General features: G+C 34.3%; 1 protein-coding gene, 1 long non-coding RNA gene and 4 pseudogenes across 2 annotated transcripts; 1 reads left to right on the top strand and 5 right to left on the bottom strand.

Moving 5' to 3' along the window:
• Positions 1–16985: 16985 nt before the first annotated feature.
• LOC114805248 (small nucleolar RNA U3) lies at positions 16986–17176 on the bottom strand (annotated as a pseudogene).
• Positions 17177–50716: 33540 nt separating this feature from the next.
• LOC128923525 (uncharacterized) lies at positions 50717–52534 on the top strand. The gene is made up of 3 exons (XM_054235792.1): positions 50717–50812; positions 50868–51175; positions 51254–52534. Exons 1-3 carry the CDS (start codon positions 50794–50796, stop codon positions 51776–51778), a joined length of 852 nt encoding a protein of 283 aa, XP_054091767.1. The 5' UTR covers positions 50717–50793; the 3' UTR covers positions 51779–52534.
• A 3672-nt stretch (positions 52535–56206) lies between these two features.
• On the bottom strand, positions 56207–75343 carry LOC128923485 (phosphatidylinositol 5-phosphate 4-kinase type-2 alpha-like; annotated as a pseudogene).
• Positions 75344–76692: 1349 nt separating this feature from the next.
• Positions 76693–85364, bottom strand: LOC128923484 (phosphatidylinositol 5-phosphate 4-kinase type-2 alpha-like; annotated as a pseudogene).
• On the bottom strand, positions 79759–82180 carry LOC128923544 (uncharacterized). The gene is made up of 4 exons (XR_008472347.1): positions 80743–82180; positions 80502–80677; positions 80226–80424; positions 79759–80155 (listed from the first exon to the last, which is right to left on the bottom strand). It is a non-coding gene; the product is annotated as an uncharacterized LOC128923544 (long non-coding RNA).
• Positions 85365–87575: 2211 nt separating the features above from the next.
• On the bottom strand, positions 87576–95390 carry LOC128923483 (phosphatidylinositol 5-phosphate 4-kinase type-2 alpha-like; annotated as a pseudogene).
• Between the last annotated feature and the right edge of the window lie 48789 nt (positions 95391–144179).

The following is a 144179-nucleotide window of genomic DNA, read 5'->3' as shown; positions in this document are numbered from 1 at the left end:
CCAACTTTCAATGGACTTTATACGAATATGTGGGTCAAATTGTGTATTATATAATATAAATAAAGTTAAATAAATAAATTGTGAAAGTGCCATAACTAAGCCATAAATAAAGCTATGGAAATAAAATTTGGTATGAAGGATCGCACTATGAAAGGGCATATTTGGATGTAATTTTTTTTGGGGAAGTGGGCGTGACTAAAAGTGGGTTAACTCACTAAAGAAAAATGTCAGAAACACTAAATTTCACATAAGAAATGGAAGAGGGAAGCTGCACTCAGATTTGGAAAATGGACGTGGCGTCGCCCACTTATGGGTCAAAAACCATACCTCAGGAACAACTACTCGACCGATTTCAATGAAACTTCGTTTGTAATAGTTTCCTAACATCCCAATGATATGTTGTGAAAATAGGCCAGAACTTTGAAGACGGTCTGAATCGTTTACTTTACAATATATAAAGTAAGCACTAGTGAAGATATCGGTGCAGAACTTTGCACAAATACTATGTTTATAGTGTGGCAGCCCCATTCTAAAAATCGCCGAAATCGGACAATAGGTTTCTAAGGCACCATATATCGAACACAAGGACCTCGGTGCTTCTAATCTAATATTATGGTTTCCAACTTTCAATGGACTTTATACGAATATGTGGGTCAAATTGTGTATTATATAATATAAATAAAGTTAAATAAATAAATTGTGAAAGTATAAAATGTTCGGTTACACCCGAACTTAGCCCTTCCTTACTTGTTTCTTCATCTGTTTTTCTATATGAAGTAGCCATTTTGCCACGACCATCCATTCCAGATGTTTCAGAATTTAAGGCACGGCTTAATCTTCCGTTAGATATTTTGAAAGTATCCAAAAAAAGTTTTGCTAACAGAAACTTTCGATCTCATACATACATATAGATGAAACTTAAGATTCCATTTTCTCATATATCCTTTGTGATTTCTGGGGCGTTTTTGTTTTATTGATTGTTTTCTAATCAAACCATACAGAAACATATTCTGTTTTTCGAAACTTGCTAGATTCCAAAAATAATCAAAATTAGTTTTCCTGTCTTCATATCCGATTCCATTTAAACACTTTTTGGAACAAAGACAATCTATATTTTCGAAAAGTTTAGCACTCACGGATTTAGAGTTTTTTGTTTCATATTCCTCTCCACGATTTCTCTTCATTTTTCTTATATTTTGCGCATAATTCTGTTGATTGCGTTTCCTCTTTCTTGATTTCATTTTGCTTTCATCCATTTGTAAGGGTTCCGAATTCACTTTTAAACTATGAGCTGATTCATCAGAAGGCGATATCATTATTATTCGTTTCTATTTCTTGGGGGCATTACTTACATTTATTCGCCGTAAAATGTCAACAATTAACTTTAAATAGTAGGTTTTTACATTAAAAGTCTTACTGCATCATACCTGAACCACTATCTGAAGGCATGACAAAATTACTTTGTGAACACACTGACTTATACCATTATTAAAACGAACAATATCTGTATTTCAGTTAACAACTTAAAAATAAATACATTTTAAAAAGTTAATTTGCATGGCATGCTGCTAATCTCTTCAGATTATGTTATTTTATTAAGATTTGAGAAGTAATAGCTGATAAAGTAGATTTTTAAAATTTTTGGCTTATACCACTTTCAAAATCAAGGGCTCAAATTACTATTGCTTCCTCTTCTCATCCCGATTACTAACCTTTAATTTTTATGATCATAATGCTGGCGTTGCTGCGTTCAATAAACCGCAATATGCAATTTATTTCTGCGCGCATCCGCCCATGTAGATTGTCAGAAGGCAAATGAGTTTTTTCGTCAAGCATGAGTGGAGACGATCATATTTGTGGCCGTCAAATTAAAATATCAAAAAATTTTGATTCTCATCAAGCAGGGCCGATAATAAATCTGTGTAGCGTAATTAACATTTTATTCAAACTCATTTAATTGTGACTAAGTAAATTATTCATTAGTATTTAGGGAAATAAAGTGTTTATGAAAACTTGGTAAAATATAGGATAGTAGATCCATCATATCTTTACGTTTTTCTTTTGTTATTGGTCTAATGGTTGTGTATAATGGAAGTAAATCAATATTTTCGTATATTCTAGGTCTTCCTTTTTTAGGTGAGAGGTCTAATACTTTGAATTCGGAGTTGTCATCCAAAGAAGTTTTATAAAACAGCTTATATGGTGCATTTTTTAGAAATCTGATCCATTGTATTTTTAACCAAGGCACAACTTCTTCATTGATGTTTTTATTTCTATTATTCGTTGTTTCTTTTAGTTGTCTTGAAAATAAAATATTTTTGATCCATTTGTACTACGAACATGGGTTTCTCATCTTACATGATTTTATTCAATTATAACAATACTCAGGAATGTATAAACAACTCGATTTTTTAATTTTATTTTTCTATCAAACCAAAATCGCGATCATTGGGCAAAAAAGAATGGTCGGATACCATAAATTTATGATCAATTTTTTCAACATTATTATCAGATGACTCAACAATTTTTAACCATATTAAAGCTATGTTAATGTTTCGATTTTGTCCTGAGTAGGCATCACTATAAGCTATTATATGCTTTTGAGTGGTAATATCCCGAATGTGATTTAAGATGCAGGACGCAACTTCCTGTGATCCTCTTGAGGCGATTATTTTATCCCATGCATACATTTTAGCATTTCCATTGTGGAAAATATGAAACCCTAAATTGTATACATACATGTTGCGCTTATTGTAAGCTACCGAAACAGAAAGTTTTGGATAAGGAAGCGCTTTCTGTAAGTCAAATGTGAATCCGTAATTTTCACTCGGGTTATCTTTTGTTTTTTGAATGTCATCTGTTAAACTTTTTCTAGCCTGTTCGGCACTTTTAAGATGTGAATCATGAATTTCCATAAGATGCAACCTCTCGTCTTCATTACTGGACGCTTCAATTTTTAGTTTTATCGAATCACACTTTTGGCACATGTCTTTACGAGGAGTATGAAAATTTAGGTTGAACTCAGTAATACATATTTTTCTATAAGTCCACTCCTTTACACATGATGTATTATTTTCATCACATTTTCCCACATATAGCCCACACATTTTTCGAATATCTAAGTCAGCACTTAGATACTTTCGGCCTGAAGTGTGGTGTGATCGCTTGTAATGGCTCTCACATGCTGGAAAACTGAGAATATGATCTCGTACTACTTTAATTTTTATACTCTCGCAACAAAGTTGCTAAAGGTTGTTTGTAACACCCAAAACTAAACGAGCACTTATAAGTATATATACCAAAGTGATCAGGATGAAGAGTAGAGTTTAAATTGAGGTAAAATTAAGATATCTTAATGAAACTTGACACACTTATTTCTTGGCACCATATTTCTTAGATAATTTCGTATACCTAGGAACCAGCATCAACAACACGAACAATGTCAGCCTAGAAATCCAGCGCAGAATAACTCTTGCCAACAGGTACTACTTTGGACTGAGTAGGCAATTGAACAGTAAAGTACTCTCTCGACGAACCAAAATCAAGCTCTACAAGTCGCTTATCATTCCCGTCCTGCTTTACGGTGCAGGAGCCTGGACGATGTCAACATCAGATGAGACGACGCTAGGAGTTTTCGAGAGGAAAATTTTGCGCAAGATTTATGGTCCTCAGAACATTGGCAACGGCGAATACCGCAGACGATGGAACGATGAGCTGTACGAGTTTTACGACGACATTGACATAGTTCAGCGAATAAACAGACAGCGGCTACGCTGGCTAGGTCATGTTGTCCGAATGGACGAAAACACTTCAGCCCTGAAAGTGTTCGATGCAGTACCCGCCGGAGGAAGCCGAGGAAGGGGAAGACCTCCACTCCATTGGAATGACCAGGTGGAGAGCGCCCACAAAATGGTGAAAACCGAAAACACATAAAGTGCCATAACTAAGCCATAAATAAAGCTATGGAAATAAAATTTGGTATGAAGGATCGCACTATGAAAGGGCATATTTGGATGTAATTTTTTTGGGGAAGTGGGCGTGACTAAAAGTGGGTTAACTCACTAAAGAAAAATGTCAGAAACACTAAATTTCACATAAGAAATGGAAGAGGGAAGCTGCACTCAGATTTGGAAAATGGACGTGGCGTCGCCCACTTGTGGGTCAAAAACCTTACCTCAGGAACAACTACTCGACCGATTTCAATGAAACTTCGTTTGTAATAGTTTCCTTACATCCCAATGATATGTTGTGAAAATAGGCCAGAACTTTGAAGACGGTCTGAATCGTTTACTTTACAATATATAAAGTAAGCACTAGTGAAGATATCGGTGCAGAACTTTGCACAAATACTATGTTTATAGTGTGGCAGCCCCATTCTAAAAATCGCCGAAATCGGACAATAGGTTTCTAAGGCACCATATATCGAACACAAGGACCTCGGTGCTTCTAATCTAATATTATGGTTTCCAACTTTCAATGGACTTTATACGAATATGTGGGTCAAATTGTGTATTATATAATATAAATAAAGTTAAATAAATAAATTGTGAAAGTATAAAATGTTCGGTTACACCCGAACTTAGCCCTTCCTTACTTGTTTCTTCATCTGTTTTTCTAGATGAAGTAGCCATTTTGCCACGACCATCCATTCCAGATGTTTCAGAATTTAAGGCACGGCTTAATCTTCCGTTAGATATTTTGAAAGTATCCAAAAAAAGTTTTGCTAACAGAAACTTTCGATCTCATACATACATATAGATGAAACTTAAGATTCCATTTTCTCATATATCCTTTGTGATTTCTGGGGCGTTTTTGTTTTATTGATTGTTTTCTAATCAAACCATACAGAAACATATTCTGTTTTTCGAAACTTGCTAGATTCCAAAAATAATCAAAATTAGTTTTCCTGTCTTCATATCCGATTCCATTTAAACACTTTTTGGAACAAAGACAATCTATATTTTCGAAAAGTTTAGCACTCACGGATTTAGAGTTTTTTGTTTCATATTCCTCTCCACGATTTCTCTTCATTTTTCTTATATTTTGCGCATAATTCTGTTGATTGCGTTTCCTCTTTCTTGATTTCATTTTGCTTTCATCCATTTGTAAGGGTTCCGAATTCACTTTTAAACTATGAGCTGATTCATCAGAAGGCGATATCATTATTATTCGTTTCTATTTCTTGGGGGCATTACTTACATTTATTCGCCGTAAAATGTCAACAATTAACTTTAAATAGTAGGTTTTTACATTAAAAGTCTTACTGCATCATACCTGAACCACTATCTGAAGGCATGACAAAATTACTTTGTGAACACACTGACTTATACCATTATTAAAACGAACAATATCTGTATTTCAGTTAACAACTTAAAAATAAATACATTTTAAAAAGTTAATTTGCATGGCATGCTGCTAATCTCTTCAGATTATGTTATTTTATTAAGATTTGAGAAGTAATAGCTGATAAAGTAGATTTTTAAAATTTTTGGCTTATACCACTTTCAAAATCAAGGGCTCAAATTACTATTGCTTCCTCTTCTCATCCCGATTACTAACCTTTAATTTTTATGATCATAATGCTGGCGTTGCTGCGTTCAATAAACCGCAATATGCAATTTATTTCTGCGCGCATCCGCCCATGTAGATTGTCAGAAGGCAAATGAGTTTTTTCGTCAAGCATGAGTGGAGACGATCATATTTGTGGCCGTCAAATTAAAATATCAAAAAATTTTGATTCTCATCAAGCAGGGCCGATAATAAATCTGTGTAGCGTAATTAACATTTTATTCAAACTCATTTAATTGTGACTAAGTAAATTATTCATTAGTATTTAGGGAAATAAAGTGTTTATGAAAACTTGGTAAAATATAGGATAGTAGATCCATCATATCTTTACGTTTTTCTTTTGTTATTGGTCTAATGGTTGTGTATAATGGAAGTAAATCAATATTTTCGTATATTCTAGGTCTTCCTTTTTTAGGTGAGAGGTCTAATACTTTGAATTCGGAGTTGTCATCCAAAGAAGTTTTATAAAACAGCTTATATGGTGCATTTTTTAGAAATCTGATCCATTGTATTTTTAACCAAGGCACAACTTCTTCATTGATGTTTTTATTTCTATTATTCGTTGTTTCTTTTAGTTGTCTTGAAAATAAAATATTTTTGATCCATTTGTACTACGAACATGGGTTTCTCATCTTACATGATTTTATTCAATTATAACAATACTCAGGAATGTATAAACAACTCGATTTTTTAATTTTATTTTTCTATCAAACCAAAATCGCGATCATTGGGCAAAAAAGAATGGTCGGATACCATAAATTTATGATCAATTTTTTCAACATTATTATCAGATGACTCAACAATTTTTAACCATATTAAAGCTATGTTAATGTTTCGATTTTGTCCTGAGTAGGCATCACTATAAGCTATTATATGCTTTTGAGTGGTAATATCCCGAATGTGATTTAAGATGCAGGACGCAACTTCCTGTGATCCTCTTGAGGCGATTATTTTATCCCATGCATACATTTTAGCATTTCCATTGTGGAAAATATGAAACCCTAAATTGTATACATACATGTTGCGCTTATTGTAAGCTACCGAAACAGAAAGTTTTGGATAAGGAAGCGCTTTCTGTAAGTCAAATGTGAATCCGTAATTTTCACTCGGGTTATCTTTTGTTTTTTGAATGTCATCTGTTAAACTTTTTCTAGCCTGTTCGGCACTTTTAAGATGTGAATCATGAATTTCCATAAGATGCAACCTCTCGTCTTCATTACTGGACGCTTCAATTTTTAGTTTTATCGAATCACACTTTTGGCACATGTCTTTACGAGGAGTATGAAAATTTAGGTTGAACTCAGTAATACATATTTTTCTATAAGTCCACTCCTTTACACATGATGTATTATTTTCATCACATTTTCCCACATATAGCCCACACATTTTTCGAATATCTAAGTCAGCACTTAGATACTTTCGGCCTGAAGTGTGGTGTGATCGCTTGTAATGGCTCTCACATGCTGGAAAACTGAGAATATGATCTCGTACTACTTTAATTTTTATACTCTCGCAACAAAGTTGCTAAAGTTTTGTTCACATAACGGTTGTTTGTAACACCCAAAACTAAACGAGCACTTATAAGTATATATACCAAAGTGATCAGGATGAAGAGTAGAGTTTAAATTGAGGTAAAATTAAGATATCTTAATGAAACTTGACACACTTATTTCTTGGCACCATATTTCTTAGATAATTTCGTATACCTAGGAACCAGCATCAACAACACGAACAATGTCAGCCTAGAAATCCAGCGCAGAATAACTCTTGCCAACAGGTACTACTTTGGACTGAGTAGGCAATTGAACAGTAAAGTACTCTCTCGACGAACCAAAATCAAGCTCTACAAGTCGCTTATCATTCCCGTCCTGCTTTACGGTGCAGGAGCCTGGACGATGTCAACATCAGATGAGACGACGCTAGGAGTTTTCGAGAGGAAAATTTTGCGCAAGATTTATGGTCCTCAGAACATTGGCAACGGCGAATACCGCAGACGATGGAACGATGAGCTGTACGAGTTTTACGACGACATTGACATAGTTCAGCGAATAAACAGACAGCGGCTACGCTGGCTAGGTCATGTTGTCCGAATGGACGAAAACACTTCAGCCCTGAAAGTGTTCGATGCAGTACCCGCCGGAGGAAGCCGAGGAAGGGGAAGACCTCCACTCCGTTGGAATGACCAGGTGGAGAGCGCCCACAAAATGGTGAAAACCGAAAACACATAAAGTGCCATAACTAAGCCATAAATAAAGCTATGGAAATAAAATTTGGTATGAAGGATCGCACTATGAAAGGGCATATTTGGATGTAATTTTTTTGGGGAAGTGGGCGTGACTAAAAGTGGGTTAACTCACTAAAGAAAAACGGCAGAAACACTAAATTTCACATAAGAAATGGAAGATGGAAGCTGCACTCAGATTTGGAAAATGGACGTGGCGTCGCCCACTTGTGGGTCAAAAACCTTACCTCAGGAACAACTACTCGACCGATTTCAATGAAACTTGGTTTGTAATAGTTTCCTTACATCCCAATGATATGTTGTGAAAATAGGCCAGAACGTTGAAGACGATCTGAATCGTTTACTTTACAATATATAAAGTAAGCACTAGTGAAGATATCGGTGCAAACCTTTGCACAAATACTATGTTTATAGTGTGGCAGCCCCATTCTAAAAATCGCCGAAATCGGACAATAGGTTTTTAAGGCCCCATATATCGAACACGAGGACCTCGGTGCTTTTAATCTAATATTATGGTTTCCAACTTTCAATGGACTTTATACGAATATGTGGGTCAAATTGTGTATTATATAATATAAATAAAGTTAAATAAATAAATTGCGAAAGTATAAAATGTTCGGTTACACCCGAACTTAGCCCTTCTTTACTTGTTTCTTCATCTGTTTTTCTAGATGAAGTAGCCATTTTGCCACGACCATCCATTCCAGATGTTTCAGAATTTAAGGCACGGCTTAATCTTCCGTTAGATATTTTGAAAGTATCCAAAAAAAGTTTTGCTAACAGAAACTTTCGATCTCATACATACATATAAATGAAACTTAAGAATCCATTTTCTCATATATCCTTTGTGATATCTGGGGCGTTTTTGTTTTATTGATTGTTTTCTAATCAAACCATACAGAAACATATTCTGTTTTTCGAAACTTGCTAGATTCCAAAAATAATCAAAATTAGCTTTCCTGTCTTCATATCCCATTCCATTTAAACACTTTTTGGAACAAAGACAATCTATATTTTCGAAAAGTTTAGCACTCACGGACTTAGAGTTTTTTGTTTCATATTCCTCTCCACGATTTCTCTTCATTTTTCTTATATTTTGTGCATAATTCTGTTGATTGCGTTTCCTCTTTCTTGATTTCATTTTGCTTTCATCCATTTGTAAGGGTTCCGAATTCACTTTTAAACTATGAGCTGATTCATCAGAAGGCGATATCATTATTATTCGTTTCTATTTCTTGGGGGCATTACTTACATTTATTCGCCGTAAAATGTCAACAATTAACTTTAAATAGTAGGTTTTTACATTAAAAGTCTTACTGCATCATACCTGAACCACTATCTGAATACATGACAAAATTACTTTGTGAACACACGAACGAACAATATCTGTATTTCAGTTAATAACTAAAAAATAAACACATTGTTGGCGGGTGGCAGAGTTAAACACGGATTTTAAGCGGTTTCGTATTATATTTAATTTCAGTTACAATTTTAGTTCAAATACAATATATACATTTACGCGCGCTAAAATAATTGTGCTTCTTGTAGTCGTATGTACCACTCCGCCAACGAATTAAAAAGGAATGAGACAACGCAAAAGGGCAAGCCAAAGGCGGACTCGAACATACTATGAATAGCGGGACATACATCTACAAGGTCGCGTTTTTGTGTACATTAACAATGTAATAGATCAGCAGTGCTGCATTTTAATGTAGATGTGTAATTTTTTGATATATTGACAAAGTTGCATTTTAGTAAATAAAATGCTTTGAATTTTAATTAGATAACTTATATAATTATTTTTTCTTGCACGCCAACATTCCCCCCTCCGTGAACTTCATGCTACGACGTGGGGTTCACCCTTTAAGATCTAGGCGCGCAAGTTTTACTACTGATCGTGTTATCAAGCCGCTGGAGGTTGCCACTACAGCGCTTCTTATCTGTCCGTCACTTCCTTTGATGACATCCAGCACTCTTCCTTTTGTCCAAGTGTTTCGTTTAGTATTTTCATCAACAATTATTACAATGTCTTTGGGAGCGATTGGTTCTGGTGCATTTTCGAACCATTTTGCGCGTCTTGTCAGCCCTGGCAAGTATTCGCGAATCCATCGCCTCCAAAATCGATCGGCCAACTCGCAGGACATACGAAATTGTTTATTCAGTAAAGAAGGATGATTCACATCGCGCCCGTTCTTTTCTCTTATACCGCTCGAATTTCCGAGAAGAAAATGATTAGGTGTTAAAGCCTCATTGTCATGCGACTCCAGCGGGACATAAGTGAGCGGACGCATGTTAATGATATTTTCGACGTCGGCTAATGTGGCTCTCAGTACTTCTTCTCTGAGACCGTCTTTTGGTAATATGTCCATTAATACTGATTTTATCGATCGGACCATACGCTCCCACGCTCCGCCCATATGCGGTGATGCTGGTGGTATGAAAGTCCACTCCATGTTGGGATATTTTTCCATCAGCGTATCAGATGATATCTTTTCAATTTCCTCAGCTAGTATACGACTAGCGCCTCTAAAATTTGTGTCATTATCCGACATGATTCGCCGTGGAACTCCCCGTCGCGATATAAACAATTTTAGAACTAAGAGAAACGAATCTGTCGATAGTGATGGTGATATCTCAATATGTACTGCACGTATAGTCATGCAGGTAAAAACAACTCCCCACCGCTTCTCATGTCTTCTGCCAACCGTCACGTCAAAGGGTCCAAAATAATCGACTCCAGTGTAAGCAAAGGGATGAGTGAATGCCGCCAGACGCTCCGCGGGTAACTTTCCCATCTCTGGTGGAGTCGGCGTTGTTGACATTTCCGTGCTACAGCTCGTACCAAAGCTCGTAGACCACTTATACAAAATCGCTGCCTCATCTCATTCACCACTATCTCATTATGGTGGTGATGAAACCTGCGGTGGTAGAAGTCTGTAATCAGTTGAGTCACAGTGTTGTTGTGGGGAAGAATTATCGGTTGTTTAAGATCTGTTGTTACTCCTCTGGCTTCTTTGATCGGGCCCTTTACGCGCAGCAGCCCGAATTTGTCTATAAATGGAGAAAGTTTATAGATTGAGCTCTTCTGACTTACCAATTCTTGTCTTAGTTGATCGAATTCTGTGCCGTAGCATTCTTCTTGACATTTACGAAAAAGAAGAAGTTCAGCGCTTGTACAGGTATCATCGTGAAGAAATGTCTGAGTAATTGGGTTTCTTGCTGTAGTTTTCATAATTAAGCGAAGAAACCGAAGAATGCACATCTGTACAGAGCGAAGTTTTTCCCATTTACTAAATCGTTTAGGATCTGGTTGGGAATCATTGATTTTGTTTGGATCCATTGCCATGTGTTGTATTATTTCCGTTACAGTTTGTGGCTCTTTGAATCCGTATGCTGGCCAGAGGGTTTCTGGTAGTGAACCCGTGAACCATCTCCCTGAGTTATTAAATTCAAAATTGTTGTGCCACTTGGTGCCATCGTCAGCTACGTTGTCCTTCGTCGGCACATACCGCCACTCGTTGATTTGCGAATCCTCTAAGATTTCACCAATGCGTACGGCTACGAACTGGTTAAACTTTCGGGCGTCTGACCTTATCCAATATAGTACGTCTTTCGAGTCACACCAAAAGATCCGACGGTTAACGCATATGGAGAGCTCCTGTCCAATAAACTTAGCTAGACGAAGTCCTAAAATAGCTGCCATCAGCTCAAGCCTCGGCACCGATAGTGGCTTTAACGGAGCAACTCGTGTCTTGGAAGCAACGAGGCTGCAATTAACTTTGCCAGCCATAGTTGAACGTAGAAAGGCCACAGCTGCATATGCTGATATGCTAGCGTCAACAAAGATATGAAGTTGATTGTCGCTGCTGTGACTAGCCAAACTGTAGCATCGTGGAATTCGAACCTTGTCGATACAACGTAGCTTTCGCAGCCATTGCCACCATTCTAACCGTTCCTGTTTGTGTACAGGTTCATCCCAAGTTACGCCCGATCGCCATACATCTTGTAGTATCATCTTGGCCTTTACTACAATAAACCCCAGTAGACCCAAAGGGTCGAATATAGTCATCACCACTCGAAGTATTTGTCGTTTTGTTGGAAAGCTGGACTCGTCGAAGACCTCAGGCTTGAACTTTTGAACAAAGGTTAGCTCATCGCTGGTAGGCAACCACCACATACCGAGAACCTTTTGGAGCTCGGATCCTGGTTCTACGAAGCATTTATTGGCTAGCTTGGAATGGCTTGAGAGCGCTCCCAAAACTCGCTTAGAATTAGACAGCCAATTCCGCATCTCGAAACCGCCTTCATTGTGGATGAAGCGAACGTTGGTAGCAAGTCGAATCATTTCGTCCTCATCATCCATACTGTGCAACCAGTCGTCCACAAATGTATTTTGGACAATTGTTGCTACGGCTCGCGGAAGAGTCTTCTCGAATCGTAGAGCGTTCTTATCCTTTATGTAGTTTGCCAAAGATGGAGAACACGATGCACCAAACGTCATAACAGTCATAGCGAATACATCAGGACTAATATTAGTATCGCCGTTCCGCCAAAGGAACTGTTGTGCTACCTGGTCCTCTTTTCTCACCTTAATCTGGTGAAACATTTCGCGTATATCTCCACATATAGCCACAGGAGGTTCACGAAATCTCAATAGAACACCCACCAATGATCGTAGGAGATCGGGGCCTTTCAGCAATACGTCGTTCAGACTAGTATCACGCACCTTAGCGGCTGCGTCCCATATCATCCTCAATTTGTTTTTGTTGATGTTCATAACCGTGAATATCGGAATGAACCATGATTTGCCTCCTTTCGATATCTCATCGACATTCAATTTTCTGACGTAACCCTTCTCGATGTAGTCATCTATTTTCCCAACTAGAAATTGTTTTAGCTCTGCGTTTCTTTCCATCTTCCTCTCCAGGCATTGTAGACGGTTGTATGCCATTCGATATGAGTTGGGCAAGTCAATGTGGTTAAATTTCCACAGGAGGCCTGTTTCCCATTTCTTTAGACTGGCATCATATGAAACCGTTTTCTCCATAATTTCGTATGCACGCTCATCTGCTCTTGACCTAAGTGGTTTGAGGGTAGGAGTGATACCCACTGAGTCGATAGAGAAATAGGCTCGCACTAATTTGTCCATATCATCATATTTGGTGCAGGATAACAGGATTTGTCTTGACCGTATACTGACCATCCTATTTTGCAACGCGCAGCGATGAGTTCGTCACCTTCAGCTTGTCTCACCTCCACTGGCACACAAATTTTGGCCATATTATCAAGGCCTATTAACAAACGTGCCTTGCAGTTAGTGTATGGTAGAATGGGTAGTGATTTCAGGTGTTTGTGTTCATTTAGGGTGTCCATGCTTAGAGTCTGTTGCGGTAATTCGAGGTCGGTGATAGTGCGTATGTTGTGCATACGGTAACGCTTAGAGTTTTTCTCTCTGGCGGATATTTCACAACTCAGAATTTTGGAGCTCATCTCTTGCTGTGTTATATCGCCTGTCCATCTCAAGCACAACTCCTCACCAGGACCGTCGAGACCTAGCTGCTCAGACAGCTTACTATCTATCAATGTGCATGACGCCCCTTCATCAATTAGAGCAAAGGTTTCCACTGTAGTTTTCGGACCATACAGAATGACGGGAATATAACGGAAAATGGCTCTCTTAAACTCACGTTGATGAATCAATATTGTATTTACCCGACTAGTGCTTGTTGGTGCATTTTGACTATGTAGTAGTGGGTTGTGCCCCATACAACACCCATCTACTCCGCAAACTTGCTTGGATGTGCACCGTCTTACCATGTGGGTTTTAAAACATCGGATGCAGAGTCCTTTATCTTTGATTAACTGCCAGCGTTCATTTCGACTCTTTGCTATAAAGTCAGGACAATCGGAAAGATCGTGTAGCTTGTCGCACAGAGGACAAGCTGTGGTATGATCAGTTACCTCATCACGCGTTTTTGCTATTTCACGCGCCTTCGGTATCTCGTCGTGTACGAGAATTCTCTGCCGGTTGCCCTTTCCTCCCACTCTTTCTTCTAAGACGGTGGGTTTTTCATTTAAAGGTGTTACTTGGCTTGCACACGATGCGAGCCCGAATAACCAATCATCAAAGGCCACAATATCCACGCGAGATGTAGATATTCGTCGACGACCCCAGTCTAACCTCATATCCCCTGGGAGTTTCCTCAACAACTCATTAATTAGCATAGGATCGTTAAGATAGTCACTAAGGCCTAACGCCTGCATTGTGGTTCTATAATTTTGCACAGCCAATGCAAGATCGATCAAGTTATTTAGTCGATCGGTTCTCACTGCTGGCATCTGTCTCAGTTTTTGTTGTAGTGTGTTATGAATAATGTCTGGTCGACCGAAAAGCATACGAAGGGTTTCGATGGCTAGATGAACTGTAGATGGCATCATCAGCATTCCCCGGACTGCTTCCAATGCAGCTCCTCGTAGTGCCTTTTATAGTCGAATTAAGTTTTCTTGTTCAGAAAACCCGCAGCGTTCCGTTGACTGCTCGTAGTTTGTTATAAACAGCGGCCACTCCTCTGGTCTTCCAGAGAACGTTGGTAGATCTTTGCTTATCGCCTGTCTTGTCGCTATATGTGATGGGCTCAAACTCGCATCAGTATTGTTCCGAACCTGTCTCCATGTACCGTCGTTGACGGGCGCATAACCTCCATGTGGTTGCCCGAAACAGTTGCGTGCAGGGACGAATGGTGTATGTAGTGTGGCAGCACTGCACCCACCTGCTAGAGACGAGATAGGAGGTAGTTGTGCGGTTTGAAAGACCATGCCTCCATAAGTGGACGTATGAACGGAGCTCATCGGTGCGTGGTGGCTCTGACCGAACACGCAGGCAGATGGATGAGTCAACGATGAGCTTATTGGTACGTGTTGGCTCTGACCGAACACGCAGGCAGATGGATGAGCAACCGTTGAGTTCATCTGGGGTCCACCGATAATAGAGGCCATCTTGTCATAAGACCCAGAGTGGTTACGTCCGGTAGGTACGCTCGAATATGCATATGGCTGATTCATGGTCAAGCTCACCCCTCCGGACCCAAATGGTAGCGATGTATATGACGACGCTTGATATAGATCATGTGACTGATTTTGAACAGGTGCGAACACCGAAGTCGCAGCAGCAGTTGTGGAAAAAATAGGTGAAAAATTAATTTGCGTCGTATCAATATTTGATATACTTAATCTTGATGACTGTGTCCCAGTTAGAGCGTTACCCACATGTAGCGGTGATTCCATATAACTGTCATGTGCACCGGTAAATGGGGGCACACTCCCATCAATAACGGCACCATCCAGATTCCGTAAGTCAGGCATAACGGGTCAGCAAATGGTACTCCGTACTCCACGAATAAGTATATGCTAATTAATTTGAAGCGTAAATTTCCACGATTTCAGAACATTTATTCCAGGAATTGTTCACAGATGTTTTATACACAATTATTTTATAATTGTGCACAATTATTTTAGAATGTTGGCGGGTGGCAGAGTTAAACACGGATTTTAAGCGGTTTCGTATAATATTTAATTTCAGTTACAATTTTAGTTCAAATACAATATATACATTTACGCGCGCTAAAATAATTGTGCTTCTTGTAGTCGTATGTACCACTCCGCCAACGAATTAAAAAGGAATGAGACAACGCAAAAGGGCAAGCCAAAGGCGGACTCGAACATACTATGAATAGCGGGACATACATCTACAAGGTCGCGTTTTTGTGTACATTAACAATGTAATAGATCAGCAGTGCTGCATTTTAATGTAGATGTGTAATTTTTTGATATATTGACAAAGTTGCATTTTAGTAAATAAAATGCTTTGAATTTTAATTAGATAACTTATATAATTATTTTTTGTTGCGCGCCAACACACATTTTAAAAAGTTAATTTGCATGGCATGCTGCTAATCTCTTCAGATTATGTTATTTTATTAAGATTTGATAAGTAATAGCTGATAAAGTAGATTTTAAAAAATTTTGACTTATACCACTTTCAAAATCAAGGGCTCATATTACTATTGCTTCCTCTTCTCATCCCGATTACTAATCTTTAATTTTTATGATCATAATGCTGGCGTTGCTGCGTTCAATAAACCGCAATATGCAATTTATTTCTTCGCGCATCCGTCCATGTAGAACGTCAGAAGGCAAATGAGTTTTTTCGTCAAGCATGAGTGGAGACGAACATATTTGTGGCCGTCAAATTAAAATATCAAAAAATTTTGATTTTCATCAAGCAGAGCCGACAATAAATCTGTGTAGCGTACGTGTAGCCAACAAAAGCCGACGACACCATACACTTAAGAATTTGATGAGTTTATTTGATCGTCTCCAAAGGCCTTAAGTGTCTCAAAAGTCTTACATGTTAAGAAGGGGCACTTAAGCGGAGATTACTGTATATTATAAATCTATGATGTAGCGTTCTCTATCTCTAGAGACTAACGAACGGCAATTCATTTTTATATTACATGTAGATATTAAAAATTGTTTGTATGGGAGATTAGATAAGTGTGGATTTCAGACTTATTCAGGCAATTTTTTTAATTTTTACCTCCGCGACATCGATTCACCTGTTCTCGAGTTATGCGCTTATCATCACATTTACTGCCGGATCCTATGTAAGTTGTCAACAACAATTTTTAAATAAAAAAGTCCCTACCTGCGGAAGAAGTTATACTTCTTAGTGATATTCTAAGAAATACATATCATTTTGTATGAAAGAAAACTAGCGAGAGGGAAAGGTTAAAAATATGGTGGAGTGACCAACACTTTCTTAAATTCATATTTTATAAATTTATAGTCGTACCTCCTTTTGTCGTAGGATCATTTCTTCCATTGATCATTTCTAATGAAAATTTCTCTCTGAGGAATGCCAGTATTGGTTCAGCTTCTGGCAATGAGAAATTTACATTGAAATCTCCCGCAAGGAGTACCGGTTGTTCGCTATACTCAACTGGTTCTCCAATTATATCAGCAAAAGCATGGGAACCTGCAGTTGACATATTGAGGCATATTGTTGCTTTTACTCTAACAAAATATACAACGAATTGCAAATGTCCTACTGCACTTATTGACTGCATTATTATATATAATTATTTGTATATAACCTTGAAATTTATTCATTAAAATCACCACTCAGAAGTCTTTTTATCCCTTGTAACCGAGCGATCATCGAAGAAACATCATTTCTAATATGCCACAAGACAAAATTAGAAATGAAGTTCATAAACCTCACGCTGTCAGATAAAACGATAAGTCGCGGGTGCTAATACTTTCGATTTGCAAAGAGAAATTCTTAAGTCTCCTCTATGGTACGGACTGACTGACGCCTAATCTGTTGTACCTGTCTAAGTTCTATCATACTTGAGGCTGTCGCATAGCTAACGGCTTTCCACTTATTAGAGGACTGGCACATAAACGTAGTCAAGTTTTCCACCGAAAAACTACCACCAAGTGCAGTTTCCAACCTGTCCCTTACGTTCAAAAATCAAGAGTAGTGAAAATATACGTGTTCAAAGTCTTCTATGGACTCCGTACACACCGGACAATACGGACTATCGTCGTGATGGAATTTATAGAGATAGCTTCTAAAGCACCCATGTCCACTTAATATTTGTGTCAGATGGAAGTTCAGGTCCCTATGCTGTCTATTTATCCATGAATGGCTGTCAGGAATAAGTCTGTGGGTCCACCGTCCTTTGGTAGCTTTTGGAATTAGAAAGCGCCGGCTGGCCATCATTTCTTGATAAGGCGTTATAAATCTTATTTGCCTTATTTGACGTGTAAGCCAAGTGCTCCTTGAATTTAAGCTTAGAGTCAAATATTACCCCTAAATACTTCAACTGTGGTAGTGAAATAATCGCACATTCCCCGATAGTTATAGTAATTTTCTCCTCAATTTTCCTGGTACTTATGAGTAATACTTCTGTTTTGTGTTTAGCCAATTCCAAAGTCATGGAAGAGAACCATTAGCGCAGACCATTTATACACTCATTACATTTGTTCGGAAGGTCATCAAGCTGCTTAGCTACTGCTACGACTACAAGGTCATCCGCGTATGCCACTAATTTTACGTTATTTGGTTGTGGTTTTCTCAGCACCCTGTCATACACGAGATTTCATAGATGAGGGACTAAAACAGAGCCTTGTGGAACTCCTCTAGAAATAGAGTAGCTCATAGTTCCTTCGTCGGTGTCAAATATCAACCTTCTGTTTTCAAAATAACTCATAATAATATTTGTAAGGTATTTAGGGACGCTTATTTCATATAATGCTTTGAATATATTTGTCCATTTTGCAGAGTTTACATCCAGGGTGAGCAGCGCACAATATTCTTTTGTACCACCTTTCCATCTTTTGCCACTTACTGCACATTTTGCGGTGTCAGCGACTTATTTTAGAGCGTCGATAGTGGATCTCTTTCTTATGAAGCCGTATTGTCTCTCTGATAATCCGCCAGCTTCCTGGATTGCAAGCTCCAAGCGATTTCTTATTATGTTTTCGTATACTTTATCCATTGTGTCGAGGATACACAGAGATCGGTACGATAATGGTTCTTCTAGTGGTTACTTTGGTTTTGGTAGTAAAACCAGACGCTGAACTTTCCAGGGGTCGGGGAATACCCCTTCTTTTATACATGCGTTGTACATTTTAGCAAACAGTTTTGGTTTCAAAGTTATAGCTACCTTTAGAGCTCTGTTGGGTATGCCATCTGATCCAGGCGCTTTGTTGTTTTTAATTTTTTTCGCTATATCCAGAAGTTCTTCTTCCGTAACTAAAAGGGGTGACTCTGAAATTTCATTTCGCTCAGCAATGTAAATTGCTTCGTGCGTCGGAAATAATGCCTCGACGACTTTCTTCATGAACGGAGCGCTTTTAGGTTATTGCGACTTATTTATGAACTTCGACATACAGATTTTGTATGCAAATCCCCAGGGATCAATATTTGGTTCTTCGCAGAGCTTTTCAAAGCAGGATCTTTTGCTGCGAGTGATGGCTGACTTCAGGAGCTTCTTATGTCTTTTAAACGTTTCTTTAAGGATATCTTCGTTTTCTCTACCCTGGTTGCTCTGTAAACGACGTCTTGATGAATGACAGAGCTTCCTCATCGTGGCAATTTCATCGTTCCACCAATATACTGGACGTCGTTTGTTGTGATGTTTTGACCTTCGCATTCTTGCGACGCAAGCTGAGAACAGCTCTTTTCGCAATGCGGATACTAAGTGAACCGCGTCTTCGCCTGGTGCCTTTATTGCACTCAAGACTATCTCGAAAACATCAGTATCGAACTCGTTTTGCTTCCAGCTTCGTTTCTGAGCAGTGTTCCCTCTCGGGGTTCCGTTTCTCGGGACACTGAAACTTCAGCAACTATAGCCATGTGATCACTATATATAAACATGTCTGACACCTCCCACTTAATCCGCACGCTAAGTGCGTCATCTTTCCTTTTTGATATGTGTTTTTGGTACCGCTATTTATTAACGTAAGGTTTGTTTGACTCAGGAATTCTAGTATTAAGCGCCCACAATGGTTTGTACTTCTGCTTCCCCAAGCAGTAGACCATGCATTAAAATCGCCTGCTATTATTATCGGCGATTTTGTCTAGTTTTTAGAGATAGCTCAAAGAGAAAGTTTTCGAATTCCAAGATTGTTGCGCTGGGGCGGGCATAGCAACTTACAAAATATATACCATGTATATTAGCCCATGTGAAACCAGTTTGAGCTGCTCTGGAGCATGACGTGAAAGGTTTTGCTTTGCAGGACCATATCTCCGCCTTGCCACTTATGTCTGAGATCCAAGTGATTTGCGAACGCTGAATATATTGCTCGCTCAATAAGGCAATGTCGATATTATTTTCTGACAGCGTCTGTTTTAACAGTTCTTGTGCTGCAGCGCAATGATTTAAATTTAACTGCAATATCTTCATTTTCGCAGTGATTTTGACATTTCTAAGTACGTGGGGCAAGTGGTGTTCATGACTGAGTGATCTCCTTTGCAAAACATACAGCTTGGAACGTTGGTACATAACTTTGCAACGTGTCCCCCAACGTGTGCAGAGGGAAGACCTGTCAATCGGGTTGCAGCATGTTCGTGCCATGTGACCTAGTTGAAAACACCTAAAACAACGAGGTATAGGGGCATATTCCCTGAGGCGACAAATCGACCATCCGATCTATTTTGACACGCTTAAGTGCTGCTTTGGCATTTTGAGCGCTACGTGTTTTTCGCATATTTTTAATATTCGATTTCCCTAAGTTTTGAAATCCGCACTCCTTTTTCAATGCGTTGCAAATTTCTTCAGGAGTGGTTATTCCATCTAAATCCTTACATATTATTCTAACATTGTGACTTTTAGGCTGTATTACAGCCATCTCATCGACCACTTCCTCTAGGGCTTTCTGAAAAGTTTCGGCTCTCTTGTCCGTTTGATTTTTCAGTTCCAGTAAAATGTCTCCTTTAAGAGTTTTTCTAATATATGTCACATTCGATCCCAATTCTTCGAGCTCACTGTTGCTTTTTATTTTACGCAATATATCAGCATAAGAAGCACCGTCTTTATTTCTGCCCCTTTCACGGTCTCGCTATATGTTGGTTGCGATTTTTCGTTTAAATTCTTATGTTTCTTTGTTGGTGGTACTTGGCCTTGTAACTCCGCAGTCTTTTTGGAGTAATTACCTCTTTACTAATAAACTTTCTCCACCATCCAAAACATTTGCAGTTTCAACAAACTGCGATTCCAGATTTTTTCCACCGCTTTTAACTTGGTCAACATTGTCGTCATTCTTTGTTGATCCAGAAGCTGTGGATACGTCGTTGTTGCCGTTTGGAGGCGCTCTCATTATTTTGGAGTTCCTCCTAAAAGAATTCTCCGGTGTTCGTCCATCACCATTTACAGAGGCCATACTTCCGCAAAAAATGTTTGAGAACACCTGTCCATAGGTACGTTCAGTTCCTAACGCTAACTCTCTATTTATATTTGCAATGGTTGGCAACGCCAAAACCAAAGGAGAAGAGAAAACAAAAAGGGGATCAGCTGATCGAACAAACCAAAACGGCAAAATAGATTAAACGCACGTTTTTTGTCTCAATAGCTAATAGGGGAAATAATGCTTAATTTTGAAAATTTGCCGCGGAAAAAAACAGGCAAGTGCAAATTAATTTTAATAAAAAAGCAATTTCTACTTATCTATTCCTGTAGGTATAGCGTCCAGTCAAAAGAATTCCAGTTTCCTGAAAAGCTTCAAGCTAAAAAAACTTGAAAATTCATACAAAACCCAAGGGCCTCACAAAAAACACGTCTGCTTCACTCTAAACACTTCACACAATGCGCAAGCATACAAGCATACATATGCGTACACATGTGAATATGTCACCAACCAAAAATTTAAACATTGTTCTACAAAAACAAGAATTGCTCAAATAGCATAAGCATGAAAAGTTCTTTAAGTTCGCTGCTTTACTCTCATTCACTCTCTATCTCGCGTTAATTGTTCAACGCTATTCCCTCTCCACTGAAGCGTTAAACAATTATTGCAACCTTTTCCGAAGTCGCATAAGAAGTATAACTTCAATAATATAACTAAAACAAGTAAGGAAGGGCTAAGTTCGGGTGTAACCGAACATTTTATACTCTCGCAATTTGTTTATTTAACTTAATTTATATTATATAATACACAATTTGACCCACATATTCGTCATATATATTGTATAAAGTAGATTGAAAGTTGGAAACCATAATATTAGGTTAGAAGCACCGAGGTCCTCGTGTTCGATATATGGTGCCTTAAAAACCACACTATTAACATAGTATTTATGCAAAGTTCTGCATCGATATCTTCACTAGTGCTTACTTTATATATTGTAAAGTAAACGATTCAGATCGTCTTCAAAGTTCTGGTATATAGGAAGTAGGCGTGGTTGTAAAGCGAATTGGCCTATTTTCACAACATATCATTGGGATATAAGGAAACTATTACAAACCAAGTTTCATTGAAATCGGTCGAGTAGTTCTTGAGATATGGTTCTTGACCCATAAGTGGGCGACGCCACGCCCATTTTCCATTTTGTAAAAAAATCTGAGTGCAGCTTCCATCTGCCATATCTTATGTGAAATTTAGTGTTTCCGACGTTTTTCGTTAGTGAGTTAACCCTCTTTTAGTAATTTTCAACATAACTTTTGTATGGGAGGTGGGCGTGGTTGTGATCCGATTTCTTTAATTTTTGGACTGTATTAGGAAGTGGCTAAAAAAATGACTGCAGAAAGTTTGGTTTATATAGCTCTATTGGTTTGCGAGATATGTGCAAAAATCTTAGTAGGGGGCGGGGCCACGCCCACTTCCCCAAAAAAATTACATACAAATATGCCTCTTCATAATGCGATCCTTCATACCAAATTTTATTTCAATAGCTTTATTTATGGCTTAGTTATGGCACTTAATGTGTTTTCGGTTTTCGCCATTTTGTGGGCGTGGCAGTGGTCCGATTTTGCTCATTTTCGAAAGCAACCTTCCTATGGTGCCAAGAAATAAGTGTGCCAAGTTTCATCAAGATATCTTAATTTTTACTCAAGTTACAGCTTGCACAGACGGACGGACGGACGGACAGACAGACATTCGGATTTGAACTCCACTCTTCACCCTGATCACTAACTCGTTTAGTTTTGGGTGTTACAAACAACCGTTATGTGAACAAAACTATAATACTCTCTTTAGCAACATTTGTTGCGAGAGTATAAAAAACAATATCTAGTTGATCGTATTGTGAGTCTAAACCATCCCCAAACATTAATATTTTTTTAATACAGATATATATTAATCTTTACTCAAATGTGAAGTGATAAAAATTTCGTCTTATTTATCCTGGTTCATTAGTTACATGATGTTGCTTATAGACACAAATTAAATTATTATAAATAAACAAAACACTTTTTTCAGGAATTTTTTTAATAACTCTCTTATCTTTACTTATTTATATAGTTCACTTTATTTTAAAATAAAACACTTATTTTTATGTTTTTCAATTTCACTCTGTGGAGAACACCTACTGACTAAAACACAACACAAAGGTCTACATATGTAATTGAAAAAACCGCTAGCCAAAAATATTTAAATAACGCGATTTAGAAGTCGGTAAGTACAATGTTGCCTATAGGCATATACATATCGTCACCTAAAATGCAAAAGGCCGTAACTAACATTTTTAGTATTTTACAGGAGAAGCAAAAAACGTTTTAGATTAAAGACTACTAAAGCTAAATATCCAAATTGTAGATTTAAGCTTAGAAAACAAAGACGGATTTGTTTCTGAAAACCAAATTAATGGGAAACAAGTAAGGAAGGGCTAAGTTCGGGTGTAACCGAACATTTTATACTCTCGCAATTTATTTATTTAAATTTATTTATATTATATAATACACAATTTGACCCACATATTCGTCATATATATTGTATAAAGTCCATTGAAAGTTGGAAACCATAATATTAGGTTAGAAGCAGCGAGGTCCTCGTGTTCGATATATGGGGCCTTAAAAACCTATGGTCCAATTTCAGCGATTTTTCGAATGGGGCTGCCACACTACTAACGTAGTGTTTGTGTAAAGTTCTGCACCGATATCTTCACTATTACTTACTTTATATATTGTAAAGTAAACGATTCAGATTGTCTTCAAAGTTCTGGTATATAGGAAGTAGGCGTGGTTGTGAAGCGATTTGGCTTGTTTTCACAACATATCATTGGGATGTAAGTAAACTATTACAAACCAAGTTTCATTGAAATCGGTATTATGTGTAATTTAGTGTTTCTGACGTTTTTCGTTAATGAGTTAACCTACTTTTAGTAATTTTCAACCTAACTTTTGTATGGGAGGTGGGCGTGGTTATGATCCGATTTCTTTCATTTTGGAACTGCATTAGGAAGTGGCCAAAAACACGACTGCAGAAAGTTTGGTTTATATAGATCTATTGGTTTGCGAGATATGTACAAAAAATTTAGTAGGGAAGGGGCCACGCCCCCTTCATCCTTCATACCAAATTTTATTTCCATAGCTTTATTTATGGCTTAGTTATGGAACTCTATGTGTTTTCGGTTTTCGCCATTTTGTGGGCGTGGCATTTTCGAAAGCAGCCTTCCTATGGTGCCAAGAAATAAGTGTGCCAAGTTTCATCAAGATATCTTAATTTTTACTTAAGTTTTAGCTTGCACAGACGGACGGACGGACAGACAGACATTCGGATTTGAACTCCACTCTTCACCCTGATCACTTTGGTATATATAACCCGATATATAACTCGTTTAGTTTTGGGTGTTACAAACAACCGTTATGTGAACAAAACTATAATACTCAACATTTGTTGCGAGAGTATAAAAAGCAGTTTTTAAGAAATGTTAGTTACGGCCTTTTGTGCTCTATTTTTTTGAAACCAAAAAGCCATAACTACTTGAAAAAAAATTGTGTATAAAATGAAAGCAATGGTTAAAATAAGAGAATATGCTTTTAGGCTGTAACTAAAAAAGTTTTTAACAAGTTATGTCTTTTGGTACTTTTTATACTCTCGCAACCTGTTGCACAGAGTATTATAGTTTTGTTCACATAACGGTTGTTTGTAACACCTAAAACTAAACGAGTCAGATATAGGGTTATATATACCAAAGTGATCAGGGTGAAGAGTGGAGTTCAAATCCGAATGTCTGTCTGTCCGTCCGTCCGTCCGTCTGTGCAAGCTGTAACTTGAGTAAAAATTAAGATATCTTGATGAAACTTGGCACACTTATTTCTTGGCACCATAGGAAGCTTGGCATAATAGGCATGAGCAAAATCGGACCACTGCCACGTCCACAAAATGGTGAAAACCGAAAACACATAAAGTGCCATAACTAAGCCATAAATAAAGCTATGGAAATAAAATTTGGTATGAAGGATCGTACTATGAAGGGGCATATTTGGATGTAATTTTTTTTGGGGAAGTGGGCGTTGCCCCGCCCCCTACTAAGTTCTTTATACATATCTCGAAAACCAATAGAGCTATATAAACCAAACTTTCTGTAGTCGGTTTTTTTTAGCCACTTCCTAATATAGTCCAAAAATTAAAGAAATCGGATCATAACCACGCCCACCTCCCATACAAAAGTTAGGTTGAAAATTACTAAAAGTGGGTTAACTCACTAGCGAAACACGTCAGAAACACTAAATTTCACATAAGAAATGGCAGATGAAAGCTGCACTCAGATTTTTTTTTCAAAATGTAAAATGGGCGTGGCGTCGCCCACTTATGGGTCAAAAACTATACCTCAGGAACTACTTGACCGATTTCAATGAAACTTGGTTTATAATAGTTTCCTTACATCCCAATGATATGTTGTGAAAATTGGCCAAATCGCTTCACAACCACGCCTACTTCCTATATACCAGAACTTTGAAAACAATCTGAATCGTTTACTTTACAATATATAAAGTAAGCACTAGTGAAGATATCGGTGCAGAACTATGCACAAATACTATGTTAATAGTGCTGCCCCATTCCCACACACACCCATTCTTAAAATCAACGAAATCGGACCATAGGTTTTTAAGGCCCCATATATCGACTCATCGAGAGTGTAAGCTTTCAAAGAGTACGGACGTGTTTAATGCGCTCCGTGAAAACTTTCATAATAAATTAATAATAAAAGCAAAACAAAAAAAATAAACAACCAATAACTTGTGTATTCGAAATTTGAAATCAAAACACAAAACATAAACAAAACAAATTAGTTTAAAATAACAATAAATAACAAACAACATATAAAAGTGAACAAAACAAACAAATAAAAAAAAAACAAACATGAGCGCTAGCGCTGCGCAGTCTCAACAGCAAGGTCGTAGGCATTCTCTGAACGCCTACTTCAGCTTTGTTGAGCCTGCAAAATCTGCTCTCTCAAATAAACAATCAAACGGTGAGAAAGATGAGTCATCGAAGCGCTCAGCCGAGCAGCAGAAGGGATCAACAGAAACTGAAAAAAACAGCAAGTGCGCAACAACAAATCAGCAGGCAACATCAACCAAGCAGGTATCAGCAAACGAGCGGACAACAATGGAAAAAACAATGCAAGGTGAGCATGTACCGAAGAGAAAAGTACAATCTGTACAGACTGGCATTGACCGCTACGTCAACATAAAAAGGAAATCAAGTCCTATCAAGACAGCGGTTAATGCCAAAAAGTTTCAACCCGCCACGCTTAATACAAATAAGCCTGGAAATTTAAATGGCAACAGATTTGCCATACTAAGCAATGGTTTGGACGACGATGCGAAGGGTGCCACCACAGTCGTGAATGCCAAGCCGCCGCCAATATATTTGCGTGAGCGTAGCTCAAATGCACTTGTTGATAAACTCAGTGAAATTGTAGGTACCAACAATTTTCATATCGTGCCTTTGAAAAAAGGCAAGATAGATGAAACTAAAATACAATCCTACACTGAGAAAAGTTTTATGGATATAGTGAAATTTTTGTCAAATAACAACAAGAATTATTATTCTTATCAACTGAAGAGCTCTAAAGGCCTAGTTGTTGTTGTAAAAGGCATTGAGTCTTCGGTAGAATCTAATGATATCAAAGAAGCCCTTGAAGAATGCGGCTTTGGAATTAAAAATGTGGTAAATATCTTCAATAGAAATAAAGTACCACAACCAATGTTTAAAATTGAATTGTTGCCAAACTCTAATCCAATAAAAAATAATGAAACACACCCAATATACAATTTAAAATATTTACTGCATCGTAGAATTACCGTTGAAGAACCTCATAAAAGAAATGGGCCGGTACAATGCACTAACTGCCAAGAGTATGGGCATACCAAATCATATTGCACTCTACGCAGTGTTTGTGTGGTATGTGGTGATTTGCACCCAACATCAAAATGCACTCTTAAAAAAGAGGATACAAATAAAAAATGCGGTAACTGTGGAGGAAATCATACTGCTAACTACAGGGGCTGCCCTGTATATAAAGATTTGAAATCAAAATTGTCACTGGGAATTCAAGCTCGTCGTAACCAAATGTTGAATATCCCTCGTAACGAAAATGTAGTAATTACGGACCAGAATTCGAAACCTGGTAATTCTAAGGATATCCTTGTCCAGGGAAGCTATGCAAATGTGGTAAAAGGCAACGCTGTGCAAATGCAACAACCGCAAAATCCACCAAGTGGAGGTATTGAAAATATGATTCTTAATCTGACTCAATGTATGACACAATTCATGTCTACGATGCAAAACATGATCCAAGATTTGATCAAATCTCAAAATCAAATGTTACAAACCTTATTATCTAAAAAATGAGTATACTAAATATTTGTATATGGAATGCCAACGGTGTAAACCAACACAAACTGGAGTTAATACGATTTCTGACTGAAAAAAACATAGATGTTATGCTGATATCAGAAACTCACTTAACAAATAAAAACAATTTCTTTATCGCGGGATATAGACTTCATGTTACAAATCATCCAGATGGAAAGGCGCACGGTGGAACAGCAGTATTGGTTAGAAATCGGCTAAACCACCATGTTTTAGAACCACATGCTACAGCGCAGCTACAAGCTACAACAATATCATTGAAAAATCGAGGCTCTGACCTCAATCTGACGGCTATATACTGTCCACCTCGTTTTAAAATTACAGACTGCGAATTTAAAGATTTTTTTGGAACGCTAGGTCCAAGATTTCTAGCAGGTGGTGATTATAATGCAAAACACATGTACTGGGGCTCACGTCTTATTAATCCGAAAGGACGACAGCTATACTACACTATTATAAATAAGGACAATAACCTTGATATAATATCTCCTGGTAAGCCGACATACTGGCCCAGTGATAGAAACAAAATACCAGACTTAATAGATTTTGCTGTAGTCAAAAATATAGATAGATCGCTAATAACAGCAGATACATGTACAGACTTATCTTCAGATCATTCTCCTGTACTAATAAAGTTATGCGAACAGCCCGTGATAGTTGAGCCAAAAGTATCTCTAACATCTTTTAAAACTAACTGGTTGAAATATAGAAAATATATCAGTAGCCACATTAATATCGATTTAAAAATAAGTACAGGAAGAGATATTAATGAAAGCGTAATGGAATTCAATGATGTAATAACAAATGCAGCTGTCTTGGCAACACCTAAAAGAAAGGTTAAGGTTTTTAGAAACATGACTAATAATGAAATAGAAAAGCTTGTAAATGAGAAAAGGCAAGCGAGACGTGAATGGCAGTTAAGTCGTTCCCCTTCAACTCTGCGTCAACTGAAATCGGCTGCACGTAAGTTAAAAAAAGCACTTAAACGCGATGAAGAATACAATACTGAAAATTATATAAAGCACCTGTGTCCAAATTCTAGCAAGAAAAACTCCCTTTGGAAAGCCCAAAAGTATTTTAAGCCTCCAGTAGATTCCAAGATGCCTATAAGACAGTCGAATGGTAATTGGGCGCGCAGTAATGAGGAAAAGGCAAATTGCTTTGCAAATCACCTAGAAAAGGTATTTCAACCCAATGGACCAAGAAACAACTTTAAGTTGTCAACTTTGCCCAATATTGCAAACGAGTCAAGCGTGTCTATTAGGACGTCTACTTATGAAATTATCAAGATCCTAAAAGAGCTAAACCCGAAAAAGTCTTCAGGACACGATAATATTACTCCAAAAATGTTAATTGAGTGGCCAAATATTGCTATATCAGTGCTCTCTTTGCTCTTTAATGCAATTCTTGGTTTCGGGTACTATCCAATTTCGTGGAAAAAGTCGCAGATCATCATGATAGATAAACCGGGAAAAGACCTGAAACAGCCGTCTTCCTACAGACCAATAAGTCTCTTACCATGTCTTTCCAAAATATTCGAAAAAGTTTTACTATCAAAAATGTCTCCTTTCCTCCACGAAAATAATATAATACCAACCCATCAATTCGGGTTTCGTGCTAAACATGGCACAGTAGAGCAAGTGAATAGAATTACAAACGAAATCAGGAAAGCATTCGAGCACAGAGAGTACTGTTCAGCTATTTTTCTCGATGTAGCTCAGGCGTTCGATAAGGTCTGGCATGAAGGCCTTTTATGGAAAATCAAAAACGTTTTACCTTACGAATTGCATAAAACATTGGAGTCATATTTAAGAAATAGGAAATTTACGGTTAAAGTAGCAGATTTTATATCAGAAGAACGAGCAATAAGGGCCGGTGTACCTCAGGGCAGTGTATTAGGCCCCACTCTGTACATAATATATACAGCAGACATTCCAATAGCTAATAACGTATTGACATCCACTTTTGCGGATGACACAGCCATAGTAAGCCGAAATAAATGCCCCATTAGAGCATCAAGAGTATTAGAGGAGCACTTAACTTGTGTCGAAGAATGGCTAGCCAACTGGCGTATAAAAATTAATGAGCAAAAATGCAAGCATGTTACATTTTCTCTAAGGCCAGAAACATGTCGGACAGTTAAAATAAACAATGTATTAGTACCCCAAGCGAATGAAGTAACTTATCTTGGGATTCACCTGGATCGAAGGCTTACGTGGCGGAAACATATAGCGAGTAAAGTAACTTGCATGAAGTTAAGAGCAGCAAATTTAAATTGGCTTCTAAACAAAAATTCTAAACTTAGCCTAGACAACAAAGTCCTGTTATACAATGTAATCATAAAACCGATTTGGATGTATGGTATTCAACTGTGGGGTACGACCTGTGCAACCAACATTGATATAATTCAGAGATTCCAATCTAAAATGCTTAGAACAATTACGGGTTCACCATGGTACATGCGTAATGAAAATATCCATAAGGATCTTGATATTCCTATGGTAAAGAAGGAAATAGAGGACAGCAGAAAGAAATATACTTCTAAACTTCGTGAACATCCAAACCCATTGGCAAACGCCTTGGTACATTCCAATCAAACTCGTTTAAAAAGAAGAGATCTACCTGCCTACTAAAGAGCAACGTTCTGCCAAAAAGCTCAAACACATTCTTGAGCTTACTTAGTTGTAAATAGATTTAAGATTTTAATACTTATTGTTAGGCTTTAAACAAAGCAGATTCAATAAATAAAGAAATATTGAAAAAAAAAATATATATATATCGAACACGAGGACCTGGGTGCTTCTAACCTAATATTATGGTTTCCAACTTTCAATGGACTTTATACAATTTATATGATTATAATATAAATAAAGTTAAATAAACAAATTGCGAGAGTATAAAATGTTCGGTTACACCCGAACTTAGCCCTTCCTTACATGTTTTATTTTTTACAAAATATTTGATATGGCAACACTTAATACTTGTCAACCAGCAACCCTTTTTGTTATTGTTGAAATGAAGATTTGTGTATAATGTTAAATATTTGTTTACAGCTCTTTTCGTCATAATTTAAAAAAAAAAAATAAAAATATGCAGAAACTGCGTGATGAAGTGTAATACCTGAGACAGACATGTAGTACATATTGCAGTATGCTTCAGAAACCATAAGTGTATCACCGGTTTTCCGAATTTTGTTTGAAAGCAACTGGTGTTCCTTACTACAATAGAGTTCTAGAAACCATTGAAATTGTGTGGTGTTGGGAAATGTACTACAATGGATTGCATTGAACACGCCGAAATCTTTAAGCTCTTCTGCCACAATCATAAATTTTCTGACATTTTTACAAACAGAAAATAAATTAAATTCAAAATTAATTGAAATAAAAAAACAAAATTTCAAAATATGTAATATGTAATGTTTATATTGGACAATAATATTTTAAGATTGCTTGAAGTTATAACTAAGTCAGGATCAATTTTCCTTCCTGTTATTCATAATTATATTTTGCTTGAATTTATTTGTATCAGCTGATGGATGTAAACATATACATATGCTGGTATATGGTTTCTTGAGCTTTTATTGTAGTACATATCGTAGTACAGAAACCATCTGTCTGTCTTAGGCATAAGTGAATAAAGAGTGGAAAATATTAATAAAAAATTCAATATACAGAGGTAGTCAAAATTATTTACACATCGGACGTTTTTTAGATGTTTCACAGAAAAAGCTTTCGCTTGTTGTTGTTGTTGTCGCAGGGTAACAAAATGCTATGTTGTTGTAAACCTTGATCTATTCCCGAGCGAATGACGTCGGTTTGGCAAGAATATCTAGAAATATGGCGGAGAAATAAGCAAATGAACTGAAGACTCGCAGTAGTCAAAAGTATTTACACACACTTTTTTTGCGTCAAAAGTATTTACACACGGCGATTTAGCCTTTATCCTTGGATTTGGTTTGGGCAAAAGTAGTAATTTGATTCTATTGCATTCTTAACAACCTAACTCAGCCTTAAAATATAAAAATTGGTAAATAAAATATCGAAAACTAAGGAATTATAGATTATAACTAGATTGGAGACTGTTACTAAGTTTAAGACTCGGGTTTAGGCTTCGGAGTTAGTTAAAATTTATAGAATTTGATGGAATACTGTTTATAATGTTATTAAAAAGAAGGAAACGAAGTATTGCAAGGGCAATTTAAAGATAATTGGGCGGAAACCTGTGATAACTCAAAGAGAATGCAGAAGATTGGTAGGAACTGTCATACAAAATCCCACAATTAGTCGTCTTAATATTGCAGCATCATCGAATCAGCATATTGCATAAACAGCCAATGATGCTACACTGCTAAGGACATTTAAAAATAGTAACATAAATACATACGTTGTGCATAAAGTTGACCACTTCCGAAAACAAAAAAGTTTTATTTCCGAAACCAAAAAAGCAATATGCCTCTCATTTGCTTTAAAATGTATGCTAAAGCCTGTCGTGGACAGATAAGACTGAATTTTAGTTCCAAGGCTTGTTTAGTATACGCTTTATGCCTTTACCACGTGAGAAGAGGAATAAGACGCTAGAAGAAGAGGTTTAGACGCTAAATAGAGTCGGGAGTGACCTTATGATTTTTTGGGGAAATTTTCTTTACTTCTGTTTTGGAGATTTGGTACTAATTTAGAGACCCTAAATCATCCGGATATATTAGAATACACATGGCCATGCCATTGTAGTGGTCTGTCGGCCTTTTCCAACTATTGACTACATTTTACAACAGGATAATGCTCCATTTCATAAAGGATCTTTACCTACAAAAGTTTTAAATGAAGCAAATCAAGTTGACCTCCGCACATCCCTGACTAAAACTTTAGTCAAAATGTTTGGCCTTTCGTTAAATATCAGAGGACAATTGATATAATAATCGAAAACGCCGAAATTACCGACATTTGGTCAAAATTAACAGTTAACTTAGCGCACAATTGGGTTGAATCAATTCGGACCATAAAGCAGGCTGGTAAGCATTGCCAATGGTAATGTAACCAATTATGAATTTAGCGCTTCAGAATAGGAAGTTATACTGAACATTAAAATTTTAAAGCTATCATTAAATAAGAACAGGATAATAGAGTTTATGTTGTGTGTAAATACTTTTGACGCAAAAAAAATATGTGTAAATACTTTTGACTACTGCGAGTCTTCAGTTCATTTGCTTATATCTCCGCCATATTTCTAGCTATTCTAGCCAAACCGACTTCATTCGCTCGGGAATAGATCAAGGTTTGCAACGCATGTTACCCTGCGACAACAACAACAACAAGCGAAAGCTTTTTCTGTGAAGCATGTAAAAAAACGTCCGTTGTGTAAATAATTTTGACTACCTCTGTATATCGGAAAAATTCAAGATACAAGTTGTAGGTAGGTAGGTAGGAGTGGAGCCATATAATTTTATGGCCTAATTAGCACTAGATGTGCCATTTTGATACACTATTCTCAGACCTTATAATTTACTTTTATCCCGTTTCATCTTTCCGTTCAAACCACTTTGTGTTTTCGATGAAGCTACTTATGTCCGATATGATTTTAGTGGACATCCATTCAAGGCTTGATGCCTGATGGCTTCCAAGTGTCCTGTGTCGGATCTGCAATAGGGATCTGCACAGAGAAAGTGGAATATTGTTTCCTTATTCCCCTCTAGTTCACAGCCCCGACAAATGTTAATATTGGGTATGCCCATTTTCAGTGCATGTTCTCCAAATGGCCAATGACCCATTAGGGTAGCTGTAAATCTGAAAATACTTTTCCTGGACCTATTTAATAATACCCCAGATCTAGTCTTATCATATTTTGGCCATATCTGTTTAGTTATTTTATATTTTGTTGTATTCTTCCATCTGTTCTCTGCTAATTGTTCAATGGCATGGCATCGGATTCGTCTAGAACGGCTCCTACTTTTGCCAACTCGTCTGTCCTTTCTTTACCGAAGATGTTCCTATGGCCGGGAATCCAGACCAAGTCTAATTGTACTTAGTCTTTCAAAGTGCTCAATGACTTCTTGCAGTTATGGGCTGCGCTGGAGTTAGTCGTGGCGTCGACAAGGCCAGGAGCGCCGCCTGACTATCTGTATAAATTAGTGCTTTTTGTATCCTCTGGCAGTTAGTCAATAGAGCTTCACAGGCCTTCTCTATGCCCAGTAATTCCGCTTGGAAGATGCTAGCCAAGTTCGGTAGACGGAAGGAGCGAGAAAAGTTAAGATATCGGAGTATACACCTGTGCCTACTCCGCAGTCCATTTTGGACCCGTCGGTATAGACTGATATAGTATTTTCCTCCCTTATTAGGCCTCTTCTCTGCTCCCTTCTAGTGGGTATCCTCACCTGGAATTCACTATTGAAGTCTAACTCTGGGATAATGTAATCTGATTTATTGGCATTTACTTTAACTCTAGTCAGAATGTCGCTATGTCCATAGTTTTTCTGTTTCCATCAACCTAACTCTTTAATTCTTATAGCAGAGCATACAGCTATTTTATGGATATGGATGTCTATGGGTAGTTGGTATAGATGCACATTAAGTGCCTCGGTCGAGCAGGACCTTATAGCACCTGTGACTTCTACGCAAGCTGCTCTTTGTTTGTCCTTTTAATTTCCTGATATTATATTGTTTCTTTAACGAAGGCCACCAAACCAAAGCTCCATATGTAAGTATTGGTCTGATGACAGCAGTGTACATCCACATGATTATATTTGGCCTAAGGCCCCAGTTCCTGCTCTTTGTTCTTTTTTCTATGTTCATTTTCCAGTTCAGTTTGGTGTCTATCTCAATCCCTAAGTATTTTGCTGTAGGTGACAGAGAGAGAGAGAGGGGTACCATTGAGTTCCGGTAGATGAAATTGAGGTATTTTACTTCTGTTTGTAAATAGCATCAGTTCTGTTTTATTATTTTGTTTATCACCTAGTTCGTTATTCATGGCCTATAGGTTTAACCTTCTCAAGGCTCTACTCTACTCTACTGTTTTTACTTCTCCTTCATTGAGTCGGAGTAGTACTTCGTTCAACGCTACCACCCATAAGAGTGGGGAGAGGACTCCTCCTTGAGGTGTCCCCCTGCTTGCATAACTCTTTCGTGTTGCAGCGCCGTTTGAAGCTATTATCCTTCTGTAATTAACATCGACAAGTTGTACATTTTTCAACTTTAAGTGCGAATATCTCTTAATCTGGACAACCTCCTCTTTCCAACGGTACCCATTTTATCATCCAAATTTTGGGATAGTATACTAAAGCCGACCCGATATACTAAGGGACAGTATTCTAGTTAGCTTTGTGTATCTGAGCGGGTTTTTGTAATAGTTTTTTTAATTTGTTTTTTTATAATTAGTGTTGAGCAGGTTTTTTGTGTGACAATATATCGCTCATTTACATGAATAGTGTCACAACTCAAGAAAGTCGATTTTTCAGGAGAGCAATTTAATGTTTTCAATTGTCTCGTATTTAGAAAATATGAAAAAATGCCACAAGTTAATTGACGATTCTTGTGTGTGTAATATATTAAATACAATGCTGAGCATAAATGGACCAAATAGAGTGTACTAATGCTTTATCTTGGGCATAAGCGTGACTCACTTTGAATTATGTCATTATTTGTAAAAAATATTAATAAATTTCAAATGTGTCGTTTTTTCTGAAAAATGCAATATGAAAAACCTTTTCACAATATGTGTTGTAACACAAAATATAATAATATAAATAATTCTGGCACAACTAAGAAGTGTCGTTATTGTGGTAAAAAAATAATGCAACATAACAAGTTGAATAACGTCACATTTTCATTTCACGGTTAATTTTTCTACGCATCAGAAGGCAATTTTTATACAATTTGGGCGATGCGCTCATTCCTTGCAAGACGAGTAATTTTCAGCTAATATGTTACCGCTATGTTCCTCTAAACATTAGCAAAACTTAATTTTTCTGTTACTTTTGTTCGAAGCGTGGGAAAGAATTAACACTATGCCTCTACTCGTTCAATTCTCTTCTCACTCTATCCAATTACATTTTGTACAAGTGGTCCCGTTCTACGATTACATTCATACATAGGGGGCAACTATTGGTCAAGCTTTGACAACTAACAGTCTGTTAATGGCATCATTTGTTTTCCTATTCGGCATGTTATATATGTATGTATATGTTACCTTTGCTAAAACACATGTTAACACCTATGTTACCTCTTTTTGCGCTAACAGATAATAAAAAAATAATTTTTGGTTTCTTTTTCTTTATTTACTTACTTTATATTACAAATTCAAATGCTTATTTAGATAGATATACAAATGCTTCAGAAATGTGTGAAATAATTCCCATAGGAAAAACGAAATGTGCTTTAAGTTTTTGCTGCTTTTTCAATATTATATATACTTAAAATTGGATTTAATACCGAAAATAAATTTGCAACTGTTCAAGCATTTTGCAAATGTCAATGCACATTTGTCACACCAGATTTAATTGCCGATTGTACATAAGTATAAAAACTTGACCTTAAGCTACCAGGCCAACCATCCAATAGACCGCATAAATCCTCCAATCGTTTTTGTAGTTTACAAAGTGGTGAGCTGATTGTAGCGCCGATATGTTGCATTTCAGTTGAATATAACTCGACCCCTCAATATAACAATAGCGTATAATTTGGGTTTTGAAAAATCGAGTTTAAAGTTTTTGCCAAATCAGATGTCTATTAAAACCTCAATATCGCGGTAAATAAAATTTCTTCATAGTGGATTTTTCGATGTGTACATTATACCGTTTCTTGTGTTTAAATTTACCAAGTGTTTTTATTCTACGCAATTTAATTTAATTTAATTATGTTATTCAAAGCGCAAGTCCTCCATATAGGCCATTTTATTTTTTAAGGAATTCGATTGATGTTTCTGATACACTATTTTATTTTGTATGGCATACGCTGTTTTATTCAATAATTTTACGGAATAATAATTAAACAAGTAAGGAAGGGCTAAGTTCGGGTGTAACCGAACATTTTATACTCTCGCAATTTATTTATTTAACTTTATTTATATTATATAATTCACAATTTGACGCACATATTTGTCATATATATTGTTAAAGTCCATTGAAAGCTGGAAACCCTAATATTAGGTTAGAAGCACCGAGGTCCTCATGTTCGATATATGGGGCCTTGAAAACCTATGGTCCGATTTGGGCGATTTTTAGAATGGGGCTACCACACTATAAACGTAGTATTTGTGCAAAGTTCTGCATCGATATCTTCACTAGTGCTTACTTTATATATTCTAATGTAAACGATTCAGATCGTCTTCAAAGTTCTAGTATATAGGATGTAGGAGTAGTTCTTGAGATATGGTTCTTGACCCATAAGTGGGCGACGCCACGCCCATTTTCCATTTTGTAAAAAAATCTGAGTGCAGCTTCCATCTGCCATATCTTATGTGAAATTTAGTGTTTCCGACGTTTTTCGTTAGTGAGTTAACCCACTTTTAGTAATTTTCAACATAACTTTTGTATGGGAGGTGGGCGTGGTTATGATCCGATTTCTTTAATTTTTGGACTGTATTAGGAAGTGGCTAAAAAAATGACTGCAGAAAGTTTGGTTTATATAGCTCTATTGGTTTGCGAGATATGTGCAAAAACCTTAGTAGGGGGCGGGGCCACGCCCACTTCCCCAAAAAAATTACATACAAATATGCCTCTTCATAATGCGATCCTTCATACCAAATTTTATATCCATAGCTTTATTTATGACTTAGTTATGGCACTTAATGTGTTTTCGGTTTTCGCCATTTTGTGGGCGTGGCAGTGGTCCGATTTTGCTCATTTTCGAAAGCAACCTTCCTATGGTGCCAAGAAATAAGTGTGCCAAGTTTCATCAAGATATCTTAATTTTTACTCAAGTTACAGCTTGCACAGACGGACGGACGGACGGACAGACAGACATTCGGATTTGAACTCCACTCTTCACCCTGATCACTTTGGTATATATAACCCTATATCTAACTCGTTTAGTTTTGGGTGTTACAAACAACCGTTATGTGAACAAAACTATAATACTCTCTTTAGCAACATTTGTTGCGAGCGTATAAAAAACAATATCTAGTTGATCGTATTGTGAGTCTAAACCATACCCAAACATTAATATTTTTTTAATACAGATATATATTAATCTTTACTCAAATGTGAAGTGATAAAAATTTCGTCTTATTTATCGTGGTTCATTAGTTACATGATGTTGCTTATAGACACAAATTAAATTAATAAATAAACAAAACACTTTTTTCAGGAATTTTTTTAATAACTCTCTTATCTTTACTTATTTATATAGTTCACTTTATTTTAAAATAAAACACTTATTTTTATGTTTTTCAATTTCACTCTTTGGAGAACACCTACATCTAAAACACAACACAAAGGTCTACATATGTAATTGAAAAAACCGCTAGCCAAAAATATTTAAATAACGCGATTTAGAAGTCGGTAAGTACAATGTTGCCTATAGGCATATACATATCGTCACCTAAAATGCAAAAGGCCGTAACTAACATTTTTAGTATTTTACAGGAGAAGAAAAAAACGTTTTAGATTAAAGACTACTTAAAGCTAAATATCCAAATTGTAGATTTAAGCTTAGAAAACAAAGACGGATTTGTTTCTGAAAACCAAATTAATGGGAAACAAGTAAGGAAGGGCTAAGTTCGGGTGTAACCGAACATTTTATACTCTCGCAATTTATTTATTTAACTTTATTTATATTATATAATTCACAATTTGACGCACATATTTGTCATATATATTGTTAAAGTCCATTGAAAGCTGGAAACCCTAATATTAGGTTAGAAGCACCGAGGTCCTCATGTTCGATATATGGGGCCTTGAAAACCTATGGTCCGATTTGAGCGATTTTTAGAATGGGGCTGCCACACTATAAACGTAGTATTTGTGCAAAGTTCTGCATCGATATCTTCACTAGTGCTTACTTTATATATTCTAATGTAAACGATTCAGATCGTCTTCAAAGTTCTAGTATATAGGATGTAGGAGTAGTTCTTGAGATATGGTTCTTGACCCATAAGTGGGCGACGCCACGCCCATTTTCCATTTTGTAAAAAAATCTGAGTGCAGCTTCCATCTGCCATATCTTATGTGAAATTTAGTGTTTCCGACGTTTTTCGTTAGTGAGTTAACCCACTTTTAGTAATTTTCAACATAACTTTTGTATGGGAGGTGGGCGTGGTTATGATCCGATTTCTTTAATTTTTGGACTGTATTAGGAAGTGGCTAAAAAAATGACTGCAGAAAGTTTGGTTTATATAGCTCTATTGGTTTGCGAGATATGTGCAAAAACCTTAGTAGGGGGCGGGGCCACGCCCACTTCCCCAAAAAAATTACATACAAATATGCCTCTTCATAATGCGAACCTTCATACCAAATTTTATATCCATAGCTTTATTTATGACTTAGTTATGGCACTTAATGTGTTTTCGGTTTTCGCCATTTTGTGGGCGTGGCAGTGGTCCGATTTTGCTCATTTTCGAAAGCAACCTTCCTATGGTGCCAAGAAATAAGTGTGCCAAGTTTCATCAAGATATCTTAATTTTTACTCAAGTTACAGCTTGCACAGACGGACGGACGGACGGACAGACAGACATTCGGATTTGAACTCCACTCTTCACCCTGATCACTTTGGTATATATAACCCTATATCTAACTCGTTTAGTTTTGGGTGTTACAAACAACCGTTATGTGAACAAAACTATAATACTCTCTTTAGCAACATTTGTTGCGAGAGTATAAAAAACAATATCTAGTTGATCGTATTGTGAGTCTAAACCATACCCAAGCATTAATATTTTTTTAATACAGATATATATTAATCTTTACTCAAATGTGAAGTGATAAAAATTTCGTCTTATTTATCGTGGTTCATTAGTTACATGATGTTGCTTATAGACACAAATTAAATTAATAAATAAACAAAACACTTTTTTCAGGAATTTTTTTAATAACTCTCTTATCTTTACTTATTTATATAGTTCACTTTATTTTAAAATAAAACACTTATTTTTATGTTTTTCAATTTCACTCTTTGGAGAACACCTACATCTAAAACACAACACAAAGGTCTACATATGTAATTGAAAAAACCGCTAGCCAAAAATATTTAAATAACGCGATTTAGAAGTCGGTAAGTACAATGTTGCCTATAGGCATATACATATCGTCACCTAAAATGCAAAAGGCCGTAACTAACATTTTTAGTATTTTACAGGAGAAGAAAAAAACGTTTTAGATTAAAGACTACTTAAAGCTAAATATCCAAATTGTAGATTTAAGCTTAGAAAACAAAGACGGATTTGTTTCTGAAAACCAAATTAATGGGAAACAAGTAAGGAAGGGCTAAGTTCGGGTGTAACCGAACATTTTATACTCTCGCAATTTATTTATTTAACTTTATTTATATTATATAATTCACAATTTGACGCACATATTTGTCATATATATTGTTAAAGTCCATTGAAAGCTGGAAACCCTAATATTAGGTTAGAAGCACCGAGGTCCTCATGTTCGATATATGGGGCCTTGAAAACCTATGGTCCGATTTGGGCGATTTTTAGAATGGGGCTGCCACACTATAAACGTAGTATTTGTGCAAAGTTCTGCATCGATATCTTCACTAGTGCTTACTTTATATATTGTAAAGTAAACGATTCAGATCGTCTTCAAAGTTCTGGTAGATAGGAAGTAGGCGTGGTTGTGAAGCGATTTGGCCTATTTTCCAAATATATCATTGGGGGTAAGGAAACTATTACAAACCAATTTTCATCGGTCGAGTTGTTCTTGAGATATGGTTTTTGACCCATAAGTGGGCAATGTCACGTCCATTTTCCATTTTGTAAAAAAAATTTGAGTGCAGCTTCCATCTGCCATTTCTTATGTGAAATTTAGTATTTCTGGCGTTTTTCGTTAGTGAGTTAACCCACTTTTAGTAGTTTTCAACATAACCTTTATATGTGAGGTAGGCGTGGTTATAATCCGATTTCCTCCATTTTTGGAATGTATAAGGTAGTACCTAGAAAAAACGACTACAGAAAGTTTCCTTGATATATCTTGAGTAGTTTGCGAGATATGTACAAAAAACTTAGTAGGGGGCGGGGCCACAACCACTTTTCCAAAAAATTACATCAGCATATGCCCCTTCATAGTGCGATCCTTCATGCCTAATTTTATTTCCATAGCTTTATTTATTTATGGCTTAGTTATGGCACTTTATGTGTTTTCGGTTTTCACCATTTTGTGGGCGTGGCAGTGGTCCGATTACGCCCATTTTCGAACTTAACCTTCTTATGGTGCCAAGAAATACGTCTTCCAAGTTTCATCAAGATATCTCAATTTTTACTCAAGTTACAGCTTGCACGGACAGACAGACAGACGGACGGACATACAGACATCCGGATTTGAACTTTTCTCGTCACCCTGATCATTTTGATATATATAACCCTATATCTAACTCGTTTAGTTTTAAGACTTACAACCAATCGTTATGTGGACAAAACTATAATGCTCTCGTAGCAAATTTGTTGCTAGCAACTTTCTTGCGAGAGTATAAATGTTTAATCTCAAAAATATCATTTTGTATCATTATAAAACAGTAATTAATTCATAATTTTGTTAATTCAGTGGCATTTATTCATTACTTTCCAATGTGGGTTATTATATACCAAAATTATGACAAATGAAGGTATACATTGCGTAAATCAAAAATAACTAGAAATTCATTCGTCTTCATTCCCTTCCTCTGCTACACCTGGCTCATCTAAACAATTTCGCTTGTTTCCACCTCGTAAGTTAAAAAAAATGACTGCGAGCCACGAGGAATTACACTCTTTTTGCACAAATTTTGAAGATCATGCAGCTTTCGATTACAAATTGGCAGTTCTTTATTGTATTTGCCAGTAAACGAAAAGTTGAACACCTCTTTGTTTTTCGCGTTCTTCCAATATCAATTACTTTCAAGTCTCCATCCCATTCCTCCTTGTATAATAATTGTTTTCGTTGAATTTTGTTAACTTGGAGTAATTTCACATTAAGCCAATTTACTGAGTCATTTTTTATATTTTTCTTAAAGCAATGAACCTGTTTCTGTTTTGTCCCACGCAGCAGTCTGAGTAGAGAATTCGTCTAACGAGTTCATCATTTTCCATATTGTGGTTCCAATTTCGTCCGATCCTTGTTGACCCTGATTTTCATCACATAGAAAACAGTAACCTTCTCCACTGACAATGTCGTAAAATGTGTTATTATACGTGGCGAACTTTCGACTGTAATACATCGTGCTTACGTTGCTACAAGGAGTCGTTAACACTGACTGGAGGTCCAAAGTAAACACTTTTAAATTACTGTTACTCTTAGCTGATTCCTTGTCAGTTTGCTTGTTAGTTTTTGCCTTTGTCTTATTTAAGATGTGTTCATTATAGGATTTCTGAAATGAGTCTTTGTCCTCAACGTTTTTGTACCCCTCGCAAGTTAAGCAGGTGTCCTTTTTTGGACGGTGGAAAGAATAATTATAATTCATGCAAAAAATCCGGCGATAAACGTTTTCTTTAATGATAGCGTCCGGGTGGAGTTCTTTGAATAAATCGTACATTTTTGATATTGTTAAGTCGGAGGCAAGATAAAGTCGTTGACTTTTTGCTCGAGTGTAATGGCTTTCGACGGCTGGAAATGATTCGATGTGCTGTTTGATAACCGCAACTGTCTCTTCGTCTAATTTTCTCTGATGTTGACCCCTCTTATCAATAAATTCATTTTGGCACATCTTCTTGGCTAACACAGATATTGCGCCGTCTGACAAGTTCAAAGTATTAAAAAAACTTCTTGCATACCTGTTTGTCTTTGAGAGTATAATTAAATGTGTTCGCCCGCCGTGATCCAATTGTCAACGTCCTTTTGCACTTCTCAATTTTCACGCAATTGGTCAGGAACAGTCGCTGCCTCGAATAGTCGCCTAAATTCCAATATTCTGCATTGATCTGAGTGCACGTTCTTCAACTCTTTTGCCACTCTTAGTGACATACGGGTTCTCTTTGTTGCGATGATACTTCCTTTTGTTCTGCACCCATTGATGACTTTCAATCTATTGATCGGAAATATTTCAGAGTTAGTCGTGGCTAGACCCAAACAATATTTCTCAAAAGCTGTTTGCTGTACTCACCTTTCTCTTTCGCGTAAGTATATTTCTACCATTTTCATTCTTGTTATTGATATAAGTATGTCCGGCAATCCCACAGCGAAATCTAACTCATCAGTTTTTGGAGCAATTTCCACAACGACTGGTGGTTTCGTGTCACAGCCTGTTAATATTTACCTTATTCACTTCACTTAAATTATATAAAAGACGATACTCATTCAGATGTTTAAAATTCATATTTTTAATGAACAAACTTTCTCTGCGAAATGAATTTGCAAGCTGAAATTTCAAATGACTACAATATTTCCTTGGTATTCATGTAGTCAAAACAACGTAAAAATCGCATAGGGTACTACTCTTGTAAATTTCTGATAAAACTTTCGAATTTGTATTGAAAATAAAACAGCTTATGTGGAGTATAGAAATGGTCGGAACAAAACTATTTCTCAAACAATAGTGTATATTATTATAAGCTATTTTATGAGTTAAAGTTTTGATAAATTGTATTTATTTCTACAGGCTAAAATGGAGTATAATGCGCGTACACTATTATTCTTTTAACAACCATTTTTTGCAATGACATTTTGACCCACTTTGTGGAAGTAGAATTTGACGAAATTTTGAGCAGACATAGAATCAATGATGGAGATTCTAAATATGCAAATAAAAAATAAAAAAATATTGGCATATGAGCACATACGCTATTGTTATATTGCGGGGACGAATTGTTGTACCGCCTGGTCTGCTGCCAATGGAATGTTCTGCAAATAATTTCAAATAGACGTCCTAATATACATATACATACAAGTTAGCTATGCACCTCGTGGGTTTTCTTTTAAGGAAACAGTTACCACTGATAATACACTGATAATTCTTTGAATGAAAGAGAAGGAAACTTTATTGTCACAAGATTCGATTTCTTTATTAAAAGATTACAAGCGAATTATAAAAAACGACGCGAAAAATCAAGGTTTGACTGATGCGAAAAAGCTTGCGTATGTTATCGACGGCGTATCGAATAGAAAAAAGGGGCGCGATCTCCTCTTGCGATCCCTTTTGTATGAAATTATGTGGCCGGTGTGGTGTCCTCGTGCGTGCTGTTATCGGTTTGATGTATGTGTGTGTATTATTGTATCGGTGTGAAGTATTGATGTGTAGCGCGCTCTTGAGTGTTGTATGATGTGGATGGTAAGTGGTGATGTGTGTTTGCATGTGGAAATGGTGTGTGTCCAGGGTGATTAGAGCCTCTCAGGTGTTGGTGTTGGTATGCTTGAGACTCATTTAGCCATCCCGGCCCCCCTAGGCGAATATTCAGCCTAGCAATCGCTGGAGTTACTGTAACGTAGCAACTACGGTGCTGAGGCCGCTTTGGCCTCAGGGAAGGTGACCTAGCTGGGTAACGTCGGGTCTGTGACGTGTTGGGACGGTATCTCCAACCGGGCTCCCCTATATGGGATACTCGGTTTCGCTGCTGCTGTTGCTGCAATCGTACGTTACCCCTCCAGGTACGAGGAGCAGGGTGTCGCCCGGCTTCTTGAAATGAGATTTGAAGCTTTGCTACTGCTGATTCTCATAGGCCAACCATATGAGGAGCGCTTGGAGGTATAAACTGGCAATCGATACCTTGGGGAGCGTATTTTTGCACAATATCGGGTGAGATTTGTTGCATGAAATCCACAAATTGTCTTTCTGTCGCTCTTTGAGCTCAAATGCCGCGAGAAAAGCGTCCGTCGTCAGATTAGTCACAGCTCAAGGTGAACTGCTTTTGTCGTGAAACAGACAAAGACTTTCATGCACGTGGGTGATCGTAGCATGGACGCCTTTATCTGAAAAGGCCGAGCAAAATCCACACCGGTAATGAGATTTGAAGCTTTGCTACTGCTGATTCTCATAGGCCAACCATATGAGGAGCGCTTGGAGGTATAAACTGCCAATCAATACCTTGGGGAGCGTATTTTTGCACAATATCGGGTGAGATTTATTTCATGAAATCCACAAATTGCCTTTCTGTCGCTCTTTGAGCTCCGATAAATGTTTTGCCATTTTCGCTCATGATTTTTGAGGGGAAGCCAAGTCGTCCGACGATGCGAGTAAATGCCGCGAGAAAAGCGTCCGTCGTCAGATTAGTACACAACTCAAGGTGGACTGCTTTTGTCGTGAAACAGACAAAGACTTTCAAGCACGTGGGTGATCGTAGCATGGACGCCTTTATCTGAAAAGGCCCAGCAAAATCCACACCGGTAGTAGTGAAAGGCAGAGCGAAATTGCAGCGTTCAGGTGGAAGTGCTGCCATAATCTGCGTTCGCATCTTCTCCTTATGCATAGTGCAAGTCTTGTAGGGGGTATGTAGAATTCTTGGCGAACCATATGTTGCATGAGGCGATGTTCAGCATGCAGCACGAGTATATGAATATATGCGATGAATAAGGTGCAAATGGAGACTTTTCTGGTATAATTATAGGATGGCGTTCATTATAAGTCAGACTTGAATTAGCAAGCCGACCATTCGCGCGAAACATACCTTTCGTATCTAGAAAGGGGTTTAGGACTAAAAGTGAGCTCCTTTTATCAATCGGCTTCGATTCTTTTAGCAAGGATATGTCGCGGCTGAAGTAGCGCGTTTGTGTCGATGTGATAAGAGCGACCTTTTCGTAGGTCTTGGTTCGTCAATGTATCGCATAAGGGATAAGTTAATCCTTTAAGTTTCAATTTGAGGCGCTCTATGAATTTGAGCATATAGGCGACTACTCTGAGTGCCCGGGGGAACGATGAAAACCGTTGAAGGATGTCAGTATCATCCAGTTGCAAGATAAGAGTCGATTTATCGACTTTCTGGGGTTATTATGTTTCGCATGAGCGATTATGGCCAAGAATCGGGAGATTCTGTTAACCATATGGGACCATTCCACCATAGGGTGGTGGTGGCGAGATGCAGAGGTTTGCATCCTGTTGTGCCTAGATCAGCAGGGTTGTCAGCACTGACTACGTGTCGCCAAGTGGCTGATCCCACTAGGTCAAATAATTGAGACGTTCTGTTAGAAATATACGTTTTCCACGCATGTGGTGGTTTTTCTAACCATGCTAGGACTATTTCGGAATCGGACCAAAGATATACTTTGTATCTTGCCATGTTTAAATGGGTCTGCACCATAGATACTAGCTTGGCTAGTAGCAGTGCGCCGCAGAGTTCAAGCCATGGTAGACTTAGCGTTTTTAAAGGAGCAACTTTCGCCTTTGCTACTAGTAGGTGACTTGTTGCTATATCGTTTTGTGTGCGCACATAGATAGTGGCACAATATGCCTTTTCAGAGGCGTCGCAAAAGCCGTGTATCATAATTGGCGAAAGCCATCCTGCGGGGTCGAAAAGTTTTGCCACAGAAGATAAGATTTGTCTCTTTGTTATGGCCGATAATGCGAAAATTGACTCTGTAGCATATGAAAACTGGTCAGATATCGCATTCCATTGGATGCCTAGTGTTTTGGTTGTGCTTTCCTTTTCGAATACAAGGAAATTAGTATCCAACAAATGATCTTTTGGAATATTTTTTAAGATATTTGGGTGATTGGCTGTAATCTTTTTTAACGGAAATCCTGCGGTGTTGAGGGCATTTATTACCTGCGATAAGGACTCGTATACTAATGGAAGACTGTGGCTTTCAGACAGGATATCGTCTACATATGTTTGTGTTTTTAACACTTGTGTTGCCAGAGGGAATTCTGACTTTGTGTCTTCTGCCAGTTCGTGGAGAGTACGAATGGCTAAGTATGGAGCACAGTTTACGCCAATGGTGACTGTTTTTAATTTGAAGTCTCGTAGTGGACTATTGTCAGATTTCCGAAAAATAATACGCTGAAAATCTTGATCATCTTTATGTACGGCTATTTGTCGATACATTTTTTCGACATCCCCATTGAATACGTATTTGAATATACGCCAATTTAGTATGAGGAGCACTAAAACTGGTTGGAGTGTAGGTCCCGTAAAGAAAATATCATTTAGGGAATTCCCCGAGCTAGTGGATCTCGATGCATTAAATACAACTCTAACTTTTGTTGTTTTTTATCAGGCTTTCAGTGGTAGTCGTACGACATACCGAACATTTTCTGATCGAGTGGTTGTGGCTTTGTAAAAGTCTTCACAATACTGATCTTCTGGTGATGTAACCGAAATGGCAGGATCTCTCCTAACTCCCAAAATTTTCTTAATTGGGAATTAAGACATTCGTTGGATATTTCTTCAACTTCAGTTGTCATGGTGGAAACTGTTTCAGTAACTAGTCCACTTAGTATCCAACCGAAGATGGTATTTTGAGCTAGAAGGGTGTTTGAGATTTTCTCAACACCTTCTAGTATAATTGGCGGTATAAGGTCGCTGCCTAGTAGAATGTCTATTTGAGCTGGGGTGTTGCAGTTGGAATCTGCTACCGAACCTTCCTTGTGTTTGTTGACAGGCGTTCTTTGCTGCACAGAGGTGGGTGCGTATCTTCGCTGCAAAAAGATAATGGTCCGAGTCTATATTTGGTCCTCAGAGCGTACGCACGTCTAAAACACTGGATACATGCCTTCCGTCTATCACAACGTGATCGATTTGGTTACCCGATCAGGAGACAGTCAAGTAGCGTGAATGTATTTTCTTGTGCTGGAATCTGGTACTACAGACGACCATATTTCGGGCCCCAGCGAAGTGTATCAGCCTCAGGCCGTTTAGCGATGTTTCGTCATGGAGGCTGAATTTTCCGACTGTTGTGCCAAAAACACCTTCTTTACCCACCCTGGCGTTAAAGTCGCCAAGCACGATCTTGACATCGTGTCGGGGGCAGCACTCTTGTGTGCGTTCTAGGCGCTCATAGAAAGCATCTTTGGTCACATCGTCCTTCTCTTCCGTTGGGGCGTGGGCGCAAATCAGCGATATGTTGAAGAACCTCGCTTTTATGCGGATTGTGGCTAGACGTTCATCCACCGGGGTGAATGCCAGGACTCGGCGACGGAGTCTCTCTCCCACCACAAATACAACACCAAATTTGCGCTCCTTTATATGGCCGCTGTAGTAGATGTCAAGAGGACCAACCTTCCTCCGTCCTTGTCCCGTCCATCGCACTTTTTGGATGGCGGTGATGTCAGCCCTTAGTTGTATGAGGACATCAACCAGCTGGGCAGAGGCACCTTCCCAATTAAGGGTGCGGACATTCCAGGTGCATGCCCTTAAATCATTATCCTTAAAACGTTTGCAGGGGTCGTCATCAAAAGGGGGTGTCTCATCCGAGGCTTTATTTTTCGATTTTTCATTGGTACTTCGTTTTTATGTGGTTTGTTCCAAGCCCTACGCACGGATATTTGTTAGCTATCCAGAGGATACTTGGTCTAAACCCGGAAGTCGTGAGCTGCTTCATAGTGTGGAGAAGAATCGTTTCTGGCCACTCCCAAGTGAATGACAATCAAAAATTTTCCTCACTTACGTGAACTTCTACACATGATCCCATCGAATACGAATTTTATAAAGCAAGAAGTAAAAATTGAAATTGGGGAAGAAGTCAAAAAGAAATTGTAAGACACATTGTCAAGTGATGCTGATTCTATGCTATTCGCTCTTAGTCGATATACATGACTGCGTTCAAGCCGAAGAGGAAGCATTGCAGGGCGAAAGCTCTCAGCCGTCTGGACGCAGCGAAAACAGCGAAAACGAGGATTGTGATGATACATTTTATTGACATTAAAACTAAAGCTGTTAAGTATAGAATTAATGTCGATGGAATTTCTACTTATGATCCCGAACAATATGCCAAAAGATGTCTGAACTTCATGGAATTTAACAGATTTTAATTGAATTAACAACATAAAAAATAATAGTAATATTTGTAAGGTTCACATTGTTGCTTTGTTAAGAATATGTTTGTCACTCTATTGAAAGATTTTAATTGAATTAACAACATAAAAAATAATAGTAATATTTGTAAGGTTCACATTGTTGCTTTGTTAAGAAATTGTTTGTCACTCTTTTGAAATGTGATTTGAATCATAAATTGAGTAAATTGCAAATTTCAATTATCAATAATTTTCAAATTAACCGGCTATACGTTTTCGTCTTTATGCGTAAGAATTTTTCATTATGTTGAAAATTTTACACTAATATAATTTAATGTAAAGGTTAGCCACAGAAACGTTTGGAGGGGTCTGCTGGTATAAAAATAAAGACTAATATCTGAAAATAAAATATTAATTTTTTTAATAAAAAAATGTCACCATAGCTCTGCATCGGTAATGATTTTTATCCAAGAAAAATATATATGAAGCTCCCTAAATAATTATTGGATTTGAACAATACAAATAATTTAAGGAAAAGCTTAGTTCGGGTACAACCGAAATTTTTTTACTCTCACAATTTATTTATTCAAATAGGTAACACAATTAGAACCATATATTCGGCATAAAGTACTAGAATAACGAAAATCATCATGTATAGTTTATGGGACTGGGGAAATTTCTGAACGGATTTCACTCATTTTCACGACCAAAATACACTGTATCCAAGTCGATACGGTTTACCAATATTTTCGGTGAAAAATTTCCCTTAGGCACTCAGTTCTTCATGTTCGATATAAGGGACCTTGAAAAGTTATAGTCCGATCTCGACAATTTTTTCACAAGTGATGTCGCAGTTTTATTTCGCCATTTCAGTGGTTCTTAATATATTTATTATAAAGTGAACGAATCAAATGGAAATCAAACTTGAGTTTTATGGAAAGTATCCGTCCGTGTCATCATGCTGTTATGAAAATAGTTAGGCTGTTCACGATAAGGTGGTTATCGGGTTATGTGATTAAGTAAACAACAACAAAATGCGGTATGACAAAATAACCAACTTTGACCAACCTAGGCCCTTGTTTACAGATTATGTGGTTGTTTGCTTATTTCCAGTTTTAGAAAGTCGTTGGAATTTTACTAAATGGCAGCACAAAAAATGAATAAAACTAAGCGATTCCAATTAAATTTTCTTATTGGAAAATCTGCTATTAACAGCTGTTTTTTGTTTGCAATCGGCAAATTAAAACCGAAATAAAAAGCTTCGAAAAGCATCACAAAGCATAAAAAATCATTAGAATTATCAAAAATCGTCAAAGTAAGTAAGAATTATAAAGTACAAAATATATATAAATTTTTTGTCATTTATTTATACTCCAATTTTAGTGTCTACAGAAAAACAAAAGAATATGCTGCAAATATTATACAAAGAATTTTTTGAACCCTTAAAATTCGGATTAATTAATAAGCACATATGTACCTTCAATAATGTCCATTTCCTTAACTTAACTTATTTTAAATTCGATTATTTTGCTTTTTAAACTTTGTTTAGGCATTTTATAAGTAGGAATTTCATTGAACTAAAATTGTAAACAATGAACAGCTGTTTGTGTAAAAATAAGCAAATAACCATACATAGGATGTTCACGGAGCATAGAGGTTATTTTTAATCTAATAATCACATAATCCGATAACCACCTAACCGTGAACAGCCTAAGTATAAACGCGATAAACAAATACGATAAACGCGGCATTTAATAATTTTCGGAAAAAATAACTCTTATTTATATTTAAAAGAGTTTCAATCACTACAAATCTCAGTTTACACTGAAAAAAAAAAAAAAATATATATATATATAGGTAACATATATATATATATACATTTTCTAAATGAACATAGATTCAAAAGAATCTAAAGCGACTCAATTTTTAAAAATTCCTAAACTGATTTCTGACGATAAGAGTCCAAGTGCACCTGCAGAAGCTACATGTTCTAAGCAGGGTACTACAAAACAAAAAAGGGGGAAAGACATATTATATCGTCCCCTCAATATAACAATAGCGTATGGGCTCATACGCCATTATTTTTTTATTGCATATTTAGAATCTCCATCATTGATTCTATGTCTGGTCAAAATTTCGTCAAATTCTACTTCCACAAAGTGGGTTAAAATGTTATTGGAAAAAATGGTGTATAATTTCATGTTCAAAAATTTCCTTCAATAAGTGTATAAGCTCATATGCGCAATTTTGCTTGAAATTGCCACTGCAAAGTTGTTAAAAGAATAATAGTGTACGCGCATTATACTCCATTTTAGCCTGTAGAAATAAATACAATTTATCAAAACTTTAACTCATAAAATAGCTTATAATAATATACACTATTGTTTGAGAAATAGTTTTATTCCGGCCATTTCTATACTCCACATAAGCTGTTTTATTTTCAATACAAATTCGAAAGTTTTATCAGAAATTTACAAGAGTAGTAGCCTCTGCGATTTTTACGTTGTTTTGACTACATGAATGCCAAGGAAATATTGTAGTCATTTGAAATTTCAGCATGCAAATTCATTTCGCAGAGAAAGTTTGTTCATTAAAAATATGGATTTTAAACATCTGAGTGAGTATCGTCTTTTATATAATTTAAGTGAAGTAAGTAAGGCAAATATTGACAGGCTGTGACACGAAACCACCAGTCATTGTGGAAATTGCTCCAAAGACTGATGAGTTTGATTTCGCTGTGGGATTGCCGGAAATAGAGATACCTCAAACAGATGATGAGAATGTTACAGACTTCTCTGCAGGATCGTCGGACGAGTATGTCCCCGATTCGGATGATGATGCACTGGCTTTGGCAGATGAATTAGATAATTCAGTGATAAAGACAGCAGATGTAGTTTTAGAAGAAATCGCAGACTGTGGTGATACTTATATCAATAACAAGAATGAAAATGGTAGAAATATACTTACGCGAAAGAGAAAGGTGAGTATAGCAAACAGCTTTTGAAAAATATTGATTGGGTCTAGCCACGTCTAACTCTGAAATATTTCCGATCAATAGATTGAAAGTCATCAATGGGTGCAGAATAAAAGGAAGTATCATCGCAACAAAGAGAACCCGTATGTCACTAAGAGTGGCAAAAGAGTTGAAGAACGTGTTCCGAAACCCACTGACAGTAAGTGCCGCCATAATTGCACAGAAAACTTCTCAGAAGAAGAGCGCACAGAGATCAATGCAGAATCTTGGAATTTAGGCGACTATTCGAGGCAGCGACTGTTCCTGACCAATTGCGTGAAAATTGAGAAGTGCAAAAGGACGTTGACAATTGGATCACGGCGGGCGAACACATTTAATTATACTCTCAAAGCCAAACAGGTATGCAAGAAGTTTTTTTTAAATACTTTGAACTTGTCAGACGGCGCAATATCTGTGTTAGCCAAGAAGATGTGCCAAAATGAATTTACTGATAAGAGGGGTCAACATGGCCACCAGAGAAAATTAGACGAAGAGACAGTTGCGCTTATCAAACAGCACATCGAGTCATTTTCAGCCGTCGAAAGCCATTACACTCGAGCAAAAAGTTAACGACTTTATCTTGCCTCCGACTTAACAAAATCAAAAATGTACGATTTATTCAAAGAACTCCAACCGGACGCTATCATTAAATAAAACGTTTATCGCCGGATATTTTGAAGAATTTGAATTTTACTCAATGGCAGCACAAAAAATGAATAAAACTAAGCGATTCCAATTAAATTTTCTTATTGTTTTTTGTTTGCAATCGGCAAATTAAAACCGAAATAAAAAGCTTCGAAAAGCATCACAAAGCATAAAAAATCATTAGAATTATCAAAAATCGTCAAAGTAAGTAAGAATTATAAAGTACAAAATAAATATAAATTTTTTGTCATTTATTTATACTCCAATTTTAGTGTCTACAGAAAAACGAAAGAATATGCTGCAAATATTATACAAAGAATTTTTTGAACCCTTAAAATTCGGATTAATTAATAAGCACATACCTTCAATAATGTCCATTTCCTGAATAGCAGAACTTATTTTAAATTCGATTATTTTGCTTTTTAAACTTTGTTTAGGCATTTTATAAGTAGGAATTTCATTGAACTAAAATTGTAAACAATGAACAGCTGTTTGTGTAAAAATAAGCAAATAACCATACATAGGATGTTCACGGAGCATAGAGGTTATTTTTAATCTAATAATCACATAATCCGATAACCACCTAACCGTGAACAGCCTAAGTATAAACGCGATAAACAAATACGATAAACGCGGCATTTAATAATTTTCGGAAAAAATAACTCTTATTTATATTTAAAAGAGTTTCAATCACTACAAATCTCAGTTTACACTGAAAAAAAAAAAATATATATATATACAAAAATTATGATCTCAGATCATTTAAAACTTTTGAAGTCAATCGCGCCTACTCCCCAATCGAGAGTAGAGCTGGCACAAATAAAGCCCCAAGAAGATAATTTAGACATTTATCTCCAAGTGCCTGCATGCGATACAGAAATATTTCACGGATGTTATGATCTATGGCCGTCCTTCCGGGACATGTTCACAGCCCTTTTTGTAAGCTATCCTAAACTCGCAGATGCACAAAAGTATACCAACTAAGATACAAAACACAAGGGGAAGCAGGCACGATCGTCCAGCAATTCGGTTTAAATGGTGAAAATTTTAAGCTGGCTTGGCAAGCACTAGTCCAAAGATATGAAAATAAAAAAACTATACTACATTACCCTAAAATTAAACAAGAAACCAGCCATGAATTTCAAAAGTTTTACTCGACAGTGACTAATTGCCTATCAGTATTACAAACACAGAATGCTCCCGTAGAATATTGGGACCATATGATAGTAACTATTTGTGCAGAAAAACTCCCTGAGGCTGCGTTACTACGATGGGAACAGTCACTAAACGATAGAAGAGTAATGCCCACATGGGAGCAAATGAAAACATTCCTCGCTGCTCAGTACGAGATAGCCGAGCGAATGGACAACCAAAATATAAATCTATCAAGTCATAAAAATGAGTCAAGTAAAAACTTGCTTAAACCTCAAGCCAGCAAACATATACAATACAATACACGTTAATAAAAGTCACTCCTTCGTGTCAAACCAAGCCATTAAATGACAATCAGTATGTGAAATGTGTAAGGGGGGGGTCATAAAATAAAGTTTTGCCAGAAATTTAAAAAATTAAATATTAGTGAAAGGAACAACTTTGTCAGATCAAAACGACTCTGTACAAACTGCTTGTCCCACACACATAATATAAATAATTGCGAAAGCAAATTCAACTGCGTTTATTGTCAAAAAAGACACCACTCAATGTTGCATTTTAACAAACCTTTTATGCCACCTCAAAATAATACTTACATTAGCACAAAAAGAACCACGGGTTTAGTTGCAACAGCAACTCCCGAAACACAAAACCCCGAAATTGGCCAAGAGGCACCATGTAGATCATAGGCATCAAAGACCCAAGCACTACATAGCGAAATTCAAAGTATGGTATTACTACCTACTGCAGCTTTTCGACGTCGAACCTTCCTTGTGTTTGTTGACGGGCATTCTTTGCTGCACAGCCAAGTATCTTGATGTACTTTCTTATGCTGGAATCTGGTACTACATGTTTTCGGGCCCCAGCGAAGTCGATCAGCCTCAGGCCGTTTGGCGATGTTTCGTCATGGAGGCTGAATTTTCCGACTGTTGTGCCAAAGACACCTTCTTTACCCACCCTGGCGTTAAAATCGCGAAGCACGATTTTGACATCGTGGCGGGGGCAGCGCTCATAGGTACGTTCTAGGCGCTCATAGAAAGCATCTTTGGTCACATCGTCCTTCTCTTCCGTTGGGGCGTGGGCGCAAATCAGCGATATGTTGAAGAACCTCGCTTTGAAGCGGATTGTGGAAAGACGTTACTACCGGGGTGAATGTCAGGACTCGGCGACGGAGTCTCTCTCCCACCACAAATCCAACACCAAATTTGCGCTCCTTTATATGGCCGCTGTACTAGATCTCACAAGAACCCACCTTCGTCCGTCCTTGTCCCGTCCATCGCACTTCTTGGATGGCGGTGATGTCAGCCCTTAGTTGTGTGAGGACATCAAATTAAGGGTCCGGACATACCAGGTGCATGCCCTCAAATCATGATCCTTAGTACGTTTGCAGGGATCGTCATCAAAAGGGGGGTTTCTCCTTCGAGGCTCTGATTGTTTTTTCTCCCAAGTGAATGGCAATCAGAAACTTTCCTCACTTGCCTGAACTTCTACATATGATCCCATCCCCTTCGAAAATAGTTTCTATATTATTATACTTCATGTCCATTCAAAAAGTGCCCACATTGCTTTGATAAACTTGAATTTTTATGTACACTTTCTCATGTCGTGAGCGCACCTAAAAATGCTCACCCAAAAAACTGCTCAAGGCGCCATAAGTTCAAGTTTTACTTTTGCCAGCACTCCCGGAGTGCAACCCCACTATGTTTTTTTTCTATTATTAGTTGAGCAGGTTTTTTGTGTGACAATATATCGCTCATTTACATGAATAGTGTCACAACTCAAGAAAATAGATTTTTCAGGAGAGCAATTTAATTTTAAAATATGGAAAAATGCCATAAGTTAATCGACGATTTCACTAATATCGTTGTAATACAAAATATGTCGTTCATTCTTAAAAGAAAATAAAATTCACCTTTTCACAATATGTGTTGTAACACAAAATATAATAATATAAATAATTCTGGCACAACTAAGAAGTGTCGTTATTGTGGTAAAAGAATAATGCAACATAACAAGTTGAATAACGTCACATTTTAATTTCACGGTTAATTTTTCTACGCATCAGAATGCAATTTTTATAAAATATGGGCGATGAAATTGCACTCATTTATGCATACTTAACTCAAAAATAGTGTTTTCTGAGTTATGACACTATTCATGTAAATGCACGATATGTTGGTTCATTTGTTGTTTTTGTGCAAAGTGTGTGTTTTTTAAACACAGATGTTTTCAAATAAATAGCGTCGCCCATTATTGGTCATAAACCATATCTCAGAAACCACTCCACCTACTTTAATGAAATTTGGTATATACTATTTTCATAACAGCATGATGATACGGACGGATACTTTCCATAAAACTCAAGTTTGAATTCCATTTGATTCGTTCACTTTATAATAAATACATTAAGAACCAATGAAAATGGCGAAAAACTTTACAAAAATACTGTATTTGAGCTGCGACATCACTTGTGGAAAAATTGTCGAGATCGGACTATAACTTTTCAAGGTCCCTGATATCGAACATGAAGAACTGTCTAAGGGTAATTTTTCACCGAAAATATTGGTAAACCGTATCCACTTGGATACAGTGTATTTTGGTGGTGAAATCCGTTCAGGAATTTCCCCAACCACATACACTATACATGATGATTTTCGTTATTCTAGTACTTTATGCCGAATATATGGTTATAGTTGTGTTACTTAATGAAATTTTCATCAATAAATTGTGAGAGTAAAAAATGTTCGGTTGTACCCGAATTTAGCTTTTCCTAAAATTATTTGTATTGTTCAAATCCAATAATTATTTAGGGAGTTTTATATATATTTTTCAATTATAAAAATCATTATCGATGCAGGGCTATGGTGACATTTTTTTTATTAAAGAAATTAATATTTTATTTTCAGATATTAGTCTTTATTTTTATACCAACAGACCCCTCCACACGTTTCTGTGGCTAACATTAAATTATATTAGAGTAAAATTTTCAATATAGTGAAAAATTCTTACGCATAAAGACGAAAACGTATAGCCGGTTAATTTGAAAATTATTGATAATTGAAATTTGCAATTTACTCAATTTATGATTCAAATCACTATTTCAATACAGTGACAAACAATTTCTTAACAAAGCAACAACGTCAACCTTACAAATATTACTATTATTTTTTATGTTGTTAATTCAAATAAAATTCTCTTAAATCCCATGAAGTCTAGACATCTCTTGGCATATTGTTCGGGATCATAAGTAGAAATTCCATCAACATTAATTCTATACTTAACAGCTTAGCTTTTTTGGCGGGCTGATTTTTTAAACTATATTCTGTTAACACATCAATAATGTCAATAAAATATATCATCACAATCCTCGTTTTCGCTGTTTTCGCTACGTCCAGACGGTTGAGAGCTTTCGCCCTGCAATGTTTCCTCTTCGGCTCGAACGCAGTCATGTATGTCGACTAAGAGCGAATAGCATAGAATCGGCATCACTTGACAATGTGTCTTACAATTTCTTTTTCACTTCCTCCCCAATTTCAATTTTTACTTTTTGCTTTATAAAATTCGTTATAATCTTTATAAGTATGGAAACACTTTTATAATTTCTTTTTTGACGCTTCGCGATCCACGACAATACCTTTCAAGTCAAATGTGTGTATTTTTGTTTATAGTTAGATGAGAACCAAATACATTGCGCATAACCACAAACTATTGTTGACCTTTCTCAACAGTTTTTCTATACATTCCCAAATATTGTGGTGGAAGAGTTTTGCCTTGCATTTTAACCACATATGGATGATATTGCTGTAAAAATGGATGCATAAGTTCGATCTCTTCCGAAGTCAAGCTCTTTATGATAAAAAACTTAAAAGGTGCGTGGGGTCCCTACGCGCGGAAGAAGTTATACTTCTGATTGATATTCCAAGAAATGCATATCATTTTGTATGAAAGAAAACTAGCGAGAGGGAAGGATAAAAATGTGGTGGAGTGACCAACACTTTCTTAAATTCACATTTTATAAATCTATTATGCACATTTTATAAAGCAAAGTCCAAATCAATTATCATTTCTGGGTTCTGACGGATTGGTATCTATAATATTTACAATTGGATTATGATAACTAAAATACGATATGAAATGCCTTACATATATTTTATCTCCCTCAAGGAGTACCGGTTGTTCGCTATACTCTACTGGTTTTTTTTTTTTTTTTTTTTTTGTTTTCGGAGGGGGAATCTTCAAAAGATACCGTTATATCGGAAACGGCATGCACGATTCATCCTATTCACTATGAAGCAGGACGCCTACGTACTAAACCCTAAACTCCGTCTCCTATCGCTTTCGTTTTTTCCCTTACGGTACCACCGCTAGGCATTTCATCGCAAGGGTAAGCTTTATCCAGTTGGCTCTACTATTCCTCGCTCTCCATCCGTCTCTCTCGATTACGTTGCCACTCATTCCTTCTTAACTCTATTACAGCTTTTGCTGTCCACTCGCTCACTCGGTTCCATACGAGTTGCGATTGTAGCATATGCGGTACGATATTTCCTGGAGTCAGGCGCACTTTTAGGAGTTCCTCTAGTTGGGATCTCTCAATTTCATAACGCGGACATTCAAAAAATATGTGTAGTGCGTTTTCACATCCATTTCCACAGTATGGACAGTCTGATCCATCGTCATGTCCATATTTTTGTAAATATTCCCTAAAACAGCCGTGTCCTGTTAGGAACTGAGTCAAATAAAAGTCCGTTTCACCATGCTTCCTCTCTATCCACTCCTTGACGTTTCTAATAAGCGTATGTGTCCACCTACCTTTCGTTGTCTCATCCCAGCGTTTCTGCCACTCATGGAGGCTCTTTTCTCTTTCTGCCTTCCTCTCTTCGGTCGTCAGGCGTCTACCCATAGTTTTGGTTTTATCATATGTTCTCTTTAATTCCATTGCCAGAATGTCGGGAGGCATGAAGCCCGCTATAACCCCAACTGCCTCGTGTGAAACAGTCCTGTAGGCACAGGCAACTCTAATTGCACTTAACCGGACTATTATCCTCGTCTTTTCCAAATATGTCTTTCGCTGCAGAGCTGTTCCCCATATAGGTGCCGCGTACATTAGTACAGACTGACTCACTTTGGCCAAAAGTGCTCGTCTGCTCTGGCTTGGACCACCAATGTTGGCCATTATCCTCGATAGGGCCGCTGTAACCCTTGCCGCTTTCTCACAGGCTTTGTCGATGTGGGTCTTGTAACTTAGCCTCACATCTATCATCATACCCAGATATTTTAGGGACTTCTGGGTGGATATGTTATATCCATCAATGTTTAGCGTGGCAGCTTCTAACTTTTTCCGACTTGTTATCAACACTGCTTCCGTTTTCTGGCCTGCTAGCTGGAGTTTAGTTGCAGTAAGCCATTCCTTTATTTTAGTCGCGATCTGGTTGCACATACACTCTATTGACTGATTTCTTTCGCCACGACCGTTACAGCAATGTCGTCAGCATACCCAATTATTTGAACGTCCTTTGGTAGTGGGAGGCGCAATATTCCGTCGTATAATACGTTCCACAGCAGCGGGCCTAGAACTGAGCCTTGGGGAACTCCACCTGTTATCGCATAGTTTTGTGGGCCTTCATCAGTATCGTATATTAACACCCTGTCGGACAGATAGCTTGAGATGATCTTCACCAGATAGGGCGGTGTATTTTTTATTTCCAGAGCTCGTATAATATGTGGCCAGTATGCCGAATTAAATGCATTTTTTACGTCGAACGTCACAACCGCACAATATTGTTTAGAACCGTACATCCATCTAGTACCTTCTATGGCTTTACTGGCAACATCTGTCAGCTTTTTAATTGCATCGATTGTGGATCTGTTTCTTCGGAAACCATATTGATTCTCTGCCAGGCCCGGCGGCTCTTTTTCTAGATGCTGATCCAGTCGTACGCATATTATACGCTCTAGCATCTTCCCAATCGTGTCCAACATGCACAAAGGCCGGTAGGAGTGTGGCTCTCCGGCTGGTTTGTTTGGTTTCTGGAGAAGGACCAAACGCTGCCTCTTCCAAATTTTTGGGAAAATACCCTCCCGCATGCACCTCGTAAACAGTTTCGTGAGCGGATCGGTGTTGTATTTAGTGGCAATCTTAAGAGCCTTATTCGGTATGCCATCCAATCCTGATGCTTTGTTGTTGGCGAATCTGTCTGCAGCTTCGATTACCTCTTTGTCGGTGACCATTGGTACTGCCGTCGCTACAATTTCTTTATTATACCGCATTTGTACGCTTTGCGTGGGAAATAGTGTCTGTACTATGCTTTTTAATAGCGTTGGACAGGTTGGGGCTTGTCCTTTATTGCCTCTAACTTTTGTCATCACGATCTTGTAGGCATCTCCCCATGGATTATCTTCGACTTTATTGCAGAGCTCCTTAAAACATCTGGCCTTGCTCTTCTTTATTGCTTTCTTAAAATCCTTTCGCTTCTTCCTAAAAATCTCATGTAGACTTGGGTACTCCATCGATTGCCGTCTTCTTTGGCACATACGTCTTGCTTTATGGCAATCGGTTCTTAGAGCCTCAATCTCCACGTTCCACCAGTACGCGGGCTTTCTGCGTGTACCTTGCTTCTTTTTGGTCATTGCGGCATCGCATGCTTTGCTGATATATATTACGATGTTCTCTGCCTGATGTTCAACATCTAACACGTTATTTGGTTTTCCGTCTAACATCAATTTGAATAACTCGTCGTCAAGGGTTTCAATTTTCCATGTTTTATTTTGCGCCTTCTTGACGATTTTGGTTATTTGATACTGCTCGCGGTTGCCTATTTCTAACATAATGGCCAGATGGTCGCTGTGCGTATATAAATCACTCACCTGCCAGGTAGTTGTTCGCACCAGAGAACTGCTAGCGAATGTGATGTCGATCACGGAGCCACGGCCTTTCTTTTCAAATGTGTTCGTATTACCGGTATTCAGCAATACAGTATCCAGCAAGGAAAACGCTTTTAGGAGAGCATCTCCTCGTCTGTTTGTGTATGTGCTGCCCCATTCAGTCGCCCATGCGTTAAAGTCACCAGCCACTATGTTTCTGGTTGTATTAGATACATCTTTTACCAGTCTGTCTAGGGTTTTCTCATATTCATCTTGCGGGACGCTCGGAGGGATGTAGCAACTATAAAAGTTTATTCCACCGATTTTTGCTCGTGTATAATAGGACTGACCAGTCAGCGGATTATTTTGAAGAGTTTTGTTTCCACAGGCCCAAACGGCAGCTTTATTAGTCAGGTCAGATACCCATGATGCATTGTCTAAGTTTTTGTATTGCTCGCTGATTATTGCAACATCTACCTTTTGTTCAAACACTGTATGTGTGAGTAGTTCTTGCGCTGCCTCGCAGTGATTGAGGTTTAACTGCAGGACTCTCATATTTTGGCTCTTTTACACGCGTCTTGATAGAGGGAGCATTTTTTGCTACCTATTTGGTGTTCCGAATTCTCCTTTCCTTGTTTTTTGCATGCACCGCAGGACGGTTTCTTTTCACAGGTCTTCGCGAAATGCCCCTTCTCTCCACATTTGAGGCAGCACTGGCTCCTATCATCTGGATTGTTGCACACTCTTGCTAGATGACCATATTCAAAACATCTAAAACACTTTATTAGATTCGGCTTCTCCCGTATACGGCATACCACCCATCCGATTTTTATTTTCTTTGCATCGAGAAGTAGCCTAGCTTGTAAAGCAGGGAGGCTTATGACAGCTGTTTGCGTGCCCGCATATGCCGCCCTGATACTTTTGATAGAAGTTCTATTAAAACCACCAAGTTCTTTTATTTGGTTTCGTATGGCATTCGTGATGTCCTCTTCGGAAGTTATTTGGTCTAGGTCTTTAATTTCCACTATCATTTCATGGGTGAGAGTTTTGATCGCTGCTTGATTCCCTAGAATCTTACCAATCTCATGTGTGTAATCACCAGTCTTTTCCATTTGAGCACCCTTCAATTCCAGTAACATTTCTCCTTTGGCCGTTTTCCTGATCCTGTTTACGTCTTCTCCGAGTTTCTGGAGAGCATCTTCTTTCCTGACCGCGCGTAGGATATCGCTATAAGACATATCACCGGTTCGCGCGATTACAATGGCATCAGGCCTTGGTGGACGTTTGTACGCTGCCTTCTTTTTTCTTTTTACCTCCATCCAATCGGTCTCTGTTTCCTTCGTTAAACCTTTTTTAGCAGTGATGGGCTTATCGGCTTTGCTCTCCTTAGTTGTTATATGCTGTGTATCCTTTACGTGGCTAACTTTGTTTCTTTTTGGTGGCGTTTGACGTTTGGCCTGTTTTTCGTCTCGCGGTCTCTTTGGTGTGGTTTCCGTATTCGCTGGAATATTAAGGATGTTTCTTCTTTCTTTGATTTTTTGGTGTTCCTCTTTCGCCTTTTCATATAGCTTCGATATATGGTTGAGCAGATCCCTATGATTGTTGTTGATGGATCGCTGTGGTTGTCGCATCATTTCCATCAGCCTCTTTATTTCTTCTCCCAAATCCATCATATAGTCCCCACATGATTGTACCACTTTAGCCTGTGGAGTGCTTTCTTGCAGTGCTGGTGGCGACGACCTTGCTCGGATTGGTTTTTCCACGCTTAATACCTTTATGGGCGATCTACCTAGTCTTGAGGCACGCTTGAAGGGGTCTATGTCCACGGTTGGTGTTCTTTGAGGGGAGCATGTCTCCTGTGCTCTACTTATTCCACCACTAGGTATTCCAGTGCCGCAACTTGCGTCGTTGTTATTATTTATGGTTTTTCTCAATATTGGTTCCATTCTTTCTTGTTTTATTATGCCAGCGCATCGTGTGCAGGGGGGCGGGCCGAAATAAACAGGAACGGGTATACCCTCGGAGACTATGCTCCTACCCCAGTTCCCTGAGGCCTGTCCTTCGCTTTGCTGATCCCGGAGTACACGGACGGACCAGCGCTCGCCCGGGGCAACGCAGGCTACTAATCCTACGCCCAATGCACACTTCTCGACCAGAGCCCGAAGTGACTGGTTTCTGATAAACATCGCGGCTGCCACCTCGGCAGAGCTTGCTCACATCACCCTATCAATCTTGACAACGGAGAAGTCGTTATGAAGATTTCGAGGGACTCCCAGTGCGCCACGATGTTTACCGGTCAAGTATTTTTCATCAGCCGCACCTAACATGGTGAACAGTCGCTGACCAGGAAGCCGCTCATTGTGAGTCCGTCGCGCCTGGATTTTTTTATTACTCAGTATGCCTGTGCATAGTGAGGGGGACACATATTTCAATGAGGCGGTGTCGATTCGCCACAGTCACAGGAACTTCACCGGATCTGCTAGCTTTTATACCGCATCCTCCGTCCCTGCCGCTCATCGTCGGGGATTGCTTATTCGTTTAGACTTATTTCGCAACTAACCTGCTACTACAGGCCGTCCGGCTATCCGCGACCTGCCGACCCCCCCGGTAGCTTAGAGCCTAGCTGAGTGGATTGCTTCTATTGAAACAGTCCCGTCGGGACTACTGGTTCTCCGATAATATCTGCAAAAGCTTGCGAACCTACAGTTCACAACGGTAATAAAGCTTTACCGATGAACAATTTTATATCTCTCATCGATGAATTTGGTGATATATAAATAGCAATTAAATTCAGTTTTTATACTCTCGCCACATGTTGCACAGAGTATTATAGTTTTGTTCACATAACGGTTGTTTGTGTCACCAAGAAATAGAAGAGGTAGATATGGGGTTATATATACATATATAAATGATCATGATGACGAGTGGAGTTGAAATCCGTCCGTCCGTGCAAGCGATAACTTGAGTAAAAATTGAGATATCTTAATGAAACTTGGAATTGTTCCTTGGGACCGTGAGAGGGTTGCTTTCGAAAATGGGCAAAATCGGTCCACTGCCACGCCCACAAAATGGCGAAAACCAAAAACACATAAAGTGTCATAACTAAGCCATGAATAAGGTTGAACAGTAAAATTTGGAATAAAGGATCGAACTAGGGAGGGGCATATTTGGATACACTTTTTTTGTATATATACTTTTGTAGTAGATATACTTTTTTTGTGGCCCCGCCCCCAAATCGGTTAATTGTTTATATCTCGCATACCAATGAAGCTATATAAACCAAACTTTCTGCAGTCGATTGTCTTACGTACCCCACCAAACACCATGAAAATAGTTGAAACAGGATAATAACCACGCCCACCTCCCATAAAAAGGTTAGGTTAAAATTACTAAAAGTGGGTTAACTCACTAACGAAAAACGTCAGAAACACTAAATTTCACATAAGAAATGGCAGAGGGAAGCTGCACTCTTTACAAAATGGAAAATGGGCGTGGCGTCGCCCACTTATGGGTCAAAAACCATATCTCAAGAACTACTCGTTCGATTTCACTAATACTTGGTTTGTAAAAGTTTCCTTACATCCCAATGATATGTTGTGAAAATAGGCAAAATCGCTTCACAACCACGCCGACTTCCTATATACCAGAACTTTGAAGACGATCTGAATCGTTTACTTTACAATATATAAAGTAAGCACTAGTGAAGATCTCGGTGCAGAACTTTGCACAAATACTAAGTTTATAGTGTGGCAGCCCCATTCTAAAAATCGCCAAAATCGGACCATAGGTTTTCAAGGCCCCATATATCGAACATGAGGACCTCGGTGCTTCTAACCTAATATTAGGGTTTCCAACTTTCAATGGACTTTATACAATATATATGACGAATATGTGGGTCAAATTGTGTATTATATAATATTAATAAAGTTAAATAAATAAATTGCGAGAGTATAAAATGTTCGGTTGTACCCGAACTTAGCCCTTCCATACTTGTTATATTTAAATTTTTATTGAGAAACCCTTTTTTGACTTTTGTACTGCCGAGAACTCGATAACCGATCAGCTGTTCTACATTGTTGTTTTTGCTTTTTGTAAGAAGTTGGTATGTTTCATCAGCTGATTAATATTTTTCAGCAGCGACATCTAGCGTAGCTTTTTATCAAAGGATTCAGCCAATCGCAGACAAGGAATGTATATCGTATGTCTTTGTCGAAGAGTGGAATTTGATTTTCAAGTCGATCTAAATTCAATTTAAAATAAGTAGAGATTTTATTTTGCATTGTAAATCGATCTTAATTAGCGTTTAAATCGAGCAGAGGCCTTTAAATTGATCAATTAGCTCCTGTCTAAAAACGCTATTAGCTGCTTTGGTGGCCTGTTTTTGTTTACCTATATTCTGTTAACATATCAATAATGGCAATAAAATAGCAACACTTATTACTTGTCAATCTGCAACCCTTTTTGTTATTGTTGAAATGAAGATTTATGTAAAATGTTAAATATTTATTTGCATCTCTTTTCGTCATAATTTAAAAAAAAAATAAATGTGCAGAAACTATGTAGTAAAGTGTAAGTGAATAAAGAGTGCAAAATATTAATAAAAACTTCAATATATATCGGGAAAATTCAAGATACACGTTCAAGTGCGACTATCTCGAATATCTCTTAATCTGGAGAATCACCTCTTTCCAACGGTACCCATTTTATCATCCAAATTTTGGGATAGTATACTAAAGTCGAACCCGATATACTAAGGGACAGTATTCTGCGACTTTAAAGTGTAAAGTTAGTTTTTGTATAATTTATTGTAGTTTGCTTTGTGTATCTGAGTGCAAAAATCGTGTTTTCAGAGTTATGACACTATATAATGAACGATATGTTGGTTCATTTGTTGTTTGTTTGTGTGTGTTTTTTAAACACAAATGTTTTCAAATAAACGACGTTGCCCATTATAGGTCATAAACCATATCTCAGAAACCACTCCACCTATTTTAATGAAATTCGGTATATGGGCATTTCCGCCAGAAGGTCCACCACAGACAAAATATTAAACATTATTAGAATTACAAAGTTTTTGCATATTTTCGTAGGAAAATATTTAAATTTATATATATTAAATTAATTTTAAATTAATTCATAACCAATTACGAGATATACCAAAGCCAAGTCGAATATGAGCTACTTTTCTCATTTCGATTTTTCCACTGCATTTGTTTTTTTCGTCAAAATTGTTAAAGAAACATATCATGTATAATTTTTTGCTTTGTGTAAAACCTTTATAAACAAAGAGCAAAATACAATACATAAGAAAGCATGCGATTACAAATAACTGTAAGTTTTTGCTTTCTTATTATCACTGTATCGCAAATATAAGCAGCAAGCTCGGCAAATTTTGGGTATAAACAGTAAATTTGTATACATTTAAAATAAAAAACAATCCTTGTTCAAAAATCAGAAGATTTGTGGTTTTGGTAACTCCTTAAAATTGGTCAGGGGCGACATCGTAGGTGTGGAATTTAAAAATTGAAAATTATTTTTTGTCTTATAAAATTGACTTAAGTATATACATTTACATTAATGATTTACATATGAGCAAAAACCAAACTTTAAATTCCACTGAAATAGCTATTCAAATAGATTTTGGCGAAAATTATAGGCTTACAAATCAAAATAAGAGTGCTCATTTCAACTAGGTTGTCAGGAGAAAATCGTTTGCTTTTAAAAGTGACAAGTTAACGCATGACATATTATTTTCTTGATAAATCTCTTAACTAAAATTAAGAAATCCTTTAGTTGCTTTTCTAAAATATTTACTTTATTTAAGGTCACTGCTCTCAGTTTAAAATCAAATTTATATTATCAAGCCTGGTTGATTATATAAAATAATTAAATACTAAATACTCTTTATTAGAATATAATTTTTTTGCAGGGAGCCGTCGATGGAGTGGGAGCATTTATCAAAAGGAAAGTCTAGCAGATAACGAAATCCAAAAAATTTTATACCCGAGCACAGCATTTTGTGAAAAAAACTGTATTTCACATCCATAATACATTCCCAAATATTGTGGTAGAAGAGTTTTGCTTTGCATTTTAACCACATATGGATGATATTGCTGTAAAAATTGATGCATAAGTTCGATCTCTTCCGAAGTCAAGCTCTTTATGATAAAAAATGTATTATAACTGTGGTAAAATTGAATTCCATGAAGTCTAGAAATCGTTTATCATCATTGTTCGGGATCACAATTAGAAATTCCATCAACATTAGTTCCATACTTAACCCTCTCATGCCCGAATTAAAATGTGAGGAGCGAACATTTTTTTTAGTACAGATATATATTAGACTTAACTAAAATATGAAGTGATAAAAATTTCAAAGTCCTATGTATCCTGGTCATTAGTTACAGGATGTTGCTTATAAGCAAAAATAAATTATTATAAATAAAATAAACACTTTTCTCATGAATTTTTTGATTTTAATGACTCTCTAATCTTTATTTATTTATATAGTTCACTTTGTTTTAAAATAAATCAATTATTTTTATGTTTTTGAACACTTTTTGTAAAACCACTTTAGGATAACTTTTTTCGCGAAACCGATTTTGATAATTCCACTCTGCGGAAAATACATACTGAATGAATACGTGCAGAGCTCATAACAGAAAATGTTACTGTAAGCTTGCACAGCACATAAGTCTACATAACTGAAAAAACTGGTGGTCAAAAAAATTTAAATAACAAGATTTAGAAGCCGGTAAGTACAATGTTGCCTAGTAGTTGGTAAGTTTCACCAGCTGATTAATATTTTTCAGAAGCGAAATCTAGCGTAGCTTTTTATCAAAAGATTCAGCCAATCGCAGACAAGGAATGTATATCGTACGTCTTTGTCGAAGAGTGGAATTTGATTTTCAAGTCGATTTAAATTCAATTTAAAATAAATAGAGATTTTATTTTGCATGGTAAATCGATCTTAATAAGCGTTTAAATCGAGCAGAGGCCTTTAAATTGGTCAATTAGCTCCTGTCTAAAAACGCTATTAGCTGCTTTGGTGGCCTGTTTTTGTTTACCTATATTCTGTTAACATATCAATAATGGCAATAAAATAGCAACACTTATTACAAAGAACTTATAATAATAAGAAGGAGCAAATGTTAACTATGCCAAAATGTTATTTGACATTAGGGAACATCGAAAAAATTTCGAACACTATAAAGGAACACACCACTCAAAAGAGGAACAAAACGAATATGTTTACCACTCGATAAGGGACCAAGCAAGTGTATACCACAATATAAAGGAACTTGAGAACAGAGATTGCTTGCGCAGCCGATCTTGCTCATATGCATTAGGGGATATTAGATAAATTTGTAATAAAAAGCAATTAACTTATGGGAGAATGTAAAAATAATCAAGGTAATTCTGATTAATTTTAAAGTAAAATAAAATAAAAAAAACATAAAAATAAAAATAAAATTGTAGAATTTCTGGCGGGATTTGAACTTCGGCAAAATATTTCAAGTTGCAACATAAAGTTGGCCTATGTAAGCAGGACCACTGATCACCTTGATTCCTGGTTGTCTATGGCAAACCAAATTCATATAATTAAGTATGTATGTAAATTTATACTGAATTCCATATTTTTTCTAATGCCAAAAGAGATGCACACGCATGCAAGCATACACACATACATTTGTTCCTCACAATTCCTTCTAACGATTACTTGCAAAAAATGAATAAAAAACGCGCAAGTTACACAAACAACAACCAATCGTATGCGCAAGTGCTTTATGATTGGTCAATTGTCAATATTTGCACTTGCGCTACATATGTATTCATGCTACAGCAAAAACAATTTCATTCAAAAGGAACGCGCGTCTTCCAAAAAGTAAAGTGCGTGAATTCGCAACTCAGCGTCGCACTTCTTTTTATGGGCGCCTGGTAAAGCAAAAATCGTTTTAGTATGATGATAATGCGAAATCTTCTAACGAGAATGACAAAACCTTATTTCAATTTTAAGAGTCAACCAACCATTGACCCCCGCATATTCAAGCCGCCCACAAGTTATTTCTTCACGACGATGCTAAAAATCAAGATTGTTCAAGTGAAAAGTGGCAACATAGCCCTTCCCAAATATAAAAGATTCTTCAATCAATTCTGTGGAGGCTTGCAAATCAATGTTCAGAAGAATGCATATCCCTTATCCTTTGTTTTCGATTTAGCCTATTTTAGCTGAAACTCAGCGGCATGAAACGTAGGCAAATCGAACATTACATTACTATAAAAGTAGCGTATGTCACAATTCAAGAACAAAACCCTGCAAAAGAAACAAATGTGACAACATAGCCGACATTGCCTCTAGAGTGTCGATTAGTTAACTCGCACAATTTGACATCAATATGTATGCGAGCACATCTGTACGTTTGCGGGCAAAGTTGTCAGGGGTGAGGGAAGCGGTCATTTACTTATTTGCAACATTTTGCTACAACTTTACAACAACACAATGTAGCGTCACGCCGCCTTCGCGCAAAATCGCCGTTACACCTTCGACACAACACCATGAGCAGAGGCGTTTCAACGCAGGGTTTTCTTAAATGCTAGATATCTATATATTTGTATTGCGAAATATTGATATATTAAGGGGTCATTTAATTAAGAATACAGTTGATGTCCTTTTTGCACGGTTAACTGGGACAGTAAATTACTCGTGTAAAAAAAACCGTGCAAAAAAAATTAAATTTTTATATAAAACTCGCTATTGGGACCAATTTAAGAAAAAAATCGTGCAAAAAATAGAAAACGACTAAAAAAGATCTAATTTTACATGAAAATCTATCTATTCGTACAGTGAGAATTTTCACTGTTGTTGTTGTTATAGACTTTTCTGGTATTGTATGTATGTACATATTACTGTTAGAAGCAACAAACAACAACTATTCTGGGAATGGTAAAAAAATAATACATTTCACAGTTTCGTCATTAATCGCTGTGTCTTCGTTTTTCTTACTTCCTCATACAGCTTAATTTTTTAGTTTAAACCTAATTTAGAATTTATTAAATTCTATTAACAGCAATAGATTTGTGACGTATTGACGTAAGGAATTTTGATTTTATTGCAAAAAAGTATACAATTAAAATAAAAAATCCGTGTAAAAAAAAACCGTGCAAAAATAAACCGTGTAAAAAGGAGATCAACTGTATATGAATTCAAAATAATTCTTAAATTTTGTTCAATTCTGTATAATTTAATCCAGTAATAAATATATCATTAGGATCATTAGGGGACCACTCCGCCTCTACCCCTCCTTGCTATCGACCATCAACTGTACGCGAGGAAAAGGCAAAAGTGACGACAAGCGTATGTGTATTGATTAATGTGTGTGTGAATCTGAATTGCATTGCATAAACGTTTTGCTGGATTTTTGGCAGATGAGCAAATATTTTCATGAAATATTATAATTATTAAAATAAAGAAAATATGCTATTGAAATTACTATATAAAGGTAGATCTGCAAAAAATCCTTTAAAAAAAAAGATGATTAAAAAAAATTCAGTATTACAGAATTCGAACGTAAATGCTCGGAACTAGTGTCCGACCGATACCAAATTTTTGGCCGATGCCGATGCCGATTAATCGCCCAGTTGACAAAGAATCGGCCGATGTCGATGCCGATGCCGATTCTTTCATCAACAACTTTATTTAGTAAATTAGTGAGGTAACAAATGAAAAACAAAGACAAATAACATCACAAAATAGGTAAACAATTCAGTTCATATGATGAAGTTGTTTGTTCATTTAATTAATATTCAAAACTAAATAAATTATTGATAAGATATACAGTGGAACTTCTCTAACTCGAATCACCATAATCCACAAAAAAACTTCGAGTTAGAGAGACTTCGAGTTATAGAATTTTCATTAAAAATATAAGTTTTCAAAAAGCAGTTAAATATAGATTTATACCCAGTTTTATTTATTTACTACGCTAAAAGTTTTATGTTCATGCGTTAAAACATGTATTCTGAATTTTGTTTGTTGCAGTTTGCAATTGTTTGGTTCTTGACGTCTATATCCATGTTACATGATTTATACAATTCATAAGTGTAATATCATATGTTTTGTTCGCCTCCATAAGATATAGAGGGACTCCTCTTAAATTCTACCTCGATATAAAAATTTTAAAGTTTGTATTATGCCCTGACCAATAAGTTCGATTTATGGAAGAAAATTTGTATGAAAATTGCCTTCTATTGACACTTCAAGAGTTCGAGTTATGGAGACCTTCGAGTTATAGAAGTTCGAGTTATGGAAGTTCCACTGTATGTTGATAGAAAAAATAAATTAGTAGGTCTAGTAAAAAGTATCCGTTATTTTCAATGAGATGACTTTTGTCATTTATATCTCGCATTGTGAAAGGCGTCACATGGGGATAGTGTCTCGATAGAAACTTCGGAAGCTTGTTTGGGAGGTTCTTTTACATGCACCTTATAGTCCAGGCCAGCACCAAGTGATTATTACATGATCCTGTGTATGGCGAACTTTTAAAAATAGACTCCCCTAGTTACGATTGCTTCTATAATTATATTCAAAATCTCAATAAGTTGTAAAAAAACTGAATCGAATCGAATCTTTGCAGTGCTAAATAAAACCTCCAATTTAATGCAAAATTATTGAATTTCTTTATACTAGCTTAAATTATCATCGTGATGAATTATTAATTTAGTCAAATGTTTAACAGAAGAATACAAATTTTATGATTTAAAGAAATCAAAAAAATAAAAAAATTTGTTTTTGTGTGATCCGAAAGTAGAAAGAATCGGCTAAGAATCGGCCAAATATGGCCGATGCCGATGCTGAATTTTGAGGCCGATACTGGCCGTTGCCGATACCAAGGCCGATTAATCGGTCGGTCTCTACGCGGAACCGCATTTCGTTAACTCCTTCGCGTTTACAATCTGCGCTATAGGAAAAATGAAAATGCGCGCGCCTTAGTCAGTGTTTTGTTCAGATCACTTGCGTCTGTTTGTATCATTGTTCCCAGTTCGCTGATGCTGTGGTGTACTTTTTTCTTTCGAAGTGGCGAGTTTTCGATGTTCCCTTATAATTTCGCACTCAAAAAGTTGCGAGTTAACATTTGCTCCTTCTTATTATTATACGTTCTTTGCTTATTACTTGTCAATCTGCAACCCTTTTTGTTATTGTTGAAATGAAGATTTATGTAAAATGTTAAATATTTATTTACATCTCTTTTCGTCATAATTTAAAAAAAAAATAAATGTGCAGAAACTATGTGGTAAAGTGTAAGTGAATAAAGAGTGCAAAATATTAATAAAAACTTCAATATATATCGGGAAAATTCAAGATACACGTTCAAGTTCGAATATCTCGAATATCTCTTAATCTGGAGAATCACCTCTTTCCAACGGAACCCATTTTATCATCCAAATTTTGGGATACTATACTAGAGTCGACCCCGATATACTAAGGGACAGTATTCTGCGACTTTAAAGTGTAAAGTTATTTTTTGTATAATTTATTGTAGTTTGCTTTGTGTATCTAGTGCAAAAATCGTGTTTTCTGAGTTATGATACTATTCATGTAAATGAACGATATGTTGGTTCATTTGTTGTTTGTGTGTGTGTGTTTTTTAAACACAGATGTTTTCAAATAAATGACGTCGCCCATTATAGGTCATAAACCATATCTCAGAAAACACTCCACCTATTTTAATGAAATTCGGTATATGGGCATTTGCGCCAGAAGGTCCACTACAGACAAAATATTAAACATTATTACAATTACAAAGTTTTTGCATATTTTCGTAGGAAAATATTTAAATTTATTTATATTAAATTAATTCATAACCAATTACGAGATATACCAAAGCCAAGTCCAATATGAGCTACTTTTCTCACAAACATATCATATCAACATATCAACATATCATGTATAATTTTTTGCATTGTGTAAAACCTTTATAAACAAAGAGCAAAATAAAATACATAAGAAAGCATGCGATTGCAAATAACTGTAAGTTTTTGCTCTCTTATTATCTTATATTTTAATGTCCCGTGCGACATTAAAAAACAACACTTGTTTCCACTGCATCGCAAATATAAGCAGCAAGCTCAGCAAATTTTGGGTATAAACAGTAAATTTGTATACAATTAAAATAAAAAAACCTTGTTAAAAAATCAGAAGATTTGTGGTTTTGGTAACTCCTTAAAATTGGTCACGTGTGACATCGTAGGTGTGGAATTTAAAAATTGAAAATTATTTTTTGTCTTATAAAATTGACTTAAGTATGTAAATATATACATTTACATTAATTATTTACATATGAGCAAAAACCAAACTTTAAATTCCACTGAAATAGCTATTCAAATAGATTTTGGCGAAAATTATAGGCTTAAAATCAAAATAAGAGTGCTCATTTCAACTTGGTTGTCAGGAGAAAATCGTTTGCTTTTAAAAGTGACAAGTTAACGCATGACATATTATTTTCTTGATAAATCTCTTAACTAAAATTAAGAAATCCTTTAGTTGCTTTTCTAAAATATTTATTTTATTTAAGGTAACTGCTCTCAGTTTAAAATCAAATTTATATTATCAAGCCTGGTTGATTATATAAAATAATTAAATACTAAATACTCTTTATTAGAATATAATTTTTTGCAGGGAGCCGTCGATGGAGTAGGAGCATGTATCAAAAGGAAAGTCTAGCAGATAACGAAATCCAAAAATTTTTATACCCGAGCACAGCATTTTGTGAAAAAAAACTGTATTTCACATCCATAATACATTCCCAAATATTGTGGTAGAAGAGTTTTGCTTTGCATTTTAACCACATATGGATGATATTGCTGTAAAAATGGATGCATAAGTTCGATCTCTTCCGAAGTCAAGCTATTTATGATAAAAAATGTACTATAACTGTGGTAAAATTGTGCAACTCGACATTCAATTGACTGTGAACGAGTTAATGACTCGCGATAGTCAACATAAACCCTGAGTTGTTCACGCAAGTTTCGAACTACTAAGGCTTTGAGGTATAAAGTTCTTTTTTGTATAATTTATTGTAGTTAGCTTTGAGTATTTGTACAAGTGTTTGAATATATTCACGTTTGTTTGCATATTTTCATGTTTGTCGGTTTGTGTGTGTGTACCATAGTTGGCTTTTAAATATTTTCACATTACGGCAGGTGTTTGTAATGTTTTTTTTAACTTTGTGTTTAGATAATTTAGTGTTGGATTGTTTATTTGTTGTTTTTGTGCACAGTGGGTGTTTTTCAAACACAGATGTTTTCAAACAAATGGCGTGGCCCACTCACCGGCTGTGAACATATCAGATATTTTGCAAACAAATGAAAAGAACCAAAATAAATATATACCCAAAATGCATAAAACAAATACCCTCTAAACAGATTGTATAAAGATGATATTAAGAATGTTTAAGATATTCACTTTATGGACTATAAGTATATTTTTTTGCACCCGAACTTAGCTTTTCCTTCAATTATTTGTATTGTTCAACTTCAATAATTATTTAGGAAGTTTCATATATATTTTTCTTAGATAAAAATCATTAAAATCATCAAAATAACATCAACAGTTGGCAAAGAATCGGCCGATGTCGATGCCGATGCCGATTCTTTCATCAACAACTTTATTTAGTAAATTAGTGAGGTAACAAATGAAAAACAAAGACAAATAACATCACAAAATAGGTAAACAATTCAGTTCATATGATGAAGTTGTTTGTTCATTTAATTAATATTCAAAACTAAATAAATTATTGATAAGATATACAGTGGAACTTCTCTAACTCGAATCACCATAATCCACAAAAAAACTTCGAGTTAGAGAGACTTCGAGTTAAAGAATTTTCATTAAAAATATAATTTTTCAAAAAGCAGTTAAATATAGATTTATACCCAGTTTTATTTATTTACTACGCTAAAAGTTTTATGTTCATGCGTTAAAACATGTATTCTAAATTTTGTTTGTTGCAGTTTGCAATTGTTTGGTTCTTGACGTCTATATCCATGTTACATGATTTATACAATTCATAAGTGTAATATCATATGTTTTGTTCGCCTCCATAAGATATAGAGGGACTCCTCTTAAATTCTACCTCGATATAAAAATTTTAAAGTTTGTATTATGCCCTGACCAATAAGTTCGATTTATGGAAGAAAATTTGTATGAAAATTGCCTTCTATTGACACTTCAAGAGTTCGAGTTATGGAGACCTTCGAGTTATAGAAGTTCGAGTTATGGAAGTTCCACTGTATGTTGATAGAAAAAATAAATTAGTAGGTCTAGTAAAAAGTATCCGTTATTTTCAATGAGATGACTTTTGTCATTTATATCTCGCATTGTGAAAGGCGTCACATGGGGATAGTGTCTCGATAGAAACTTCGGAAGCTTGTTTGGGAGGTTCTTTTACATGCACCTTATAGTCCAGGCCAGCACCAAGTGATTATTACATGATCCTGTGTATGGCGAACTTTTAAAAATAGACTCCCCTAGTTACGATTGCTTCTATAATTATATTCAAAATCTCAATAAGTTGTAAAAAAACTGAATCGAATCGAATCTTTGCAGTGCTAAATAAAACCTCCAATTTAATGCAAAATTATTGAATTTCTTTATACTAGCTTAAATTATCATCGTGATGAATTATTAATTTAGTCAAATGTTTAACAGAAGAATACAAATTTTATGATTTAAAGAAATCAAAAAAATAAAAAAATTTGTTTTTGTGTGATCCGAAAGTAGAAAGAATCGGCTAAGAATCGGCCAAATATGGCCGATGCCGATGCTGAATTTTGAGGCCGATACTGGCCGTTGCCGATACCAAGGCCGATTAATCGGTCGGTCTCTACGCGGAACCGCATTTCGTTAACTCCTTCGCGTTTACAATCTGCGCTATAGGAAAAATGAAAATGCGCGCGCCTTAGTCAGTGTTTTGTTCAGATCACTTGCGTCTGTTTGTATCATTGTTCCCAGTTCGCTGATGCTGTGGTGTACTTTTTTCTTTCGAAGTGGCGAGTTTTCGATGTTCCCTTATAATTTCGCACTCAAAAAGTTGCGAGTTAACATTTGCTCCTTCTTATTATTATACGTTCTTTGCTTATTACTTGTCAATCTGGAACCCTTTTTGTTATTGTTGAAATGAAGATTTATGTAAAATGTTAAATATTTATTTACATCTCTTTTCGTCATAATTTAAAAAAAAAAAATAAATGTGCAGAAACTATGTGGTAAAGTGTAAGTGAATAAAGAGTGCAAAATATTAATAAAAACTTCAATATATATCGGGAAAATTCAAGATACACGTTCAAGTTCGAATATCTCGAATATCTCTTAATCTGGAGAATCACCTCTTTCCAACGGAACCCATTTTATCATCCAAATTTTGGGATAGTATACTAGAGTCGACCCCGATATACTAAGGGACAGTATTCTGCGACTTTAAAGTGTAAAGTTATTTTTTGTATAATTTATTGTAGTTTGCTTTGTGTATCTAGTGCAAAAATCGTATTTTCTGAGTTATGATACTATTCATGTAAATGAACGATATGTTGGTTCATTTGTTGTTTGTGTTTTTTAACAGATGTTTTCAAATAAATGACGTCGCCCATTATAGGTCATAAACCATATCTCAGAAAACACTCCACCTATTTTAATGAAATTCGGTATATGGGCATTTGCGCCAGAAGGTCCACCACAGACAAAATATTAAACATTATTACAATTACAAAGTTTTTGCATATTTTCGTAGGAAAATATTTAAATTTATTTATATTAAATTAATTCATAACCAATTACGAGATATACCAAAGCCAAGTCCAATATGAGCTACTTTTCTCATTTCGATTTTTCCACTGCATTTGTTTTTTTCGTCAAAATTGTTAAAGAAACATATCATGTATAATTTTTTGCATTGTGTAAAACCTTTATAAACAAAGAGCAAAATAAAATACATAAGAAAGCATGCGATTGCAAATAACTGTAAGTTTTTGCTCTCTTATTATCTTATATTTTAATGTCCCGTGCGACATTAAAAAACAACACTTGTTCCCACTGCATCGCAAATATAAGCAGCAAGCTCGGCAAATTTTGGGTATAAACAGTAAATTTGTATACAATTAAAATAAAAAAAACCTTGTTAAAAAATCAGAAGATTTGTGGTTTTGGTAACTCCTTAAAATTGGTCACGTGTGACATCGTAGGTGTGGAATTTAAAAATTGAAAATTATTTTTTGTCTTATAAAATTGACTTAAGTATGTAAATATATACATTTACATTAATTATTTACATATGAGCAAAAACCAAACTTTAAATTCCACTGAAATAGCTATTCAAATAGATTTTGGCGAAAATTATAGGCTTAAAATCAAAATAAGAGTGCTCATTTCAACTTGGTTGTCAGGAGAAAATCGTTTGCTTTTAAAAGTGACAAGTTAACGCATGACATATTATTTTCTTGATAAATCTCTTAACTAAAATTAAGAAATCCTTTAGTTGCTTTTCTAAAATATTTATTTTATTTAAGGTAACTGCTCTCAGTTTAAAATCAAATTTATATTATCAAGCCTGGTTGATTATATAAAATAATTAAATACTAAATACTCTTTATTAGAATATAATTTTTTGCAGGGAGCCGTCGATGGAGTAGGAGCATTTATCAAAAGGAAAGTCTAGCAGATAACGAAATCCAAAAATTTTTATACCCGAGCACAGCATTTTGTGAAAAAAAACTGTATTTCACATCCATAATACATTCCCAAATATTGTGGTAGAAGAGTTTTGCTTTGCATTTTAACCACATATGGATGATATTGCTGTAAAAATGGATGCATAAGTTCGATCTCTTCCGAAGTCAAGCTCTTTATGATAAAAAATGTACTATAACTGTAGTAAAATTGTGCAACTCGACATTCAATTGACTGTGAACGAGTTAATGACTCGCGATAGTCAACATAAACCCTGAGTTGTTCACGCAAGTTTCGAACTACTAAGGAAAAGTATTCTTCGGCTTTGAGGTATAAAGTTCTTTTTTGTATAATTTATTGTAGTTAGCTTTGAGTATTTGTACAAGTGTTTGAATATATTCACGTTTGTTGCATATTTTCATGTTTGTCGGTTTGTGTGTGTGTACCATAGTTGGCTTTTAAATATTTTCACATTACGGCAGGTGTTTGTAATGTTTTTTTCAACTTTGTTTTTAGATAATTTAGTGTTGGATTGTTTATTTGTTGTTTTTGTGCACAGTGGGTGTTTTTCAAACACAGATGTTTTCAAACAAATGGCGTGACCCACTCACCGGCTGTGAACATATCAGATATTTTGCAAACAAATGAAAAGAACCAAAATAAATAAATACTCAAAATGCATAAAACAAATACCCTCTAAACAGATTGTATAAAGATGATATTAAGAATGTTTAAGATATTCACTTTATGGACTATAAGTATATTTTTTTGCACCCGAACTTAGCTTTTCCTTCAATTATTTGTATTGTTCAACTTCAATAATTATTTAGGGAGTTTCATATATATTTTTCTTAGATAAAAATCATTATCGATGCAGGGCTATGGTGACATTTTTTCTATTAAAGAAATTATAATTTTATTTTATTTAAATTGTCAATATAGTGCAAAATTCTTACGCATAAAGACGAAAACGTATAGCCGGTTAATTTGAAAATTATTGATAATTGAAATTTGCAATTTACTCAATTTATGATTCAAATCACAATTTTAATACAGTGACAAACAATTTCTTAACAAATCGACATTGCGAACCTTACAAATATTACTATTATTTTTTATGTTGTTAATTCAAATAAAATTCTCTTAAATTCCATGAAGTCTAGACATCTCTTAGCATATTGTTCGGGATCATAAGTAGAAATTCCATCGACATTAATTCTATACTTAACAGCTTTAGCTTTAATGTCAATAAAATATATCATCACAATCCTCGTATTCGCTGTTTTCGCTGCGTCCAGACGGTTGAGACCTTTCGCCCTGCACTGATTCCTCTTCGACACGAAAGCAGTCATGTATGTCGACTAAGAGCGAATAGCATAGAATCAGCATCACTTGACAATGTGTCTAATAATTTATTTTTGACTTCCTCCTCAATTTCAATTCTTACTTTTAGCTTTATAAAATTCGTTATAATCTTTATAAGTATGTAAACACTTTTATAATTGCTTTTCTGACGCTTTGCGATCCACGGCAATACCTTTCAAGTTCAAGTCAAGATGAGAACCAAATACATTGCGCATAACCACAAACTATTGTTGACCGCTTTCAAGAGTTTTTTCTACACATTCCCAAATATTGTGGTAGAAGAGTTTTGCCTTACATTTTAACCACATATGGATGATATTGCTGTAAAAATGGATGCATTAGTTCGATCTCTTCCGAAGTCAAGCTCTTTATGATAAAAAATGTATTATAACTTTGGTAAAATTGTGCAACTCGACGACTCAATACGTATCGACTGTGAACGAGTTAATGACTCGCGATAGTCAATATAAACCCTGAATTGTTCGAACTACTAAAGAAAAGTATTCTACGGCTTTGAGGTATAAAGTTCTTTTTTGTATAATTTGTTGTAGTTGCCTTTGCGTATTTGTACAAGTGTTTGAATATATTCCCTGCCAGCCAGAAGTGCCGCAAGAACTGGTTAAACCGAAGCTTTTGAAACCCTCTAAACACGTCAAAAGAGTGGTGAGTTTTCCATAGGCTAGCATAGCTGGTGGTGTATTTTTTTACCACTTTCCCCCCACACGTACGTATACATGTCATTCAGCAGCGTCATATAAATTATACACATAAAAATATAGCTGAACTGCTCTAATATCCCTAATCGTCAGCTGATGCAGGGTTGCATTTTTTTATTCCTATATTTAAATTTTCTTAAAATTTCAAACCAAAATTTTTTTAATTTTAAAGTTATTTAATTAATGTTTATTTATTTATTCATATATATTTACATTTAATTTCAATATACTTAAAGTACAAAATAGTATTTATAAAAAGTAAAATAAAATATGATATCTGAAAATAGGTAAATAAATGAAAAATATTATTAATATCTGAAAAAAATATTAGGGAAAAATACTATTAATACCTGAAAATTAATTAATTAAAGAAAAATAGTCTGAAAATAAAAAAATAATTATATCATAAAAGGTTAATTAAATAAAAATTCTTATAATATCTGAAAATTATTAAATAAAAATAGTTAACATATTATATTAAAATAAAGACAAATATCTGTAAAAAAAAAATTAACTGAAAATAGTTATAACATTTGGAAAAAAGATTAATAAAGCTGAAAAAAATATTAATTAAGTAAAAATAGTTATATTATCTGAAAAAAAAACATTAATAAAAGCTGAAAAAAGATTAATTAAATAATAATAGTTAATATAAATTATAATATAATATATAATAATACAAATATTGTAATAAAACCAATTATATTAAATAAAAGAACATGAAATTAATAGGTTAATGTTAAGCGAATTTTTATTAGTATTTTAAAACACCATTGATTTTTAATCAAAAATTAAAATGCGCACAAATATAAAAGGAACCACGTACCACAATGAAATAAGTAAAAAAAAACAACAGTCACAACAAATAATAGTCATAAAGAAAAAGCTTATATATATTTCTATAGTAGGTTAAAAATAATTGAAGTAAATTTAAAATGCATGTATACTAAATAAGAGTAGAACAAAAGCGAACAAAATTAGTTTGTATTTACATTGAAAATGACAAAAAATATTCAGATATATAGTTTAATTAAAATATTAATAATAAAAAACTAGTTTTCTATTTACATTCATTATTATTCATTCATTCATTTTTTAAATTCAGTTAGTGTTATTAGAAAAATATTAATTGAAAAAAAATCTAAAATTAAATTACTTCTACTACTACTAATTCTTAATACTACGCCTAATTTGCTTATGTCTATTATGACTTAAACTAACATAATGCTTGACAGCTAATATTTTATGAACATGCATACTTGCAAATGCAGCTATTTGAACATAAAACATTAAAAATTAAATATTTGAACGCATTTAAATGTTTTTATATTTACCGAGAGTGAGCTCCACAATTTTTAATTTGATCAGCGCCTTCTTTCCTGCTTTCCCATTACAGTTGTAAAGCCACACCAATTCGTCGCTAAGCAGTGACTGCAACACTTTCCCAATGATACCCTTGGTAGATTTTAAGTTGAATATGATGCCCGCCTGTAAATGTATAATTATTAATATATTTATATATATATACATATATATATCGAAAGAAAGACGAACTTACCATAGCGTCAGCGTGAGCCTTGTGTGTAAGGTGCTCCCCACCTTCGCTAGTGTTTCCTCTGACGACATAGGCGGCAAGCTCTGCAACAAAATTTGCTCCTCACTCCCTACGTCGCCAGTGATGCGGCTTACACTGCGGTGGGTTTTTACTGTGAGCACCTTACACTCCCGCAATAATTGCCCTTGAGCTTGAACTTCAGCTCGTTCAGGCATCCGAAATTTAAAAAAATATTAAATAATCAAAATATTACAATATTGGTTCAATACCAATAAATACCTTCTCAGTAAGAGCACTTTCAACAGCGGCAAGCCGAGATTCCACCCTACCAAGGGTCTCCAAAATTTGTTGCAGTACCATCGCAGTATCCGCGTTTTCTCTGCTGCTAACTGCGGGTTGGGTGGCCATACGCTCACTGTATGTTTGAGCAATGCTAAAACGTGGCATTTCCCCTCCTATAAAGAAAGTTACAATTAATAAAATGAAAAATTTAAACAAAATAAAATAAAATTTGTTGTACCATCTCGCTGTTGTACTTCAACATTATCTTCTTCGTCATCAACCAAGAAGGAAAAGTCCATTTTCTACATAAAATTATAAAATAAATTATGCAATAAAGGAATTAAAATAAATTTGTTCTAATAATTTGAATGTTCTCATCTATAATTTGACCTACTAGAATACCTAAACCAGATGAGGACACTAAGGGTTCTCTAAAAACATCACCAACTTTTGTCAAAACAACACAACCAAAAGTATCTGGTTGGTTTTGTTGGTTGACAATTTTTAATAATAAACTTATCTATTTGAGGAATATTGCTAGAATCAGTCAAATTTCTTCTTTCCTCTATTCTTAAATATAATTGCTGCAAAATCTTATTGGGGTTACTAATAGTTTTTTTTTATATATTGCATATGATTTTAAAATTTATATGCTGAAAAATTATCAAAATGCCCGAATTTTTTAACGCAATCAGTTAAATGTAAAAGACCATGAATATTAAAACTAATTAAATGCTCTCCATAAAAATTACTAAATAACTTAACAAATTCTTTCAACATTTCGTTAGCAACATTAGATTCTACTCTACAAGATTTTTCGCAACTTAAAAGTCGAATACCGGATTGTAGCAAAAGAAAATGATAATATAAATCGCCCGGTATGCAATCTTTTAACACAAATAAACCCGAGTATAATAAAAATTTACGGAATTCTGTCGACTTCCAGTTGCTTATTTCGTCCAGATCTCTACTGCGTCTGGAAAACTCAGAGGGAACGTAGTTGTTAATATATAATATTTTATCATTCATTTTTGTTACGTTCCCTCTCTTAACAAGCAACTGAAGTAGTTTTTTTGTAACCACTAAATCAACTAAATGCATGGGTTCTAACGGAAATTGAGAAACCATGTTAATATTCACCGATTCTAGTAAAATTTCCTCCTGCTTAAATTCGTCTATATGATGGCTTATATCTAATCTATTCTTAAATGAACTAACCAATTACGAGATATACCAAAGCCAAGTCCAATATGAGCTACTTTTCTCATTTCGATTTTTCCACTGCATTTGTTTTTTTCGTCAAAATTGTTAAAGAAACATATCATGTATAATTTTTTGCATTGTGTAAAACCTTTATAAACAAAGAGCAAAATAAAATACATAAGAAAGCATGCGATTGCAAATAACTGTAAGTTTTTGCTCTCTTATTATCTTATATTTTAATGTCCCGTGCGACATTAAAAAACAACACTTGTTTCCACTGCATCGCAAATATAAGCAGCAAGCTCAGCAAATTTTGGGTATAAACAGTAAATTTGTATACAATTAAAATAAAAAAACCTTGTTAAAAAATCAGAAGATTTGTGGTTTTGGTAACTCCTTAAAATTGGTCACGTGTGACATCGTAGGTGTGGAATTTAAAAATTGAAAATTATTTTTTGTCTTATAAAATTGACTTAAGTATGTAAATATATACATTTACATTAATTATTTACATATGAGCAAAAACCAAACTTTAAATTCCACTGAAATAGCTATTCAAATAGATTTTGGCGAAAATTATAGGCTTAAAATCAAAATAAGAGTGCTCATTTCAACTTGGTTGTCAGGAGAAAATCGTTTGCTTTTAAAAGTGACAAGTTAACGCATGACATATTATTTTCTTGATAAATCTCTTAACTAAAATTAAGAAATCCTTTAGTTGCTTTTCTAAAATATTTATTTTATTTAAGGTAACTGCTCTCAGTTTAAAATCAAATTTATATTATCAAGCCTGGTTGATTATATAAAATAATTAAATACTAAATACTCTTTATTAGAATATAATTTTTTGCAGGGAGCCGTCGATGGAGTAGGAGCATTTATCAAAAGGAAAGTCTAGCAGATAACGAAATCCAAAAATTTTTATACCCGAGCACAGCATTTTGTGAAAAAAAAACTGTATTTCACATCCATAATACATTCCCAAATATTGTGGTAGAAGAGTTTTGCTTTGCATTTTAACTACATATGGATGATATTGCTGTAAAAATGGATGCATATGTTCGATCTCTTCCGAAGTCAAGCTCTTTATGATAAAAAATGTACTATAACTGTGGTAAAATTGTGCAACTCGACATTCAATTGACTGTGAACGAGTTAATGACTCGCGATAGTCAACATAAACCCTGAGTTGTTCACGCAAGTTTCGAACTACTAAGGCTTTGAGGTATAAAGTTCTTTTTTGTATAATTTATTGTAGTTAGCTTTGAGTATTTGTACAAGTGTTTGAATATATTCACGTTTGTTTGCATATTTTCATGTTTGTCGGTTTCTGTGTGTGTACCATAGTTGGCTTTTAAATATTTTCACATTACGGCAGGTGTTTGTAATGTTTTTTTTTAACTTTGTTTTTAGATAATTTAGTGTTGGATTGTTTATTTGTTGTTTTTGTGCACAGTGGGTGTTTTTCAAACACAGATGTTTTCAAACAAATGGCGTGGCCCACTCACCGGCTGTGAACATATCAGATATTTTGCAAACAAATGAAAAGAACCAAAATAAATATATACCCAAAATGCATAAAACAAATACCCTCTAAACAGATTGTATAAAGATGATATTAAGAATGTTTAAGATATTCACTTTATGGACTATAAGTATATTTTTTTGCACCCGAACTTAGCTTTTCCTTCAATTATTTGTATTGTTCAACTTCAATAATTATTTAGGAAGTTTCATATATATTTTTCTTAGATAAAAATCATTAAAATCATCAAAATACCATCAACAGTTGGCAAAGAATCGGCCGATGTCGATGCCGATGCCGATTCTTTCATCAACTTTATTTAGTAAATTAGTGAGGTAACAAATGAAAAACAAAGACAAATAACATCACAAAATAGGTAAACAATTCAGTTCATATGATGAAGTTGTTTGTTCATTTAATTAATATTCAAAACTAAATAAATTATTGATAAGATATACAGTGGAACTTCTCTAACTCGAATCACCATAATCCACAAAAAAACTTCGAGTTAGAGAGACTTCGAGTTATAGAATTTTCATTAAAAATATAAGTTTTCAAAAAGCAGTTAAATATAGATTTATACCCAGTTTTATTTATTTACTACGCTAAAAGTTTTATGTTCATGCGTTAAAACATGTATTCTGAATTTTGTTTGTTGCAGTTTGCAATTGTTTGGTTCTTGACGTCTATATCCATGTTACATGATTTATACAATTCATAAGTGTAATATCATATGTTTTGTTCGCCTCCATAAGATATAGAGGGACTCCTCTTAAATTCTACCTCGATATAAAAATTTTAAATTTTGTATTATGCCCTGACCAATAAGTTCGATTTATGGAAGAAAATTTGTATGAAAATTGCCTTCTATTGACACTTCAAGAGTTCGAGTTATGGAGACCTTCGAGTTATAGAAGTTCGAGTTATGGAAGTTCCACTGTATGTTGATAGAAAAAATAAATTAGTAGGTCTAGTAAAAAGTATCCGTTATTTTCAATGAGATGACTTTTGTCATTTATATCTCGCATTGTGAAAGGCGTCACATGGGGATAGTGTCTCGATAGAAACTTCGGAAGCTTGTTTGGGAGGTTCTTTTACATGCACCTTATAGTCCAGGCCAGCACCAAGTGATTATTACATGATCCTGTGTATGGCGAACTTTTAAAAATAGACTCCCCTAGTTACGATTGCTTCTATAATTATATTCAAAATCTCAATAAGTTGTAAAAAAACTGAATCGAATCGAATCTTTGCAGTGCTAAATAAAACCTCCAATTTAATGCAAAATTATTGAATTTCTTTATACTAGCTTAAATTATCATCGTGATGAATTATTAATTTAGTCAAATGTTTAACAGAAGAATACAAATTTTATGATTTAAAGAAATCAAAAAAATAAAAAAAATGTATTTTAGTGTGATCCGAAAGTAGAAAGAATCGGCTAAGAATCGGCCAAATATGGCCGATGCCGATGCTGAATTTTGAGGCCGATACTGGCCGTTGCCGATACCAAGGCCGATTAATCGGTCGGTCTCTACTCGGAACCGCATTTCGTTAACTCCTTCGCGTTTACAATCTGCGCTATAGGAAAAATGAAAATGCGCGCGCCTTAGTCAGTGTTTTGTTCAGATCACTTGCGTCTGTTTGTATCATTGTTCCCAGTTCGCTGATGCTGTGGTGTACTTTTTTCTTTCGAAGTGGCGAGTTTTCGATGTTCCCTTATAATTTCGCACTCAAAAAGTTGCGAGTTAACATTTGCTCCTTCTTATTATTATACGTTCTTTGCTTATTACTTGTCAATCTGCAACCCTTTTTGTTATTGTTGAAATGAAGATTTATGTAAAATGTTAAATATTTATTTACATCTCTTTTCGTCATAATTTAAAAAAAAAAAATAAATGTGCAGAAACTATGTGGTAAAGTGTAAGTGAATAAAGAGTGCAAAATATTAATAAAAACTTCAATATATATCGGGAAAATTCAAGATACACGTTCAAGTTCGAATATCTCGAATATCTCTTAATCTGGAGAATCACCTCTTTCCAACGGAACCCATTTTATCATCCAAATTTTGGGATAGTATACTAGAGTCGACCCCGATATACTAAGGGACAGTATTCTGCGACTTTAAAGTGTAAAGTTATTTTTTGTATAATTTATTGTAGTTTGCTTTGTGTATCTAGTGCAAAAATCGTATTTTCTGAGTTATGATACTATTCATGTAAATGAACGATATGTTGGTTCATTTGTTGTTTGTGTGTGTGTGTTTTTTAACAGATGTTTTCAAATAAATGACGTCGCCCATTATAGGTCATAAACCATATCTCAGAAAACACTCCACCTATTTTAATGAAATTCGGTATATGGGCATTTGCGCCAGAAGGTCCACCACAGACAAAATATTAAACATTATTACAATTACAAAGTTTTTGCATATTTTCGTAGGAAAATATTTAAATTTATTTATATTAAATTAATTCATAACCAATTACGAGATATACCAAAGCCAAGTCCAATATGAGCTACTTTTCTCATTTCGATTTTTCCACTGCATTTGTTTTTTTCGTCAAAATTGTTAAAGAAACATATCATGTATAATTTTTTGCATTGTGTAAAACCTTTATAAACAAAGAGCAAAATAAAATACATAAGAAAGCATGCGATTGCAAGTAACTGTAAGTTTTTGCTCTCTTATTATCTTATATTTTAATGTCCCGTGCGACATTAAAAAACATCACTTGTTCCCACTGCATCGCAAATATAAGCAGCAAGCTCGGCAAATTTTGGGTATAAACAGTAAATTTGTATACAATTAAAATAAAAAAAACCTTGTTAAAAAATCAGAAGATTTGTGGTTTTGGTAACTCCTTAAAATTGGTCACGTGTGACATCGTAGGTGTGGAATTTAAAAATTGAAAATTATTTTTTGTCTTATAAAATTGACTTAAGTATGTAAATATATACATTTACATTAATTATTTACATATGAGCAAAAACCAAACTTTAAATTCCACTGAAATAGCTATTCAAATAGATTTTGGCGAAAATTATAGGCTTAAAATCAAAATAAGAGTGCTCATTTCAACTTGGTTGTCAGGAGAAAATCGTTTGCTTTTAAAAGTGACAAGTTAACGCATGACATATTATTTTCTTGATAAATCTCTTAACTAAAATTAAGAAATCCTTTAGTTGCTTTTCTAAAATATTTATTTTATTTAAGGTAACTGCTCTCAGTTTAAAATCAAATTTATATTATCAAGCCTGGTTGATTATATAAAATAATTAAATACTAAATACTCTTTATTAGAATATAATTTTTTGCAGGGAGCCGTCGATGGAGTAGGAGCATTTATCAAAAGGAAAGTCTAGCAGATAACGAAATCCAAAAATTTTTATACCCGAGCACAGCATTTTGGGAAAAAAAAACTGTATTTCACATCCATAATACATTCCCAAATATTGTGGTAGAAGAGTTTTGCTTTGCATTTTAACCACATATGGATGATATTGCTGTAAAAATGGATGCATAAGTTCGATCTCTTCCGAAGTCAAGCTCTTTATGATAAAAAATGTACTATAACTGTAGTAAAATTGTGCAACTCGACATTCAATTGACTGTGAACGAGTTAATGACTCGCGATAGTCAACATAAACCCTGAGTTGTTCACGCAAGTTTCGAACTACTAAGGAAAAGTATTCTTCGGCTTTGAGGTATAAAGTTCTTTTTTGTATAATTTATTGTAGTTAGCTTTGAGTATTTGTACAAGTGTTTGAATATATTCACGTTTGTTGCATATTTTCATGTTTGTCGGTTTGTGTGTGTGTACCATAGTTGGCTTTTAAATATTTTCACATTACGGCAGGTGTTTGTAATGTTTTTTTCAACTTTGTTTTTAGATAATTTAGTGTTGGATTGTTTATTTGTTGTTTTTGTGCACAGTGGGTGTTTTTCAAACACAGATGTTTTCAAACAAATGGCGTGGCCCACTCACCGGCTGTGAACATATCAGATATTTTGCAAACAAATGAAAAGAACCAAAATAAATAAATACTCAAAATGCATAAAACAAATACCCTCTAAACAGATTGTATAAAGATGATATTAAGAATGTTTAAGATATTCACTTTATGGACTATAAGTATATTTTTTTGCACCCGAACTTAGCTTTTCCTTCAATTATTTGTATTGTTCAACTTCAATAATTATTTAGGGAGTTTCATATATATTTTTCTTAGATAAAAATCATTATCGATGCAGGGCTATGGTGACATTTTTTCTATTAAAGAATTTATAATTTTATTTTATTTAAATTGTCAATATAGTGCAAAATTCTTTCGCATAAAGACGAAAACGTATAGCCGGTTAATTTGAAAATTATTGATAATTGAAATTTGCAATTTACTCAATTTATGATTCAAATCACAATTTTAATACAGTGACAAACAATTTCTTAACAAATCGACATTGCGAACCTTACAAATATTACTATTATTTTTTATGTTGTTAATTCAAATAAAATTCTCTTAAATTCCATGAAGTCTAGACATCTCTTAGCATATTGTTCGGGATCATAAGTAGAAATTCCATCGACATTAATTCTATACTTAACAGCTTTAGCTTTAATGTCAATAAAATATATCATCACAATCCTCGTATTCGCTGTTTTCGCTGCGTCCAGACGGTTGAGACCTTTCGCCCTGCACTGATTCCTCTTCGACACGAAAGCAGTCATGTATGTCGACTAAGAGCGAATAGCATAGAATCAGCATCACTTGACAATGTGTCTAATAATTTCTTTTTGACTTCCTCCTCAATTTCAATTCTTACTTTTAGCTTTATAAAATTCGTTATAATCTTTATAAGTATGTAAACACTTTTATAATTGCTTTTCTGACGCTTTGCGATCCACGGCAATACCTTTCAAGTTCAAGTCAAGATGAGAACCAAATACATTGCGCATAACCACAAACTATTGTTGACCGCTTTCAAGAGTTTTTTCTACACATTCCCAAATATTGTGGTAGAAGAGTTTTGCCTTACATTTTAACCACATATGGATGATATTGCTGTAAAAATGGATGCATTAGTTCGATCTCTTCCGAAGTCAAGCTCTTTATGATAAAAAATGTATTATAACTTTGGTAAAATTGTGCAACTCGACGACTCAATACGTATCGACTGTGAACGAGTTAATGACTCGCGATAGTCAATATAAACCCTGAATTGTTCGAACTACTAAAGAAAAGTATTCTACGGCTTTGAGGTATAAAGTTCTTTTTTGTATAATTTGTTGTAGTTGCCTTTGCGTATTTGTACAAGTGTTTGAATATATTCCCTGCCAGCCAGAAGTGCCGCAAGAACTGGTTAAACCGAAGCTTTTGAAACCCTCTAAACACGTCAAAAGAGTGGTGAGTTTTCCATAGGCTAGCATAGCTGGTGGTGTATTTTTTTACCACTTTCCCCCCACACGTACGTATACATGTCATTCAGCAGCGTCATATAAATTATACACATAAAAATATAGCTGAACTGCTCTAATATCCCTAATCGTCAGCTGATGCAGGGTTGCATTTTTTTATTCCTATATTTAAATTTTCTTAAAATTTCAAACCAAAATTTTTTTAATTTTAAAGTTATTTAATTAATGTTTATTTATTTATTCATATATATTTACATTTAATTTCAATATACTTAAAGTACAAAATAGTATTTATAAAAAGTAAAATAAAATATGATATCTGAAAATAGGTAAATAAAAGAAAAATATTATTAATATCTGAAAAAAATATTAGGGAAAAATACTATTAATACCTGAAAATTAATTAATTAAAGAAAAATAGTCTGAAAATAAAAAATAATTATATCATAAAAGGTTAATTAAATAAAAATTCTTATAATATCTGAAAATTATTAAATAAAAATAGTTAACATATTATATTAAAATAAAGACAAATATCTGTAAAAAAAAAATTAACTGAAAATAGTTATAACATTTGGAAAAAAGATTAATAAAGCTGAAAAAAATATTAATTAAGTAAAAATAGTTATATTATCTGAAAAAAAACATTAATAAAAGCTGAAAAAAGATTAATTAAATAATAATAGTTAATATAAATTATAATATAATATATAATAATACAAATATTGTAATAAAACCAATTATATTAAATAAAAGAACATGAAATTAATAGGTTAATGTTAAGCGAATTTTTATTAGTATTTTAAAACACCATTGATTTTTAATCAAAAATTAAAATGCGCACAAATATAAAAGGAACCACGTACCACAATGAAATAAGTAAAAAAATACAACAGTCACAACAAATAATAGTCATAAAGAAAAAGCTTATATATATTTCTATAGTAGGTTAAAAATAATTGAAGTAAATTTAAAATGCATGTATACTAAATAAGAGTAGAACAAAAGCGAACAAAATTAGTTTGTATTTACATTGAAAATGACAAAAAATATTCAGATATATAGTTTAATTAAAATATTAATAATAAAAAACTAGTTTTCTATTTACATTCATTATTATTCATTCATTCATTTTTTAAATTCAGTTAGTGTTATTAGAAAAATATTAATTGAAAAAAAATCTAAAATTAAATTACTTCTACTACTACTAATTCTTAATACTACGCCTAATTTGCTTATGTCTATTATGACTTAAACTAACATAATGCTTGACAGCTAATATTTTATGAACATGCATACTTGCAAATGCAGCTATTTGAACATAAAACATTAAAAATTAAATATTTGAACGCATTTAAATGTTTTTATATTTACCGAGAGTGAGCTCCACAATTTTTAATTTGATCAGCGCCTTCTTTCCTGCTTTCCCATTACAGTTGTAAAGCCACACCAATTCGTCGCTAAGCAGTGACTGCAACACTTTCCCAATGATACCCTTGGTAGATTTTAAGTTGAATATGATGCCCGCCTGTAAATGTATAATTATTAATATATTTATATATATATACATATATATATCGAAAGAAAGACGAACTTACCATAGCGTCAGCGTGAGCCTTGTGTGTAAGGTGCTCCCCACCTTCGCTAGTGTTTCCTCTGACGACATAGGCGGCAAGCTCTGCAACAAAATTTGCTCCTCACTCCCTACGTCGCCAGTGATGCGGCTTACACTGCGGTGGGTTTTTACTGTGAGCACCTTACACTCCCGCAATAATTGCCCTTGAGCTTGAACTTCAGCTTGTTCAGGCATCCGAAATTTAAAAAAATATTAAATAATCAAAATATTACAATATTGGTTCAATACCAATAAATACCTTCTCAGTAAGAGCACTTTCAACAGCGGCAAGCCGAGATTCCACCCTACCAAGGGTCTCCAAAATTTGTTGCAGTACCATCGCAGTATCCGCGTTTTCTCTGCTGCTAACTGCGGGTTGGGTGGCCATACGCTCACTGTATGTTTGAGCAATGCTAAAACGTGGCATTTCCCCTCCTATAAAGAAAGTTACAATTAATAAAATGAAAAATTTAAACAAAATAAAATAAAATTTGTTGTACCATCTCGCTGTTGTACTTCAACATTATCTTCTTCGTCATCAACCAAGAAGGAAAAGTCCATTTTCTACATAAAATTATAAAATAAATTATGCAATAAAGGAATTAAAATAAATTTGTTCTAATAATTTGAATGTTCTCATCTATAATTTGACCTACTAGAATACCTAAACCAGATGAGGACACTAAGGGTTCTCTAAAAACATCACCAACTTTTGTCAAAACAACACAACCAAAAGTATCTGGTTGGTTTTGTTGGATTGACATTTTTTAATAATAAACTTATCTATTTGAGGAATATTGCTAGAATCAGTCAAATTTCTTCTTTCCTCTATTCTTAAATATAATTGCTGCAAAATCTTATTGGGGTTACTAATAGTTTTTTTTTTATATATTGCATATGATTTTAAAATTTATATGCTGAAAAATTATCAAAATGCCCGAATTTTTTAACGCAATCAGTTAAATGTAAAAGACCATGAATATTAAAACTAATTAAATGCTCTCCATAAAAATTACTAAATAACTTAACAAATTCTTTCAACATTTCGTTAGCAACATTAGATTCTACTCTACAAGATTTTTCGCAACTTAAAAGTCGAATACCGGATTGTAGCAAAAGAAAATGATAATATAAATCGCCCGGTATGCAATCTTTTAACACAAATAAACCCGAGTATAATAAAAATTTACGGAATTCTGTCGACTTCCAGTTGCTTATTTCGTCCAGATCTCTACTGCGTCTGGAAAACTCAGAGGGAACGTAGTTGTTAATATATAATATTTTATCATTCATTTTTGTTACGTTCCCTCTCTTAACAAGCAACTGAAGTAGTTTTTTTGTAACCACTAAATCAACTAAATGCATGGGTTCTAACGGAAATTGAGAAACCATGTTAATATTCACCGATTCTAGTAAAATTTCCTCCTGCTTAAATTCGTCTATATGATGGCTTATATCTAATCTATTCTTAAATGAACTAACCAATTACGAGATATACCAAAGCCAAGTCCAATATGAGCTACTTTTCTCATTTCGATTTTTCCACTGCATTTGTTTTTTTCGTCAAAATTGTTAAAGAAACATATCATGTATAATTTTTTGCATTGTGTAAAACCTTTATAAACAAAGAGCAAAATAAAATACATAAGAAAGCATGCGATTGCAAATAACTGTAAGTTTTTGCTCTCTTATTATCTTATATTTTAATGTCCCGTGCGACATTAAAAAACAACACTTGTTTCCACTGCATCGCAAATATAAGCAGCAAGCTCAGCAAATTTTGGGTATAAACAGTAAATTTGTATACAATTAAAATAAAAAAACCTTGTTAAAAAATCAGAAGATTTGTGGTTTTGGTAACTCCTTAAAATTGGTCACGTGTGACATCGTAGGTGTGGAATTTAAAAATTGAAAATTATTTTTTGTCTTATAAAATTGACTTGAGTATGTAAATATATACATTTACATTAATTATTTACATATGAGCAAAAACCAAACTTTAAATTCCACTGAAATAGCTATTCAAATAGATTTTGGCGAAAATTATAGGCTTAAAATCAAAATAAGAGTGCTCATTTCAACTTGGTTGTCAGGAGAAAATCGTTTGCTTTTAAAAGTGACAAGTTAACGCATGACATATTATTTTCTTGATAAATCTCTTAACTAAAATTAAGAAATCCTTTAGTTGCTTTTCTAAAATATTTATTTTATTTAAGGTAACTGCTCTCAGTTTAAAATCAAATTTATATTATCAAGCCTGGTTGATTATATAAAATAATTAAATACTAAATACTCTTTATTAGAATATAATTTTTTGCAGGGAGCCGTCGATGGAGTAGGAGCATTTATCAAAAGGAAAGTCTAGCAGATAACGAAATCCAAAAATTTTTATACCCGAGCACAGCATTTTGTGAAAAAAAAACTGTATTTCACATCCATAATACATTCCCAAATATTGTGGTAGAAGAGTTTTGCTTTGCATTTTAACCACATATGGATGATATTGCTGTAAAAATGGATGCATATGTTCGATCTCTTCCGAAGTCAAGCTCTTTATGATAAAAAATGTACTATAACTGTGGTAAAATTGTGCAACTCGACATTCAATTGACTGTGAACGAGTTAATGACTCGCGATAGTCAACATAAACCCTGAGTTGTTCACGCAAGTTTCGAACTACTAAGGCTTTGAGGTATAAAGTTCTTTTTTGTATAATTTATTGTAGTTAGCTTTGAGTATTTGTACAAGTGTTTGAATATATTCACGTTTGTTTGCATATTTTCATGTTTGTCGGTTTCTGTGTGTGTACCATAGTTGGCTTTTAAATATTTTCACATTACGGCAGGTGTTTGTAATGTTTTTTTTAACTTTGTTTTTAGATAATTTAGTGTTGGATTGTTTATTTGTTGTTTTTGTGCACAGTGGGTGTTTTTCAAACACAGATGTTTTCAAACAAATGGCGTGGCCCACTCACCGGCTGTGAACATATCAGATATTTTGCAAACAAATGAAAAGAACCAAAATAAATATATACCCAAAATGCATAAAACAAATACCCTCTAAACAGATTGTATAAAGATGATATTAAGAATGTTTAAGATATTCACTTTATGGACTATAAGTATATTTTTTTGCACCCGAACTTAGCTTTTCCTTCAATTATTTGTATTGTTCAACTTCAATAATTATTTAGGAAGTTTCATATATATTTTTCTTAGATAAAAATCATTAAAATCATCAAAATACCATCAACAGTTGGCAAAGAATCGGCCGATGTCGATGCCGATGCCGATTCTTTCATCAACTTTATTTAGTAAATTAGTGAGGTAACAAATGAAAAACAAAGACAAATAACATCACAAAATAGGTAAACAATTCAGTTCATATGATGAAGTTGTTTGTTCATTTAATTAATATTCAAAACTAAATAAATTATTGATAAGATATACAGTGGAACTTCTCTAACTCGAATCACCATAATCCACAAAAAAACTTCGAGTTAGAGAGACTTCGAGTTATAGAATTTTCATTAAAAATATAAGTTTTCAAAAAGCAGTTAAATATAGATTTATACCCAGTTTTATTTATTTACTACGCTAAAAGTTTTATGTTCATGCGTTAAAACATGTATTCTGAATTTTGTTTGTTGCAGTTTGCAATTGTTTGGTTCTTGACGTCTATATCCATGTTACATGATTTATACAATTCATAAGTGTAATATCATATGTTTTGTTCGCCTCCATAAGATATAGAGGGACTCCTCTTAAATTCTACCTCGATATAAAAATTTTAAATTTTGTATTATGCCCTGACCAATAAGTTCGATTTATGGAAGAAAATTTGTATGAAAATTGCCTTCTATTGACACTTCAAGAGTTCGAGTTATGGAGACCTTCGAGTTATAGAAGTTCGAGTTATGGAAGTTCCACTGTATGTTGATAGAAAAAATAAATTAGTAGGTCTAGTAAAAAGTATCCGTTATTTTCAATGAGATGACTTTTGTCATTTATATCTCGCATTGTGAAAGGCGTCACATGGGGATAGTGTCTCGATAGAAACTTCGGAAGCTTGTTTGGGAGGTTCTTTTACATGCACCTTATAGTCCAGGCCAGCACCAAGTGATTATTACATGATCCTGTGTATGGCGAACTTTTAAAAATAGACTCCCCTAGTTACGATTGCTTCTATAATTATATTCAAAATCTCAATAAGTTGTAAAAAAACTGAATCGAATCGAATCTTTGCAGTGCTAAATAAAACCTCCAATTTAATGCAAAATTATTGAATTTCTTTATACTAGCTTAAATTATCATCGTGATGAATTATTAATTTAGTCAAATGTTTAACAGAAGAATACAAATTTTATGATTTAAAGAAATCAAAAAAATAAAAAAAATGTATTTTAGTGTGATCCGAAAGTAGAAAGAATCGGCTAAGAATCGGCCAAATATGGCCGATGCCGATGCTGAATTTTGAGGCCGATACTGGCCGTTGCCGATACCAAGGCCGATTAATCGGTCGGTCTCTACTCGGAACCGCATTTCGTTAACTCCTTCGCGTTTACAATCTGCGCTATAGGAAAAATGAAAATGCGCGCGCCTTAGTCAGTGTTTTGTTCAGATCACTTGCGTCTGTTTGTATCATTGTTCCCAGTTCGCTGATGCTGTGGTGTACTTTTTTCTTTCGAAGTGGCGAGTTTTCGATGTTCCCTTATAATTTCGCACTCAAAAAGTTGCGAGTTAACATTTGCTCCTTCTTATTATTATACGTTCTTTGCTTATTACTTGTCAATCTGCAACCCTTTTTGTTATTGTTGAAATGAAGATTTATGTAAAATGTTAAATATTTATTTACATCTCTTTTCGTCATAATTTAAAAAAAAAAAATAAATGTGCAGAAACTATGTGGTAAAGTGTAAGTGAATAAAGAGTGCAAAATATTAATAAAAACTTCAATATATATCGGGAAAATTCAAGATACACGTTCAAGTTCGAATATCTCGAATATCTCTTAATCTGGAGAATCACCTCTTTCCAACGGAACCCATTTTATCATCCAAATTTTGGGATAGTATACTAGAGTCGACCCCGATATACTAAGGGACAGTATTCTGCGACTTTAAAGTGTAAAGTTATTTTTTGTATAATTTATTGTAGTTTGCTTTGTGTATCTAGTGCAAAAATCGTATTTTCTGAGTTATGATACTATTCATGTAAATGAACGATATGTTGGTTCATTTGTTGTTTGTGTGTGTGTGTTTTTTAACAGATGTTTTCAAATAAATGACGTCGCCCATTATAGGTCATAAACCATATCTCAGAAAACACTCCACCTATTTTAATGAAATTCGGTATATGGGCATTTGCGCCAGAAGGTCCACCACAGACAAAATATTAAACATTATTACAATTACAAAGTTTTTGCATATTTTCGTAGGAAAATATTTAAATTTATTTATATTAAATTAATTCATAACCAATTACGAGATATACCAAAGCCAAGTCCAATATGAGCTACTTTTCTCATTTCGATTTTTCCACTGCATTTGTTTTTTTCGTCAAAATTGTTAAAGAAACATATCATGTATAATTTTTTGCATTGTGTAAAACCTTTATAAACAAAGAGCAAAATAAAATACATAAGAAAGCATGCGATTGCAAGTAACTGTAAGTTTTTGCTCTCTTATTATCTTATATTTTAATGTCCCGTGCGACATTAAAAAACATCACTTGTTCCCACTGCATCGCAAATATAAGCAGCAAGCTCGGCAAATTTTGGGTATAAACAGTAAATTTGTATACAATTAAAATAAAAAAAACCTTGTTAAAAAATCAGAAGATTTGTGGTTTTGGTAACTCCTTAAAATTGGTCACGTGTGACATCGTAGGTGTGGAATTTAAAAATTGAAAATTATTTTTTGTCTTATAAAATTGACTTAAGTATGTAAATATATACATTTACATTAATTATTTACATATGAGCAAAAACCAAACTTTAAATTCCACTGAAATAGCTATTCAAATAGATTTTGGCGAAAATTATAGGCTTAAAATCAAAATAAGAGTGCTCATTTCAACTTGGTTGTCAGGAGAAAATCGTTTGCTTTTAAAAGTGACAAGTTAACGCATGACATATTATTTTCTTGATAAATCTCTTAACTAAAATTAAGAAATCCTTTAGTTGCTTTTCTAAAATATTTATTTTATTTAAGGTAACTGCTCTCAGTTTAAAATCAAATTTATATTATCAAGCCTGGTTGATTATATAAAATAATTAAATACTAAATACTCTTTATTAGAATATAATTTTTTGCAGGGAGCCGTCGATGGAGTAGGAGCATTTATCAAAAGGAAAGTCTAGCAGATAACGAAATCCAAAAATTTTTATACCCGAGCACAGCATTTTGTGAAAAAAAACTGTATTTCACATCCATAATACATTCCCAAATATTGTGGTAGAAGAGTTTTGCTTTGCATTTTAACCACATATGGATGATATTGCTGTAAAAATGGATGCATAAGTTCGATCTCTTCCGAAGTCAAGCTCTTTATGATAAAAAATGTACTATAACTGTAGTAAAATTGTGCAACTCGACATTCAATTGACTGTGAACGAGTTAATGACTCGCGATAGTCAACATAAACCCTGAGTTGTTCACGCAAGTTTCGAACTACTAAGGAAAAGTATTCTTCGGCTTTGAGGTATAAAGTTCTTTTTTGTATAATTTATTGTAGTTAGCTTTGAGTATTTGTACAAGTGTTTGAATATATTCACGTTTGTTGCATATTTTCATGTTTGTCGGTTTGTGTGTGTGTACCATAGTTGGCTTTTAAATATTTTCACATTACGGCAGGTGTTTGTAATGTTTTTTTCAACTTTGTTTTTAGATAATTTAGTGTTGGATTGTTTATTTGTTGTTTTTGTGCACAGTGGGTGTTTTTCAAACACAGATGTTTTCAAACAAATGGCGTGGCCCACTCACCGGCTGTGAACATATCAGATATTTTGCAAACAAATGAAAAGAACCAAAATAAATAAATACTCAAAATGCATAAAACAAATACCCTCTAAACAGATTGTATAAAGATGATATTAAGAATGTTTAAGATATTCACTTTATGGACTATAAGTATATTTTTTTGCACCCGAACTTAGCTTTTCCTTCAATTATTTGTATTGTTCAACTTCAATAATTATTTAGGGAGTTTCATATATATTTTTCTTAGATAAAAATCATTATCGATGCAGGGCTATGGTGACATTTTTTCTATTAAAGAAATTATAATTTTATTTTATTTAAATTGTCAATATAGTGCAAAATTCTTACGCATAAAGACGAAAACGTATAGCCGGTTAATTTGAAAATTATTGATAATTGAAATTTGCAATTTACTCAATTTATGATTCAAATCACAATTTTAATACAGTGACAAACAATTTCTTAACAAATCGACATTGCGAACCTTACAAATATTACTATTATTTTTTATGTTGTTAATTCAAATAAAATTCTCTTAAATTCCATGAAGTCTAGACATCTCTTAGCATATTGTTCGGGATCATAAGTAGAAATTCCATCGACATTAATTCTATACTTAACAGCTTTAGCTTTAATGTCAATAAAATATATCATCACAATCCTCGTATTCGCTGTTTTCGCTGCGTCCAGACGGTTGAGACCTTTCGCCCTGCACTGATTCCTCTTCGACACGAAAGCAGTCATGTATGTCGACTAAGAGCGAATAGCATAGAATCAGCATCACTTGACAATGTGTCTAATAATTTCTTTTTGACTTCCTCCTCAATTTCAATTCTTACTTTTAGCTTTATAAAATTCGTTATAATCTTTATAAGTATGTAAACACTTTTATAATTGCTTTTCTGACACGGCAATACCTTTCAAGTTCAAGTCAAGATGAGAACCAAATACATTGCGCATAACCACAAACTATTGTTGACCGCTTTCAAGAGTTTTTTCTACACATTCCCAAATATTGTGGTAGAAGAGTTTTGCCTTACATTTTAACCACATATGGATGATATTGCTGTAAAAATGGATGCATTAGTTCGATCTCTTCCGAAGTCAAGCTCTTTATGATAAAAAATGTATTATAACTTTGGTAAAATTGTGCAACTCGACGACTCAATACGTATCGACTGTGAACGAGTTAATGACTCGCGATAGTCAATATAAACCCTGAATTGTTCGAACTACTAAAGAAAAGTATTCTACGGCTTTGAGGTATAAAGTTCTTTTTTGTATAATTTGTTGTAGTTGCCTTTGCGTATTTGTACAAGTGTTTGAATATATTCCCTGCCAGCCAGAAGTGCCGCAAGAACTGGTTAAACCGAAGCTTTTGAAACCCTCTAAACACGTCAAAAGAGTGGTGAGTTTTCCATAGGCTAGCATAGCTGGTGGTGTATTTTTTTACCACTTTCCCCCCACACGTACGTATACATGTCATTCAGCAGCGTCATATAAATTATACACATAAAAATATAGCTGAACTGCTCTAATATCCCTAATCGTCAGCTGATGCAGGGTTGCATTTTTTTATTCCTATATTTAAATTTTCTTAAAATTTCAAACCAAAATTTTTTTAATTTTAAAGTTATTTAATTAATGTTTATTTATTTATTCATATATATTTACATTTAATTTCAATATACTTAAAGTACAAAATAGTATTTATAAAAAGTAAAATAAAATATGATATCTGAAAATAGGTAAATAAAAGAAAAATATTATTAATATCTGAAAAAAATATTAGGGAAAAATACTATTAATACCTGAAAATTAATTAATTAAAGAAAAATAGTCTGAAAATAAAAAATAATTATATCATAAAAGGTTAATTAAATAAAAATTCTTATAATATCTGAAAATTATTAAATAAAAATAGTTAACATATTATATTAAAATAAAGACAAATATCTGTAAAAAAAAAATTAACTGAAAATAGTTATAACATTTGGAAAAAAGATTAATAAAGCTGAAAAAAATATTAATTAAGTAAAAATAGTTATATTATCTGAAAAAAAACATTAATAAAAGCTGAAAAAAGATTAATTAAATAATAATAGTTAATATAAATTATAATATAATATATAATAATACAAATATTGTAATAAAACCAATTATATTAAATAAAAGAACATGAAATTAATAGGTTAATGTTAAGCGAATTTTTATTAGTATTTTAAAACACCATTGATTTTTAATCAAAAATTAAAATGCGCACAAATATAAAAGGAACCACGTACCACAATGAAATAAGTAAAAAAATACAACAGTCACAACAAATAATAGTCATAAAGAAAAAGCTTATATATATTTCTATAGTAGGTTAAAAATAATTGAAGTAAATTTAAAATGCATGTATACTAAATAAGAGTAGAACAAAAGCGAACAAAATTAGTTTGTATTTACATTGAAAATGACAAAAAATATTCAGATATATAGTTTAATTAAAATATTAATAATAAAAAACTAGTTTTCTATTTACATTCATTATTATTCATTCATTCATTTTTTAAATTCAGTTAGTGTTATTAGAAAAATATTAATTGAAAAAAAATCTAAAATTAAATTACTTCTACTACTACTAATTCTTAATACTACGCCTAATTTGCTTATGTCTATTATGACTTAAACTAACATAATGCTTGACAGCTAATATTTTATGAACATGCATACTTGCAAATGCAGCTATTTGAACATAAAACATTAAAAATTAAATATTTGAACGCATTTAAATGTTTTTATATTTACCGAGAGTGAGCTCCACAATTTTTAATTTGATCAGCGCCTTCTTTCCTGCTTTCCCATTACAGTTGTAAAGCCACACCAATTCGTCGCTAAGCAGTGACTGCAACACTTTCCCAATGATACCCTTGGTAGATTTTAAGTTGAATATGATGCCCGCCTGTAAATGTATAATTATTAATATATTTATATATATATACATATATATATCGAAAGAAAGACGAACTTACCATAGCGTCAGCGTGAGCCTTGTGTGTAAGGTGCTCCCCACCTTCGCTAGTGTTTCCTCTGACGACATAGGCGGCAAGCTCTGCAACAAAATTTGCTCCTCACTCCCTACGTCGCCAGTGATGCGGCTTACACTGCGGTGGGTTTTTACTGTGAGCACCTTACACTCCCGCAATAATTGCCCTTGAGCTTGAACTTCAGCTTGTTCAGGCATCCGAAATTTAAAAAAATATTAAATAATCAAAATATTACAATATTGGTTCAATACCAATAAATACCTTCTCAGTAAGAGCACTTTCAACAGCGGCAAGCCGAGATTCCACCCTACCAAGGGTCTCCAAAATTTGTTGCAGTACCATCGCAGTATCCGCGTTTTCTCTGCTGCTAACTGCGGGTTGGGTGGCCATACGCTCACTGTATGTTTGAGCAATGCTAAAACGTGGCATTTCCCCTCCTATAAAGAAAGTTACAATTAATAAAATGAAAAATTTAAACAAAATAAAATAAAATTTGTTGTACCATCTCGCTGTTGTACTTCAACATTATCTTCTTCGTCATCAACCAAGAAGGAAAAGTCCATTTTCTACATAAAATTATAAAATAAATTATGCAATAAAGGAATTAAAATAAATTTGTTCTAATAATTTGAATGTTCTCATCTATAATTTGACCTACTAGAATACCTAAACCAGATGAGGACACTAAGGGTTCTCTAAAAACATCACCAACTTTTGTCAAAACAACACAACCAAAAGTATCTGGTTGGTTTTGTTGGTTGACAATTTTTAATAATAAACTTATCTATTTGAGGAATATTGCTAGAATCAGTCAAATTTCTTCTTTCCTCTATTCTTAAATATAATTGCTGCAAAATCTTATTGGGGTTACTAATAGTTTTTTTTTATATATTGCATATGATTTTAAAATTTATATGCTGAAAAATTATCAAAATGCCCGAATTTTTTAACGCAATCAGTTAAATGTAAAAGACCATGAATATTAAAACTAATTAAATGCTCTCCATAAAAATTACTAAATAACTTAACAAATTCTTTCAACATTTCGTTAGCAACATTAGATTCTACTCTACAAGATTTTTCGCAACTTAAAAGTCGAATACCGGATTGTAGCAAAAGAAAATGATAATATAAATCGCCCGGTATGCAATCTTTTAACACAAATAAACCCGAGTATAATAAAAATTTACGGAATTCTGTCGACTTCCAGTTGCTTATTTCGTCCAGATCTCTACTGCGTCTGGAAAACTCAGAGGGAACGTAGTTGTTAATATATAATATTTTATCATTCATTTTTGTTACGTTCCCTCTCTTAACAAGCAACTGAAGTAGTTTTTTTGTAACCACTAAATCAACTAAATGCATGGGTTCTAACGGAAATTGAGAAACCATGTTAATATTCACCGATTCTAGTAAAATTTCCTCCTGCTTAAATTCGTCTATATGATGGCTTATATCTAATCTATTCTTAAATGAACTATCAGTCCTAAGTGCTCCTACAGTTTGTGAGAAACACACTCTCCTTTCTTTATAAATCCCTTCCTGAATGCATTTAGAACAACTATTCTTCCCCGCGTGTGACTTTATACCTGTTACAAAAGCTAACACTAAACTCTTTTAAATTTTGCCTAGATCCTACTTTTACTCCATTTTGCTGCAAAAACTTAAGTTCGTCACAAAATTCCCTAATAAAGTCATTCACATTCGCTGGCTTACCCTACTACATGACCCAAAATTGGCCACAATGCCCTATTGGAACTTTTATATAATTTAAGTCCATCTATTCCTACATCTATAGAAACTCTTTCTACGCTGTCTAAAAAATCAAAATCTGAAAAATTTAAAATAAAAATACAAAAACTCACCCTCAGGTAGAACTCTAATTTTTACTGGCTGTCGACTGGTACCTAAAAGAGTCCTTGCACTTAACGGCAGTCCTTTAATACCTGCTCTATCTAAAGTTTGTAAAAGGTCCGTCAATTTTTATAGCCCATGTCTTTAACCCATTACAAATTTCCTCATTAATGTCTTTGTCAATTGTTTCGGCACTAATGTCAACCTCTCCATCTTCAAACAAAAATCTGTCATTTTCGATGTCACTACTATAATCCGTTTCCTTTTCAATTCCTAAATTACTTAATGTTTCCCTACAGCTATCTGCTACATCACAGTCTAAACTATGAGAAACTGCTGCCCTGCTTGTTGATGGTATATCATCGCTATCTAATACGAACGACTCATTTAATTTGCGAAACTTCGCTATATCAGCCTTAAATCTAGCCTTTTCCTTACTCAAAAGGTTTTAATACGTCCGTTTGTTCATTGTATTAATTATAATAATTCTAAGATAATAGTAAAGATAAGATAAATATAATAAAAATAATATAATATAATAATAATTATAGTTTTTATAATTGTAATTTGGTGAATATGATAAAATCGCGACGCAATCTGAAAAAAAAAATTACGAAATTAATAAAAAAGTATACAGCAAAAAAATATTTCTTTACACTAGATTTCTTTTAATATTGTTTTTGCACTGCGCAGGCACACAAAACCGCTTATATATCTGTGGCAATATATTATAACATCTTAAGTCAAGTTAAGTCAAAATCGAGTTATTGTCATATTCTGGTTCATCTTCTTGTAATGCACATTTTAATCCAATCCAAAATTCTTCGTTTTTAGAAAAAGTTATCACGGTTTATTTTTTAACCTCCATACTTTTTGTACCCCATACCCCATTAGGGGGATGGGGTCATATGTAGAAGTTCACGCAAGTGAGGAAAGTTTCTGATTGCCATTCACTTGGGAGTGGCCAGGAACAATTCTTTTGCATATGACTCAAGCAGCTCACGACTTCCGGTTTTAGACCGAGAGAGAAGAATCGATACTCACCATATTTTTATCGATTTTAAAGCTGCCTTCGATAGCACGAAAAGGAGCTGCCTTTATGCCGCGATGTCTGAATTTGGTATCCCTGCAAAACTAATACGGCTATGTAAGCTGACGTTGAGCAACACCAAAAGCTCCGTCAGGATCGGGAAGGACCTCTCCGAGCCGTTCGATACCAAACGAGGCTTCAGACAGGGTGACTCACTATCGTGCGACTTCTTCAATCTATTGCTGAAAAAAATTATACGAGCTGCAGAACTAAATAGAGAGGGTACAATCTTCTACAAGAGTGTACAGCTCCTGGCGAATGCCGATGATATTGATATCATCGGAAGCAACAACCGCGCCGTTTGTTCTGCGTTTTCCAGACTAGATAAAGAAGCGAAGCGTATGGGTCTGGTGGTGAGTGAGGACAAGACGAAATATCTCCTGTCATCAAACAAACAGTCAGCGCACTCGCGTCTTGGCTCCCACGTCACTGTAGATAATTTCGTTTATCTGTTAATTCAGAAATCCAACGCAGAATCACTCTTGCCAACAGGTGCTACTTTGGACTGAGTAGGCAATTGAAAAGTAAAGTACTCTCTCGACGAACCAAAATCAAACTCTATAAGTCGCTCATTATTCCCGTCCTGATGTATGGCGCTGAAGCGTGGACGATGACAACATCCGTGTTTCCAGTTGGCGCCAAAAAGCAAAAAGGAGGAATGAGTGGCGCGCTCTGGTGGATTCGGCTATAATCGCTTAAAGCAGTTCCTACGCCAAATATATACAGTGGCTCACAGCTTATTTCGTGTAAGCAACATTTTTGATAATACTGATATGAAATTAATATTTTTTGCTCTGAACTAAATGAGCGAATGATGCAATTATATTGATAATTTAGTTTTAAATACAAAACATGTAAACAAATTTACAAAAGTATTCAAATTCAATATTTTATTAAACAAAAACAAAAAACACTCATAATTCATGGGTCACAGCTTATTTCGTGTGGTATAAAAATTCTTACTAAAAAGTTATAAAAACTAAACCAAAATAAAATTTCAATATTTTGTGGAAAAGCCTTTTTGCTCGATTACAGCTTTCATGCGGTTTTGCATTGATTCCACCAATTTTTTTGTATAATCTAGTGATATTTTACCCCACTCTTCCTTCAAAGCCGCTTTTAGAGTTTGGACGCTAGAAATGTGGTGTTTTCTAATATTAATTTCCAGAATGAGCCATACAAATAACGAACAAATCTGGTGACTGTGCAGGTGTTTGGACGAGGTGTGGACAATTCCAAATGAGCCAAGTATGTACAAGACCAGATTTATGTTTAGGGTCATTGTCCTGGTAGAATCGAAAAGTGTCACGTATACCCAGGTCTTCTGCACTATGAAGCAAATTTTGCTTCAGTAAGTCTAGGTACACTTCTTTATTCATAGTGGAGTCTATAAACTCCAATCGACCAACGCCTGCAGATGACATACACCCCCAAACCATTACATGACCGCTACCATGTTCTACTGTTGCGCGTAAATTTTTTGTTTGGAGCTCAGTATTTGGTTTCCGCCATACGTATGCTTTACCATCTGATGCAAAAAGATTAAACTTGCTCTCATCGGCGAAAATAACCGTATTCCAAAAAGCATTGTCCTTGTTTAAATGGTCTTTTGCGAACTGTAAACGGGCTTTTTTATTTTTCTTATTTATAAAAGGCTTATTCCGTGCTGTTCGCCCATGAAAATTGGAATCCCTTAATATTCTGCGCACAGTTTCTGGATGACATTTTTTGCCGAGAAACATTTCAACATCTTTGGTCACCGCTGGAGCACTTAACATTGGTTCTTTTTTAATCTTTTTTAAAATCCACCTCTCATCCGTTTCATTAAAAATTTTATTAGGAGCCTTTCGACCCTTGTTATGCACGCGAGTTTCACGTACAAAGCGCTGAATTACATATTGAACTGTAGATGAACTTAAATCAACCATTTCAGCAATTTGTTTTTGCGTTTTTCCACTTTGAAAATGTTTAATAATTAATTCGCGTTTTTCAATTGAAGTGCGTGGACCCATGTTGATATACCGCGTAATTGCAACTGATCTGCTTGTTTTTAGAACATAAACTGCTTCTTAAGTATTCATTGTTCACACTTTGATTTACCGTTAGTTTTCTGCATCCGTTATTTCCATGTATCACATGAACGAAAATCAACACACGAAATAAGCTGTGACTAGGGATGGCAAAAATTTTTTTTTATTCGATTAAATAATCAAATGATTAATTGCAAGATATAAAAAAATAATTGCAATTAATGTAAAAAAAATCGAGTAATCGATTAATTCCAATGTTTTCAAATAATACTAAATTGCATAAAGACCACCACCAAGTTTCAGGGCCGAATTTTGTATTATAATGCTCTATCACAGAGTCCGAGACATATCCTAAAAGAGAAAATGGTCTATATTTGAAGTTAAGTAGCACAATGGTATTAAATTTTTCAAAATTTGTACAGCAATCTTAAAGTAAAAGAATTGCCTATTACTTGAAAGACTATGTTTTGCAACTTTGCGTAAAAATAAACCAATAAAATATAGGAGACTATATTCTTATTTCAGACATTCAAATTATGTTGGTATATACACAAAAACAAAAACGAAAATAAAATTAAAATATCGTATTAAAAATTCATTTGTCTTAGTATAAAGGAAAATATATTTATTGAAGTCAAGAAAATTTAGAAGTCTGTTCAACCAAGTTTGACGAAAAAGCAATTTCGATAAACGTTTTGTTGTCAAACGATTGCGTTTTTCGGTCGCAGTTGCACCCGATTTTAAGAAAATCCGCTCAGCAGGTATTGAGGTACCAAGTAGATGACAATACTTTTTTGAAAGTCCGTACGGTTTTCATTTCTTTCCAAGCATCAATAGTGTTTCGAAGCTGAAGGGCTTTCATTAATTGGTTTGCTGCTGCAACTCGGCATTTCAATCATGGTGTCAGTGTCATCATCACTTAGGGGAACATTGTCGTTACTCCTAGATTTCAGAGTCTAATTTGTACACATATATTTATATATAACTAGAAGAAATTTAAAATGTAATACCGATTGCTCCAACTTACCACAATTTGCAGGCTACTGTTGCATGCTTTAATTTTAAATACTGCAACATATTTGTTGTGTTATTAGAAAATTTTAAATTTTTGCAGCAAAGTTGACATTTAACGTAGTTATTGCTATTTTATTAAAAAAATGTCCACACTTCGCTTTTAACTGACGCCATTGCTCTTCAAACAACTGAACGTAAAATGCGTTTGACTTAACTGTAAATGCAGTGTTACCAGACATTCATTTGTTGATATTAAACTACGTTGACATATTAGAATTTAACTATGTTTACACCGTTTCCAGTCATTAATTACTGATGCGACCAATTTCGAACCTTGTACGCTAACTTAGATGAACATAAAATGTATTAAATTTCAAAATGCTGTTTGCGATTATTTTGCAAAGAAAAGGTAGAAAAGGTGTTTCGATGCAATTAAATCGTAAATTGAATGAAAATAATCGATTAATTTAATCAAATGATTAATCGTTCATCATCATCATCATCCATCCATCCCTAGCTGTGACCCATGAGTTATGAGTGTTTTTGGTTTTTCTTTAATAAAATATTGAATTTGAATACTTTTGTAAATTTTTTTACATGTTTTGTATTTAAAACTAAATTATCAATATAATTGCATCATTCGTTCATTTAGTTCAGAGCAAAAAATATTAATTTCATATCAGTATTATCCAAATTGTTGCTTACACGAAATAAGCTGTGAGCCACTGTATATATATATACTTTTTGAGTATATTTCACACGTCTTAAAATGTATTAAATTTCAAAATGCTGTTTGCGATTATTTTGCAAAGAAAAGGTAGAAAAGGTGTTTCGATGCAATTAAATCGTAAATTGAATGAAAATAATCGATTAATTTAATCAAATGATTAATCGTTGCCATCCCGAGCTGTGACCCATGAATTATGAGTGTTTTTGGTTTTTGTTTAATAAAATATTGAATTTGAATACTTTTGTAAATTTTTTTACATGTTTTGTATTTAAAACTAAATTATCAATATAATTGCATCATTCGTTCATTTAGTTCAGAGCAAAAAATATTAATTTCATATCAGTATTATCAAAATTGTTGCTTACACGAAATAAGCTGTGAGCCACTGTATATATATATACTTTTTGAGTATATTTCACACGTCTTAATATCTTAAGTAAACCTAAGGGTTTTGATATGTCTCATATGTTATTAATATTTTCTTTTTAAATCTTAAGTCAATATAAACTGAATATTTACTAGACAATATTCAGCAAATATAATATAATCAATTATCTTATGTTTACTTAAGCCATTATGTTTAAAACAGTTTTTCAGATTTCTATAATTTAAATGGACATAAGTGCTTATGATAAAACTAAAATCATAAAGTATATGAAATGTGTCGCTTTACAGAACATCTTAAGTATACTAAGAATGATCAACTGAATTTTCGTTCGCCGATAATGGTGCTTTAAGTCAATATAAGTATGTTTTGTGTGTGCTTATTTCTTCTCTTTTTCTACTTAAGCTGTTCGGTAGCTTCACAACTGTGAGGTTTTAGTTGTTTCTTTATTAAAATGGAAGGTGAAAATTTACTGAACCTATTAGACATTAGCAATGTGAGTGATGGTGATTTTTCTAGTGATGATTAGGTTGTTGATCCATATTTTAACATAAGCAATTGCACTGCGCATAAGTCAGATTCGGAAAGTGAAGTTGTAAGTACTATACTCATTTAATGGTTAATAATAATAAAAAAATAAAATTTAGAAAAATTCGGAAAGTATTGCAAAGAAAGTGGGTCCAAATAATACCACATGATAAGAATTAAGAACCTCGGGGGAAAGTTATACTTCAACAGCAGGAAAACTTGTTCCTGTACGCATTGTGCGTCCACTGGAATCTTTGCAGGAAAAGATGTGCTGATAGAATAACATACGATGAACAGCAATTCATTCACACGCATTACGGGGGACAAGGTTCCTATAACTTAGGTATTTCACGCATATTTTACTGGTTTTATTGAAATTCAAGAATTCGAATACCAAAAAAAAATAGTAAAAGACGAAAAAAAATCGGGAGGTAGACCACAATCCTATTATTCCATCCCTATTGGTACACTCGATTTGAAATTAAAAGAAAAACCCAAGATTTACACTTGTCACAGATGTGATTTCAATGTAAAATATAAGTTTGCCAATATGAAGAACTTGAATATCTTAAATTAGAGCAAACTGAACATATCAATTTACCACAACAAGCTTGTGATACTAAGGAAAGAGATATAGAGCTGAGCTTTCCTAACTCAAATCACCATAATCCACAAAAAACTTTAAATTTTTGCAGGAAACACATTTCTTTTTATACAATATTAGCACTGCGCAGGCACACAAAACCGAAACAGTCACTAATACAATACACATAATAAATTAAATACTAAAACTTACAATTTTTTGGTTTGCTGCTCTTGAAATATATGTTGCTGTTGAAATGTTGCCGCTGACTATTGCTGGATGCTAATGTACTCTACAATGTTAATAAAATAATTAAATAAATATAAATCAAAATAACAATAAAATCATTCGACTTACCTTTATGTTTTATGAACGCAAATGACGCGCGTTTTTCAATAATTTTTTATTTCCCTTTTTGGTTTTTTTTTTGGCACAATTATGTTATCTCTTTCGCACTCAATCAATAAGAACAAGAAATGAGATAACTTGTTTTGTTCTGTTGGGAAATTCGAAATGTATTAACCCTAGCATGATGAATTCCTCCTTTGAGGCACATATTTCCAAATATTTTAGAGGATTTTTTTTCCCATCGCATTAAGGTTTAAAAACAAAACAACCCAAGCGTGTGCGTTGGTGTTAGTAATTGAAGAAAATATATGTAATTGTGTAGAGACATGAGGGGAATTTGGTTAGGCCTGGCTGGCAGGGTTCACGTTTGTTTGCATATTTTCATTTTTGTCGGTTTGTGTGTGCGTACCATAGTTGGTGTTAGCTCAGGTGGTGGAGTACGGTGTGCTTCGTTTCGTATTTGTGGTTGGCCGTGGGGAAATAGAGGGCGCAATTGATTCCACACAAAGTAATCCAAAAAAAAGAAGAACAAATTTTCTTATAATAATTATAATTTTATTTAATTGATTGGAATTGCACTTACCACGTCTAGATCGGCTGAGATGTCGCAAAGGAAGGGAGAAAGAAGAAGAATCAAAGCAAGAGCGCAAATATGTGTTCGAATTAAAACTTCGAAAAAGCTTCGAAGTAGTGATCTCTCTTCCGACACAGATGTGGCAGTGAAATTAGGCGGGGCGGCGTCAACATTCCGCCCGCCTTGCAGTATTACTGCAAATGCAGTTTACAATTAATTATTAAATGCAGTTTACAATTAATTAATTATTACTTAAAACTAACAAGCGACTGGCTCCTGTACTTCCTCTGGCAAGCGATGCATTTCTTGCAGATGGGGTGGCCGACGAGACGAATCGAGTCTGGTTCGGTCCGGGAAATGCCGCTGAGACAAATGGAGTCTTAGACGGTCATTGCCATGAGAAACATGAGATCGCATACTCGGCTGTCGTCACGGGCTTGTGTGCGGAGTCGCAGTCGTGAAATAGTGGAAGCGAGAATAACAGTGGATGGACTGACCGGGTTAATCATGGCTCGCACTGTGATGAACCTGGTTGCAGTGCGTATTTTGATTAAGGCGGTCGATGAAAGCGCTATTTTTTGCTGCCAAGGTAGTGTTGCGTGCCTATCCTTGATAATACGGCGTGCGTCTGCTTGACGTCGAGCACCTCGTCCACACCTTCTCTTCGGACGGGGTGGCCGGCGGGATGCATTGCGTTCCGCTGGGTACGGGTACTGTCGCTGAGACGAATCGAGTCTCGGTCGATCGTTACCATGCCGCCAATCCGAATAGAAGTTACCAGCACGCCGAAGTCGGCGAAACGAATCGAGTCTGGCTCGATCCTGGGCGTGTGGTATGCGGGAGAGGCATCGTTGGTCAGAGCTTTCCCTTGGTTGCATGACTGATGACGTCGGTTGACATAGTTGAGTAGGTGTCAAATCCGTCGTAGCGATGGTTTCCTCTTCCATTTCCGCTGCCTCTAGCTCGACTTGTTGTGCCCATGTTAACTCTACGACATTCTCGTCTAGTTCTTCAGCATCTGAACTAATGCCATGGAGCATTGTATGGTGAGGGCTGCCGCAATGTTTACAGCGTATGTCGTACTCATCCTTTGAGTGGTTCGAGGCAAGGCAGTTGCTGCAATAGCGGTGTATTAAGGTTGTCCTCAGCCTATTTTCTGGGGACATCTGGCGAAATTTAGGGCACCAGCGAAGAAGGTGATTGTCTATGCATAACGGGCAATTGATAGTCGTCATTTTTGATAATTTCTTGAATGAAAAGAAAATTATTAAGGTGTGAATGTATAGAATAAGTTAACATTGATTGGGTAAAATGACAATTTTTGTGATAGGCCAACAAATTAAGCCGCGTTGAGTTTTGATATCCACAACTCGAACTCGTTGGTCCATCCCTGGATATATTTTGGTGATCCTGTCCAACCTCCATTCATTTGGAGGTAAATTTTCATCACGAACTATCATTTGGTCGTTTACTTGGACGTTCTGTTGGGGATGTTTCCATTTCTTTCGTTTCTGTTTCAGTGCAATATGACGAGATGCTCCAGAAGTAGTTTCTGCTGGAATAACTTTGAATGGGAGTGAAACAATATAACGCGCTTCGCTGTTTCTAATGGTTGGTTTTGAATATAACCTGTCACAATATTGTTCTTCTACAGTGAGAAATGATTTTTAGGTATTTCTTCTAGTTCCCGGAATTTGGAAAGCTGATCATCTAAAGATACCTCGTTGAAATATGTGACGTAAGTCGGTTTATTCTTCGTTTCTTCGGAGGGAACGTTTCAATGAGGGAATCGAAGATCTTTGATTTTACCCCGTTTAATATGATTTTAGGGTAGATATCCCCTCCGATCAACAAGTCAACCTTTTGACTCGTATGGAAATTATTATCCGCTAAGGGGATATTGGGTAACCTTTTAACAATTGAAGGGTTGATTGATCTGGAAGGAAGCAGTCCAGTCAGTTTTGGTAGTACCAACGCTTCCGTTTCTAATTTTAAACCTTTGTTACGGGGCGAGCCAATGGTGATTGGGCATACCGTTTGAACTCGTCCTGACACGGTATTATTCAATCCCGAAACTCGTGCGCTGATCTTCCTGCTTGTCAGATTTAAGCGTTTTTGCAAACTGTTGGTAATGAAGGTTCCTTCAGATCCCGAATCGATCAGGGCTCTGACAGTGAAGGTGTTCTCGTTGTGACATATAGTCACCATAGCTGTACCTAAGAGCATGCTTCGATTGTTAGGCACATTTGATACATTGGCCTTAATGGAGGCCACATGAGATTTAGTGGAAATCTCAATAGGGTCTGTGCTGGCGGGTGCCTGAGCTATTTCGTCACTCTGATCCCGGTGAATCATAGGGTGATGTCTCTGTTTGCATTTAGTACAATTGAACATACTTGTACAATCTTTGACTTCATCTGTGTCCGATAAACAGTTTAAGCAGACGTAAAGTTTTCTGACCGCATTTAACCTTGCGTTAGGCTGCATCTCTATAATCTTTGACAAGTTTTTAAAATGTGCGATTGAGATGAGCAAAGTTTACATTTAAGACTATTTGTCTTGACGTGATGAAAATTTATGGGTTTGGACCCTGTCCTTGATTGCAAGGTTGGTGCCCGACCTTCATCATCAGCCGACTTAATCTTGGGTTGAGTAATCGACTCGCCTTTGAGGTTTGATTCTCTCTCTAGCGTTTTAACCCGTTTGATTAGAAATTTGTCTATCAACCTAACAAGAGATTGTTCCCAAAGCGACAGTGTATAGTCAGGCAATCGAATAGAACACAAATACGTAAATAAGGCATCCCAGCTATCTATATTGATGTCAAGTATTTGTAAAGCTGAAATGCAGCTATTTATCTCCCGCTGTAAATTTCTGAGTTCGGCCTCAGATTCAGTTGAAATATGCGGAAGCTTGAATAATAAATTTAATTGCGTATTGACAAGAGCTCGTTTGTTTTCATATCTACACAACAAATTATTCCAAGCCAATGCGAATCCATCATTTGTCAGAGGCGCTTTCGAAACGATAGCTTTCGCCTCACCTCGGGTTTTTTGATTAATGTGGAATAACTTTTCGACTGGGGATAACCTCGAGTTGTTCCCATAAGTCGCGGCAAATAGATCCCTAAATGAGGGCCATTGCAACACATCGCCATGAAATATTTCTGTATCACATGGCGGTAAGTTGAGGGAATACCTCACGGGTTCTGCCGTTTGTTGCAACCGTTCAGGTTGAATTACTGTTGAATTTGAACTTGGGCTTTGGTTGAACCCCGTGAGGTTGTGCATGTGTTCGCCCATCAAGGCCGCACAACACACATATGCGTGGTAACTGTTGGTATATTTAAGTTTTATGTCCTCAACTGTTTTTGTGTCGGAAGCATCCACTTTTGGCAAACACAACTTGTATTCCGACTTTACCTCTGCCCACAGAGATTTCAGTTCGGCTTGTTGTACTTCAAGAGAGTAGGCATTTTGGTTGTTTGCAGTTGGAGCAAGAGACTCCTCAAACTCCAGTATAGCGTCTGCAGCTTTGATAAAGGCCTTGATGGATTCCATTGTATTTGACAATTTAACCGAAACTGCAAATATGTTGCGCAAAATCGTTTCTATAACTTTAAAATTTGATTTAAATTTGAAAAAATGTGCAAATATGTTGAAATAAGTTTAAAAATTACAGTACCAATCACGGAAAGTGCAAACTGAATTAACACGTTGTTTAGTTGAGAAGCGTACAAATCTTTCGAAATAAAAAATAATAAATTTAATAAAAAATGTTTTTTGTTTTTTATTTATATGTGTACTATCGCAAATTAGATTAGTGCAGAAACAATCAACTACGTTTCGTTAAAATTTGTTCGAAAAGTGCTTGCTGGGTAATCGTCCCAATGCACTTGCACGCCTAGTGTTCGTATAAGTACACAAACAAAGATTGATGTGTGCTTAGTCACTCTTTATTAAATCAAATTACAAATAAAATTCACAAATACTTATTTGATCTATTCAACTAATTCACTTGCACCTGGTTTATGGGGTTGTATCCGCACTAGTGCAATAACCCCATTGTTCCCTTTGTTGCTGTCCTTTGGCTCTGCCTTTGCTGCCTGCCTTCTGTGATGGCTGCTGCGCTGCTTTGCCTTTGATTTGCTCACTTCACGCATTTATGCGGTTCGGGCTTTGTTCCTTTGGTTTTTTTTGTTTTACTTCTCACTGATCACTCGCGTTACTGCAGCTGCGGTATTGCTGCTTGCCTTTATTGCTATTCGAACAATATGGAAAGGCAGAGTTGAGCGACTAGACTCAAATTACCTACACAAAAGGACCGAGAGATATTTGTAATGAGAGCGTAACTGCAGCTACTGTATAGCTGCTTGCCTTTATTGCTATTCGAGCAATATATGGAAAGGCAGAGTTGAGCGACTAGACTCAAATTAACAAGACGAAAACCGAGAGAGATTTGTTGACGCTCCAGACGTTGTTTGTGCGTTCAAGAAAATTAAATTTCGAATAACAGATATTGTTAGAATATATAAAGTGAACTTAAATGACGAGTGCAAGGCGAGGTGTATTTATTGTTGTACTTAAATGAAGTACAATACAACCTGCAGTGTGCGTTGATTTTGTTAGTAGAGTGCCAAAAATAAGTTTCGGTCTCTACTTCACACCGCACAATTGGATTTGTACATACATAAATTATGTACAAATTAACTAAATTATTGCCTTATAGATTGCAGAGCACAAGTCCAAAATATGTTTGGCTGTAACCTTGCGTGTTGCTAACTCAGGCGAATTAATGCACTTTCACTTTAAAAATTCAAATTGTGACCTGTTATCCGGCTCGAAGGACCAATGTTAGCTCAGGTGTTGGAGTACGGTGTGCTTCGTTTCGTATTTGTGGTTGGCCGTGGGGAAATAGAGGGCGCAATTGATTCCACACAAAGTAATCCAAAAAAAGAAGAACAAATTTTCTTATAATAATTATATTTTTATTTAATTGATTGGAATTGCACTTACCACGTCTGGATCGGTTGAGATGTCGCAAAGGAAGGGAAAAAGAAGAAGAATCAAAATCGAAAAAGCTTCGAAGTAGTGATCTCTCTTCCGACACAGATGTGCGGCGTCAACAGTTGGCTTTTAAATATTTTCACATTATCTACGGCAGGTGTTTGTAATGTTTTTTTTTTTACTTTTTTTTTAGATAATTTAGTGTTGGATTGTTTATTTGTTGTTTTTGTGCACAGTGGGTGTTTTTCAAACACAGATGTTTTCAAACAAATGGCGTGGCCCACTCACCGGCTGTGAACATATCAGATATTTTGCAAACAAATGAAAAGAATCAAAATAAATAAATACTCAAAATTCATAAAACAAATACCCTCTAAAAAGATTGTATAAAGATAATATTAAGAAAGTTTAAGATATTCACTTTATGGACTATAAGTATATTTTTTTGCACCCGAACTTAGCTTTTCCTTCAATTATTTGTATTGTTCAACTTCAATAATTATTTAGGGAGTTTGATATATATTTTTCTTAGATAAAAATAATTATCGATGCAGGGCTATGGTGACATTTATTTTATTAAAGAAATTAATATTTTATTTTCAGATATTAGTCGGAGAGAACGCTTTCAATCTATACGGACGTGTATTTGATGCGCTCCGTGATTATTCTCTAAAACCTAAAAGTAAAATAAAATACGTAAAAAACAAAACAACTTAAACAGTGCATTAAGCCAAGCGTTAGTCAATAACGCCGAAATTGTTAGCAAAACAAAAAAAATCACAAAAATAAAAGTGTACAAACAATAATAAATACTAAATAACAAATTCTAAGTGCGAGAAAATAAACAATAACATGAGCGCTGCGCAGCCTCACCAACAAGGCCGTAGGCATTCTCTTTTTTATAAATTTGTAATTTGTTAACGTTTTAATTTGGGTTTTGGAATATATGATTTCAATATCTTAATAGTAGTATTTAGACAAAAGAAACGTTGCAAACGTTGTTTTATTTTAATATTAATTATGATACGAATCATGATAAGTAATTATTGTTTTATGTTTTTACAATTTCATTTTCAATAATAGTAAGTGTTTATCTGTTAAAATTGAGACGATCGATGGGAATATAAGTTATATATATTCGGAATTCAAAAGGAAGGATGTTTTGTTTTATATTCTTTTTAAAATTATATATTGTATATTATGCAAAAATAAATAGATTTTTTTTTTTTAAATATGTTAGTTGTCGTTAGAGTTTCTGGTGTCGTTATTGTCGTTTGCGAATTTTAAAGGACGTTTAATATATGATGTATGTACGTTTTCTAAATTTCTTTTAATTAATTTTGGTTCTTCTTTGTGTCTAACGCTTTTGTAATTTCGAATGAAACCTTCTCTCCTTGTTTCTAAATAATTTTCCTTTCTTGTATTATGGTTAGAAATTATCTTCAATTTTGCTTCTTCTAACCGATTTTTGATTATGCTATGTTCAATTTTGTTGTTTTGAACGTCTAAAGGTGTGGCTTTTATTGTGGTGTGAAATGAATTGTTATAAAGTTTTACGGCTTTACACATTTGAATAATAATTGGAGCTTTTTCTTCCAAATTTCTTTCTACATCTGAATTTCCTGTATGGCTATGTGGTTTAGTGGCATGAAATTCTATATGTTCTTTATTTAAAAATTCACGGATTGGCTTTGAATTAAATTCATTATCGAAAACAAACTTTTTTATATGACCTTTAATTGACAAAAATTCATTAATTTTTTCTATGATCGTTTGACTATTCCTATCAGGTAAATGGAAAGAAATGACATGTTTTGAAAATTTATCGATGAATATTATAAATGACTGTTTGCTATTAACATACGTATCTATATGGATAATTTCATTAACTGTATTTGGTGTTTCGGTAATTTGAAGTTTAGCTTTGATTGGATTTCTATCATATTTTCCACCGCTACAAATATCACAATTATTTATTATTTCATGGATTTTAATTTTTAATTGCGGATGGTTGGGATGATGCCTGAATGTCCTACTTCAATTTTATGGAAAAACGATATTTGTTTCTTTAGTTCATATTCATCTTCGATATCTTTGGCAAAGTTTGTACAATTTACAAAAGAAATGTTTTGGTGGTTTGTGTAAGCATTTAAAAGGATTTGTTCTATTTCGTTATGTTCTTTTCTGTTAAGTTCGGAATATATAGCGATCTTACCTTTTTCAAAATATTTATCTACAATATTAATAATGTTATGAGAGTTAATATCTCTTATATCGATAAAAATGCGTTTGTTTTTGAAAATATTTTTCTACTTCTTTTTCTTTTACCTCGACTAAAATTAATTGCTGTTTGAAACGATTTACTACGGTATTGAGAGTGTTAAAATGATTATAAACATTTTCTTCATGAGAATGGCTAGTTTGGACTTCTATTGAAAGCATTGTTTGGTCTTGTTGTTCACCAGCGTTTAGATCTTTTATTTGTAACATTTTGTAAAGGGTCATTCCCAAATTTTCGGAATTCACCATGTTTATTTCATCACTGTTAATTCGACTTAGAAAATCTGCTATTTTGTTTTCTTTACCGGTTATATAATCGATTTTTGCATCGTACTCTCCTAATTGTATTAGCCAGCGTTGTAGTCTTGGATTTATATCCTTACCAGAATTTTTCTTCTGTATTTAAGTGGTTGGTGATCTGTTTTTAGGTCGAATTCTCTTCCGTATAAGTAGGGTCTATAATATTTTACTGCCCATACTATCGCTAATAGTTCCTTTTCGATGGTTGAGTAGTTTTTTTCGTGAGTATTTAATGTACGTGAAGCATATGAAATTGGATGATCGTCTTGTGTGAGAACTGCGCCAATGGCAAAGTTGCTGGCGTCTGTAGTTAGTTTAAATCTTTTTGTAAAAATAGGATATCTTAAAATTGGAGGGTTTGTAATAATATTTTTTAACTTTTCGAAAGCGGTTATATAACTTGGGTTATTAACGTTAATTTTCGTATCTTTTTTCAGATATTCGACCATTGGATAGGCTATTTTAGAATAGTCTTTTATAAATTTCCTATAGAAGCAGGTAATACCTAAGAAAGATTTTATTTGTTTTTGAGAAATTGGTAATTTTAATTTTTGAAAGACTTCGACTTTATTTGGGTTTGGTTTTATTCCTTCAGGAGTTAGTACATGACCTAGGAAGTAAGTTTCTTTCTTTAAAAAACTGCATTTTTCCAAACGTATTTTCAACTTTGCTTGTTTTAATTTTGTAAAAATTTTCGGCATATTATCTATATGTTCTGACAAAGAAGTACTAAAAATCAAAATGTCGTCTAAGTATACAACGCATATCTTGTTTATAAAATCTCGAAGTACTGAGTTCATTAGACGTTGGAATGTCGATGGAGCATTTTTAAGACCAAATGGCATTCTTAGGAATTCATAATGTCCTAACGGAGTAGAGAACGCTGTTTTCTTTCTATCGTTTTCGTCCACCAGTATTTGATGAAAACCTTTCGCGAGATCGATAGAGGAGAAGTATTGTGCTCTTCCTAATTTATCCATGATACCATCGATATTAGGTATCGGGAATTTATCGCTAATAGTCATTTCATTAAGTTTCCTGTAATCGACAACGATACGCCATTTTTTATTTCCGGATGCATCCGCTTTTTTAGGGACTATCCATAAAGGACTATTGTAAGCAGAGTTGCTTTCTCTAATTATATTGTGTTCTAACATTTCTTTTATTTGTTTTTGAATTTCTAATTCATAAATTTGTGGATACCTGTAAATTTTCGAATGAATAGGTATATCGTTTGATGTAATAATTTGATCTTTAATTTCATGAGTAAAAGAAAGTTTGTCTCCTTCTTTGAAAAATAATTCGTTAAATTCTTGTAATAAATCTTTTATCGATTGGCTTTCCTCGATATTTAAATGGTTCAAGTTTAAGTTTTTTCATATCGCTGAATTCGAGTGCGCAAATTTCCGTTTTTTCGTAAGGAATTCGTTGATCGAAATTAATTATGTTTCCTAATATATTAATAAATGTGTTTTCCACATCGATTTTGGCTTTAAAAGGAATAAGAACGTTTGGTTTTATGATGCTAGTTGTTGAACCTGTATCTATTAGGCATTTAATTCTGTGATTTCCTATTGTTACTGTTATTATGGGGAGTTGAGAGTATGAGGCGGTGTTAAAAAATTTACTTCCTTTTCTTCACCATTGCCAATTTCCATCAAATTTGAATTAATGGATAAACGACTTGTGCTTGGGTTGTAATCGACGCTCATGTGGGAACTTTTAGTTTGTCTCGGTAAATTTGGTTGTATTTTATTTGTAGAATTGTTGTACCCGTAATCGTAAATATTCCGATTGTTGTAATTGTTTCGATTAAAATTTGCATTGCGTATGTAATTGTTGTTGTTCCCGCTTTGTTATCTATTTGGTTGTTTGTTATCGATATTGGTTTGTCTATTGTCTGAAATTTTGTTATGTTCGTAAAATCTATAATTTTTCTTGTAGCCTTCGTAATTTGTTTTGTTTTTATCGACATATTTTCGATGTCTATAATCTATTGCTCTTTTGTCCTGAAGCAATTTTAATTTTGAGTATTTTATAAATATGTCATTTAATGTTTCCGTTTCGGTTATATGTGCCCTTATAGGCCCATCGATTTTCTCTAACATTATATCGACTAGGTCCCTATCTACATTTTCGGGTTTGTAAATGCCCGGTTTTAAAGGGTCAAATATATATATTTCATTTATGTCTGCTTTACATTTTTCAAAAATTATGAATAGTTCATTGAGATTACTTACTTTGACCGTCCTACAATAATTGAATACCTCTGCGTATGTTTTCCTTGGACGAGATCCTTGTAGAATTTTGGTTTTGATGGTTTCCCACGATGGGTTGTCCTCTAGCTCTCTCGTTCTTTTTCCAGCGGTGCCCAGTATTTTTTCATTGTTTATAATATTGATGCAGTGTTGGATTAATTCCTGGTCTGTGCCGCAGAGAGAAATGTTGGTTTCGACTGCTTTTATAAACGCGTTTGGGTTGTGGTGGTCATCTAGTGGCTTCATTCTTCGGAATTGGTCCATGATGTCTCTTGGTGACATGTTGAATTTGTAAAACTGTTGTTGCATTTGGTGTTGGTTCATTTGTAGTTGTAGTAGATGTTGAGCTTGTTGTTGTTGCATTTCTTGTTGTTGGGTTTGTTGTAACTCTTCTTGCCTCCCTTTACCCTTTCCAGGTCGGCGATGGTTTGATTTAAATTCTCCATTATTGTATAATAGTAGTTATAGGCAAGTAGTTTTAGCAAGTAGTTTTAGTAAGTAGTGGTCCGCGAAGTGATTCTTTTTGGTCCAGTTGCATAAACGTAGAGATGTAGTCTCCTTTCATGTTTTGATGAAGTACTGGGAACTTTGTTTTTATACTCTCGTAACTTGTTGTATTTGGTTTCTATTTCAGGATACAGGTTGGCTTCGTTAGTAGGCCGCTGTCCTTAATATTTTTCTTCAATATTCTGATGGTTCTATTTGATTGTCTGTAGCTGTATATATTTTGTGTTTTAGAAGTGTTTTACTTTTTGTCGTAAATTGTGTTTTCACCAAAAATATTTTAGTTTTTCTTAGTTTATTTTATTTTTTCGATATATTATATACATATATATATTTATATTATTATTATTGCTGTTTTTTGTAAAAATGCGTTTTTTTTTTTTGATAAAAGGTGAGAATAAACTCTTCGCTACTGTATGTTGAGAGTTGGCTTTAATTTTGTTGCCATGTGAAATAAATTTGAAACTGTAAGTAATTTTTGTTGGTATCGCAAAAATATTTGTTTTTACTTTTTTTTTTTTTGTTTTTGTGACGTTTCACAAAACGGTTATAAAAGTTTAGTTGCTTTTCTTTTTTTTTTTTTTGATCTGTACTTTATGTGTACGTATATGTATATATATACCGCAATTTCCGTTGTTACCGTTTTAGCGCATGTTGCAAGCTGTTAATTTTAGTTTTGTCGGTACTGTACTTTTTACAGGAAAAAATTTGTTGGTTGTTTTGTGCACCAAACAGTATTATTTTACCGCAATTTCTTTTTACGCAATTTTACTGTAGTTTTTTTGTAAGACTTTGACTACGTGACGCAATAGCACTTTTTGGCTGAATTTTAAATTTTTTGTAGAAAACTTTTTCTTTGTAACGATTTCCTTTTTTTTGTATAATTAAAGATGATTTGTATATTTGGTTTGATTTTCACTAAACTTTGATGATATTTAGCTCTTATTTTTACTTTGAGTTCGATTTTCACCAAAAATTGTTCTCATTACCCACTGTAGCTTTCGCTTTCTATATTCTTTTCACTGTATTTTTTTTTGAAAATTTCTTTACTTGTCTTTTTGCTTATAAGATTCCTATTTATTTTTGAGTTTCACTACACTTTCGTTTTTTATAAAATTTTGTGCTATTTTCGCTTGTATTCACTGTCTATATTATTTTCACTGTATTTTTTTGAACTTTTACTTTTTTTTTTTTTTTTATAAGATATCTTTATTTTTGGGTTTCACTGTACTTTCAATTATTATAAAATTTTGTATTACATATTTTCGCACTTTTCTTTTTTTTTTTGTAAAATGTATATTTTATTATTTATTTTAAACTGTTCACTTTGTTCGTCTATTTTTCTATTTTTCGATGTAAACTTTTCGGGTTTTCTTGGTTATATTTTTTTTTGTTACACTTTCCGTTAAACATTCCATAAAGTTTCCGTTACTCTTTGCGTTAAACTTTAGGTACAACCGATGTGTGTATGCCCGTTTTCTTTGATCTTCTGATCAAAGGTTACCCGACTGCGCCAGTTATCTTTTCGGATTTCGACCGAGTTATTTTAGAAATAATAAAACGTTCTTTTAAATCGAATTTTAATTTTAGTTTATTATAAATTTAAAGCGACAAAGCAAGCGGAACAAAAACTCTTCGGAGTTAATTTCCGTAGTGATGCTTTCGCGGTGACGCCAATCTTAAGACTGTCTAATTAGAATTTAGTACGGCATATTACATATGTAATAGCTATTGACAAGAAAAAGTGGCGTGACCGCTTACATTTTGTATGTATGTGTAATTAAGCTAAAGGAACAGGAATTAGTTGGGATGTGGAACATCGTTCAGTTTTGCTTATTATAATGTAATAGATTATGCAAAGTAATTATTAATTATGTTGCATTTACATCGAGATAGTATTGTAACATGTAACTCGCGAGCGTAGCTCAAATACTCTTGTTGCTAAATTAAGCGAAATTGTAGGTACAAAAAACTTTCATATAGTGCCTTTAAAAAAAGGCAATATAGACGAAACGAAAATACAGACATACACTGAGAAAAGTTTTATGGATGTTGTAAAGTTTTTGTCGGATAAAAACAAAAATTATTATTCCTATTAGTTGAAGAGCTCAAAGGGCCTAGATGTAGTAATTAAAGGTATAGAGTCATCTGTAAACGCGAGTGAAATCAAAGAAGCTCTTGAAGAATGTGGCTTTGAAGTTAAAACTGTCGTAAACATCTTTAACAGAAACAAAGTACCACAACCAATGTTTAGAATAGAATTGATGCCGAATTCTAACCAGCTTAAAAAGAACGAAGTGCATCCAATATATAATTTAAAATATTTGCTGCACCGTAGAGTAACCGTAGAAGAACCACACAAAAGAAACGGTCCGGTACAATGCACCAACTGCCAAGAGTATGGGCATACCAAATCTTATTGCACTCTACGCAGTGTTTGTGTGGTATGTGGAGATTTACATCCCACTTCAAAATGTATCCTCAAGAAAGAGGATTTAAACAAAAAATGCAGCAACTGCGGAGGAAGTAACACTGCCAACTACAGGGGTTGTCCTGTTTATAAGGATTTGAAATCGAAGTTGTCACAGGGAATTCAAGCACGACGTAACCAAATGTTACATACTCCCCGTACTGACATTATAGATATCACAGACCATATTCCGAAATCTAGTAATATTAAAAATAATACTGTACAAGGGAGCTATGCCAATGTTGTAAAAGGCAACAATGCACAAATGCAACCACCGCAAAATCCTCCAAATAGTGGTATTGAAACTATGATCATAAATCTTACGCAATGTATGACCCAATTTATGTCTACAATGCAAAACATGATCCAAGATTTCATAAAATCACAAAACCAAATGCTGCAAACTTAATTATGTAAAAAATGAGCATACTAAACATTTGTATATGGAACGCTAACGGTGTTAACCAACATAAACTAGAGATTATTAGATTTCTGTCTGAAAAAAATATAGATGTAATGTTAATATCAGAGACTCATCTGACAAACAAAAACAATTTTAAAATACCGGGATTTAGACTGTATGTTACAAATCACCCGGATGGAAAAGCACATGGCGGACCGGCAGTATTGGTTAGAAATCGGTTAAACCACTTTACTCTGGGTTCTCATGCTACAGCACAATTACAAGCTACAACAATATCGTTAAAAAATCGGGGTTGTGATTTAAATCTAACGGCTATATACTGCCCACCTCGTTTTAAAATTACAGATAGCGAATTTAAAGACTTTTTTGGAACGCTAGGTCATAGATTTCTAGCAGGTTGAGATTATAATGCAAAACACGTGTACTGGGGTTCACGTCTTAAAAATCCGAAAGGACGCCAGTTGTACCAAACCATTATGAACCACAATAACCTTGATATAATATCTCCTGGTAAGCCCACATACTGGCCCAGTGATCGTAACAAAATACCAGATTTAATTGATTTCGCTGTAACCAAAAATATAGATAGATCACTTGTGACAGCTGATACATGTACAGACTTATCTTCTGATCATTCACCTGTACTAATAAAGTTGTGTGAAGAACCCATATTCGTTGAGCCAAAGGTGGGTCTAACATCTCACAAAACGAACTGGTTAAAATACAAAAAATATGTGAGTAGCCACATTAATATTGATGTAAAAATAGATACAGAAAGAGATATTGATGAAGGTATAAGAGAATTTAATGATGTAATATCAAATGCAGCTGTCATAGCAACACCAAACATAAGCAATAAACCGATTATCCGCAGAAAAATCAATAATAATGAAATAGAAAAGCTTGTAAATGCAAAAAGGCGAGCAAGACGTGAATGGCAGTTAAATCGCTCCCCTTCTACTCAGCTGCAACTAAAATATGCTGTACGAAAACTAAAAACAGCGCTTAAACGTGAGGAAGAATACCACACTCACAATTATATAAAGAAACTGTGTCCAAATTCAAACAAAGGAAATTCTCTTTGGAAAGCCCAAAAGGTTAAACTGGTTAAAATACAAAAAATATGTGAGTAGCCACATTAATATTGATGTAAAAATAGATACAGAAAGAGATATTGATGAAGGTATAAGAGAATTTAATGATGTAATATCAAATGCAGCTGTCATAGCAACACCAAACATAAGCAATAAACCGATTATCCGCAGAAAAATCAATAATAATGAAATAGAAAAGCTTGTAAATGCAAAAAGGCGAGCAAGACGTGAATGGCAGTTAAATCGCTCCCCTTCTACTCAGCTGCAACTAAAATATGCTGTACGAAAACTAAAAACAGCGCTTAAACGTGAGGAAGAATACCACACTCACAATTATATAAAGAAACTGTGTCCAAATTCAAACAAAGGAAATTCTCTTTGGAAAGCCCAAAAGTCAACGAAGCCTCCAGTCGACTCCAACTTGCCTACAAGAGGCTTGGGTGGAAACTGGGCACGAAGTGACGATGATAAGGCAAATTGTTTCGCAAATCACCTAGAAAAGGTATTTCAACCTAATTGCCCAAAGAACTGCTTTAAGTTGCCAATCATCTCCAATAGCGCTAACGAGTCGCTTGGGTCTATTCAAACGTCATCTTCTGAAATTATTAAAATCATAAAAGAGCTGAATCCTAAAAAGTCGGCAGGACACGATAAAATTACTCCAAAAATGCTAATTGAGTTACCAAATATTGCTTTAACAGTACTCTCCTTGCTCTTTAACGCTATTCTCTGTTTCGGGTACTATCCAAGTTCATGGAAAAAGTCGCAGATCATCATGATAGAGAAACCAGGTAAAGACTTGACACAGCCGTCTTCATACAGACCAATAAGTCTTCTACCCTGTCTTTCTAAAATATTTGAAAAAGTGTTACTATCAAAGATGTCTCCTTTCCTCCATGAAAATAATGTAATACCAACGCACCAATTCGGTTTTCGTGCAAAACATGACACTGTAGAACAAGTAAATAGAATTACTAACGAAATCAGAAGGGCGTTCGAGTATAGAGAGTACTGTTCTGCAATATTTCTAGATGTGGCTCAGCCGTTCGATAAAGTGTGGCATGACGGGCTTTTATATAAGATTAAAAAAAGCTTACCTCTCGAAACGCATAAAACCTTGGAGTCTTATTTAAAAAATAGAAAGTTTACTGACAAAGTAGGAGACTTTATATCTGAAGAATGACCAATAAGAGCTGGTGTACCTCAGAGCAGTGTTTTTGGGCCAACTCTATCCATAATATATACAGCAGACCTTCCAACAGCTAGTAATATTTTGACATCAACTTTTACGGATGACAAAGCTTTAGTGAGCCGAAACAAATGCCCAATTATAGCATCAAAAGTGTTAGGAGAGCATTTAAATTTTTGTCGAAGAATGGCTAGCAAACTGGCGTATAAATGTAAACGAACAGAAGTGCAAGCAAGTTACATTTTTTCTAAGACCAAAAACGTTTCCGGCAGTTAAAATGAACAATATTTTAGTACCCCAAGCGACTGAAGTAACATATCTTGGTATTCACTTGGATAGAAGGCTCACGTGGAGAAAACACATATCCAGCAAAATAACCTGCATGAAGATAAAAGCAGCACAAAATTCAAAACTTAGCCTAGACAACAAAGTTCTATTATACAACGCGGTCATAAAGCCGATTTGGATGTACGGCATCCAACTGTGGGGTACGAATATGGTACCAATATCGATATAATTCAGAGATTCCAATCAAAAATGCTTAGAACAATCACGTGCTCACCATGGTATATGCGTAATGAAAATATCCACAAAGATCTTGGTATTCTCATGGTAAAGAAAGAAGTAGAGAACAGCAGAAATAAATATTTATCCAAACTCCGAGATCACCCAAACCCATTGGCTAATGCTTTATTACATTCTTGTAATCAATCACGTCTAAAAAGAAGAGATATGCCAGCACACTGAGGAGCAACGTTTCACCAAAAACAACTCAATCAAATGGTTGAGCTTGTCTAGTTTTAATTAGAATTAAGATTTTATAACTTAATGTTAGGCTCCAAAGAGCAGATTCAATAAATAAAGAAATATATGGAAAAAAAAGATATTAGTCTTTATTTTATACCAACAGACCCCTCCACTCGTTTCTGTGGCTAACGTTTACATTAAATTATATTAGAGTTAAATTTTCAATATAGTGCAAAATTCTTACGCATAAAGACGAAAACGTATAGCCGATTAATTTGAAATTTAATTTACTCTATTTATGATTCAAATCACTATTTCAATACAGTGACAAACAATTTCTTAACAAAGCAACATTGCGAACCTTACAAATGTTGCTATTATTTTTTATGTTGTTAATTCAAATAAAATTCTCTTAAATTCCATGAAGTTTAGACATCTTTTGGCATATTGTTCGGGATCATAAGTAGAAATTTCATCGACATTAATTCTATACTTAACAGCTTTAGCTTTAATGTCAATAAAATATATCATCACAATCCTCGTATTCGCTGTTTTCGCTGCGTCCAGACGGTTGAGATCTTTCGCCCTGCTTCGACACGACACGAAAGCAGTCATGTATGTCGACTAAGAGCGAATAGCATAGAATCAGCATCACTTGACAATGTGTCTAATAATTTCTTTTTGACTTCCTCCTCAATTTCAGTTCTTACTTTTAGCTTTATAAAATTCGTTATAATCTTTATAAGTATGTAAACACTTTTATAATTGCTTTTCTGACGCTTCGCGATCCACGGCAATACCTTTCAAGTTCAAGTTAAGATGAGAACCAAATACATTGCGCATAACCACAAACTATTTGTTAAAACAAGCTGTGTCAAATATTTCTTACCGCTGGTGGGGGAAAATAAATGACAGTCTAGCTTTATTGAGAATTTATTTCATTCTAGTTTTATTTTGGTTTTTTACTTACTTATATACAAATTTTAGAATTATCTTAAGAACTAATTATGTATGTATGTGTGTATGTCTATATGTATATTTTATATGTTGCACGATAAGGGGTTATTTCAAATGCACACAAGCAATTGCCCAAATGTATTTTTATAACCAATAGGTTATCTTGTGCATACATATAAATGTGCTTGTTGAGTGCATGCATGTTGCATATAGATGCATGCGTGCCTCATATAAATATATATATATATTTATATATATATATGTACGTTGTATATATAAATGTATGTATTATATGTATGTATGTATGTTTGCTCGTTAAATATATTTGAACATACATATTTATGTTCAGTGGACTGTATGTGTTATTACATTTTTCTTATTTAATATTCTTAATATGTAGAGTAATAAAAAACTAAATGTATTGCTGCATAAAAACTAAGTGTGGCTTTTTGACGCCAACATACATGTTCATTTTTGAACACTATTGTTGACCGCTTTCAAGAGTTTTTTCTATACATTCCCAAATATTGTGGTAGAACAGTTTTGCCTTGCATTTTAACCACATATGGATGATATTGCTGTAAAAATGGATGCATAAGTTCGATCTCTTCCGAAGTCAAGCTCTTTATGATAAAAAATGTATTATAACTTTGGTAAAATTGTGCAACTCGACGACTCAATACGTATCGACTGTGAACGAGTTAATGACTCGCGATAGTCAATATAAACCCTGAATTGTTCGAACTACTAAGGAAAAGTATTCTACGGCTTTGAGGTATAAAGTTCTTATTTGTATAATTTATTGTAGTTAGCTTTGAGTATTTGTACAAGTGTTTGAATATATTCACGTTTGTTTGCATATTTTCATTTTTGTCGGTTTGTGTGTGCGTACTATAGTTGGCTTTAAAATATTTTCACGTTACGGCAGGTGTTTGTAATGTTTTTTTCTTAACTTTTTTTTAGATAATTTAGTGTTGGATTGTTTATTTGTTGTTTTTTTGCACAGTGGGTGTTTTTCAAACACAGATGTTTTCAAACAAATGGCGTGGCCCACTCACCGGCTGTGAACATATCAGATATTTTGCAAACAAATGAAAAGAACCAAAATAAATAAATACTCAAAATGCATAAAACAAATAGCCTCTAAAAAGATTGTATAAAGATAATATTAAGAAAGTTTAAGATATTCACTTAATGGACTATAAGTATATTTTTTTGCACCCGAACTTAGTTTTTCCTTCAATTATTTGTATTGTTCAACTTCAATAATTATTTAGGGAGTTTGATATATATTTTTCTTAGATAAAAATCATTATCGATGCAGGGCTTTGGTGACATTAATTTTATTAAAGAAATTAATATTTTATTTTCAGATATTAGTCTTTATTTTATACCAGCAGACCCCTCCACTCGTTTCTGTGGCTAACGTTTACATTAAATTATATTAGAGTTAAATTTTCAATATAGTGCAAAATTCTTACGCATAAAGACGAAAACGTATAGCCGAGTAATTTGAAATTTAATTTACTCTATTTATGATTCAAATCACTATTTCAATACAGTGACAAACAATTTCTTAACAAAGCAACATTGCGAACCTTACAAATGTTGCTATTATTTTTTATGTTGTTAATTCAAATAAAATTCTCTTAAATTCCATGAAGTTTAGACATCTTTTGGCATATTGTTCGGGATCATAAGTAGAAATTTCATCGACATTAATTCTATACTTAACAGCTTTAGTTTTAATGTCAATAAAATATATCATCACAATCCTCGTATTCGCTGTTTTCGCTGCGTCCAGACGGTTGAGACATTTCGCCCTGCACTGCTTCCTCTTCGACACGAAAGCAGTCATGTATGACGACTAAGAGCGAATAGCATAGAATCAGCATCACTTGACAATGTGTCTAATAATTTCTTTTTGACTTCCTCCTCAATTTCAATTCTTACTTTTAGCTTTATAAAATTCGTTATAATCTTTATAAGTATGTAAACACTTTTATAATTGCTTTTCTGACGCTTCGCGATCCACGACAATACCTTTCAAGTTCAAGTCAAGATGAGAACCAAATACATTGCGCATAACCACAAACTATTGTTGACCGCTTTCAAGAGTTTTTTTTATACATTCCCAAATATTGTGGTAGAAGAGTTTTGCCTTGCATTTTAACCACATATGGATGATATTGCTGTAAAAATGGATGCATAAGTTCGATCTCTTCCGAAGTCAAGCTCTTTATAATAAAAATGTATTATAACTTTGGTAAAATTGTGCAACTCGACGACTCAATACGTATCGACTGTGAACGAGTTAATGACTCGCGATAGTCAATATAAACACTGAATTGTTCGAACTACTAAGGAAAAGTATTCTACGGCTTTGAGGTATAAAGTTCTTATTTGTATAATTTGTTGTAGTTGCCTTTGCGTATTTGTACATAACGACAAGTGTTTGAATATATTTACGTTTGTTTGTATATTTTCATATTTGTCGGTTTCTGTGTTGTTTCATGGTTGGCTTTTAAATATTACGGCAGGTACACACAGTTTTTTAGTTTTTTTTTTTGAAATTTGTTTTTTTTTTTCATAATTTCCCTGCCAGCCAAAGCTGAAAAATTATTAATTAAACAATAATAATTATAAAATATGAAAAAAAATTAATTATATATTTGTAATTATAAATTCTGAAAAAAAGTTAATTGAAGGTAAAAAAAGATTAATTATATAATAATTGTTATAAAATTTAAAAAATATAGTAATTAAATATTTGTAATTATAAATTCTAAAAAAAAGTTAATTGAAGGTAAAAAGATTAATTAAATAATAATAATTATAAAATCTGAAAAAATATTTATTAATAAATAATAATAATTATATCAACAAATCCATTCAACTTATCTTTTTGGTTATATGTTTGATTGTTGTATGCTGCTGGAATAATGTTATAAATTAATTAATTATATATAAATTATAATAAAACGTATCAACAAATCCATTCAACTTACCTTTTTGGTTGTATGAGCGCAAATGACTCGCGTTTTTCAATATTTTTTATTTCCCTTTATGGGATTTTTTTGAATTCACTAATGACAATTATGTCTTCTCTTTCTCACTCATTTAATAAGAACAAGACAAGAAATGAGACAACTAGTTTTGTTCTGTTGGGGAAATTCGAAATGTATTAACCCGAGCATGATTAATTCGACTTTTGAGGATCATATTTCTAAGCATTTTAGAGGATTTTTTTTTTGAAAACGTGTGCGTTGGTGTTAGTGATTGAAGAAACATGAGGGTAAAGTGGTTAGGCCTGGCTGGCAGGGTTAGTATTGAGCTGGATTTGGTGCGACAATATATGTTTGTACACTTGTTGTTTTTGTGCACAGTGGGTGTTTTTCAAACGCATATGTTGCCACACAAATGACGTCGCCAACTTATTGGTCAAAAACTATATCTCAGATACTACCTCACCGATTTTAATGAAATTCGGTATATATTATTTTCATAACAGCCCGATGACACGGACTAAATATGGTTCAAATCAATTACAAGTATCAAAATATTTCAATACAATGACCAGAAATTTCTTAATAAATCAATAATGAGAACCTTACAAATATTACTATTATTTTTTTATGTTGTTAACTCAAATAAAATTCTCTTGAATTCCATGAAGTCTAGAAATCGTTTATCATCATTGTTCGGGATCACAATTAGAAATTCCATCGACATTAGTTCCATACTTAACCCTCTCATGCCCGAATTAAAATGTGAGGAGCTAACATTTTTTTTAGTACAGATATATATTAGACTTAACTAAAATGTGAAGTGATAAAAATTTCAAAGTCCTATGTATCCTGGTCATTAGTTACAGGATGTTGCTTATAAGCAAAAATAAATTATTATAAATAAAGTAAACACTTTTCTCATGAATTTTTTGTTTTTAATGACTCTCTAATCTTTACTTATTTATATAGTTCACTTTGTTTTAAAATAACTCAATTATTTTTATGTTTTTGAACACTTTTTGTAAAACCACTTTAGGCTAACTTTTTTCGCGAAACCGATTTTGACAATTCCACTCTGCGGAAAATACATACTGAATGAATACGTGCAGAGCTCATAACAGAAAATGTTACTGTAAGCTTGCACAGCACATAAGTCTACATAACTGAAAAAACTGGTGGTCAAAAAATTTTAAATAACAAAATTTGGAAGCCGGTAAGTACAATGTTGCCTATAGGCAACCGAGAACTCGATAACCGATCAGCTGTTCTACATTGTTGTTTTTGCGTTTCATAAGAAGTTGGTAAGTTTCATCAGCTGATTAATATTTTTCAGAAGCGACATCTAGCGTAGCTTTTTATCAAAAGATTCAGCCAATCGCAGACAAGGAATGTATATCGTACGTCTTTGTCGAAGAGTGGAATTTGATTTTCCAGTCGATTTAAATTCAATTTAAAATAAATAGAGATTTTATTTTGCATGGTAAATCGATCTTAATAAGCGTTTAAATCGAGCAGAGGCCTTTAAATTGATCAATTAGCTCCTGTCGAAAAACGCTATTAGCTGCTTTGGTGACCGTTTTTGTTTACCTATATTCTGTTAACATATCAATAATGGCAATAAAATAGAAAATGTGCAGAAACTATGTGGTAAAGTGTAAGTGAATAAAGAGTGCAAAATATTAATAAAAACTTCAATATATATCGGGAAAATTCAAGATACACGTTCAAGTGCGAATATCTCGAATATCTCTTAATCTGGAGAATCACCTCTTTCCAACGGTACCCATTTTATCATCCAAATTTTGGGATAGTATACTACAGTCGACCGCGATATACTAAGGGACAGTATTCTGCGACTTTAAAGTGTAAAGTTATTTTTTGTATAAAGCAAACTACACTTTGTGTATCTGAGTGCAAAAATCGTGTTTTCTGAGTTATGACACTATTCATGTAAATGAACGATATGTTGGTTCATTTGTTGTTTGTGTGTGTGTGTGTTTTTTAAACACAGATGTTTTCAAATAAATGACGTCGCCCATTATAGGTCATAAACCATATCTCAGAAACCACTCCACCTATTTTAATGAAATTCGGGATATGAGCATTTCCGCCAGAAGGTCCACCACAGACAAAATATTAAACATTAATAGAATTACAAAGTTTTTGCATATTTTCGTAGGAAAATATTTAAATTTATTTATATTAAATTAATATAATAATATTAATATTGTTAAAAAATCAGAAGATTTGTGGTTTTGGTAACTCCTTAAAATTGGTCACGTGCGACATCGTAGGTGTGGAATTTAAAAATTGAAAATTATTTTTTGTCTTATAAAATTGACTTAAGTATGTAAATATATACATTTACATTAATTATTTACATATGAGCAAAAACCAAACTTTAAATTCCACTGAAATAGCTATTCAAATAGATTTTGGCGAAAATTATAGGCTTACAAATCAAAATAAAAGTGCTCATTTCAACTAGGTTGTCAGGAGAAAATCGTTTGCTTTTAAAAGTGACAAGTTAACGCATGACATATTATTTTCTTGATAAATCTCTTAAGTAAAATTAAGAAATCCTTTAGTTGCTTTTCTAAAATATTTATTTTATTTAAGGTAACTGCTCTCAGTTTAAAATCAAATTTATATTATCAAGCCTGGTTGATTATATAAAATAATTAAATACTAAATACTCTTTATTAGAATATAATTTTTTTGCAAGGAGCCGTCGATGGAGTGGGAGCATTTATCAAAAGGAAAGTCTAGCAGATAACGAAATCCAAAAATTTTTATACCCGAGCACAGCATTTTGTGAAAAAAACTGTATTTCACATCCATAATACATTCCCAAATATTGTGGTAGAAGAGTTTTGCTTTGCATTTTAACCACATATGGATGATATTGCTGTAAAAATTGATGCATAAGTTCGATCTCTTCCGAAGTCAAGCTCTTTATGATAAAAAATGTATTATAACTGTGGTAAAATTGTGCAACTCGACGATTCAATACGAATTGACTGTGAACGAGTTAATGACTCGCGATAGTCAACATAAACCCTGAATTGTTCACGCAAGTTTCGAACTACTAAGGAAAAGTATTCCTCGGCTTTGAGGTATAAAGTTCTTTTTTGTATAATTTATTGTAGTTAGCTTTGAGTATTTGTACAAGTGTTTGAATATATTCACGTTTGTTTGCATATTTTCATTTTTGTCGGTTTGTGTGTGCGTACCATAGTTGGCTTTTAAATATTTTCACGTTACGGCAGGTGTTTGTAATGTTTTTTTCTTAACTTTTTTTTAGATAATTTAGTGCTGGATTGTTTATTTGTTGTTTTTGTGCACAGTGGGTGTTTTTCAAACACAGATGTTTTCAAACAAATGGCGTGGCCCACTCACCGGCTGTGAACATATCAGATATTTTGCAAACAAATGAAAAGAACCAAAATAAATAAATACTCAAAATGCATAAAACAAATAGCCTCTAAAAAGATTGTATAAAGATAATATTAAGAAAGTTTAAGATATTCACTTAATGGACTATAAGTATATTTTTTTGCACCCGAACTTAGTTTTTCCTTCAATTATTTGTATTGTTCAACTTCAATAATTATTTAGGGAGTTTGATATATATTTTTCTTAGATAAAAATCATTATCGATGCAGGGCTTTGGTGACATTTATTTTATTAAAGAAATTAATATTTTATTTTCAGATATTAGTCTTTATTTTATACCAGCAGACCCCTCCACTCGTTTCTGTGGCTAACGTTTACATTAAATTATATTAGAGTTAAATTTTCAATATAGTGCAAAATTCTTACGCATAAAGACGAAAACGTATAGCCGATTAATTTGAAATTTAATTTACTCTATTTATGATTCAAATCACTATTTCAATACAGTGACAAACAATTTCTTAACAAAGCAACATTGCGAACCTTACAAATGTTGCTATTATTTTTTATGTTGTTAATTCAAATAAAATTCTCTTAAATTCCATGAAGTTTAGACATCTTTTGGCATATTGTTCGGGATCATAAGTAGAAATTTCATCGACATTAATTCTATACTTAACAGCTTTAGCTTTAATGTCAATAAAATATATCATCACAATCCTCGTATTCGCTGTTTTCGCTGCGTCCAGACGGTTGAGATCTTTCGCCCTGCTTCGACACGACACGAAAGCAGTCATGTATGTCGACTAAGAGCGAATAGCATAGAATCAGCATCACTTGACAATGTGTCTAATAATTTCTTTTTGACTTCCTCCTCAATTTCAGTTCTTACTTTTAGCTTTATAAAATTCGTTATAATCTTTATAAGTATGTAAACACTTTTATAATTGCTTTTCTGACGCTTCGCGATCCACGGCAATACCTTTCAAGTTCAAGTTAAGATGAGAACCAAATACATTGCGCATAACCACAAACTATTTGTTAAAACAAGCTGTGTCAAATATTTCTTACCGCTGGTGGGGGAAAATAAATGACAGTCTAGCTTTATTGAGAATTTATTTCATTCTAGTTTTATTTTGGTTTTTTACTTACTTATATACAAATTTTAGAATTATCTTAAGAACTAATTATGTATGTATGTGTGTATGTCTATATGTATATTTTATATGTTGCACGATAAGGGGTTATTTCAAATGCACACAAGCAATTGCCCAAATGTATTTTTATAACCAATAGGTTATCTTGTGCATACATATAAATGTGCTTGTTGAGTGCATGCATGTTGCATATAGATGCATGCGTGCCTCATATAAATATATATATATATTTATATATATATATGTACGTTGTATATATAAATGTATGTATTATATGTATGTATGTATGTTTGCTCGTTAAATATATTTGAACATACATATTTATGTTCAGTGGACTGTATGTGTTATTACATTTTTCTTATTTAATATTCTTAATATGTAGAGTAATAAAAAACTAAATGTATTGCTGCATAAAAACTAAGTGTGGCTTTTTGACGCCAACATACATGTTCATTTTTGAACACTATTGTTGACCGCTTTCAAGAGTTTTTTCTATACATTCCCAAATATTGTGGTAGAACAGTTTTGCCTTGCATTTTAACCACATATGGATGATATTGCTGTAAAAATGGATGCATAAGTTCGATCTCTTCCGAAGTCAAGCTCTTTATGATAAAAAATGTATTATAACTTTGGTAAAATTGTGCAACTCGACGACTCAATACGTATCGACTGTGAACGAGTTAATGACTCGCGATAGTCAATATAAACCCTGAATTGTTCGAACTACTAAGGAAAAGTATTCTACGGCTTTGAGGTATAAAGTTCTTATTTGTATAATTTGTTGTAGTTGCCTTTGCGTATTTGTACATTACGACAAGTGTTTGAATATATTTACGTTTGTTTGTATATTTTCATATTTGTCGGTTTCTGTGTTGTTTCATGGTTGCCTTTTAAACATTACGGCAGGTGAGTGTAAGAGTTTTTTTTTTTTGAATTTGTTTGTTTTTTATAATTTCACTACCAGCAAAGCTGAAAAATGATTAATTAAACAATAATAATTATAAAATATGAAAAAAAATTAATTAAATATTTGTAATTATAAATTCTGAAAAAAGTTAATTGAAGGTAAAAAAAGATTAATTATATAATAATTATTATAAAATTTAAAAAATGTAGTAATTAAATATTTGTAATTATAAATTCTAAAAAAAGACTAGTTGAAGGTAAAAAGATTAATTAAATAATAATAATTATAAAATCTGAAAAAATATTTATTAATAAATAATAATAATTATATCAACAAATCCATTCAACTTATCTTTTTTGTTATATGTTTGATTGTTGCTGGAATAATGTTATAAATTAATTAATTATATATAAATTATAATAAAACATATCAACAAATCCATTCAACTTACCTTTTTGGTTGTATGAGCGCAAATGACTCGCGTTTTTCAATATTTTTTATTTCCCTTTATGGGATTTTTTTGGATTCACTAATGACAATTATGTCTTCTCTTTCTCACTCATTTAAAGTGTAAAGTTATTTTTTGTATAATTTATTGTAGTTTGCTTTGTGTATCTGAGTGCAAAAATCGTGTTTTCTGAGTTATGATGTAAATGAACGATATGTTGGTTCATTTGTTGTTTGTGTGTGTGTGTGTTTTTTAAACACAGATGTTTTCAAATAAATGACGTCGCCCATTATAGGTCATAAACCATATCTCAGAAAACACTCCACCTATTTTAATGAAATTCGGTATATGGGCATTTCCGCCAGAAGGTCCAACACAGACAAAATATTAAACATTAATAGAATTACAAAGTTTTTGCATATTTTCGTAGGAAAATATTTAAATTTATTTATATTAAATTAATATAATAATATTAATATTGTTAAAAAATCAGAAGATTTGTGGTTTTGGTAACTCCTTAAAATTGGACACGTGCGACATCGTAGGTGTGGAATTTAAAAATTGAAAATTATTTTTTGTCTTATAAAATTGACTTAAGTATGTAAATATATACATTTACATTAATTATTTACATATGAGCAAAAACCAAACTTTAAATTCCACTGAAATAGCTATTCAAATAGATTTTGGCGAAAATTATAGGCTTACAAATCAAAATAAGGGTGCTCATTTCAACTAGGTTGTCAGGAGAAAATCGTTTGCTTTTAAAAGTGACAACTTAACGCATGACATATTATTTTCTTGATAAATCTCTTAACTAAAATTAAGAAATCCTTTAGTTGCTTTTCTAAAATACTTATTTTATTTAAGGTAACTGCTCTCAGTTTAAAATCAAATTTATATTATCAAGCCTGGTTGATTATATAACATAATTAAATACTAAATACTCTTTATTAGAATATAATTTTTTTGCAAGGAGCCGTCGATGGAGTGGGTTATATATACCAAAGTGATCAGGGTGAAGAGTGGAGTTCAAATCCGAATGTCTGTCTGTCCGTCCGTCCGTCCGTCCGTCTGCGCAAGCTGTAACTTGAGTAAAAATTAAGATATCTTGATGAGGCAGAATTTAATTTTTTGCTCTCGCTCCAGCTATAGTTTTTTACCTAACAAAACTCGGAGCAGTGTAGAGCACATACTTTTACATTGTTACGATAGGCTATGCTGTGGCTCTCGACAAAGTGAGAGCGGTAGCGATAGCATAGCAATAATTCTAGAAATGTTGCTGCTACAGCGTAGTAAATGAGAACCCTGTATGTACATTGGAGCCTTCGAAAGCGCTTTCAAAAATAAAAAAAAAAAATACCCTGGTCGTGCCAACACGCTGGTTATCAAAGAAAAGGCAATACCGTTTTGCTTTACTCATAACTCCATTATGTTATGAATTTGGGGTATATTCTTTCTTTTTTCTGTACATTTTTCTTATTTTTATTTTTGCAAAATGTTTGATATGGCAACACTTAATACTCGTTTTTTCTGAGTTATGACACTATACATTTAAATGCAGGATATGTTGGTTCATTTGTTGTTTTTGTGCACAGTGTGTGTTACACACAGATGTTTTCAAATAAATGGCATCGCCCATTATAGATTATAAACCATACCTCAGAAACCACTCCACCTATTTTAATTAAATTCGGTATATTCATAACAGCATGATGACACGGACGGATACTCAAGTTTAAATTTCATTTGATTCGTTCACATTATTAAATAAATAAATAAATTAAATTAAATGCATTAAGAACCAATGAAAATGGCGAAATAAAACTTTACAAAAATACTGTATTTGAGCTGCGACATCACCTGTGGAAAAATTGTCGAGATCGCACTATAACTTTTCAAGGTCCCTGATATCGAACATGAAGAACTGAGTAAGGGTAATTTTTCACCGAAAATATTGGTAAACCATATCGACTTGGATACAGTGTACTTTGGTGGTTAAATTGAGTGAAATCCGTTCAGAAATTTCCCCAGCCCCATAAACTATACATGATGATTTTCGTTATTCTAGTGGACTTTATGCCGAATATATGTATGCTTATAATTGTGTTACCTTAATGAAATTTTAATCAATAAATTGTGAGAGTAAAAAATGTTCGGTTGTACCCGAACTTAGCTTTTCCTTCAATTATTTGTATTGTTCAATTTCAATAATTATTTAGGGAGTTTCATATATATTTTTATACTCTCGCAACAAAGTTGCTAGAGAGTATTATAGTTTTGTTCACATAACAGTTGCTTGTAACACCCAAAACTAAACGAGTTAGAAATAGGGTTATGTATACCAAAGTGATCAGGGTGAAGAGTGGAGTTCAAATCCGAATGTCTGCCTGTCCGTCCGTCCGTCTGAGCAAAAATTAAGATATCTTGATAAAACTTGGCACACTTATTTCTTGGCACCATAGGAAGGTTGCTTTCGGCAAAATCGGACCACTGCCACGCCCACAAAATGGCGAAAACCGAAAACACATAAAGTGCCATAACTAAGCCATAAATAAAGCTATGGAAATAAAATTTGGTATGAAGGATCGCACTATGAAGTGGCATATTTGGATGTAATTTTAACGTTTTTCGTTAGTGAGTTAACCCACTTTTAGTAATTTTCAAACTAACCTTTGTATGGGAGGTGGGCGTGGCCCCGCCCCAAATATGTGTTTTGTACATATCTCGGAAACCAATAGAACTATATAAACCAAACTCTCCGCAGTCGTTTTTTTAGCCACTTCTTAATACAGTCCAAAATGAATCGGATAATAACCATTCATGGGTTAACTCACTAACGAAAAACGTCAGAAACACCAAATGGAAATGGAGAAATGGAGGAGCTGCACTCAGATTTCTTTACAAAATGGAAAATGGGCGTGGCGTCGCTCACTTATGGATCAAAAACCATATCTCAGGAACTACTCGACCGATTTCAATGAAACTTGGTTTGTAATAGTTTCCTTACATCCTATATACTAGAACTTTGAAGACGATCTGAATCGTTTACATTAGAATATATAAAGTAAGCACTAGTGAAGATATCGGTGCACAACTTTGCACAATATATATTATAGTGTGGCAGCCCCATTCTAAAAATCGCCGAAATCGGACCATAGGTTTTTTAGGCCCCATATATCGAACACGAGGACCACGGTGCTTCTAACCTAATATTATGGTTTCCAACTTTCAATGGTCAAACTGTGTATTACATATTATATAAATAAAGTTAAATAAATAAATTACGAGAGTATAAAATGTTCGGTCACACCCGAACTTAGCCCTTCCTTACTTGTTCTTAGATAAAAATCATTATCGATGCAGGGCTATGGTGAAATTTTTTTATTAAAGAAATTAATATATCATTTTCAGATATTAGAACCTTACAAATATTAGTATTATATTTCAAATAAAATTCTCTTAAATTCCATGAAGTCTAGACATCTCTTGGCATATTGTTCGGGATCATAAGTAGAAATTCCATCGACATTAATTCTATACTTAACAGCTTTAGCTTCTTTGGCGGCCTGATTTTTTAAACTATATTCTGTTAACACATCAATAATGTCAATAAAATATATCATCACAATCCTCGTTTTCGCTGCTTCCAGACGGTTCGCCCTGCAATACTTCCTCTTCGACACGAACGCGGTTATGTATGTCGACTAAGAGCGAATAGCATAGAATCAGCATCACTTGACGATGTGTCTAACAATTTCTTTTTCACTTTCTCCCCAATTTCAATTTTTACTTTTTATACTCTCGCAACAAATGTTGCTAAAGAGAGTATTATAGTTTTGTTCACATAACGGTTGTTTGTAACACCCAAAACTAAACGAGTTAGATATAGGGTTATATATACCAAAGTGATCAGGGTGAAGAGTGGAGTTCAAATCCGAATGTCTGTCTGTCCGTCCGTCCGTCCGTCCGTCTGTGCAAGCTGTAACTTGAGTAAAAATTAAGATCTTGATGAGGCAGAATTTAATTTTTTGCTCTCGCTCCAGCTATAGTTTTTTACCTAACAAAACTCGGAGCAGTGTAGAGCACATACTTTTACATTGTTACGATAGGCTATGCTGTGGCTCTCGACAAAGTGAGAGCAATAGCGATAGCATAGCAATAATTCTAGAAATGTTGCTGCTACAGCGTAGTAAATGAGAACCCTGTATGTACACTGGAGCCTTCGGACGTTAGGTTATAAACCATATCTCAGAAACCACTCCACCTATTTTAATTAAATTCGGTATATTCATAACAGCATGATGACACGGACGGATACTCAAGTTTGAATTTCATTTGATTCGTTCACATTATTAAATAAATAAATAAATTAAATTAAATGCATTAAGAACCAATGAAAATGGCGAAATAAACTTTACAAAAATACTGTATTTGTGCTGCGACATCACCTGTGGAAAAATTGTCGAGATCGCACTATAACTTTTCAAGGTCCCTGATATCGAACATGAAGAACTGAGTAAGGGTAATTTTTCACCGAAAATATTGGTAAACCATATCGACTTGGATACAGTGTACTTTGGTGGTTAAATTGAGTGAAATCCGTTCAGAAATTTCCCCAGCCCCATAAACTATACATGATGATTTTCGTTATTCTAGTGGACTTTATGCCGAATATATGTATGCTTATAATTGTGTTACCTTAATGAAATTTTAATCAATAAATTGTGAGAGTAAAAAATGTTCGAAACTTAGCTTTTCCTGCAATTATTTGTATTGTTCAACTTCAATAATTATTTAGGGAGTTTCATATATATTTTTATACTCTCGCAACAAAGTTGCTAGAGAGTATTATAGTTTTGTTCACATAACGGTTGTTTGTAACACCCAAAACTAAACGAGTTAGAAATAGGGTTATGTATACCAAAGTGATCAGGGTGAAGAGTGGAGTTCAAATTCGAATGTCTGTCTGTCCGTCCGTCTGAGCAAAAATTAAGATATCTTGATAAAACTTGGCACACTTATTTCTTGGCCCCATAGGAAGGTTGCTTTCGGCAAAATCGGACCACTGCCACGCCCACAAAATGGCGAAAACCGAAAACACATAAAGTGCCATAACTAAGACATAAATAAAGCTATGGAAATAAAATTTGGTATGAAGGATCGCACTATGAAGTGGCATATTTGGATGTAATTTTAACGTTTTTCGTTAGTGAGTTAACCCACTTTTAGTAATTTTCAAACTAACCTTTGTATGGGAGGTGGGCGTGGCCCCGCCCCAAATATGTGTTTTGTACATATCTCGGAAACCAATAGAACTATATAAACCAAACTCTCCGCAGTCGTTTTTTTAGCCACTTCTTAATACAGTCCAAAATGAATCGGATAATAACCATTCATGGGTTAACTCACTAACGAAAAACGTCAGAAACACCAAATGGAAATGGAGAAATGGAGGAGCTGCACTCAGATTTCTTTACAAAATGGAAAATGGGCGTGGCGTCGCTCACTTATGGATCAAAAACCATATCTCAGGAACTACTCGACCGATTTCAATGAAACTTGGTTTGTAATAGTTTCCTTACATCCTATATACTAGAACTTTGAAGACGATCTGAATCGTTTACATTAGAATATATAAAGTAAGCACTAGTGAAGATATCGGTGCACAACTTTGCACAATATATGTTATAGTGTGGCAGCCCCATTCTAAAAATCGCCGAAATCGGACCATAGGTTTTTTAGGCCCCATATATCGAACACGAGGACCACGGTGCTTCTAACCTAATATTATGGTTTCCAACTTTCAATGGTCAAATTGTGTATTACATATTATATAAATAAAGTTAAATAAATAAATTACGAGAGTATAAAATGTTCGGTTACACCCGAACTTAGCCCTTCCTTACTTGTTCTTAGATAAAAATCATTATCGATGCAGGGCTATGGTGAAATTTTTTTATTAAAGAAATTAATATTTCATTTTCAGATATTAGAACCTTACAAATATTAGTATTACATTTCAAATAAAATTCTCTTAAATTCCATGAAGTCTAGACATCTCTTGGCATATTGTTCGGGATCATAAGTAGAAATTCCATCGACATTAATTCTATACTTAACAGCTTTAGCTTCTTTGGCGGCCTGATTTTTTAAACTATATTCTGTTAACACATCAATAATGTCAATAAAATATATCATCACAATCCTCGTTTTCGCTGCTTCCAGACGGTTCGCCCTGCAATACTTCCTCTTCGACACGAACGCGGTTATGTATGTCGACTAAGAGCGAATAGCATAGAATCAGCATCACTTGACAATGTGTCTAACAATTTCTTTTTCACTTTCTCCCCAATTTCAATTTTTACTTTTTATACTCTCGCAACAAATGTTGCTAAAGAGAGTATTATAGTTTTGTTCACATAACGGTTGTTTGTAACACCCAAAACTAAACGAGTTAGATACAGGGTTATATATGCCAAAGTGATCAGGGTGAAGAGTGGAGTTCAAATCCGAATGTCTGTCTGTCCGTCCGTCCGTCTGTGCAAGCTGTAACTTGAGTACAAATTAAAGATATCTTGATGAAACTTGGAACGCTTATTTCTTGGCACCATAGGAAGGCTGCTTTCGAAAATGAGCAAAATCGGACCACTGCCACGCCCACAAAATGGCGAAAACCAAAAACACATAAAGTGCCATGACTAAGCCATAAATAAAGATATGGAAATAAAATTTGGTATGAAGAATCGCACTATTAAGGGGCATATTTGGATGTAATATTTTTGGGGAAGTGGGCATGGCCCCGCCCCCTACTAAGTTTTTATACATATCTCGCAAACCAATAGAGCTATATAAACCAAACTTTCTGCAGTCGTGTTTTTGGCCACTTCCTAATGCAGTTCCAAAATGAAAGAAATCGGATCATAACCACGCCCACCTCCCATACAAAAGTTAGGTTGAAAATTACTAAAAGTAGGTTAACTCATTAACGAAAAACGTCAGAAACACTAAATTTCACATAAGAAACCTCGACCGATTTCAATGAAACTTGGTTTGTAATACTTTCCGATGATATGTTGTGAAAATAGTCCAAATCGGATCACAACCACGCCTACTTCCCATATACCAGAACTCTGAAGTCGATCTGAATCGTGTACTTTACAATATATAAAGTAAGCACTAGTGAAGATATCGGTGCAGAACTTTGCACAAATACTATGTTTATAGTGTGGCAGCCCCATTCTAAAAATCGCCGAAATCGGCCCATAGGTTTTTAAGGTCACATATATCGAGCACGAGGACCTCGGTGCTTCTAACCTAATATTATAGTTTCCAACTTTCAATGGACTTTATACAATATATTTGACGAATATGTGGGTCAAATTGTGTATTATATAATATAAATAAAGTTAAATAAATAAATTGCGAGAGTATAAAATGTTCGGTTACACCCGAACTTATCCCTTCCTTACTTGTTCTTATTTAATATTCTTAATATGTAGAGTAATAAAAAATTAAATGTATTGCTGCATAAAAACTAAGTATGGCTTTTTGACGCCAACATACATGTTCATTTTTGATCATAAAAAGTACCAATGAGACGTGTCCGGTAACATGATGTATTTTGACTTCTTTTAATTCGATTTTTTCTTTTTTGAGTTGTTTCACAATGTTTTGTAACTCCTTGATGTCGTTTATACTTGTAGTTAAAGTCTCTTGTTGAACAATTTCTTGAGGGTTGGGTACTTCGTTTACTTCCATTGATTTACAGGTGCCTCAATTACCTTTTGCGAGTTAAAATGTTGTGAAGCCGCAAGAATAACTCCTTTGTATCGGCCAGTGCATCCTTCTCCTAACTCCATTATGCCTTTCGCTGGTATATTGAAAAATTCCTTTGATTTGCTGCATTCTATATCTATAGTTCCATTTGAAAATATATTGTAAAGCCAAGTATTGCCTGTTTGAAGTTTCATCCAATAGCTTGTCCAATGCCCCTTTTTGAATATACAGTTCTTTGTCATGCCACGTAATACTGCGATTTTACATGACTGGTCTGAAGATAGTTTCCAAGGCCAGCTTCCTTTACATATGTATTGGTTATCTAAACTTGTATCACATCTGTCTAACTCTGCTTGTTGTAACAAATTGTATGCATCTAAACCGAAGTTGTAAATTAGGTAGTTTCCTTTTATTATTGGAATCATCATTTCTTCATCATGTTGAAAGGGAATTGGAATAACTCTATATAATGTTGACGTGTCACGTGCGAATAATGGAATGGTTGTTTTGATTACTACTCTATTATCCATTATAATTCCTTTTCCTCTCATCAGTTTGTATACATTTTTTAGTATTTCTTCCTTTTGCGCTCCCAGAAGTTTCAACTTGGGTGAAAGTTCGTTTCTCGATATTTCTTCACTCATTTGAGTTGGTCTTAAAGTTGTGGGTTTAAATGCCCATGGTTAATATCAATTAATAAATTGATAATTGATGATTGAATATTTTCACATTCCGTTAATGTCATATCGAGTTGTGTTACCATCATTTGATACATTAATGCCATCCTCTCGGCGTTCAGATTTTTTATTAATTCTGAGTAGAATAAATTCAATTGTCC

The sequence above is a fragment of the Zeugodacus cucurbitae genome, chromosome Y, assembly GCF_028554725.1.
Source record: "Zeugodacus cucurbitae isolate PBARC_wt_2022May chromosome Y, idZeuCucr1.2, whole genome shotgun sequence".
Lineage (NCBI taxonomy): Eukaryota > Metazoa > Arthropoda > Insecta > Diptera > Tephritidae > Zeugodacus > Zeugodacus cucurbitae.
The sequence above is the reverse complement of the archived record's forward strand: the minus strand, read 5'-3'. Positions and strand labels throughout refer to the sequence as shown.

Bases quoted from the DNA above. Each gene is read 5' to 3' on its own strand.
- LOC128923525 (XM_054235792.1), top strand. The intron at 51,176-51,253 runs GTGAGTATAGCA...TCCGATCAATAG, and splicing joins TACTTACGCGAAAGAGAAAG to ATTGAAAGTCATCAATGGGT.